The sequence below is a fragment of the Marmota monax genome, unplaced genomic scaffold (assembly GCF_021218885.2).
Source record: "Marmota monax isolate L192 unplaced genomic scaffold, Marmota_monax_Labrador192_F-V1.1 WCK01_AAM20220418_F8-fsc00008, whole genome shotgun sequence".
NCBI lineage: Eukaryota > Metazoa > Chordata > Mammalia > Rodentia > Sciuridae > Marmota > Marmota monax.
In genome coordinates this window covers 501209-645387 of record NW_026694432.1, presented here as the reverse complement: position 1 = coordinate 645387, position 144179 = coordinate 501209, and the positions used below count along the sequence as shown (strand labels likewise).

Sequence of the window (144179 nt, the reverse complement as noted above, 5' to 3'; positions counted from 1 at the left end):
AGAAGTAAAAATCACTCACAATTCCCCCTTCCAAAATAACCAGTTACCCTTCCAAAAACAGAATCATTCTGAGTATGCAATTTTGTGACCTGCTTTTATTACTTTGAAATATATTGTGAACATCTTTCCATGTTGATAAATATTCATCAACTATCATCCTTAATGTCTTCAGAATATTCCATTGTATGAAAGATTAGTTCCCTTTATTGACCATTACTTTATCTCCACATTTCAAAGACTACTACAGTAAACAATCTTAGAGCCAAATCTTTGAACTCATTAATGATTATTTCCTTAAGATAAATTTATATGAGCTAGCAGAATCTATCTGTCCAGAACAAATCCTTTTGTATTATATAACCAAAGGAGACTGTAGGAAAATAGCTTTTATAGCTGTCAGTGATTTTTCAATTATAAGGCTGCACTAGAAATGAAATCATTGGACTGAATGAAATAGACAATAGAAAGTGCACAGTACTTGGCATACAGTGTCAACAATCAATAACTATTATAATCAAACTGAAATCAAATTTGTTCCATTTGTCTTCCCAAGTCATTTTACTGTCTAGGCCTCCTTTTTAGTCTGAGTCTCTGAAGTTTTGGATCTCAGTCAACTCCTAAACTATATGTAGGGAAAAGTTGAGGACTCTGAGAATTGTAAGTAAAGCAAAAATCTAAAGGTCAGGAGTACTTTTACAATTTTTTTCCCCCAGAATTTTGAGATTGGGGGCTGGTCTCCAGACCTCAGCACCTTCATCTATAAAGAGGCATTGGGGGGCGGGGGCGCGCTGGGGTTGTGGCTCAGCAGTAGAGTGCTGGCCTAGCATGTGTGAGGCCCTAGGTTTGAGTCTCAGCCCCACATAAAAATAAATAAATGAATAAAATTAAGGTATTTTTTTTAAAAAAAGAGAGGCATTGAGTAAGACGACCTCCTTAATATTTCTAACTCTTAATATCAAGCTTGCTTTAACCCAGCATTTCTGACTCAGACCTGTATTTCCTGTATTTTGAATCAAGGTAGCTTTTCTGTAGGCAGTAGTGGATATTCTCTACAATCTGACAGAGAGTTTCTGAGCCCTAGGAGTAGGAGTTCATAAAGTCAGGAAGGGCCAATGAAGCCACTTTCCTATGTTTGATGATCATCCCACTACCTAGCACTGGACTAATACTGTATTATTCAAACATCTGGTGCATTTAGGAGGCTATAGAGTAACTGAAGAAGTCCCCTGAGTCATTCAGGCAAACAAAAGTTTTGGCCTGAGACCTGAGATTGCCCGCGCAAAAGTATTGGTCATTTTGTTTGGGGCTTACTGATGTTTATCACTGCATACATTTCTCGCTTTACTTTGGTCAATCGTATTTTAGATACCAAACAGCCAAATATTGCTTGAAAGATGCACGTAAGGTGTCTACATTCCCTGCTAGAGACAGACCATTTCCCTTAGGTTTCTTTCTCCAAGGGTAAGCTTTGTTCTAAGGGCCACAGTTTGGTCATATAAACCTCCAACGGTTTTGCCAATAACATTGCTCCAAATGGTGTTAGTGTGTTTCAGCTAGGGAGGAAGCGATCTCACTTAAAATTTAAGCGCAGCACTGGTAGCAATATTGGAGGAAAAGAAGGACTTGTTTATTCCACTTTTTAAGCTACACTGGACGCTAAGCCTAGAAAAAGGCGCCAGAACCACAGCCGGAATCAAACTCGCAGGGATCTGTCCCAAGGTCTCAGCGTACTGCGCCCCCTGGAGGCGACGGTGGGGGTGGCGGAGCAGCGGTGCCGGGCGGGCTAGCAAATCAGCTAGCTCGCATGGTGCGACCCTGCGGACGTCCTCCAGCAAGCCTCGCCTCGCCTGGCCTCCACCGTCTCCCGCCCTACTGTACCGCGGGAAAGATGCGCCTCGAGAACCAGGTAGCCGCGCCTTGGAGCCCGCTGTTAGTCCCCGACGCCCCGCCCACCCTCTGTCACCGGTGCCGGCGGCCGTCCGGCCACGTTGCCGCTATTGGTCTCCCCAGCGCCCAATCCGGTCACCCCATTCCCTGGAGGGGGTAAGGGCTCTGGAGGAGGCTGATAACGACAACCTCCCCTGACCCCAGGACTCCTAGCGGGCTCCTCCACTGCCCATCTGGAGGCATGGGCCCAGCGAGGTTCCCAGTCACACCCCGATGTTCCCCGAGACCTCTCGGTCTCCTGGGGGAGACAACTGAAACAACCGCGGGACACGACCTGGCAGCGCTGAGAAACCGCAGCCCCGCGCCACTCCCCTCTGCTCCTTTCCAAAGTGAGCGGTTCTCTTGCTGGCTTTGCGGAGCAAACTGGCGGCGCCAAAACGTCCGGGAGGCTTCCAGAGAGCGGGCTCCAGGGTGCTGGTTACGCGGGCGCCGATCCTCAGGGGTGCTCGGTCTGTGTGACTCTCGCTAATTGACAACACCCCATTGGCTTTCCCTCATTCCAGCCTGCTGTGGACCTGGGGTTGAGAATATTTGTAGATGAAATGGAGAGGGCTCTCAGGTTGCACTAAGCAGTGCTCTTGTTAAAATAAGAAAAGGGAGGCTCAGGTGTCCGGTAGGGTATATTTGTGTGTTTTAATTGTTGCCTCTCTTTGGGCGGGGGGTTGTCATACATTTAGGATTTAGTAAACACTCAGTCTGAAGTCTTGGACCTGCTAAAGACTAATTCGTTTCTAAAGAGAAGTTTCCCTTCCCCCAGCATATGTTAAGGGACTTAGGGAGACCACAGGGAAACGGATGGGAGGGACTTCTAGAAAACAACTGCAGGTTTGGGGGAAAATGAATCATACTGATTCCCAAGCTGTTAGCTGATACCGCTCAAGGGCGATAATTCTCATAAAATCTTCCCTCTAGGGAGTTAAATGCCCGCCTTCGCAACACAGTTTGTCGTGAGCTTCATGGGCCCCTGAAAATATATACATATCCCTTACCTAGTTGCCTGATTTTCGTAGAGCCCCTTGAAGAGACTGCCTCACATTACCCTCTTGCATTTGTACGCCTAGTTTTTCATCTTTTATAATACTTGCAAATTGACATTGAACAAGCTTTAACCTCAGTCATTTCAGAATAAGTTTGATGTTTTAAGTGAGATGTGAATGAAGCTCCATTCATGAGGGAAGTATTCTGTGTGAAGTGTTTTGTAAATGTGAGTGGGTTGAATTTAAAACACTGAATAAAATTAACGTAACAAAGAATCAAAAGGTTCAATCCAGATGTTTGCCTCCGTGCTTCCTTAATAAAGTGACAGTAAAATGCTGCATGGTGCCTCTCCTTATGGTTCTGTGGTAGGGTGGACTTTGGCAATGTGGTTTTTCCAAGAGCAGATTGATGGTTGGATTCCTTCTATTCATTTCTGAAAGCACTAACAAAATCCTCAAGGCTGATGGGTTTGTGACCCACCCAACTCCATAGAGGATTTTTTTCCTTGCCCATCTACTAGAATATACAAGAGATTTACATACAGATTTTCAGTTGAAGAACTTGTAAGTAATCCTCTTTAGTTATCATTAGTATTAGCCTAGAAACCTTTCCTTGCTTGTTAAGATAAGGTACTTGGGTGTGTATTGTAGTAGAGATGGGGTTGTGAGTTAGAGCCAGTGGCCTCACTAATTCCTCTATTTAGTGTGTGTTTTGGGTTAACAGCAAACCCTTTAGCATTTATATACAGAAAATATAATTTTTGCAAGAGGGATTCAAGTCATATATTCTTGGTTCAAGTCTGACCTCACCACTTAGTAGTTCTGTGACTTAGCATAATTAATTTCTTAGTTCTCCTCTTTTTTTATTCTTCTTCTTTCCCTCCATAAATGGATGGATATAATACCAACCTTACAAAGTTGATAACGGAAATTAAATGGAATACCATAGATGTTCAGTGCCTGCCACGTGGACACTCAGTAAATACTATTGTTAACCAAACATAAACAGTAGCTACTGCCATCGCTACTTTGTCTGCTTAAAAATATCTAGCAATATTTGGTGTTGGGATTGACCACTAAGGGGTACAAAGGAGTTCCTGAGAGGTTTGAAATATGCTATGTCTTGATTGGGGTGTTGGCCAAGGGTGTATCTGTTTGTCAAACTCATCAATCTGAACCCTTATGATCTGTGCATTCCATTGTGTGTGTTATATCTCAACAAATTTAGTTTTTTAAAAATGATCTCCAAATGTGTTAAGTACACACCTTTGGGAAGCCTAATTCTTCATAATCTTCACTTCCAGAGGCCCATTTGCATGAGTCTATATTCTTCATGAATTCATGTTGAATTGTAAGAAAGTTAGAAGGCATTTTAATTTTTTAGGTTCATGTCCAGAGTGGTGATCCATGGAGAAGAAAGATTGTTAGCTTGTGCTGAGATTATATTTAATTTGGAACTTGCATGTAGTAGTTGCTTTTACTAGTAGCTTTAAAAAAAATGATATTAAAGTGTTTTATTATGTTCATTATCCAGTAAGATCAATTCCTGAAAAGTCATAGTGATATTGCATCCCTCTCCTTGCTTTGAATAAATTCTTTGCATGTTTACAGTTGAGATAAGTAAAGTTCTTTTAGCACAATACATAGTAAATGCTGATAATGCTAGTTGTTGTTATTAAAATTGATATATTCATATTCATCCTTCTTTTGGAGGTCAGAAATCAACACTATATGGATTTTAATATCAATTCACCACAAAGATGCTGTGAAAAGCTTGTGAAGTAGTGACAAGCCAATAATTATTAATAAAATATTAAAAAATAAAATCTCATTTATGCAAGCATAATGGTCATATGCTTTTTGATGATAACTCTTGGGAATATAGGCAAAAACTACAATGGAAGTAAAAATGTTTCTGAGAAGGAAAAATATAGCCACAAAGGCCAGATTAACTTGTTCACTCACAGGCAAGCTCCATAACCCTCCCTTACGCTTTTTGATTCTTATAGGAGCCAGTTCTAACATACTTTGTTCCTTTGCTTCTCAACCTGCAACAGAGAAGTTCAGCTAGATAGAAGAAGACACATTGTGAGTTTCAAGAAATGTTAGCTGGAAGCAAGGGGTGAACAGATTATAAAGATAAGACATGAGAAATCTGTTTTAAAATCTTAGGTAGAATCAATAATTAGAGTGCTGAAAAATTACTGCTGGTTTTGTTGACATTTCTATTTTGTTCTCACAAAGGCTTAAAGTATGGGTTAAAAGGGGATAGTGTATAATATATATTTTAGAAAACATTCTATCTGATGTGATTAGAATATAAACTTGGGTTTGTTTAAAGACAAGCCTCAGTTATGTGGAGATTGTACTTAGGTAGAATGATTTATTCCCTCATGGTACTGCATATATGAGGCAGTCATTGACATTGTGGGGAACTGGATTTTTAAAATTATGCTCATTGTTTGATGCAGCCACCTAAGATGATCCATGAACTAGGCTTTCTAGTGTTGCCATAATAAATATCATAGAGTGGGTAGCTTAAACAACAGGAATATTTCCTCAACATTCTGAGGGTAGAAGATCAAGATCAAGGTGTTGGCTGAATTTTTTTAAAGCACTTTTCCTTGGCTTATAGATGGCCATCTTCTCTTCATTTCTTCACATGGTCTTCTCTGTGTCTTAATATCCTCTTTAAGGACATCAGTCCTGTTGGATAAGGACCTACTCATATGACCTCATTTTACCTTAATTACCACTTTAAAGGATGTATCTCAAAATATAATCACATTCTGAGATACTGGGAATTAGGTCTTGAATATATGAATGGGAGGGGCACAATTTAATGTATATACATGATACAAGAATTTTATTTTTTAAAAAACTTTATATTGGTTATATTGATTCTTTCAAAATAGTTCAGCATGTAGTATGTGAAACAGATCTGCTTTGGGGTTTTTTTTTTGATACCTGAGCCTCTTTTATTTTTTATTTTGAAGCAGGGTCTTGCTGAGATTGGCTTTGAACTTGTGATTCTCCTCCTGCCTCAGCCTCCCATGCCACTGGGATTACAGGCTTGTACCACCATGCTGGCAACAAGTCCATTTTAATTCTTGTTTTAGAATAGTTCAATTTGGATTTAAATGATGTATTTTGCTGCTGCAGTGAGAAAGTGAAAAGTATTTCTCAAGTACCTACACACACAAAAACCTTTTATGTGTGAAGCTAATTACAGCTGAAGCAGAGTTAGGGTTGTTGTCCAACTGGAGATTAATTTGTTAAAAATTCTACTAACAATATTCTTTATTGATGAAGACAGATGATTGTGCAGTGGCTTCCTAATCTCTCTGGCTTTATAGTGATGGAAGTAGAAGGTTTAACTTTCTGCAAATAAACCATTTACCCATATCTAGTTGTCATTTGAGCTTTTAGTTTAACCTTCCAGGTACTCTGCAACAAATTATACAGATCCCTTAATGCATATTTTCTACATATTCAAGCCATGAATTTATGAACCCAAATTTGCAGGACAAGCAACCTTGGTTCACTCAAATCAGAGCCTAGCAATAGTTTACTCAGAAGTACCTAAACTGCCTACTTCTTAGTTAATTCTCCTTATCAATTTGAGGCTCATCTCTATTCCACGTGTTCATGCATCAGAATACAATATTTTATCTGAAGAAAAGAAAAAATCGCTAAACCTATGTTGTTTAGAGAATGACTTCCAAATTAATTTATGTGCATTGCTATCAGTTTGTGCTCACTTGTGCAACCTCTGAACAACTGGAAAAGTGGCTAGTGTTGATTTTGTAGCTGCCACGGAGTTCCCAGTGCTTTAAAAATTTTTACATTTTATTAGTATAATGATGGAGTTTATAGTTATCCACAGTATGTTAATTGCAAACACTTGTTATCTATAGTACTAGCTTGATGTTTGATCTTATATTTCCTTTAATAAAATATTGGTGCTTTTAATTATAATAGTGATTAATCAGCACCTAATTGCACCTACAAGGAAAAATTTTGGAACAAATTTATAGTTGTGATGAAGCTATTAGATTTAAAATATAACCCCAAAATAGCTCTACTTCTTGGAGTTTTAAAGTTGACATTGGCAAAAATTTGTAATGTCATTGAATCTCCTGAAACCATTTTATGTAGCTGACTGAATGATTCATTGATTGATTGATTCAGTGAGTATTTATTGGGTGTACAGTGTGGGCCAGGCCCAGGTGTAGGTGCTTGGGATACATCATTGAACAAAACCCAGTTATTCCTGTCAGCAGGGGAAGCATGGGAGATAGACATTAAAAAATAACCATAATAAAGAAGTGTGTTGTATAGCATGTTAGAAGGTTATAACTGCTATAGGGGAAAAAGTGAAATAAGAAAATAGGGTTAAGAATTTAGATGGGATTGCAATCTTGAATAGAGTAGGCCTCACTGAGATCTGAAAACAGTTAATGAAGGTAAGAAAGTTAACTATGTAGCTATCTGGGGAATAGGCAAAAGGAATAGCCAGAGCAAAGACTTTAGGGCCAGAGTGTACCCGGAGGAGTTTAGGAACAGCAAGGAGGTCAGCATGGCTAGGAGGGATGAATGAGGAGGAAAATGATTATAAATTGGGTTACAGGGTTTGTATGCTGAATAAATATTGTTCTAAGTATTGTCTACCAATGAGTAGATGGATGCTTAGCTTATATGCTAAGCACATACTGTTTCTTCAGATGCTTGTTGCATGTTTCTTTGGCAAATAAATTGGTGTTTATAAAACTGGTTCTAATCTATAGCAAAAATGGAATAGACTTCTGAATCCTGCCTGACCACTGTGACTCCTCCCTTGCTAGGGGGATTCATTTTTCACTTACACTCAAACCATCTGGTACTGGAAAATTCCTTTTCTGTTTGATGTTGTTCTCATGATTTGAACTTTTAACTGGAAAGAAAAATTTCCAGTTTAGAAAAATGCTTGATTTAAAAGTTTGATATCTGTCAACCTTGGGAGGCTTATACTATAGACTGGTATTATTCTTTCTTATTTGCTTTTTATAGGATAGATCATATATTTATGCATTTTGTCTACAGTTTATTGAGTATTTTTACATATATTATCTCATTTGACCATCACAGCAAATCTATGACAGGTAGACAGTCATTAAGTTTGGGCCCCAGTATCTTCCATATGCCTGGGAGAGCTACTCCTTCCCTTTTTCAAATCTTGCCAGTAACCTTGGGGCTGACCTTCACAGGCTGCATCACTGACTTCTCTTGCCATCTTGCCTCCAAAAGGATTCAGCCAATGGGAGTGGACGCTGACAGAATATCTGAGGCAGAAGGAAAATATAAAATATAAATAAATAGATGAATGAAAGGAAGTCTAGTAGAGTGGAGGGAGGAATAAAGGGAAGAGGAGGAAGGATGGGATTGAAAAGGAGAAGCGATAATGAAGGATCATGAACTGACATTGAATTCCATGCATGTATGAATTTGTCAGTATGAACTCAATTACTATATATAACTATAAAACTATAAAAAAGAATAGGACTCTTTAAAAAATACTATTCCCCCCAAATTTTTTTTAAAAATATGCCATATCTTCATAATAGAAGTATGTAGACAGACTTAGGAATCATTTAGACTATTGACTTTTGGTTATTCATGGTGATGAACAACGGTAGGGATAGTATATGAATAGTTAATAATCTGTAATTTCCCTTTTTTATCTCTTTGCTGGTGACTTGATAAAAGGGGAAAAGACTTGAAGAAAGAACAAAGTAACTGTCTTTGCTCTTTGTCCTTTTTTCAAGTCTTTTCCCCTTTTATCAAGTCACCAATACTAATGATTGTCTCTAAAACATAGATCTGACCTTATCATTTCCCTGTCCTGCACTACCACAGAATGAAGCCCAAGCCGGTTGGCTTGCCATTCTCCATCTGTCTTCACCCTTATATCTAAATTTACAGCCCTCCATTTTCTCCCATTTAAATCCTGCACTTGGTCCACTGTTAAATTATTTGCAGTTAACAAAGCATGCTTCATGTTTGCTTTTGCCTTTTATATTTGACATTCTTTCTGCCTATGATATCATCTTCCTTGTTCTGTCATCTGTTTAGAGAACTATTTATCCACCAGGGTTCTGTTGGGAAAATATCAAATGAAGCCTTTTGGACCCCATAGGTGAAGCTGACAGAATTGGAGAAAGAAGTCCAGCTCCTTGAGACTGAAACTAGGTCTTATTTATCATTATATCCTCTGGGTCTTGGAGCCCAGTCGAGGGCTGTGTACTTAGTGGAGATCAACAACTTATTTATCAAGCAAATGATTCAGTGTGAGTCGATAAAAACCTTTAAAAGAAACATTTTGAAGTTGTTTTTCTTGTCTTGAATTAAAATGTCAGAAAGGTGGAGTGGGGATAAAAGTAAGCAGAAGAAAAAACAGCAATAGTTCTGAGTAGTCATAAACTGCACAATTTCTAAATAAGGACTCTATGCCTTGGAGTCATGTTTTTGCTGCCTGAATGGGACTCTATACATCTCTGGTCTCTTATCCAACCATGGTTGGTTTGTTTTAGCTTGCTCTGCTATTACAGAAGAAGTTTTCCCTTTTTTCACCTCATGGATTGGTTGGTCATCTTTTACCCATGTCTCGGATAATTAAATCCTTTTAGTTTTCACAGCATGAGTTTCTGAACAAAGCCTCATCTGGGGAGCAGCAGTTTTGAGGATCTTATTCAGGTTATTGTAACGAGTGTCCTGGAAGTACCAGGTGAATGGCTGTGGTAATAGAGGTCAGACCCCAAGTTTGTATAACTAATCAGAGATTTGTACTACAAACTCTCCTTGTCCATTCAGTGTTGCCGGGGAAATGATACCAACTACAATACTATACTATAATTAGAGGTCAGGTTACTATTCCATTTAGGGACATATGGCTGAAGAACAGAGCTTAAGAAACTTTTGTACGCATGGGACAATCTTGTGAATTGAAATAGTATTTCTCTTACTTTCAGTGGTGTGATTTATTCTTTTGAGGTATAAACTATGGAAGGCCAGAGCATTCTTACAATAAAATAATTTCAAAAGATAGTGGCATCAAAGCATTGTTACCAAATTAAAATAAACTTTATTTTCCCCTTGATTTTTTCAAATGGAAGAATTGCAGTACAAGGGGAAAGTGATCAGAGTAAACTAAAATTTAGCGATTGCCCCCTAGTCACAAAGTGTTATCCTATAGGAGTCAGAATGGACCATCATCTGCTTTTATAGATAAGTTCTGCCACTGAATTGTTTACTTTAAAATGGATGATTTTATGTTATGTAAATTTTATAAAAATTACCTTAAAATATTAAACTGTGCTTCAAAATAAAATGAAAAGATATTTTATACCTTGAAGTTTGCCTGTCATATGCCATTTGGTGCAATTAAAAACAGAATACATTGTCAAATCTCTTTATGTAGATAGTAAAATTTTGGAATTCAGAGAGTTAAGTATGACCTTTTTAAAAATTATTTTAGTTGTTTAGTTGTAGATGGACACAATACCTTCACTTTATTTATTTTTATGTGGTGCTGAGAATTGAACCCAGTGCCTCACACATGCTAGGAAAGCACTCTATAACTGAGCCACAACTCCAGCCCTAAGATGACCTTTTCAAGTAATGTCATTTGGGCATCTGACATCTGTATGTCAAAAGCTTGACTTCCAATATAAGCTGCATGGCTTTTCAGGGTATATAATTAAGTAGAGCAGAAGTGCCCATGTTTCCCAAGTCGGCTCAGGATACATCATATGCCCTACTCAGAAATCGTGAGTGGTATTGCCCTTTGCATCTAAGCTGTGAAATACTGGTGGCAGAGCTGCAGCTCACCTCAGGTGGACCGATCCAGGACTAAGATGCAGAGCAGTGACTAAAGACCCTGTGAAGCAGAGGCTCCTGTTGTTACCACATGGAGGAGGACCTGGGAAGGTTGTAACTGAGAATGTGCAAGGCAGAATCTCTGTTCTAACTACTGCACTGTTCCCCAATGCTCCCACTTGTGAGAATATTCTCCCACTGTTATTCACCAAGTCTTAAATGGGTTACAGAACTCAGGGGCAGTTTCCACCCTTTAAGTCCCGGAACTTGAATACCCCACATCTACTGTATCTCTTGTTGGATTGTGGCTAGACAAAGCTGTCAGCTTCCTTCCTATGGGAAGACACCCTAAGTGCCTCATAACACACAAGCATTCAAGGTAGTTTTTCATCTGTTTTTCTTGTTGGAGAGGGGAAAAAAAACCAAACATGTATAATATTGAGCAAAGAATATCACTGTACTTTTTTAAAAAATCAAAATTTAGAGTAATCAAGTGCAGAAGAAACCTCAATATTCCTTGATTTCTCTTAAGATTGTCATATCAATCCTAAAATAAAGAGACTGACTTTACCAGTGTAGATTGTGAAAAGCAGAGTCTATATGATCCTGTGCTTTACTGTCAATAACCAAAAGTGATGTGGAATATATTTGCAAAATAACTTTTGTTTATTCATAAAATTATATGCGATTTTAATTTTCAAAGTTTGAATCTGAGCTGGACTTAAAGAGTAGCTATTTTCTTTGATAATGTTTTTAGCCTGAATATCTTCAGGCAGAGTGATAAGGCAGGCCACAGAGACTGCAGGCCTCCTTATTTCCTTTTAGTTTACTTGTCCATACATTATAATGTCTTACAGTCAAATGGGTTTCAATGTCATTTATCATATTCTGAACTATTATGGTATGTTGCCTCCCCATTCTAGAATTTTTGCTCATCCAATCAAGCATCCTTTATATTCCAGAAATTCTACTGAATGCTGAAAGTCCATAGATGAATAACAGTCTCTGATCTCAAGGAGCCCATAGTCTTATGGAGAAAATAAGGAAAATAAGTAGACAGCTTCAATCTGTACCCTAAGTGCAATGATGAGATATGTACAGGATGCCCTGACAGTCTAGATGGGAGGGACTTAATTTGTATCATTTCTCACTTCCTCCACTCCTGTGACATGAACTACTTACCTCTTCCTGTCCCCCTAGCCTTTGCCATTGTACTCATCTGGAATGCCTGTTATGTCCTCTAATCTTCCCAAACTGAGCTGACCATGACTGCTCCGCCTTCTTATGGGAAACCTCCGCACTTAGCATTCCACATCCACCTTAGTTGATGTTTGTAGGTTTGTCTCTTACTTGTCTGTGTGACTAGTGCCTAGTTCATGTCTAGCTAATAGAAGGGGCTGAGGAAGTGCTTTTTAATCAATGGAGGAGAATTATTTGTTTAATTAACCTGTTAACTCTCAAATTTTGAGTCCTTCAAGGTGTGAGTAGAAAACAGATTTGGAAATAAATGCACGGGAGGGGAATGGTGGGGGCATATGAATTTCACCTTTCATTTGAAAGTTTCAGACTTAATTTCCCACTGTCATCTGCAGATGTGAATTCAGGGACATTGTCCTGCTTCTTTAAAATTTTGGTTTGAATATGGACAGATGTTTTATATCTTGTTTCCCAATGATACAAATATGTTAAGCTGATTTTTTTTATCCAGACATGCATATATTTTGTTTGTTTGTTAAGTCTACTGTCACAATTAGAGTGCCCTCCACATGGCTGCCATAGTGCCAGGAAGTGCTCACACAGTGTCAAACAAAAATCACAGTCTGTGTCCACAAGAAGCTTTCATACTATTAGGATAATTAGGTTCTAAACAAGTACAACCTGACTGTCCTCTAGACCCCTCCAGTTAATGTGTCCTAGGACAGGACACTTTAATGTTTGTCATTAAGTCCAGTGAATCTACATGCTCTTACCTACCAGATGGTGTGCTGCTACCCTGCTCCTTTCTTGTGTTTCTTTGGGTGCCCTAAAAGGCCACTTTTTTCTTGAAATAATGCATATTATCAACATACTTTTGGTACTTGAGTAAACCATTCATAATTGGTGGTGATAATGATGATATTGTGTCCTTCTACTCACACTTTTGCCACTCATACTACTAGCAATGTTGGAACCACCCACATGATGTGACCTGCTGGTGTATTAGCTTTCTCTGGCCACTGTTTGTAGATGTTTGTTCTGATATCAGCATCTACACTGATCTACTGTGCTATGCTCATTTCACTTTCTAACCACCCTCTTCCCCCAAGATTTATTGGAGCATCTGCTTTTACTTCTTTCTGCCACTTTGCATTTGTTTCAATTTTTCCTTCCTGCAGATGCTAGGTTCTTACCTCCATCCAGTCATTAGTGAGTCATTTTCTTTTTCTTTACACACCTGCTTTCATGGAGCTCCTATAGCATTGAGGTTTGGGCTCCTAATGACAGAATTCATTCTTTCTTTATCACACAGCCTTTTGTTTTCTCAAACTATTAAGTGTAGCTTTCAATTAGAACCTTGCATTGCATCTGGAACCACTGATCCCTTCTAATCTTCGTCCCTTTATTTCAGCCTCTTTCCTCAGTTATGGTGTTCCCCCCCCCCTCAGAAATTCCTGTTTTTTTCCTCTTTTTAACTGGAAGTGACATCTAAACTAAAGAAAGAGGGTGAAGCAGTAATCAGCCGATGGAAAGGGAGAGGCAGCATTGGGTAGGGTACTTAGAAAAGATGAGAGATCCAGTAGAAGGAATAACCTGTACAGAGTCCCACAGATTGGGAGCAGCATGGGTGTGTGAAAAGTAAGTTGTGCTGAGGGACTTAAGCATTGCAGTGTGATTGGTGTATGGTGGAGTGCAAGGATGTACATGGCAAGAGGTATCCCTGGGAAATGAGGGTGTATCAGATCAAGATCTTTCCTGGATATTGAGAACAGAAAGAAAATAATTTCGAAATGAAACTGGTTGAATTTACCCACGTGCAATTGTGTTAATTTTTCTCTGGATTCCAAGGGCTGAAACATCAGTTACTGGCATTTTGTATACATTATACATGGCTAACATTTCTTCTTCGTCCTCTTCTCCATCATTTTTCCTAACCCATGTGACTGGTCTAGACTTATCCATTTTCTGATCTGTTGATTAGCATGACATGGTGATTGCTTTATGATTCCAGGATCTAGTTATAAGCTTTGTCAACTTTTAAATGAATCTTTAAGAATCTCAGATGAATCCTTTTTGCCTATATGTAAAGAATTGGCCTTGTCCAAATCCACTAGATTTAAATAGTCACCACATGGATATCTTGAAGATACAATCACCATGACAACTCTACAACAAAAATCATACACCTATGGCAACAGAAGACTGGATTCTTACTGAAAATCTCTCATTCTGTGCATCTTCATATTTCCTCCCATATGAAACCTTACCAGACAGTTTAAGTCCATGTTTCTGACTCTCCTTTGAATTCTAAACTTTGCCTGTTTATTCCATTCATTGAACAATAAGTAATGCCCTCTTACATTTCATTTCTTTTTTTTTTCAATCATGTGTTTCTTAATGATAAGGCTATGTTCTGAAGAATGTGTTGTTAGCTGGCTTCATCACTGTGTGAATATCAAGTGTACTTAGACAAATCTAGATGATAGATGTCAATCACTCAGTGTGACCTCTGGATGCAACAAGAAACTTAGTAAACAAGATGTCTGAGACAGCTGGTGTAACAAGGCACAAATAGAGGTATGCTTTAAAATAATGACAAAACATAGAGAATAATAAATATATAAACCAGTAAACTTGTCATTTATTATCATGGCCAAGTATTAGGTATACATAATTGTATGGACTATACTTTTATACAATGGGTAATACAATAGGTTTATACCAGCATCACCACAAACACACAAATAATTCATTGTGCTATCACTATTATGTCACTGGGCAGTGGGAATTTTTCATCTTCTTTATAATCTTATAGGAACACCATCATATATGTGGTCCATCATTGAAACATATTTTGTGATGCATGTCTGTACATCCTTTAGCTTTTTGTATATTTTAGTCTTAGATTCCCAAATAGTATGAGTTCCTTGAGAGCAAGGACCATGAATTTAACTGCTTTGAAGCCTCCCAAGGGCAGACCTTGAGCTAGAGACAAAGAGGATATTTGTTACATGTTTGAAACGGTTGGCAATTAAGCTACACAAAGACATGGAGAACTTGGAGCAACCAGGCAAATGGGCATAGGCTCTGGAGTTATCAGACCCACTCATAGGCTGGGTAAGTTGGGGAGGCAACAGTCTTAGTGAGCCTCACTCCCATCTTTTCTTCTTTCGGCTGTAAGACACAGGTGATGGTGGAAACCTCACAGGTTGTTGTGAGGATCAAATGGGTTGAAGTCATTTTTGTTATCATTATTGCTTATAGAAATGTCTTTTTGAGTTGGAACAATCTGAAGTGTATGAGAAGGGTAGGACAGTAGAATGTAGAAAGTTCCTTATTTATTTGGGTAAAGTAAAATATCCTCTTTCTTGGACTAAGTGCTGCTCTGAAGTTGTACTGTCTGATTTCAATTTTGGCCCCATTGTTTGTTAGCTGTGCAATTTGGGGGCAAATAAACTTAACATCTGTGCACCTTAATTTTATAATCTATAAGATGGGGATAATAATATTTACTGCATGAAGTTATTGTGAGAGGCAATGAACCCATTCTGGTAAAGTGCTTATTAGCACAATGCCAGACACATGGCAAGGCTTGGGGCTGTATAACTAGGCACTTTAAAATGCAATGTTTAAAATGATGAGTGTTTGATATTGCTCATGAGTCCACAAGTCAGATGGGCTGTCCTTTTGACCTCAGTTGGGCTCAGTCATGCATTTGCAAGTGAGCTCTGTGGCAGGTTCACAACTGTGCTGATCTTAGCTGGGCTTTCTCACAAATGGAGTTAGTGGGCTATACACTATTATGGGATAGTCTTGACTGGGCTCACTGGGCTGTCTTCCTTCCAAAGGACAACCAGAACTTATTCACATGATGGCTGGGCAGGGTTCCAAGAGAGAGGTAAAAGTAAACAAGAACTGACACAGTGGGATTTCTACCCCATCCTGTTGGCCAAAGCAGATCATAAGTCCAACCCAAATACAGGGGTGAGGAAATAGATTACATCTCTTTATAGAAACATGGGCAAAGTCACATTGCAGAGGGTATGGATTCAAGCACAGGTAAAGATTGTGGCAAGTTTTGCAGTTAATCTACCACATTGCACTTTCCTTCTAGAAGTAATGAAAATAAATATCTGTATCTTGGTTTGCAGATTGCAAAAGATCTTTTGCTTTTAATCACTGAGTCTTACAATAAGACTGTGAGTTCGTTTGGGAGCAGGGCTTTATTATTTGCTAGATACTCTCTTAGGCACACCTTCCAGCATAATTTGATTGCTAACCTTTGAGTAGCAAGGTTTCCTCCCAAGCCTAATGCTCTCCTGACTCTTTAATACCCATGTTAGTTACTTTCATGGCTTCATGTTCTGTATGCAGGGACATTGATACTGCAGTCTAAACCTCCTGGAGCTTTGTTCTAATGTATCTAACAGCTGGTTGGCCAACCCCTCATAGTTGTCACATGGCTACCTCAAGCTCAGCATGTCCAGATGTATAGCCAGATGTGTTATTATTTTGAAATATGATTAGGCTGATAATTCATAGAGCCAAAATGCTATGAAAATACAAAACACATGGAGAAATTGTTCAACTAGTCCATAACCTTTATGTATAACTTTAACCCCTTCAAGTTTAGAGACACTGAAAATGTAATTTAGATTCTTAAGAGTGTGCTCTTGGGATAAAGGCATTTCTTATTTGCCTCAATCTTGGTTTGGTAGGTAGGGTCCTGAATGTAAATTGGATAGCTGAGGAGCTTAGATTTTAGAGTTTTTATTTAGGGTTTTAGTGGTGCTACTAAATATAGCATGTCCCATTTTTCCTTTTCCCTCAAACTGTCTCATTGATGTAACATGAAACCAAATAGAACAGTGTCGAACAGCTTGAAAGAGTGAATATCATGTGTTGAAAAGGAATATCACAGTATCACCTGATAAAAATAGCTTGTACCCACAGCAAGCGGAGATCGGTGCACTCTGAAAGAGTGCATGTTTTTAAAGGTGGTATTCATTCCCCACCCTCTGCAAGAAATTGTTAAGTGTTTGCAAAAGCCCTACCAAGTAAGAGGTTGAAGGATAAGTATGGTGGGGGGGGAGAACTTCTAAGCTTGGTAACTAAGTAATTCATTCCTAAAAAGAAGCAACAGAAATGTAGTTAAAATGTCCCTTAACTTTTCCAAGTTACCAAATATGTTCATATCCTTGAGGATGGAGATAGAGTTTTGACAAAGTCAAGATTAAAGAAGTCTGAAGAGAAACAAGTAAGGAACCACTTCATTTATTCAACATACTTTAACCAAAGGACCACATCATGTATTCATTCAATAGACATTAACTAAGAACTTCTCTACCTTGGGTGTCCAGAGAATACAAAGGTGGAAAAATTCAAGGAGTTCCCAACCACATAGAGAAGATGTACTATACAGGTAAATATGGATTTAAATATTTCAATGTTGAAATGGACACATATAGTCAGAAGGGTGTAGATAAAATGATAGAGGTTGTTATGTTCTGTCATTTATTTATTCTAACAAAAATGATTGAGCACCTGCTACATCCAGGCACTATAGTAGATTCTGAGGACACAGCTTTCATTCCAGTAGGACACATAAATAATAAGCTAATAAATCATTAAATAAAATAATGAAGTTTCAGGTCATTAATAAGTGCTATAAGGAAAGTGAAACAGGTTAAGGGAAGTAGGAAGAAGTTGTTTTAGGTAGGTGGTCAGTGATATGTAGAGATGGGGATGGAGAAACTAAGGCCTTTCTGAAAATAAAGATTAGACATAACTAACTACACATGGAAAATAAAGAAGATATTCTCGGGAAGAGCAGTCTGCTTTAACTGGCTTGAAGGGGGTGGAGCTCAGGAGAGTTGGCAAACTTTCATCTTCTAGTACTAAAGATCTCAAGAGGGAGAAGGCAGGATCAAGTTGGAACCAATGGCTGAAGGTTTCAAGGGTGAAAAATCTATGCAGTTTAATAGCAGAGTGTAGAAGGGCTTCTAGCACTGTGTTAAAAGAGCATGGTTAACAGCCTGTGAGTGCTGTCTTTGTCCTCCCTTTTGCCTATCACAATATCTGGCACATAGTAGGTGCTCAAGAGTTGGTTTTTGAATTGCTGTTCTGAGCATCACACATCTGGCTGTATGAAATCCACAGATCTTCTTGTGACTATTCAGTTGAGGTGAGTATGAATTTAAATGGAGATCTCCAGATAACTTTTCCCAGAAAGGATGATCTATTCTGTTTTGACCTCCCTGGATGAACTGGATTAATAATAATCCTTCTTTCATGTAATGGTGTTTTCTCTTCCTAGGATCTGAGAGGGGTTTTCTTGACCATAAAACTACCTGATTTGAACAGTGTATGGCAATTTAATTTCTATTTACTCCAATTATTTGCAAACATTTATTTCTTTCAGAGAGAATAAGTAATTTACCTGGGATTTCACAGACAGTAATCACTAAGGCCTTGTGCCTCTAAGTCCATGTTCTTTCTACTATCCTCCTGTCTTATGTGAAACAGATTTCATTTCATGCAAGCTCTGTTTACATATTTCTGTGTCATATTTCAATTTATTCAATAGCAGCATCATTTTACCAGCTAAGGGGACTATCTACTCTGGATGGATGGAGGCCTACCCACTGTGATGATTAAGACAACTCCCTGATGATGGAGCTCTTCTGGACCTCATGCCCACCCCCATTATTGTCACCTATCTCTGTTGACATATCACATTTACACACTTTCCATGCCTTCTCATGCTTAGTTTATTTTCTTGTTGCCTCTGGTTGAGCCTTGTCTCCCTAAGTGGGTTGTATATTCATCTGATCCAAAGGCTGTGTTTTAAACCAAGATTTTATTAGTGTTTTGTCAGCATTAGATGTAGGTACTTGTGAGCTACTTATTGATTCAGAATCACTCATGGCTGTAAGGAAAGTTATGGTGAATTCCTCCAGAACGGGGATCATCTTGTTAACCTTCCTTGTATTCCATACCACTAAAGTAGTTACTCAGTAAGTTTATTTTGGATATGTGCTCTTGATTCCCCTATGCCCTTGAAACTTGTGATGTTGTTTATCTTACCATCCTTGAGGCAGGGTCTGGGGACTTATCTGCAATAATAATAATAATAATAATAATAACAGCTTTTTGAGTATAAGGTATTATACTAAGTACTTTATAGGAATTCTATCATCAAGTCCTTATAACCATCCTTTGAACACATGAAATCTGACTCCAGAGCCCATACTCCTCACCTTGATGCTAGATAGCCTTTGTAGCCCACCCCATGCTTAGAAACTAACAGGGGTCAACCCTTGTGAATTTCTAGTGAAGGTGGATTGAAGGTATTACCTATTTTAAACATTCCTAAATCCTTTCTGTTTTAGTGTCAGGGCTGTTATTAATATCTCCTATGAAATTCTGTGGTTTCTTTTTCCTCTTAGGTATATTTGCTAAGTACAGAATTATTTCAGGGAATAGCTATACTGAGTTAGAATTGATGTATTTGCCATCTTTGGGTTTGCCAGGCAACAGGATTCCTTGTTTTCCTGAGCTTTCTTGACACAGTTAATGGTGTTGGACATAGAAGGAGATGTGGGATGTAAATAGAGGTTACTGCAATGGAGGGAATAGCAGTTCTTGGGCAGAGTGGGAGATTTAATAAAACTACAAAAAGCTAAAAAGGCTCAAGATTGCATTTATTTTTCTGAATCCTCTTTTAGATTCTGCCATTTTACGATGATGTCTGGAATGTTTGGTGGGTAGGGAGAATGTGGGATCCTCTATGTGGCTCATTTCCCCATAATTCATTTTTCTCTTAATTAGCCTATTCTTTAATTTGATAGCAAGACTGTAGAATAGGAAAATTCCACTGCTAAATGGTAAGATCTCAGAAGGTCAAGGAAAGCTACATAATCTTTTTAGGTCTTGATTCTTTCCTCTATAAATACCACATACTCCTCTGCACTTCCTAATGGTGGCTTGCAATATCCAGCATTAGCCAATCTCAGCCTGCCTCTCAGACCTAATCTGGGATCACCATTGGTTCTTTCTCACACCACTCAAACTCACTGGCCTTCTTGTTCTTCTTTCGGGATGCTCAGCTGGCTACAGGGCACCACCCTGCTCTACCTGCACCTCTAAAACCTCATGTGGATTCCTTCTCCACGTGGCTCAGGCTTCTGCTCAAAGGAACCCTCCTCAGATAGCCATTTCTGACCCCCAGTCTAAAACTCTCCCTCCTTGCCTTCTTCTGTCTGTTGGCTTATGCTTTCTCCTTATACTACTTACTATCTAAAACTATCTTAGTATTTGGTGGCCTGTTTGTTTTCTTCACTTGAAAGTAAACTCTATGAGGTCAGGGACTTGGTTTCCTCATCTCCTCAGCCCCTGCGACTGTGACTGGCACACAGTACCTAGAAAGTATTTCTTATTGTGATGTAAACATGCCAGGCACTACCCATTCCACAAAGAATGAATAAACTTCTTAATATCAGCTTTGCAACACCTTTTTCCTGGGCTATGCATCTTTTATTTTTACTAATTTAGCCAGTAAAAAGTCAATGGACAATTTGCTTCCCAAGACAATTTGCTTCCCAAGCTAATGACTATAGCTTCCTACTGGATAGGTAGCTTGCCTTTGAGGCAGGAATTGTTAGGTGCAGTCTTATTGCTGAATGCCAATTTTGAGAGAAGCAGTTAAGATACGGTGAGAAGAAGTGAATTTGATATGGCATTATGTAAAAATGTGAATGTGTAACTGATGTGATTCTGCAATTGTATTTGGGGTAAAAATGGGAGTTCATAACTCACTTGAATCAAATGTATGAAAGATGATATGTCATGAGCTTTGTAATGTTTTGAACAACCAATAAAAAAATAAAAAATTAAAAAATTTAAAAAAAAAATTTTAAAAAGTAATCTTTTTCAAAAAAAAAAAAAGAACTGAATTTGAGTAGATCAAGAGAACATAAAGAACTTTGTCTCTGAACATGATAGGGACTGAAACGAAACTAAGTAGAAAATGGGTATGGATGGCCTTACACCTATAGTTGGTGTGACCTTGATCAAGTTCTACCTCCTCTACCTCAGTTTCTTTGTCTGTAAAATGAGGTCCATAAATGGTGAAGGAGAATGGGGGAGGGGTTGTTGTAAAACAGTTGAGAGAATGTATGTAATAACAATTTGCATCAAATAGCACTCAAATAAATTGACATGAATGCATGTAAAGTGTTTGGCACCCCCAGAAGCAGTCAACAATTGGACCTATTACTATTAACATCAATTCTCTTAGAAATGACTTGAAGCACTGGTAAAGATTCGGATGTTTTACTAGTGTTAATGATTAGTTTTCCTTTAAGCATACTTTTTGGATTGTTTTCTGCTCCCTTTCTGCATTTTTAAGAATGGGAGGGTCTTTGAGTATAGTGATTAAGAATATAGACTCTGGCAGGGCACAGTGGGGCACACCTGTAATCCCAGCGTTTTGGGAGGCTGAGGCAGGAAGATTGTAAGTTCAAAGCCATCTCCAGCAAAAATTGAGGCCCTAAGCAGCACAGTGAGACCCTGTCTCTAAATAAAATACATTAGGGCTGGGATATGGCTCAGTGGTCCAGTGCCCCTGAGTTCAATCCCTGGTACCTCCCTCCCTCCCCTGCCAACAAAAAAGCATCTGGACTCTGGAGTCAGACAGAAATGAGTCAAAGTCCTGAAGTAAATGAATAAATGAATAAGCAAAGGAAATAAAGCCCAAACCTAATCTTAGCCTGTGCAAGTTTCAATTTCCTTTCTCTATCAAATTCCTGTCCATCCTCTGAAGAAAGCACTGTGGCAAAAATGTCAGAAGTAAGGAAAATAAATGTGGCCTGAGCAATTCAGAGATGCCTTTTGTACCACTGCCTGAATGTGAGCCACCCTGTGTTTCTTCCCCAGTAGAGACAGGGCATGCTGCTTCCACACAGCTCCCCAGGCCTTCTCACGGTTTCATGAGACATTTGCCAAGTCCTGTCACAGTGGCAGCCCCTCACCACCACCATTACTAATGGATGACAAGAGGCCTAGAAAAGACTGGGGCTGGGGTTGTCAGTGGTAGCGTGCTCATCTGGCATGTGTGAGGCACTTGGTTTGATCCTCAGCACCACATAAAAATAAATAAATAAAATAAAAATATTATGTTTATCTAGAACTAAACAAAAAGAAAAAATGAAAAGAGCAAGACATGGACGAGTCACTCAGACCCTTTAGCTCACTAAGGGGGATACAGATTCTCCTTCTCTCAGTGGCTAGACCCTGAGGTACCTTAAATGTCCCTCTCGTCTGTGATTTTTGCACCTGCTGCTAAAGCCAAAAATAATAATCCTGATACACAGGTTGGTTACTTGCTAAATGCCAGCTGTTATACTTAATCCTTTATTTGAGTTCTTCCACAACTGTGGGAGGTATAGGTACCATGATCCCCATTTTACACATGAGGAAACTAAAGTTTTGAGAGATGAAATAATTCCCAAGTTACCCCAGCCAGAAAGTCAGGGAGTTGGGATGTCTCCTGAAATCATCTCACTCCAGAGCCGGTGCTGTTGTCATCCTCAGTCTGTCTGTTGTCTCTGCCAACCTGTGAACTCTGGAGAGTGGCAGCTCTCATTTACCTTTAGTCTCCACCCCAACCCGGTGCCAGCTCAGATGGTAGTCCTTAAGATTTGTTTTGAAATCCTTTCTGTGTGGATGATGCCCTAATCTGTGTCCTGAGTTCTGAGGAAGAAGATGCCACCGCCTGTGCATTCTACAGTCCCCTTGAGCCTCACAGCACCTGTGGGTAGAGGGTATTGCAACATCTTCCTTCTGAGGAAGGAACACTCTGCCAGCCCCTCATAGTAGGTAGTGAAATTAGGATATAAACTCAGGATCTTTAATTTCACATTTGGCCATTTCCTTTCCTTTATATCTTTAAACTTTTAAGAAATTTGAAATGTTTTGTGTAGGAGAAAGAATTTTTGACACATTCTCCTTTATTATTAAAAAAAAAGAAAAAGAAAGCTCACTTAATTGTGAGGCAAGAACTATTTTAATCTCTAATAGGGACACAAATGCCCTATTGATTTTTTTAAAGTGAAGTAACAAAAATCTAAGTCCCTTTTTTTTTGGTAAAAAAAATCATTAGTACTGATGTTGTGGCCTGTAAGATGCTAAATAAGAATTCTAGCTAAAATGCTTTGCAAAACCATTTCAATGCAAAATCAATAATATACATTAAAAATTTATGAAAAAAAATGAATTAAGGACCAAACAATTCCTAACCTTTTAGTGAAAATGCACGTACACACACACACACACACACACACATACACACACACACGAAACATTAACCTGAAATGTTAACTTTGGTCATCCACTGGAATTTGAGATGTAGTGATTTTGTAGATGAGAAAAACACCAAGAATCTTGTCTGAATATAAAGGCAACCCTAAGTAAATTAGACAGGTAAGGGTATCAAAAGCCCTAAGTGCTTAGAAAAGTGCAGGTCTAACATGGGACCCTAGAAATCCTGGAAGCTCTGGACTCCTGCACCTCTAATAGTCTATGGACATCTTCACTGGATCATGTGAACTAGACTGAGCTGGTGTATTGCTAGGCATGGCTGCAAGGAACGCTGGGTCACCAGCAATGTAGGTAGGTAGAGGTGAGTTAATTTGGTGGCCAGCAGTCCAGATAATATAGATTGAGAAGTTTTTCTGGTAAAGTTTAATAGTCCTGGGCCCATGGCTGTACTTATAGCATGGCCTGACTGGCCTGGTTCTGCTTTTCCAGTTTGTGGCTGAAGCCCAGCCAGACTCTTAAATACTTACAACTTACTTTATAATTACTTATATTTTTGTTATATCTTGTGAGTTTTGGAGGAGCTAATCGCAGACCGATTCATTATTTTAATTGTCCCTATTGTATACACTTCAGAGTGGGCACTCTAGTAATGTCTGTAGAGTGCAATTAATGGATGGTGAAAAGAATGTTCCCAGGAAGACTAGGTACAAAAGTGATACTACAATGATGACTGCCATTTACTGAGCACATTCTAGATGCCAGTTGCGTTGTCCAGATTTCTGATTCTGGTTTTATAGGTCAGTAACTTTTTGGCAAAAGTTCGCTGGGTTGATTATATGTCAGGCTTATGCTGGCTCAGGAGTTCTCAGGGATAAAAGGGACTTAGTCTCTTACCTTGAAGAGAGCTCCCAGAAAAGATAAAGGGCAGCTACTGTATAGTGAGCCCAGTGCTGTAAGAACTGTGGGAATTCACACAAAGTGACCTATAAACCTAGGGGAGAGACAGCGTGGTAGAGCTGATTCTTAAAAGTGAAATAGAAAATTTCCAGATGAAGACATTGGGGTTAGAAGGGAGCAGGTCAACAGAAGGGACAGTAAAAACAGATGTGGGAAGGTGCTAAGCTGAGTTATGTTCTATAAAGAACATTAATTAAGTGAATACATTGAGCACCTGCTGTGTGCTAGGCTCTGGGAATACAATTATGAGCAAAATAATTGTGGAGCTTATAATCTAGTGCCAGGGAAAGAGTACATAATAGTGAAAACACAAACATTAACTATGGATTATATTAAATGCTATGACAGAAAAGAATAAGACAGAGAAAAAACATAATGAATTTGGCCTTCGTGAGAAAACAATATTTGAGTAGAGACCTAATAGAATAGCCAGAAAAAAGTAGGATAAAGAGAGTGCCAGATGGGGAAGGCTGTGTGTATATGCAAAGATCCAGGGCAAGAAAGAGTTTGGCAAGTTCATGGGGCTAAAAAGCTACCATTGAGACAGGTGGAAACAGATCATATAAAGCCTTGTAGGTGACATTTTAGGGAATTTGAAATCTATTCTAGGTGCAAGGAAAAGCAATCAAAGGTTTAAAGCAGAGAAAAGGCCTGACTTTTTCCCCTTCACTTTTTAAATAAAAATTTGAAACATATAGTAAAGAAAAAAGGAATTTTTAAATGAGCTCCTCTGTATCCACCACATAATATAATTTTCATTTGATTGAATCCAAAGATTTAATCTATCTCAAAATGCTCTGGCCTCTGTTTTTAGAAGAGTCTTGAGGGCAAGAAATGGGTGCTCTAGCTATCGTTCCATCATTTAGCACCAAGGCCAAAGGAGAACTCAAGCAATGGAAGCCTAAGAAGCTATGTGAGTGTGGCAGGAGCTAGCCCGCACTATTTTGGGTATCAGCCCAGAGTATACGGAGGACTTGTCTGAGGAGATAGTGAAGGATTTCAGTGGAGAGCAGAGTGATCCGATTTACATATTCCAGGGGTCCTGGAGGCAACAGTGTGTGGGGAAAGGTACACCATGGGAAAGAGCTGGGGCTGAGAGGTGAGTGTGGAATCTTTAGTGCCCTATAGAAGTGAGGACAAGCTGTGCCATTATAGGACCAAGGGGGAGTGGAAATAGAGAGAGGGCAGGTGGATTTGAAAATTATTTAGGGATATATGCCTGACCCATCATAATTCTTGGTGTTTATTGAGTGAAAGAAAATCTAAATCAGCAGAACTCAACAGATTCCTGGTGATGAAAAATGTGGAGATGGGTTGTAACCTGTACAACTCATTTGACCTCTCAGAGCCTCAGCCTTAGTTCTTCATCTGTGAGAGGAGAAGTACTAGTCAAATTTCATGGGGGTGGTGTGTGTGTATGTGTGGAGAGAGAGAGGTGTGTGTGTGTGTGTATGTGTGTGTGTGTGTGTGTGTGTGGTGGGAAAGAGAGATTGAGATTTATTATAGGGAGTCAGAACACAGGATCATGGAGGCTGACAAATCCCGGTGTGCAGGCAGTAAGGTGGAGATCCAGGAGGGTTGATGGTTCTTTTCAATTGAAATGCTAGCAAGCCTGAGACACACAAGGAGCCAGAGTTTCAGTTTGAGCCTTAAGGCAGGAAAGAATGATGTCCCAATTTGATACTATCAGACAGGAATTCCCCCTTACTCTCAGGAAGGGCAGCCTGTTTGTTCTATTCAGGCCTTCCACTGATCGGATGAGGCCACCCAAGTTAGGGAGGGCAACCTACTTAATCAGTCTTCCAACTTGAATATTTGTTATTCTCATCCAAAACAACTTCCCATACATATCTAGCGAGAGTGGTATTTGACTATCTGGGCACTCTGTGGCCCGGTCAAATTGAATATAAATTAGATTCCCCTGCCTGCTATGGAAATGCTGCATGTTAAAACATATTGTACAGATGAAAGGGTGTGTCACCATTGATATTCCTTAAGGATAATAGTTATTTTTATACAGTGCTTCCTGTGTGCCAGTTGCTGATCTATTTTACTTGCCATATTTCATATAATTCTCACAATAACTTTAACGCTCCCTCCAGCCTTTCATGGTTAGATCCAGCACTGTCACCAGCTGCATAACTTTAGGGGCAAGTTACTAACTTCTCTGTGCCTCGTTTTCCATTACCATGAGATGGGATAATAATTGTAAAGTGCTTAGAACACAGCCTGGCATTTAGTATTTACATATATGCTTGCATTTTCATATGTGTATATAATATATATGTATGTTGCAGTGGTGGTGCTGATGATTTCACAGAGAGCAAACAGATGCCTTCAGGCATCAGTCAGGTGACATCCATGTGCTAAGCAGGCAAGAATAGTCAATAAAAAGTGATGGGATGAGTAGAGAACTAAGAAAGGCCTCTTAGCTTAAAGACATTAAAATCCAGAATTTCCAAAGCAGGGCTTGGGCCACATGAATTCCTATCCCTTTTTGATCCCTGGACTGCTATATTTCAAGCTGTGTAATGAGTGTTTTGCAAGTAGTTCCTTTACAAACTGTGCTAGCTAGGTGATCCATTTTACAGATGTCAGAATTGAAGCTCACTTACCAGGAAGTAAGTTCCAGGGGAAAGGAGGTTCAACAAAGGGAACAGAGGCCTGATTCCAAAGCCAGAGGTGCTCTATAGACCCTCCCATATAGTCTTGAAGTTTAATGGAACAAGCCATTCATCCCAGTCCCTCAGCACTGACCTCTTGTGGATGTGATCCCTCACTGATCTTCACAGATCAGTAGATAGGGCAGATCAAAGGATTCTTTGCAGTCTCCCAGAATGCGTGGAATGTCTTCAGGGCCCTGTGCAAATTCCACATCCTGCTGAAATAGCTCTCCCTTTCCCATTTTCATGCTTATTCTGTGTTTTTGTCAGTGACTGAACATGTGTATGCTATGGCATGTTTGTGTTTGTGCTATTCGATGCTTTGTGAGCTCAGATGGGTTAAGGCTTTATTCATTTTTCCATCTCTGCTGTCTGAGCATGCTGAAATGTATCGAGGAACTTCTGCCAGAGCTGATATCTAGTCATTGTCCATCCTATATCAAGTGGTGAACTCTGGGTGATTAATCCATCTAAGGTGGTCAATTTCTCCATCTTTAAAACTGGGATTGATAAATTAGAATCCCTGGGAAACCCATTCTGGGATGTGGACTGGTGAGTGTACTTTGGACCATCACCAGGGGAAGGGAAAGGAAGGGAAGGGAGGAAGATAAGGCCAGACAGAGGGGGAAGTGGGGCTGCAGTTCAGCCTTAGCAAAGGCCTCAGCATACCCCAGGAGGAGCCCCAAAGCCGAGGATAGCCTTTCAAAATGGTCCTGAGTTGGAGTGGTACCAGGTCTTTAGATCCTGTATTGGCTAGTGGCTAGAGAAGAGTACAACCTTGTGAGAGATAACTCTCAGTCAAGGCAACTCCAAAGAGAGCTGGCAGTGGAGGGTTTTCTGGGGACTAAATCCTTCGCTTCTGATCTGGGGGGCACGTCACAGCCTCCATCAAAGAAACAACTTTACAGAGTTACTGGAAAGCTGACACATGTAAAGCATGCTATAAAGCACTGAATGAGTATATGGTTTCAGTTGTCAACATCAACAGCAGTATTACTGGAGCTCAGTAAATATCTCTTTGACTTGAATCTATTTCTTACAGCAGTTTCTCAGTAAGAATCATGAAGTCAGTATACCCCCCTTGTTTTTATTCCTCTCACTTCCCCCAAAGACTCCCTTTCCCCTCTCTATTTGTTATTAATCTTGTCTTTAAAGTGCTTATGCCATCCTATTTTAAAACCTCTAGGGTTGGTTTGATTTGATTTCCTTTCCACTGAAATGACTGTTCTGAACTCTGACCTTAATCTGGGATGGTTAGAGCAGCTAGAAGCACTTTCTTGACTATCTATCTATCTTCACACTTTATATTCCATATAGGCTCAGAGAAATTCTAAGCACAGTCTTTAAACATTGCTAACATTAACAGTTCCCATCAGTGGGGTTAATTAAACATAAATGAGTGCTGGCCCTAACATCCCCAACTTTGTACTGACCCTGAAGTCAGTTTTGTAGACTTGTAGGACACTGACATCAGAATACCTTGGCAATAGCCCTCAATAGGAAAGCTGTATATTCCAGAGATCAAGAATACTGAGAAACTCAAAGTCAATTCCAGGGACCAGCTGCTTACAAAAAGAACTGTGTATAGGAGTTCAAAGATGTAATATGCCATTGATTTCACACACAGACATACATACACTTACCCTGACCCACTTATGCAACCAAATTGTGTGTATACATGTATATGTGTATGTGCATGTGAATTCCACCACTGTATGATTTCTTTCAAATATATACGTATGCATGTGTGTTTCACATATCTCATGTGTCACTTCTCTGCAGAAATATCTCCTGTAGCTCCCTAACATCACTATCATAAAATAAAAAAATCTGAGCAAAGCTCTTTATCTATGCCTCAATATACCAGGATTTTATGTTCCTGTCTTAGGGCATGCTGTTTCCTTTCCCAAGAAAGAATTTTCCTTGATGATTCATCCTTCAGGGCTCAGTTCAAATGTCACCTCCAGTGAGCAGCACCCCTGGAATTCTCTATAACAATACTTATGGCTCTATACTGCCTTTCCTCCCAGAGTGAGCACAGGAAGAAGGGAAATGTATTCCTGGACCTGGGGGAGAGGTGAAAAGGTCAATGTGGAGAACAAAAGGGAGAAGTTGTATGTAAAACCTTTGTACTTAAAACATAAATTCTACAGAATCAATGTATCAATGTAAAGTGTGACTAAATTTATTTGATATTTGATTGTGTTCTTGGTTTTAAGAACCTAGAACCATCATTTGAGCCAAGGATGAGAAGAGACAAGGGTAGGCTTTCTGACAGAAGTAAAACTTTCCCCTTACTGCCCTCTTGTGGAAGTGCTAAAAGAGCCCAAAGATGACAAATGTATTAAAAAAACAAAACAAAGAAACAGCATAAAAAAGAGCAGTGTTCTGGATTATCCATTGTGCAGCCGTAGCAGAAAATTACAGATTTTTAAAGACTTTGAGCATGGCAAGACATGCCCCAAACTGAATTCAGTTTGTCTCTGGAAAATTAAATGATTCTTCAAGAATGCAGAATTCCAGTGAGAAAGTTGTGAACGGTACATAAAGGTTACACATGATTCAGAGAGGTCTGTGGTGGATGAGGTGCCACATTCACCTTTCATTAGCTGTCTGAATAATATAATGTCAAACAAGAATACTTGAAGTTCTATTTCCCCTAGACCACTGGCTCTTGCCATGCCAAGAATCACATACTGAGCTTTGTTAACATGCTGATTTTGGGACCTCTCTTCCAGAGTCTGATTTAGTGGGTATGGGCTGGAGCCTATGAAGCTCTATTTTAATAAGTGCACTAGAGTGACTCTAATGGATCTGGCCCTCAGACAACTGGTAGTAGGGACATGTTTTATAGTCTGTTACACAACTAGGGAAACTTTGCATAGAACTTATGATTTCAGATATCCTAATTCATTGTTCCTATTCCTTTTTAAACCTCGTGCCCTGATTTTTGGATTGAAAGATGTGGTCTTCATTTCCATACATGCGATTGTTGAGTCACATAACCACTGTTAACATTCTAATATGTTTCCTCTAGTATGCTTCTTCCAAATATTTTTTAACATGTATTTTTTCATGGCTGAGATTGTATTGTGAACACAATTTTCAACAGACTCCTTTCTCCTTTCCATCCTCCTTCCCATTCTTTGTACTTACCTACCATCTATGCCTTGGGTACAGTGAACCAATATAAACCATGAGGAAGATCCAGTCTTCAGAATAGGGTTACCCTGGAACTTTGTCCTTTTTGAAAGGGAAAGACAAAAGGCAAAAGGTATTGGCTAGGAAGTAAACTCTCCTGGGAAATAATACTGACATAAATTATTGATTGCAGATATTTTAGACAAATTTTTATGTTTCTTGAGCAACTACCAAGTGTCCACTGCTCTATAAGACTTCCTAGGTACATTACTACTAATCCAGCAAGATACTGTAATTCACAGGTAAAGAAATTGGAAGCTTAAAGAGTCGTATTCATTTACAGGTGTTTCTGACTCCACGCTTCCCTAGTCCCTTTCATTGGAATAGCATATTTCTTTGTGTGTGTGTGCTGCTGGGGATCAAACCCAGGGCCTCATACATGCTAGGCAGGCACTCTACCACTCAGTCACACCCCCACTCCCTGGAAGAACATATTTCTAAATACCTGCAGGGGGGTACCAATTCTCATGGGCCTTATATAAGTAAGCATAAAATCTTAGGAGAAAACTCCACATTCCAGAAAGTAAGTTAGCAAATCAAGAATTTTTCCAGGGCATTGCTACTAACACCTTCCCAGTTTATGGGAACTCTGAAAATCTATCCTATTGAAGTAGAAAGAAGTGAATGCTTACTGTGGTTTTTTTAGAGGTTTCTAAAATTTGTTCTAGGACCAAAACTGAGTTGTCATGTATCTTAATTTTGTATTTTGTATAGAACCTGCAGTATTGTTGACACTCCTAAAAGGTCAATAACAACTTTTTGATATTTCAGGTTAATTGTGAATCAATAACAACTTTTTGATATTTCAGGTTAATTGTGAGTCTCTGCATGTTTGCATAGCTGAACATTTATTGTTCACAAAGTCCTTATAAATGTTGCCCTGCCCTCAATGTTCAGGGCTACCTTGAATGCCTAGTAAACCAATGGAAATGCATTCATTGCAGTGAAAGTGCTCTTGATTTAATGTACTATACTTTGTTTTCCTTTAACCTTCAGAACATTTAAACAAATAATGTGTTTTACTGATTATGAAAGAAACACATTTAATGTTAAAAATTAGGAAAATAAAAATAGCATGAAGAAGATCAATCAAAAACAGCATAAAGAAGATCAATCATCCATGATCCTTTCATCCAAGAGTAAAGGTAGTAATAATAACAAATACTCTTTTAAGTATAGCATGCTTACCATGTGTCAGCCACAGTTGCCAGGGAAGTGACACAAATCTAATTTTATATATTTTGTAACTAAGGCTTAGAAAGGTTAAATAAGTGGTGGGTAGTGAAGCATGGATGCAACATTCTGTTTTACCCTAGTGCCAAAGCCTGCACTGTCCCATATAACCGCTATTAGCATTCTAGGATGTTTCTTCCAAGTCTTTTTTAATGCGTATTTTTTTCATGGCTGATATTATACTGTGAACCCAGTTTTCAGCTCTCATTTTCACTTTACATAATGATATAAGCATTTTCCTCATGTGGGCTGGCCTTCTCTCCCTCTCTGCTTCATTTCATAGTTCTTTCCGCCTGGCATGTCACTCTCCAGCCACACTGGCCTTCGGTTTCTGGACCAAGCCAAGAACCTTCTGGTCTTGGGATCTTTGCGCTGGCTATTTTCTCTGCTTCAACTACTCTTGCCTCGGCTATCAAATGGGTAGTTTTTCTCATCCTTTAGGTCTCACCCTAAAGTACAGGCTTTCCCTGAATGTCCTACCTATCTCAAGTAGATTCTGTTCTCTTTCTTAGACCTATGTGGGTTTCCTTCCTAGCGCATTACAACTTACCATTAGTTTATTTTGCCTTCTATTGTATTCAGGTGTCACCTTCATCTTTGAAGGTCTAGGTCTATCACAAGCTGATCCATGATGTCACAATGAATATTTTTGCACATAACATACTTTCTCTATTATTATAAAAATTTCATAGAGGCTCAAACAGAGTCAAAATGTAGAAACATCTTTAAGACTCTTGCCTGATCTTACTGCAAAAATTTCATCCCATGTGGGGAAGAAAGCACACTCATACATTACTAGTGGGACTGCAAATTGGTGCAACCAATATGGAAAGCAGTATGGAGATTCCTCAGAAAACTTGGAATAGAAGCACCATTTGGCCCAGTTATCCCACTCCTCGGCATATACCCAAAGGACTTAAAATCAACATACTACAGTAACGCAGCTACATCAATGTTTATAGCAGCTCAATTTACAATAGCTAAACTATGAAACCAACCTAGATGCACTTCAACAGATGAATGGATAAAGAAAATGTGGTATATATACATAGTGGAATATTATTCAGACTTAAAGAAGAATGAAATTATGGAATTTGCAGGTAAATGGATGGAGCTGGAGAATATCATGCTAAGCAAAATAAGCCAAACTCAAAAAACAAAAGCCAAATGTTTTCTCTGATCCATAATGAGGGGGTGTGATAGGGGAGAATGAAGGAACTTTGGACTGGGAAGAGGAGAGTGAGGGGAGGGGAGGGAGTGTGGGATTGAGAAGAATGGTGGAATGAGACAGACATTATTACCCTTTATACTTTTATGACTACACTACCAGAGTGACTCTGTACCATGTTCAGCCAGAGTGAGAAGTTGTGCTCCATTTGTGTACAATGTGTCAAAATACATTCTACTGTCATGAATAATTAGAAAAAAATGTACTTTGGATTCGACAGAGTGGAGTGAAGGGAGGGGAGGGGGTATGGGGGTAGGAATGCTAGTAGAATGAATCGGTCATTATTACCCTATGTGCAAATATGATTACACAACTTGTGTAACTCTATATCATGTACAATCGGAAGAATTAAAAGCTATACTCCATTTATGTATGATGTGTCAAATGCATTCTACTGTCATGTATAAATAATTAGAACAAATGAAAAATAATGAAAAAAAATTCATCTCAGCATCCCAAAGTGTATCAACATGGAACACTGTGTGAGGGTGCCAGTCTCACTGAATCCTTGCCAGCTTGACCAGTTCTCAAAGTCTTAGCTATTTCAGTAGGTGACTCAAACAATGCTTGCCTATTGTAGGGGCTCTGTACATTTCATTTGATAAGGGAATGATGATATAAAGTTGACTTTGGGCCAGAGTTCCAAGAACACCCAAATCCTTTTCTGGACCCCCTTTTCTGGGAGCTCAATGAGAACCTTAAGCACAGGGAAAAACAGCAAGTGGAGCTGCACCAATTGGCTTCTTCAGCTATCATCTGGGTTAGACCTTATGAAGAATTCCTTTTGCTGGGCATAGAGGTAGCTCGAGCCTAAAAATAGGGTTGCCCCTTGCCCTTTCCCCCCTATATCTATACCCAAATGTGAGGAAAGGTTAGCTCCCAGCAAAATAAGAATGTTTGCCTTGTCACAGCTGGTATAGATCTGTCCAAATGCAATCTCAATATCATCTCCTTTGCAGGTAAGATACCATTTTTATTCACAAGTCAAAATAAGAGATGCCTTAAGCATGGATAATATTTAATACATTGTGTTTAAAACTTTATCCACTGAGTCTGTGCTCCAATTAGGGGAAAAAAAAAAAAAAAGCTCTTGTACCTGACTGCAAGCTTCCTTCTGAGACAGGCAATGGAGGGGGAAGGAAATAGATACAGAGACCTCCCTTTATCAACATTCTTTTAATGTACATGTTTTTAAACTAATAGTGAGAGTAGATCTTTCCACCCATGTTTGTTAACCAGTTCTAAGTCTTCTTTTGGCTAACTATCTATTTGTTTTGTCTGAGTCTATAAACATTGATGTCTTTTGTGGCAGATTTATGTGAATGCTTTAAGTGGTCAAAGCAGAAATCCCTTTGTACATATTTTGTAAATATTTTTTCCAGCTTGTTTTCCTTATAATTTTTACTGTTTTTGACTTACTGAAGTTTTGAATTACAAGTAGTCAATTGTATCAATATTTTTCCTTGTTAATCATTTTTAAACTTAGAACTGAGTCCAACATTGAGTAACACGGTTACTTAATTGTTTTTCCTATTTTATGGTTTGATAAGCATGACTTGTTTAGAAGGTGCTTTCTAATTGTATAAAGAAACATTGAAATCATTTGAGTTGTAAATACCTGGTTCTACAGCATCTTCTCCAAAATTGGTGTGAACATATTTTTTCAATTTGGCTTTGAAAAAATAGATTTCAAAACGAGGTATAACTAGATAAGCTCTAAAAGTATTTCTTTGTTTGGTTCTTTGGATTCATTCAGTTTTTTTCCCCCTATGCTCTCTCCTAGAATAGTATGCAGAGGAACCCTTTAGCATACTAATATAATAAGGATGCTTTTTATGGTTTGAGAGATCTTGGGAATCTTTGGAAAACTGTTCGGTGATTCTCTGCAATGGAATTAATGTTTTTGTTTTTTTTTAAGCCAGAAGCATGCATTCTATATAAGAGAGAGATTTTCAGAGCTCTTCCTGGTTTGAGCTCTCCGACCCCTGCCTCCTGCTGTCCAGGGAGTGCTGCACCCCCCAGATAATTGGATTGTAGCCAGTGTTCCTTTGTTGTTTGCCTTTCAGGGAAGGGAGGTTGTGGACTACATTCTGGAAAGGATGGGGGCTGCTGTAGTGTGAGTGCATTGTCTCAGGGATTCTGCAGATCCAAAGACAGTACTTCATTCCGGTTCCTCAAGTCACTCCTTGGCTTCTGCCATTTTCAGCTAGAGGGAAAGATTCCCTTTATTCCCATTTACATTACCAAAGGGAGAATGCTAATAATACCAAGAAAGAGGGTGGGCTTAGAGGGTTAATCTCATATCTAATAGGATATGTGGTCTTATAAGAAGGAAAGAGAGAGATTTTTCTACCACATGAGGATGCAGGGACAAGGTAGCTACCTGCAAGTCAGGAAGAGAACCCCCACCAGTTATCTTCTGGACTTAAAATGAAAGAAAATGAACCCACAGTTTAAGGATATTTTTTTATCATCTATTATTTTCCCCCTCTGGGGCCAGGAGATTCTTTTCCTAATCACTGTACTGATTCCAATCCCAAAATAGCCAACCAGGAATGGAATTCTGAGACATGGTCTGTTTTAAATTGATGTATTTTGTCACTTAAACCAGCTTGGTATGATAAGGAAACAGAGATACAGGGAGGGCTATGTTCTTAGCCAAGGTGGCACAGCTCGTTAGTGATACAGCAAAGATGCTTGCTATTCCTGCTTTCCTCTCCAGTGCTTTCCACCGTGTCTTTCTCCAGAGAAGTATATTTTACAACTTCAGCAATAAACAGACTACATCTCCTAGATTGTGTTTTTTAAAAAATCTTGACTAAAATAACCCATTGAAGATGAATATATTTGGATTTTTATGATTTTACCTTAGTGATGAGACCTAAAAGGTAACCACCTAAAGCAGAACCTGAACTTCCCACGTGAGAAGTTGCTATGAACTGAATTGTGCTCTCAAAAATTGTATTTTGTATCTCTAACTCCTAATGTGACTGTATTTGGAGATGGAGCTCTTAGAAGTAATTAAGGTTAAGTGAGGTCATAAGGCTGGGGTCCTAATCTAATAGGATATGTGGTCTTATAAGAAGGAAAGAGAGAGATTTTTCTACCACATGAGGATGCAGGGGCAAGGCAGCTACCTGCAAGTCAGGTAGAGAACCCCCACCAGAACCCAACCAAGCTGGCACTCCAATCTCAGACTTCCAACCTGCACAACTGTAAGAAAATAAATTTCTGCTGTTTATGCCACCCAGTCTATGGTATTTTGTTATAGCAACCCAAGTTGACTGATATAAAAGTTTTATTGTCTTATTAAATTCTGGTTCCTAGATCCAGTAGACATGCAAATTACAAGATCATCTATGTTTTAGAAAACCATCATTCCACTGGTTCCTTTTATACTCTGGGTACCTTTTGTGCTTTTAAGTCACTAGTGCTTCAGAGCACTTGCTCGAATTGTAAGAAATAGCTTATTGTTAATGAGAAACATCCTGGCTCACAAAAGAGTTGGTGGGTGGAAGCTGGCCTGTCTTCTATTGAACCACGAGTGAAGGATGTATTAGTATTGAGATGTCTCTGTGGCCAGAGCCTTTGCTGGCCTGGGAACTCACTTTTCTACCCCTGAAATCACTTAATCATAGGCACATGCACATAATACCTGAACAGCAGCACTGTGCTGGTTTTGTCTTCCCTCCCATGCTGAGTTATTCATTAACATTTTTGAAAAACATCTGAATCATAGAATCTTTAAGGAGTTTCCTCCTCTCATGCCTTCAGTCTAAGGACCAACTCTTCCTCAAGCATCTCTAACCAAACTCTGAGCCTCACATCTTCCCCACTGCAAACTTGGTGCCCTTGCACTAATAGATGCAGCTGCTTTCAAAATTGGAAACAAATATTTAACACTGCAACCTTGAACTAATAAGAGATCTAAAAATGTGCAGCCTCAAGCCTCATAAAGTTCTTTAAATAAAACAAACAAACAAAGCCAACTTCTGGTCTGCAGGTCTTAGCAGAGTGGTAATGGTACTTCTATAACATTAGCCACCAAATGCCCTGAACACAGACAGGCTCCTTCAAGAACGCAGGTCACTAGAAACCAGGAAACAAGAAAGGGCACCCACCCATATAACCAGCCAGCACCTTTTACATCCTCCCACAGACCCTGTTCTTCAAATGCTAGACAGCATTAAACCTTGGTGAGTGAGCTTCAGATCCACTCAACTGCATTTGTTTCTACTCAAGAGTTGACAATTATTCAGCAAAGTAGGATATAGTCCCATTTCATAGTTGATAATGCTGACCCAAAGCAGACATTAAGGTCTCTACAACAAAGGAATTGAGAACCTCCGTGACTCTGAGCCAACCTAAAAATGAATAAGCTCCTCAAATATTTTCTGCCACCCTGTCAGGCAGGGGATGAAAAGGAGAACCAGACATGGTCTCTGACCTTGCAGAATTCTCAACATAGCAGAAGGGAAAGCCCATAAACCAGTCATTACACTGTGAAAAGTCAATTAAGGTGGAAAGGGAGCAGAGGAGGCTGTTGGAGCAGAAAGGAGATCACCTAATGAAGGTTCTTAAAAACTGACTGGATTTGATTAAAAAGATAAAGCACTGTTAACTTGGAAATTTTTCCTTTTAATTTCAAGATGGTTTCTATAGTTCTAAGGTGATTTTTAAAAAATAAATTTCTGGTCCATTCTTTAAACTTTGGTTTAATTTCAACATCCTCTCAAGTATTGATGTTTTAAAAACCTCTTTTTCATGCTTTCAGTTGGTTGAGTGGACAGGAGGGGGGGGGTTCATTTTCTCAGTGTATGCTACCAGGAGCACAGCTGGTTGCTAAGGCCACCTGTAGAAGAAAGCAGAAGCCAGATGGGGAAATTCAGTGTCCAAGGAATTCAGATTGGTTTTAAGAGTCGTGTAAAGCCTAGCATTTGGGGTACCAGCATGTAAAGTACAAAATATTTAGTTTGGTGTTTGGGCATCAGAGAGACAGGTGGAGGTTGCGAGAATGTCTGCCCACAAGGGCCAGTTAGAAGGGTCTGGTACTGAAATTAGTGGTGAATGGCAGAAGCTAAACAGGTTCACTTATGTACATCAACCTGAGTCTCTTGTTTCCTCCTGTTTATTTATAGTGGTGATGATTTTAGCTACCTGGTAGTGTTGTCGGAGGGAATAAGTAACATTCTCATGTATGAGGAGACTGACTGATCCTTGAAAAAAATGTGACCTTCCCTATTTCTCCTTCCTTCCCATAACCCCTAGCCCACTTTCCTGCACTATTCCTTTCTACTCCTCAGGAGCCAGTGGTACACAGTGAGCGGTTCTGAAATATTCTATACAATTGTGTGCCACCAAGGCTTTTAAGGGAGAGAGTGATACAGTAACTTCTAAGATACTTTTCTAGTATTTCTATGAGGAGGAAAAAATGAATGAGTAGTCTGTATTAATCAGAATAGGAAAATTCCTGTAACAACCCTCACATCTCAGTGTTTTAACATGGTCAAGGTAATCTCTCCTTCATATCACAGTTCAGCATGGATACACAGGAGGCTGTTCTCCATGACATTCAGGAGCCCAGGCCCTTCCTCTCCAGTGGCTCTGCTCTCATTTTGGGTCTCAGAATTCTCTGTCATATACTCTGCATCTACTTGGTAGGCAAAAGAGGAGAGAGACACAAGGTGGAGCACATACAGAAGTTGTTTAGGGGCCAGCCTTAGAAGTGAGGTGCATCATTTCCACATGCATTTCTTTGGTGAGAACTCAGTCACTCAGCCCCACTATAGTCTAGCTGGGTGACCAGATTAAAAAAAAAAAAAGTATTTAGTGAACTCGGGAAGTTTCTATCCCACAGTTAGACCTAACCCCAGACTGGGAAAATTGGGAAAGCAGTGAGCGAGCTTCTCTCATTGAAGGTAGGTAAGCAGAGTCCAGTAAACCCTTGTTTTTAAAGTCTCAGTAGGTCAGGATGGGGAAAATACAATATAGAAGAATGAGGAGCACCTTTCTATCTCTAAGATTCTCTGATTCAATATAGCAGCAGAGAATTGAAGCCGAAATACCCAGCTGAATTTCCGGTGCCTTAAACTGAGATCTTGGAGTAGAAATAGAACGTTGAATTTCATTTCATAAATTGTTCTTCCAGCTTGATGTATTGGAGATTTTTAGCACGCACGCTCACACCTGGCTGCCCGCCACCTTCTGCCATTGCAGATACGCTTACAGGAAACCGTAAATGGATCTGCTTTTGATGCTGGCAGCATCTTACTAAAATGCTTTTGCTGGCATCATGGAACAGGAGCAGAATTCAGCTGGGACCAATAATGAGGCTATTTAGAAAGTTCTCTTCCACCCCCTGACAAGGCAGATGTGGTAGGGATTTTTCCACTCCCATTCTGTCGATGGTGGCCGAAATTAGTTCAAGGCCATCAAAAATGTTTAGACCTTGAGAGTTGAAACCCCAGACCATAAAGAAGACAAATCCTCTTTCTCCCATCTAGCAAGAGAAAAAGGAACTCATCCCAGAGACTCCCAACACAGTAGTATGTGACCTATTGTTTTGTAACAGACCTAGAAAAAGTGCCGCCATGTGTCAGTTTAGAAGGAAAAAGAAGGTATTGATCCCCATCAGAAATATCTCCAGGTAACAATACAGTGGCTGATGCTTTCTTTTCCTCCTGAAATCATGTTCTGTTGAAACAACATTTTCTTCTAAGCACTTTCTTTTCTGCATCTCATTTTACAATTCTAAGTCATTGTTGTGTGAGGTAGTGATTTCACACTATACCCTCCTTACTTGAGGTCCAGAAAGATTAACTGATTTGCTGAAAATCTGTGAGACATGAATGCAGGATTAGCACCCAAATCTCTATACTTACACACACAAGACTCTTACCCTATGCTATACAAGGTAATATCAGCTGACGCTTTTTTTGGCCACTCCAGTTCATTGTAACTGACTCTGTCCACCAGTTGATCCAATCATACACATGTTCATCCACAAACTCTGCATTAGGCATTGTGCTACAGATGTAGAGATGAGTTGGGTCTTTGCCTTCAACTAGTTAATGGCCTTATCAGGGGAGATGGACATAAAACTACATAAGTGAGAAATACAATTTAATGTACAAATGAAATATGATAGGGATGTTTGCGGAGAAGGGGCAGAAATGGAAACATGATGAAGGCATGGCGATTTCTTTCTTAGAAGATCAGGATGGTGTCCCAAAGGTGACACTTGAGCTGAATCTTATACACATATGGACATCAGGTACAGAAAGAGAAAAGAGGTATCCCAGGCAAAGCAGAGGCAGAGAAGCTTGAGAGAATGTGGCCTGTGTGTAGATATCCCAGCTTTGTTTTAGAGATGGTGAACCTATGGGCACACTGACAGCACTGCTGAGCTGCATGGGAAGGAGGATGTTCTGTAACACTTGTGTGTACCCATTCCTGGGCCACTTAGGGAATTGTTTGGGCCTGGCTCACACAATCTAATCCTTGATTATGTCCTCTTGTAATTTGTGCTGCCTTTGTTCTCATCAGTAAGTCTGACCTCCCTAGTCTGATTGTAAATACTCAAAGATCCTGAACCATGTCATATCCTTACTACATACCCCAATCCCAGGCTAAGAACAGGACACTGTGGGTGTCAAGGAATTGCTTGGAAATTTTTAAATATTCAGAGATCAAGCTGTGAGCTTAAAGGAGTGTTAAGGGAAAGAATGTGGATTTCCATTTAATTAGACAAACCAGGACCATGCCAGGCATGGAAGACACATGTTCTTGACCTCAGAGAGTTCACTGACTTGAGTGAAAACAGACATGGAAGTTAGCTATCACAATGCCAGGAGGAAGGGAATAATCTGAGGAACAACTTCTATGAGAGCTCAAATTGGGAACTTCTATTTGGGAAGCTCTATTGCTTGTCCCACTTCAGTGTACACTCTCAAGGAAAGGGATTCTGTGTGTCTTGTTTACTGTTGTTTAGTGTCCGGCACTGAGCAGGTGCTCAATAAATATTTGCTGAATGAACATATTGGAATTAATATTTGAACATGACTGAGAAGCATGAGTAAGTGTTCACTGGGCAGAAGTGGGACATTGTGCTTCCGTTAGAGAGCATAACTCATACAAAAAACATACATAGGCATATATTTTTATTCACCTAAATGTTATTTTCCAGAATTTATTTCCAGAGGGTATTCTTCCAAAGTGTGGATATCATTGGGATTTCTTGGTAATTGTTTTTCATTTTTTAAAAGAAAGACTTCTCCCTGCACATCACTGTTCTGGGTTTCTTGGCAAGGTTCACCACACCAGCATGTCTTAACTAAGGACTCTCAACTGATGTCCTTTTGAATCACCTGCAAGTAATAGGGTGGACACTGTTGCACCTGCCTCCTCTGCTCTCATCCTTCCTTTGAAACCCATATGTGAGTTTCAGGAGAATTTGATCATGGGTAATGTGAGCATGTGACCTGGTTTACCTTGAACAGTCCTGGCTTATGCCTGATGTCTCCTTGTGATTCTTAATAGAGACTCCTTGTACTCCTAAAAGTTTTTAGATTAGAACAAGAAAAAATAGGGGTCCTTTTTCTTAAGCATCAGTCAAAGAAAGTGGTTTCAGAAAACTCCAATTCTAGATATTAGGAGCACAAATTCAACACTTATTAGTATATATTTATTGAATGTGACTCTATTCCCCATACTCCAGGGACCCCTAGGGATGAACAACACATGGTCTCTCTGTGGCCCTTATTTTTAAAGCAATCTTTGTACATAGTCTATTTTTCTCACAGTCAGTTTTAAGAATAACATGATAAACACTGTAAAAATGTTGAATGATTATAATTACCCAAATACTCAAATAATAGATGTTTGTTACCTTATGTCTGCCTTAGTTTTCTTTACTGTCAATGCATTGATAACAATATCACTTGCCTATGGGATTATTTGATATTAAGTGAGTTAATGAATATAAAAAACCAAGAGTAGTACCTGACACAGTAAATGCTCACTGTATTATAGTATTATGTGAAAGCACTTTGCAAATGAAACAAAGCTAACTGTAGCTTTCTGTAACTTCAAATAAGAAAAGCAGCTATTTGGAAGCTTTGTTTAGGCAAGGTTGCATTTGTTAATATATTCAACTATTATAAGCTCCACCCTCAAAGAACTCAAGTTTACTAGAATAGACAGATATGCAAAAGAATATTATGAACTTACGTTTATCTCAAGAAATAATGTCCTATAAATTTGTGTGGTTGGTTAGAGGTCTGCTGGGTAGAGACCACTCACGGAAAATGTCAGTAAAAGAGGAATGGATGTTGATTGGTATTAATCAAGGAAGCAATGTGGTTAGATTGGAATTTTAAAAGGGTCACTGTGGCTGGTAAATGGAGTTCATGGAAATGGGAGGTAAGATTATGTTGATAATAATCATCCAGGACAAGATTAAGATGCTATATTTATTTTCAAAGTCTCCTCTGGGTATCTGTAAAACCTGTTGTCACTCTTGAGTGTCCCATTGTTAACTGAACTCCATGTTTCTATAAGTAAAGAATGATTGGGAGGTAAATGAATTGTGAAGCTTTAAGGTGGGTATAAAGTATGAGAGGAGCCTGTGTATTTGGGAGGCTGAAGCAACTGAGGCATTTCATTTGAGGTCTTGGATAGCAATTACCAAATACTTTGGATATAATAGATAAAGACTTGGATCCAATGGTAGTACTCAGGGATTTTCCCAGGGTAGTATTATTTAGGCCACATTGGTTTCTGGTTGCTGAGTTCCTCAGGGTACCCCAAGAACTATGTGGTTGTGAGGTAAACATTTAGTGAGGCCCATTCTTCCCCCAACTAGGAGAGCAACACTATTTTGTTTGTTTATATCTTGGGGGTTCATAAAATTTTGTTTGGGGAAAAAGTTTGAAAATAAATACTCTAGAGTTATAAACTTCCTAAGTAGCCTGATATTCCAATAATGCAGAGCTCTTCACTCTCCTTTCAAGATATATATATATATATATATATATATATATATATATATACACACACACACACACATACATATATTATATTCTACACACACATATATGTAATTATATAGTATGCATGTATATATACATACACATGCATACTAATGTATAATTTTATATAAATGAAACAAAGCTAACTGTAGCTTTCTGTAACTTCAAATAAGAAAAGCAGAATATTAAATAATATTTAGAATACCCTATTAACATATCAACTATCTTAAGCACAAGTACTTGCTAGGTTTTTTCCAAGTCTTGGTTGGATTTCATACATGGTAATTTGGGCAGATGATGAATTCACTCTCCAAGTTAGCTCCAGCGGTGTACTTTCCCTTTCCATATCTTCCACATCATCAGGACCTATTGGAGTTTTCTGTGATTAAAGACCTCTCCAGCTATGGAAGCACAAACTCAGTGTACCATGGAGATCTTCTCCATGTTATCTTTACCAGATAAGGTTGCATCCAGAACATTTTCATCTCTATCAATAAAACACTATCTCTATGGAAAGCCCATGACTTTAGATCAGTGGGATTTGTCTTGAAGAGAAATTTCTATGTCGGAGCTTCTGGTTTTAGTCACCTGAACATTTCTAATGGGGAAAAAGACCTTAGATAGAATTTCTTTTTCTTTTTTTTAAATTTTTTATTGTTGGTTGTTCAAAACATTACATAGTTCTTGATATATCATATTTCACCCTTTGATTCAAGTGGGTTATGAGCTCCCATTTTTACCCCATATACAGATTGCAGAATCACATCAGTTACACATCCATTGATTTACATATTGCCATACTAGTGTCTGTTGTGTTCTGCTGCCTTTCCTATCCTCTACTATCCCCCCTCCCCTCCCCTCGCCTCCCCTCCCCTCTTCTCTCTCTGCCCCCTCTACTGACATTCATTTGTCCCCCTTGTATTATTTTTCCCTTTCCCCTCACTTCCTCTTGTATGTACTTTTGTATAACTTAGATAGAATTTCTAACATACAAAAATGATTTTGTGGAAGGGTGGATTCCAAAAGGTAGGGTTTTTTTGAGTCATCCTTGGGATTCATCTATTTTTCATGTATTTCTAGCAAAGACCATATCTCAGCATGTCATGTGAATATATTCATTTTACTTTAGCAAATATTTGCCAAGCACCAACTATGACAGCCAATGTGCTCATTTAGAGGGAAACACAGAAAAAATAAGAGCAATTCTTGCCCCCAAGTACCTTAAAAACAGGTAGGGGAGACAAACCTGTGAACAATCAGGGTGATACTCTGGCATGAATTCTATGAAGACAGGAAGAACAAGATACTATAAAAGCTTAGATAATAAAGAAGCTAATTTTTCTTTGTGAGGTTGAGGCCTTGAAGGAAGAGTCTGATTTCCCAGGAAGAGAAGGCATTCTGATGGAACAATCAGCAGGAACAAAGACAAGGGGCAGAAGGGCCAAGTGTTATGTGGGAACAGACTGTCATGTCTGAAGCTGTGTATATGGAATGGAATGTCCCAAGAAATCAGCAAGCTTAAATGAGAGCCAGATTGTAAAGAGCCTTGGATGTCATGCTGAATAATTGGACTTGATATAAGAGGTGAGGATCTTGGAAGGATTTTTAAGCAGGAGAGTAAACAAACTAGATTGAACCATATGAAAATTGACAATCTTTGACTATTTTTGACCCATAAAAACAATTTCCTGTATTTCAACCTAATATAAAATGTGTCAACGTATTTGAGTACTTAAGAGCATGCCATATCCCATAATACATTCCTTATATAGATTATCTCATTAAATCCTCACAGTCAATATTATTTTCCCCATTTTAAATAGGATGACACTGAAGTTCAGAGAGTGTCTTTGGTATTGATCAAGGTCATGGTTTCCAACTTTTAAAAGCACATGGTTTTAATGATTTTAACCAACCAACTCCAATTCTACATTTTATTAAAATAACTCTCGTGAACAAACTGGATAATGGAGGAATGTGATACAAGCCTAGCTCTTCGTTCAAAGTAGCTTTTAAAATCTCCCTCAAAAGCTTGGTTTCCCTTTAGCTAGCATTCTTACACTGTAAAGTCAGTTGAAAATGTTAATTAACCTAACTGAAATTGAGTTTGCTAATTTAGAACTACTTGTGTACAAACTCTGACATGGAAGAGGTGGACGTGGCTTCAGGAATCATCTACTTTCATTTCTTTTTTTGAATTTCTTCAAGAAGATTCCAGTCCAGAAAGAAATTATTCACCATAATTATAGAACTATTAGTTGTAGAGATGGTACTGTCCTTGAGGTCTGACCCCTCCCTTTTGTGATCCCTAGTGAATTAAAATGGATCTTACTTTCATGAACATGCATTGAGCACCTTCTGTGTGTAAAAGCCATTGTTCTAAGGATGTTCACTTACACATGGGAAAGTGTAAAAATTTATGTTTGGTAACTAGCTCAGTTTAGCTGTCTCCTCAGAGATGGGAGAGGAAAAATCTTTTAACCACCTATATCCTTAAATTGGCATATACAGGTTGTATGGTCTTAATTATTAATAAATTTTAAATAGTGAAGATGTCTATTAAGATTGCTGTGTCAAACCCTTGTATGTTTTGTTTTATTGTGCCCCAAGGTACCCATGTTAATAGATGGCAAAGCGCAAATTTCAAACAGGAGCTTTTACACTATTTGATTACATTATGAAACCTTGAAGATGACATTAGAGTTTCAAATTCTTAAGCAAAATTGAAATTTTACACTATGCATAACATATATAATGCACATTCATATTTATGGGGATTTGGGAGGCTAGCAATAGGTTTTTGCTGGCATTCTCATTTCACCTATAGTGTGGAAACAATCATAAGTGATGATTATTTGATTATCCTGTAATCCATTTTATGTATAATGAAGTGGACAAGGTAGGTTTCAAATAATAAAATCACCAATTACTAGTTTGGGATTAAGTTGGAATTCATTTTTATATTTTTCTTTTAAAGTGTCCACAGAACCTTAGGTTACATATAACATAGTTGGTAAAATCTTAATGTAGGTTTTAAACACTGTGATTTTAATTATTCATTCTTCTCAGCAAGGGAATAATAGTGAATAGTTGGATTGAAGAGTGATATCAATAACAATAACCCTTTTAAAAGAATTATACTTGAGTGTAACTATAAAAACCCAGGAATAATGGTAACTTGATAAAAAAAAAGTTATATATTTGTGAATAACTTCAAAGTAGGATCAGGGCTTTTCTAAGGCCAGAATTTTGTAAGAGTCCACCATCATTTTGGTTATCACATAATATTGTAAAGGGTGGTTAAAATGAAATAGGTATTTGTAGCAAACAAGGCTGTGAGGGTTGTAATGTTAAAACATCTGTTCAAAAACCTTACATTAGGAAAATACTCATCTTCATTAAAGATGTGATCCTTTTCAAGGAGATATTTTGAACTTGAAGCTGCTGTTGCTATGGGGTTGCTAAGGCAAATGAGCTACTCAGCACTAATGTGTAACTTTACTCTTCTGCTTTATAGTTAAATCATTCCTCCAGCTTTGGAGTCAGAAAGGGGAAAAACTAAAGAGGGTCAAGTGGAGAGTTTCCTCTTTCTGACTGTTATCTAGTATGCCTCTTGTTTTTTTTACATTTTTTTTTCACCTCATAGAGAAAGGAAGTAATATTTTGGGGTATAAGAAGGTTGGAAAGGTAAGGTAGGATGCTGAGCAGGGCAGAGCCTCTGACGTAGACTACCCCAACTAAGGCATAAGAGAAGTCCCAGGACACCAAGAGAAAAGCAGCTGTGGGTTGCTGATCTAATGCTTCTGCTGATAGCCAACTTCAGGAAAGGATTTTTATAATAACCCAATATTAAGGGTGACTTGATTTTTTAAAAGTAATGTATTAGTGTATAAAATACCAAATAACTGTGCCCTGTATTTAGTTCAAAAATTTGTCTAAATTATTTGAAGTCAATAATTTATGTTCTCTTATCAAGTGCCCACTGTATTCCAGGTACTGATTTTCTATGTGTTGGGGTTATAAGGAAATAACATACAATTTCTACCATGCAAACTCACAGTACAGTGTGAAAGTAACAACACACTATAATTCATTGAATGCAATCTGTAATAGAATTGTTCAAAGATTATTGAAGTTTAGTATTATGTTCACAGTTGAATTTTCGATAAATAAAAATTTAGAGACTATTTAGAAAGAAGAATGTCTTATGGCATTAATAGACAATTCCATCCAAAAATCAGGCACTCTCTGATCCACCACCAGTGATGGGAGATGGACTAGCACAGGTACAAAATAATAATGGGCAAAATATGACCCTTGTAATTCTTGTAGGACCAGAGGTCTATCATCACCTGGTGGCAGAACACTGAAATTGCAGGCCAGGTTTAGTGGGTTGTTTTTTTTTTAATATTTATTTTTTAGTTGTAGTTGTACACAATACCTTTATTTTATTTACTTATTTTTATGTAGTGCTGAAGATTGAACCCAGGGCCTTGCACATGCTAGGCAAGCGCTCTACTGCTAGCCTCATGAATTTTTTTTAATGTTTTTTTTCCCCAATGTCAGTAGATGTTAAAAGAGATTAAAAATGCTAGTTTTTGAGCATAGAATAACACAGAGAATAATATCTGGGTATAGTAGTGCACACCTACAATCCCAGTGACTCAGAAGGCAGAAGGATCACAAGTTTGAGGCTAGCCTTGGCTACTTAGCAAGACCTGGTCTCAAAATAAAGAGGGCTAGGGATGTAGCTCAATAGCAAAGCATCCCTGGGTTCAATCCCCAGTTCAAAAAAAAAAAAAAAAAGCAAAAGCAGCCAACCAAAGAAGAAGAAATGCAACAACAACAATGATGATACAGAGAATAAGACTTAGATTTCTTTAGATCAATAGTTTTCTGTATAAGGTATTATATAGTAAGAGAATAGACTGAGGTTAGGATATGTAAATATGAAACCTAAATTTGCCTCCTATTAGCTATGTGATCTTGAGAAAACCACTTAAATTATCTAATCTTTAGTTTCTTTATTGGAAATCCAGAGTTCTGAAATGAAACAAGATTTATTGGCAAAGCACCTCATGCACTATGTGACACACAGGTTCTCAGTGGATACTAAATCTTAACTCCTTTTGTAAGAGAACATATTGAATAAAGATCTGCCCTCTCGCAGTCATCATATAATAGTTCTCTGTTCATAACTAAAAGTTGGCAGAGGATAGAATGGATTTAGAGGATCCCTTGGAGCAGGGCTAGTTAGGATGAGCTGATTGTTAACATGACTTTCCGGTCGCTGCCCCCACTTTTCTTATGGGAAATATCCCAGCGTTCCTGGCCAAATTCTGTCATTCTTGAAACCTATACTCAAACACAATTCCTTCCATAAAACCTTTCCCTGCCATGCCATTGGCGTCCTTACCACCAGCCACAGCACAAGATCTTGATACTGGTCTTTCACATTCTTCCTTACAAGGATTCATGCACAAAAAAGGAAAGCTCCTTCCTTCCCAGCCAGATTGAAAACTCCTTGAAGGTGGGAACTATTACTTGTAACTCTTTTTATTCTTCACACCAAGAATTTAGTACTGAACTTTGCCCACTTGACTAAGTAAATGTTTATATGCAGCAGGCATTGTTTATTTAAGCTGAAACAGAGCATTCAGGCTTTATTAGTTATTGTTGTTTCATTATTCTTTAATTGTTTTGAGTCTTTGCATATCTTCCTCAACAAGATGGAATTACCCTGAAGCTAGTGCTAATGTATGCATTCCCCAGCCCCAACCCCAGTTATCACATAGATGCTGCCTCCACCAACCATATATCTGTTTCAGTGGTGGAAACAAACTTTAAAGGAAGTATGATTATACCCATTTTACAGAGGATAAAACTAAGTCTTACATTTTTCCCAAAAGAGTTGTTCAGTGAGCCCTAGTTGAATTAAATGAAATGAGCTTTGGGAAAATATTTGAGGTAATGATAAGTGGGACTACTGATCTTCATTCATTCCCCATAAGTGAGCACTGCTTAGAATTGAGGTCATAGAGGTTAATTCAAGCCATGTTTATTGAGCAGCTACTCTGTATGAAGAGTTTGGCCAGGTTTGTAAAAAGAAGAAGGGGTGAGGCTGGGAGTGCTCATTTGGGTGCTCATTTTGCTCTCTGGGAATTTTTGCTGCTTTAATCCTTTGTATCTCCCCCACTCTCAGTTTACACCTGATCATAATGGTAAATTAAATGAGACATCTGGAGGTCATACCCAGCTGAAAGCATGTTACAAAGAAATCTCTTTATCTTTTTAGTTGAGAAAAAAAAAATCAAGACGGGCTTTCACCCTCTCTTTCCTTTATCTTCCAGTCTGTGCTCATTGTTTCCATTCATTTAACAAATATTTAGTAAGCATGTTACTCTATGATGAGATGGAGGCGAGATCTTACTTTTAAATAAGGAAAACACCTTTCTAGAAGCATTCTTAGACATAACAGTTATCACTACTGGGATGTTGTACATGTCAAGTGCTCAATTCAGGGTTTGGTAGACTCCTGGTAAAATAGCACTTTTTATTCTTACTTTTTGTCTAATTATTTATTTCTTCCTCCTCTCCTTCTACCCTGCTTTTCTCCTCCCCTTCACCTTCCTTCTCCCTTTGCTGCTGTTTATCCTCCCCCCCTTCCTTCTCCTATTTCTTTTTCTACAGATGTACCTTCCTTGCCTCTTACAATATACCGATTCTTTTATTGATATTTACAGAATTTTAAAATAAAGTTGAATTATTTTCAAAACTGTAGTAAACCAATTAAAAATTATATCCTTTAAAGGTATAGATAATGATTCTATAAGTAATTGACTCATTATACTGAGATCTGTTAAAATTCATATTTAAACTAGGGTTTTTGTTTGTTTGCTTTTGTTTTGTTTCATTTTTGGTAAAGCTCTTCTAAATATGAAAAGGACCCAAATTCTGTAATAAAGGACTATGTGTATTTTCACATTGATCCTACAGTTTTCGTGGGCTATGGTGAAGAATATACCTGTGAGAAGTCTAGGCAGCTGCCCCTCCCAAATAAGTTTGCTTAAATAAATGTGTATTTGTCTTCTTGAGAATCTTGTAAATAAATCAGTCTTCCTGTCCTTTTAAGTTTTCTTTTCCAGAAATACATCATATTGCTTTTTAAGAGTGCGGTCCAAAGCACATTTGAAAAGGCAAATGTACATTGATTCTGGAAAGAAACCTACTTTCAGCTGCCCTTTTAGCATAAGGCTTTGGAGTGTGTGAAGAAAGAGCAAGTGTAAATCTCCTCTTAGGTCAGTTTACCTGCACAGGTGAACTCTTGGGATTTAAGCAGACCAATACCTGTTTGTTTCTCCATACAGTAGCATTCTTCTAGCTCTTTCCCATAATCAGTAGTAGATAAACGACTTAGAAAGAAAAAAGGAATCACATAGTCAGGTCATATATCTCTAAGAGCACATTCAACAGTGAATTTCTGATCCTTCTGGTAAACTCCTTCATGTTAGTCTGGTGTATCTTTCTTGACTCTATGATATGTTTGCATTTTTCTATAGAATTGATTTAATGTTTTTATGGGGGGGTGGGGGGAAGAACAATAACCAGCACCACAATTCAACAAAGGAAAATTAAGCTTTAAATTTTATCAAAAGCCTTTAAATATCATATACCATTTTCTAGGCAGATGATTGTGTTTTCCCCAAGGAAAGAAATATCAGCAGTTTAGGTTTATTTTTCAAGGGAGGAGGGAGAGGATAAAAAGAAATTGAATCATAGGAAAATGTCAAATCATAGTCACTGATGACGCTATTTGAATGGTGTGCCATAATCATATTAGGGCAGAGCACATGGAATTCCCGATTTCCGCATGACAGTGAAGAAGGACCAGCAATTTTCTGTGTGTGTGTGTGTGTGTGTGTGTGTGTGTGTCTGTTCACTCTACCTTCCCACTGCATTTTGCTAATTCAATTGAGGGGCAAGTAGAGGTAATCCAGACAGCCGGAACAGGAGGAAAAGGTCTGCAGCTGTGCTCGGAAGGACTGGTGTGAGGAGAGAGGCTCAGTCTGACTTGGAGTTTTGTGCTGTTGCACGTGAATGCTTTGGAACTGCCCTAATCGACTGAAAATGAGCCGGCTACAATCATATGGAGCAGGTCTGTTTAGCCACATCACTGGGTAGCATGGCAGATGGTAGACCGTCAATGGGTGGTATTGATTGGCTGGATTTGCCTTAGGGTAACAAGACTATGGGTCCTTAAAAACCCCCTTCATCTTATTTTCCTTTGTGCAGCTACATACAGTAGTGGTTTTCTCTTTTCATTCCCCTCAGTCCCCAGTATCTCCATCCCCCCTTTCAAATCAGAAGTCTTACTTGGTAATCAAGATAGAGAGGTTACCTTGAGATAAACACCCTTTAAATTATCACTAAGGCAAGAAAACACGAGAATATTTTATTTACTAGGCTGATTACATTTTAATGTTTGAAGAAAGTGACATTTTTTTAATTAGTGTTTAAGACATATGGTGAGTGTACAAATTAGCTTATTTCATACAACCAGAATTTGATGAGAGCAACTCCTCCTTCTCACTCCCCAGTTAAAAATTGTCACTTGAAACTTAATATATGCGAGGAGGTTAAATGGTATTAAGTAATGCAGACTTGACTTAAAGATGAAGGAGACAGTCACTCTGGCTAAATGTTGCCTAGATGGGCCAGAAAAATACCAGTGTCAACATCTGTGTTTGCAAGAGGATGTGGAAGTTCCAGAGCTTTGATTTTGTCCAGCCAGGAAAGCAAAATCCCAGGTATCCATGTCTGTTGGTTTCTGTTTTAGACACGTGGGAGCATAGAAAGGTATATGCATGCTTTAATAAATAATAATATTCCCCTTAAGATCAAGCCATATAACAGTTCAAGTAATGACATTTATTTTTGTTCAGGTGGTTCTATACCCTTTTAACATCCCTCCTCTATCACTTGGAGTTTTCAATTTGGGACAAAAATCTTCATTCCTGGCAAAGGAACAGATTAATTGAAATAAAGTGGTACAAAGAAGATGCCAAGTTAACTACACATCCAAAATAGTGAACAACAGAAATGTTCCACTTCAAGGCAGATCTTAGGGAGAAAGAACAGTCCTGGGTAGAGGAGATATGTGATTGGTTTCTTCTCATGCTTGTTTATAACTATTCAAATAATTGTGTTTTAAAAAGAGATGCTTACATTTTTTTTTTGGTTTTTCTTTTTTCAATGTCTTTAGTTTTAAGTTTTTGTTATTTCCTCTCATAAGGAACCATATCAAATCAATCTAAAGTTTTACTCAGAAAAAAAAAAAAAGTTGCACCTTAAACTCTTGCCTCCATCTTGTGTGTGTCTCATCGTCATGCACACATTTGAATCAGGTTTTCATTGTGTGTGTGAATATTTTTCTCATTTTGCTAAAGGAAAATATTTTCATGGAGTTTTTGGTTTTCTCCCTTGCTCTGCACTAACTGTATTTTTCCTTGATCATCCTTTGCTGATGAAACAAAGCCAGTTTGTGTTTCATTCTTCACAATTCTTATTAGCATTGGTTGGTGGTGTTTTGTTTTGTTTCCCTGCTTTAAGTCGGGAGCAGGAATTTTATTTATTTATTTAGACAAGATACAGCAAGAGACGATCTTGCCTGTTAGGATGCTGGCGTTTCTCTTGTCACATCCTATACCCAAAAGCTATTCCAAGGGGCGGGGGGGGGGGGGGGGGGGACGGGGACACAGTCTTTTAAGATGGTTCATTTGAATCTGTGCACTCTACCCACCTGGTGGTTATATAGTGAACTGTTACTTTAAAGAGTAGTTTAAACACCAGCCATGTTTGGGGCAGGCTGCTCTTGCAAAGAGAGCAGTACATATAACATGAGTCTACTGTGTGTGAGATAAGGGGAAAATTCAGCTCACTGACTAGAGGTTTTAATGTGCGAACTCTAGGGAAATAATATATTGACTGTTCCATGGCGCGCAAGAAAATTGAAGAACCCTTTGCAGACGGAGTGCTTTGCAAAGGATTCTATCTGTTTCTCTTAAAACAAAATCTGTGGCAAGATGTTTGAAATCAGCAGGACGCTTAATGCTGCTTTGTTAAATAATGAGGTAATATTTTGTCACTTTTTTCTGGGCAGCATCTGTTTTTCCCCCCTTGCTTCATTTTTCCCCCTATGTTTATAAAGGATTTTTTTTTTCCTTTCCTCTCATGGAAGTCAAGGAAATACAATTCACGCTTCCATTTCTGTTTCTTCCTTTCAGTGCTTTTGGAGAATTTGGTTGTCTTTTTTTTATTTGCAGTTTCAGCCGGCTGCTGTTTCCTAGCCCATTGTGCCACGTAAGGCTTCTCCACTGCGCGGAGTAGGTAGTTATTAACGCTGAATTGGCTTCTGGTACAGTCCATCTGGACTCTGTGTGGGAAAGCTGGCTGCCGGCGACTGATGCTGAGATATCTGCAACCTTTGGGATGTGTGCATGGTGGCGAGGGGCTGACTGATATGAGATTACTTCTTTTAAGGGAAATTGTTATTAATGAGTCAAGAAACTGCTCATTTATGGTAAGAGGGATACAGCGGCGCCGGCAGCCCCACAGCTCTGGGATATCATTTTTAGGTTGCCTGAGCTGCTTGAGTGAGACAAGTTTCTTTCTGTGGTGGTGGATTGTGGCAGGAAAAAAAAAAAAATCATGCATGACTGGGAGACTCGCCTGCCTGATTCTTGAGATAATATATTGAGAATCTGTTGCTTTACAAATGTCACACCACTGATGTAGCGGTCAGCCCCTCACTCTGAAAGATGAATGGTACTATTGGAAATGCGATAATAAGGTTGACTTTTCCCAACAATAGGATTCTGCCTTTGTCTTTAGAGAAAAGGCCTCTGAGGACATTTGTGCATTTGTTGGAGGATTCCGTTGAAAGACTTTAGAGTGGAGGTTTTTGGAGAAGTGATCAAAATACAAAGTGCGTGGATTTTTTTTAGCCTAAGCAAACCAGCTAATTATTTATACTGTAATATACAGTTATTATCTTGGAAAAATAGCCCGAATATCTTTTGATATACCTGATGTTAATTTACGGTTCACTAAGTGTGCTGAGGTTAGTGTGGATGGGAGAAAAGGGTTTTTAAAAATTCCATATTTTATAACCTGCACCGAAAATACCAAGTAAATATTTTGTTCCAAGAGAGTTGTTTTTATTTGTGTGTTTGTCAGCACTGTGTTAATATTTACTTTTCACAATATTTTGATGTTGATGAGATCACACTCGAGTTTCTGTTCTTGATTCGAGCATATATACCTACCCTGTGTACCTATGTTGAGCCATTTTCAACACTTAACCTGCAAATTCATCCTTAGTTAACAGTTCAGGTACCATAGTACTGTTATGACTTATAGGACTTTACACATTTGCTAAAGAAATTATTTTAAAAGTTTACTTAATTCAGTGTTGTTCCACTTGAAGAGATTATAGTTTTAACATCTCTACTTTTCTATTTCATGTACTTTCATTTCTAATAGTTGAACTTATTTATATTCAAGTCTAATAGTTCATGTAGTGTACCTAACACATATTATTTTATGGTGTATCTGTGTTTTTTGAAGTGTGTTTATGTATATGTACATTTATGTGTGTGTGCTCATGAAATACTATCCCCAAGAGAATAGTTTCAATCTTTAAAAATGTAAAGGTTATTTTCTAACAATTTTTCACAAACCCATTCATCCTTGGACTTTGAATCCTGGAAATATAGCATATTTTTCAGCATGTATTTCTACTCTCTCCAGTCCTGTGCCACTGTCAACTCAGTCAAAGATTAAAGATTAGGTTGAGTTTTTTTCCTTCGGTCATGTTTATTATCTCTGTATATTTATTGAGGAATAAATTAATTAAATTAAAAATTAAACAAATAGTGATGCTAGTGTTTTGCATAGGTATGAGGCATAAATTTTCCAGGTAAGCTACTTTAAAAACCCAAAGCAGAACCAAAATATATATATTACTGAAAGCTGGGTAGCAGAGAGGTTACAAAATATAGAACAGGAAGACAAACTGGGTATAGCACCACACATTTGCTAAATCTCTCTTTGCAAATCTTTTAAGAGGCCAAAGGAAAAGGACATACTTTGAAGGAGAGAAGCAAAATCACTTGTTCAGTTAAGCAAGATGAGCACTCTGCTCAGGTAATGAAATAAGGTTTTTTATTTCAGAAGAATGTTTTACTTTTATAGCGGTGGAAAGCAAAGGGGAAATGTGTTTTGGTCGATTTTTAAAAATTCAGATCATGCCCCTATCCAGGTTGAGAAATAAATTCATTTAAATAAATCATTCATCATTCTCTGTTTTGAAAAGCTCAGACAGAAGGCAGAAAGGTAGAGGCTGACAGCAGTCCCCCTCCTCCCTCCAGATTTTTTTTTTCTTTTTTGTTTATCAGGGACTGTTTTTTCCGAGAGGCAAACTTGTTTCAACCTAGTTCACAGAGCAAGCATAATCCCAAACTTGCATGCTTTTGAAATATTGACCATGTTAGCTGCAGAAAAAGCATTACTTGGTAAACATCAGCAATATTGGGAAATAATAAAGTTAAAATGTAAAAGTGTAAGCACATTAAAGTGCTTTTGTTGTATCTTTAAGCCTAGAGGCAGATCATTAAATATGCATTTCACTAGAAAGCAACTGTCGAGAAAGATAAGGCGGTTGAAAATATTCTACACTAGAAAAGCCCTCCATCAGAGAGATGGGATCGTGCATCCCTCAGGACAGGGGAAAGGAAGGACACTCCCACTGTTAAGGTTTGCAAGCCTCCAGGGACCTGCAGTTGTTACAGTACTTTTGAGCTGGGAGGAGGGAAAAGGTAAAAATACAAGTATGGCTGTTGTTGCTTCCGCCGGGCCTTAATTACTAGACACAAGAAGCAGTTCAGAAATCTGGTCTCTGTTGTTGTAGAGGTCACCAAATCATTAACATCGTCAATCTGGCAGTAGCTAATTTAAATAGCACCTGATGTTGCAACGCCTCCCTTCGTTTCCCCAGCCAATCAGATTCTAGCTTTGGCTGACAGATGGTCCCATAAATGGATGTAAAAAGGGGAAGCTTCGAGCCAATTTCAGCAAGGCTCTGTTCAGTTGTTCTTATCTACATCCTAGAATCGGGGGTTTCAGCTCACTGCTCCTTTTCTTTCTTTTTTTTTTCTTTTTCTCCCACCCCCACTATCCCCCCCCCAAAAAAAATTAATTGATTTACTTTATAATCATCCGCACTGTGTTTTGTGGATCTTTAAATATATATAACAATAGTAATCATTTAAAAAAATATATTCTGAAATCTTTGCAAATTTTAAGAGAAGAGTCGAAGCTCTGCGAGACCCAATATTTGCCAATAAGAATGGTTATGGTAGGTATGACTAGATTTATAATCTGTTGTTTGTGTTGCTGGAGGGAAGACAAGCATCTACACCTTGACCAGTCTTATGCTTGTACAAGAGTTTAGTTCTCTGCTGCTGTGTGGTTCCTACATTTACTATATCTTTTGTGTAGAGTGCGGGTAGGTCCTTTTATTGAAAAGCAGTGGGGAGATAGATTGTCATTTTTAACAGGTCGTTGTCAGTTTTCCCTTCAACATAAAAGCGGAGGGTGGAGGGTGGGATGAAATAATTGCTGGTTTGTTGAAAGAGATTATGTTACTTGAGATCATCATGGCAAAAGAAAGGTTTTCTTTTTTGTAAGGGAGAAGGGGTTTGTCTACATGCCTGGGTTTTGTGGGGCTGGGGGGTGGATGCAGCAGGGTTAGGATCTCTCCATTTCGGTGCTGGAGATTTAAACCTCGAGAGGCAGCTCCAGGATGCTGAACGTTGAGATGGGCAGTTGTGTTTGGGGGACTGCGCAGTCAAAACGGCAAAGAGAGTGATTTATTTGGGCTTCAGTAAATGCTGCATCTTGTATTTCAAAGAGTTTCCTGTCATGACCTCATAAAAAAGAGGAGGCGGCTTGTATGTGTAGCGGTGCCTGGCGTGTTGAGTTGTTGCTTCCTTCTCTGGGCAGCAGCTCTGTAAGAAGGAATGTCAGCTTTTACATAACGTTCCTTTCCGCTTTTGACACACTGTGTGAGGGTCCATCTTCTTCTGATCACAGATGGAGTGGAATGGCTTGAAGATGGTAAGTGAAAAGAGGAAGGAAGCTTGTAGGTTTCAGTCGTGTGTGTGTGTGTGTGTGTGTGTGTGTAAGGATGGTGGACTGTGCATCGTAAATCACTCTGCTGATCGCTTGTGTGTGTTTATTAGTATTTCTTTTTTCTGAAAACCAGAATTCACCTCCAAGTATAATGGCATTGCATGCACACAAGGCACACACATTGCCTTTTCCATCAAACACACATTTTAGCCAAGCAAGGTTGGTGTCTTTTTTGACAATCACAATGTCACCGTCACTGTTGGCTGGCGTGTCCACTGCCTCTGTGAGCCTTCAGCAGAATTACATGACTATTAAAGTTAAAGGCACATTTCTTTTTCAGTCTCATGCTAAGAGTGATGGGGAAGGCTGGAAATGAGGGGTGGAGGAGGTAAGATTCAGTACCAGCAGATGCAATTGGGAAACAGGACTTTTGGATGTGGATGGGGAAGTGGAAAACCTTTCTGCCGAAGTAGTAAATCTATTTTTAGCACCATCTTTTTTCTGAAAAAAGAAGCAGGGAAACTCCTTGAGTGCCGCTCCTGTCGCCTGATGTTGACCCTGAAGATATGGCACAAAATGGCACGATGAGATGCCACGAGTGCCCACTTTGACTTTGAATTTTTACCAGCAATAGCTTTCTCGGGGTTTCGGGGCTGGGTATAGGGGGAGGCTGTAAATTCATATCCATCTCACTTATTTTTCACTAGAGAAGCCGGGGAAGACTTCTCGCTCGGCATAGACATTATAGCAAAGCTGTGGTCTTTTTCCCATTCTTAGAGGATTGCCTTTGTCTGGCTGCTTGTTTTGATGGGTGTAAAACAAATAAGATTAGACCGAGCAGCCCAACTGAAAGCGATAGCTGGGAGGAAAACCCAATGAAAGGTTGCCGGGGAAACGAACAGAGGAGAAGCCGAGTAGGGAGCAGGTGGCTATCATGAGAACACACTGCAAACAGTGTAAAAAAAGAGGGGGGGGGGGCGCGACAGGACCTCGATTATCTTTGCTGTTCTTTGTGGCCAGCCCAACTTTAATTATTCTTTATAAATAGGTGTTAATTACATTTCTAACTCTGGTTTACAGTGATTTTAGAAATCTATTTTTAAGCATCTGTTCTGTCTCTCCTGTTTTTCTTTTTGTTTATTTGTTTAAAAAACAGAGAGAAGAGAGGGGGAAGGGAAGGGAGGGTAGGGAATCTTGCTTTTTTTTTTTTTTTCTTATTCCCCCCTTTTCCCTGCTGTGAAATTGTACGTGCGAAAAATCGCAAGGAATCCTGTGAGGCCATTTGAAAAAAATGTAAATTATATTGAATGAAGTTGACGGAAGCATAATAGTGAACTCCCACAGCTGATAGCTTCTGAAAATGATTTCTTAGAAATTTCCAGCAAATATTCATCAGAAAAAAATATTATTAGAATAGATTTACACTAAGCAATGATTTTGTGTTAGGTGATACTGATATTTTTACTAAATCAAATGTTGATACTATAGTTCTGAGGAGTTCATTGTATCTCTCCTTTTATGTCCCAAGTAGAAATTACTTTTAAAATTAATAACTGGAGAGCTATTCTCTGGCCCTTTGATTCCCTTCCCTCCCCATGCCTTCAGCTACAGGCTCCATCGGGCTGCACCCTCACAGCCACTGTTTCCCATTTGGCATTTGGTCCTGGATCTGGTTTTGGCAGAAACTGAGTGAAAATCTGGATTTTTTTTTTCTGTGTGTGCCTCTGAACATCTAGGACCCATGTGTGAGCAGGGTAACAGGCGTCTCTCGCTTTTTCTCTCTCTTACTGTGCTTTACTACTAGTGTCTTTTCCCCATGATGGTAGGTACCAGAAGGACTGAAAGATAGAGTACTTAGAGAAATAGGAGATAGTGTAAAAATAACTGAAAGAGAGATCTGTTATAGTTTCTTCCTGGGAGGAAAAATAGGCACATAATCAGGTAGCTAATTTTAATCCCCCCAAATGAGAGATTAAAAAATACTGAAATACATTGCAAGGTTAGGAAATATAACCAGCGCTATTGAGAGAACTGTTAAATCTCACTCTTCTCATTGCAAATCTCCACACACACACCCACCATTCTTTTTTCCTTGCAGATGCTTCTTTTTGTTTTGTCTTCCTGGTAAATTTTAATATTTTGTTTTGACTCTTGAGGTAAAAATATACGTATATTTTTGGTCCTACATTTGAACTTGTTCTCATATCTTGAATGCATAAACCTATGTCATATTTTAAAATAGGATACTTTTTTATTATCTTTAGTATAGTTTCCTTTTTATAATTTCTGAGAATTTTCTAGTAGTTTTTGGTTAGGAGAAAATAATTTCCATAAGAACTGTCATCTTGGTTTGGTTTGTTAAAAAAAAAAAAAAGACACGTGGTTCTGCTGCTGACCTTTCTTGCTTCTTTGTCTTAAAAAATATTAATGCCTACAACCTGCTTGTGGAGGTGTGCCTTTACAGAAGCACAAGGCTGAGTGTACATTTATTAATGAGTGAACATCTGACTGGAAATATTTCTGCAAAAAAAAAAAAACACCTGACTATATCGCAGTTTTAACAAGCAGAACACCTATATATCTCATAGCAAAATAATGACTGCATCATTTAATATTTAAATTTTTGAAAGAGTCAAATGAGCATAGATAGGGAAGTAACTGAAAATTTAGTTTGAGAACAATTGATGTATGAGGTGATTTTATCTCTTTAAAAAAAATAACCTAACAAACAACTTAACCATTCATTTGGATCTTGGTCCCATTCATTCCTCACTACTATTCATTCAAGTCATCCTCCTGGCCAGATATCTATGAGCTTGCTTCTGTTCAATGGTTTGCGCAAAGTCTTAAAACTTTTTTTTCTCCTTGTAGCTCTTTCTCAGTCCTTTGAATGTAAGGGTTTTATTGTGAGAGGAAGGCCAGATTGTTGTGAGGTAGTAATAGTAGAATATATTTTTAAAAAGAAAGAAAAAGAAAATGAACTACGTGTGTGCAGTTTGGTTCCAAACTCAGTCTTGCGAAGAGGGTTTAAGACATGTTCGACTTCAGATAATTTAAATTTAGGATTTCTGTTGGGGATAATCTATTTGAGATTTCAAATCTAGAGGTGCTTTGTGTGTCTGTGTGTATGCCATAGCTCTAAAAGAATTTGTGGATGAATGGAAGTGTTTTTCTCAAGTTAGAGTTACTACCAACAATGAAAGGGTTTCCTCAGGGCAAGTCCTTTTCTTTGGTTAGATTTCTTCCCTTTGCACTTATCTCCTTATTGTGGGTGGATTCTCTTCCTACATGTAGACAAAATACTATTCCTTCTATGAAGAGATGTGCTGCTTCATTTAGCCCTAGCATCTTAATGCTTTATTTTAATTAAAAAAAAAAAGAAGAAGAAGAAACAAATTATCTATGTGTACCGCAAGTAAGGAATGGCGGTGTTGATAAAGGTGATTATATATGGACAGAAGTACTTTGGCCTTGACAAATTTCTTCATCAGTTCCAGTGATCTGTGGCCACCAAGCACTTAATTTATATGCTTGGACATTTAATATGTACATTTTTGGTGAGCTGGCCAGCGGATGCTAGATATATAAGTATGCGCTGGCAAGTGCTGCAATGCAGTATTTTTTTCCCAATGTCATTGAGAGTTTTGGGGGTAAGAAGAGACAGTAACACTATCAAGCTATTAGTTTACTATTTTCCAGTTGACCGGCCATGTTGTACAGAATTGGTCAATTCTCCTTTTAGAAGTAAAGTCAACATTTTATTGCCTTCTATCCATTCCGCCATCTATTTGATGGTGTGTGGAAGGGAATGTGTGTGAAAAAGAGAGGGAGAGACTGTGTGTGTCTCAGTGTGTGTGTTGCTGAATTCCTCCACCTGTCTTAGGTTTTCCTTATTTGGTGTTACCAAATGCTTGTATAGATGCACAGTATATAAAGAAAACCCAACTGGACTGATTCCCATAATAAATAGCTTATTTCCTTCATGAACTTCAAGAGTTCTCTTATTAGAAAAATACAACATTTTAAATATTTAACCAAAAATATATATGCAGATCCTGCAGACTTCCATTAGTAACCAGACACCTTTCTTTAGCTGCTTTTGAAGAACTATAAATGTGCAGATCCCGAACAATATCTGTGAGCTACAAGCTGCCCGTTCAGTTAAGGGTTGGGTTTGAGTTAAATTGTGTGTATGTGTATTTAAGAGGAATGTTGTTATTCTTTGGAAGCATTTGAACATAGTCTTACACTGTTAAAAATAAGGAGGAAAAGTGGTTATGTAGCATCCTGTGCTTTGGTTTTTAGAAATGTGTGTGTGTTTAATGATTATCCTTGAATTTTTGAAACCTTAGTGTATTTTAAGGGTTAAGAGGGCCTTTATAGGTCAGTGGCTTTGTAAGGAGGAAAAAAATGACCTGTGGGGGGAGGGTGCAGGACTGGGAATTGTCACCAGCAGTAATTGTCTTAAATTAGCTATCTAGCAGTGAAAAGGGAAAAAAGCTAGAAGACAAGAGTGGAGAGGGGCACCAACATGTGGATCTGCACCTTTCTGATAGAGGAGATAATGAGTGATAAATTTGAACTGGTGCAGTGCGGGATGCCCTATAATTTCTGAGAACCTTGATTTTGCAGGTTCATTACTTCCTTGCTTGCTTGTTCACACCTTTAATTATATCCAGTTTGGGATGCTAGCTGGGGGCACAGAGATGAGCCATTTTGTTTGTTGTTTACTTCATTAAGTATTCAGGCAGTGTGTTCACAATAGCTTTGGAGCATCAGTGTTAGGAATCAAACACTTTGGAAATGAAATTGTTACAAAAGGACAAAAATAAGAAAGCAGGCAGCCAGCTAGCTTGTTTTGGATGTTCACATCCACTCTGCTTAATGGTAATATTTATGCTGTTCCTTGTACATTCATTAAGAAATAGTGTATGCAGTGTCAGTGCTCTTAATAGGCTGATGGTTCTCTCTCTATTTCTGTCTCTTCCTCTCCATCCCAGCCCTGAGATTCTGCGTTCACCCAGGCTATCTTAGGATTTTGGAGGCTCATTATTGGGGGTCCTTGTTGTAACTAACACCAGAGATAATTTCCCCTCAATAAGGAGACCTGTCTACAACGATTAAGAAGTGCTTAGAGCGGTAAAGGAACCCTTAAATAAATTTTGGTTGAGAAGGCAGTAAAAATGTTGAAGAATTAAGGTTGGTGTAATTATTGTGCTTGCATTTTTGGCTTTTGTTGTTTTTGTAAAGCCTTATTTTTAACCACAAAAGTAAAATATAAAACTAGAATATGGGATTTTTTTTCTTTAATGGAAAAAAATTATATGTCATCGGCCTCTCCTGAAAATAACTTCCCCTGAACTCTTGGTATGAAAAATAACATTTAAACTTGAGTACAATTTTTCAGTTATTCATTTTAACCTATAAATATGTAATTAACAAATCTCTTTCCCATAGGAAGTTTAGGATTTTTTTCAGGATATGAGGAAGCAGAGAAAGGATTCCAGCCAAGATGGCGAATTCTGCAAAACACACCACAGCACAGAGGTTTCCTCTGTACTCTGTGGCATCAAATCCTTTCCTATTCCTATGAAGCAGTCATCCTCGATTGTTATCTACTCCTGTAGCAACTAGTCCTTGAAGTTGTTTTGCCAATGGTGTTCATAGTAGTGACTGACTCTCGTTGCTGTTTGTTGAGGACTTACTAGGTGTATTTCTTTGGAACATAGAATTCAAGGTCACCGTTTCTTTTTCTTTTGACCCTGATCCAAAAACATAATTAGAGGATAATTCCCTGTACTTGGGGATAAAGTTAAGGTGAGGGGTTTTAGGATTGGACAACACAGAATAAGGCTTGTGTCAAAATATGAGTAAAGGTTCGTCAGAACATTCACATGCATGCATGTTTTCCCTTTTGTATTTGTACGAATCTAAGAGTGATTCCCAAAGAAAGAAATCACAGGTATTTTGCACATTTTTGTCTGTACAGTTCCATGTATCCAGATGTTCACTCTTAGGAAGACGTAGTTTGGACAGTTAGAAGCAACTTGACTTTCAGTCAGCTAGTTGCCTATGAAACTTGGCTGGAACCTGTTAGTTTTACAGAAATATGAATGCCTTGCTTCTCACAGAAATGCTTCTTTGAACATCTTTTCCTATTACCCTGGAGTTGTTGGACAGCTAGTGACCTTTTGGTCTCCCATGTGCAAACTGGAAGTTTACTAGGAGAGCAGAAAGCGTAGGTTTACTTTATTATGCACATCTAGATATTGTGTACTGTTTGTGTGCATGTGTGTGCACAGGCATGCGTGCACACACATGTGAGATATAAACAGCCCTGACCCCTGGTGTGCCTTGACTGTGGCTTCTCAAGTAATCCCTATTTTCCTAGGTCATAAATCTAAATGCTTTAAAGTTTAGCTTTCTAATTTGTACATGAAAAATAACAGTCTGAGTTGAACTTTTTTTTTTCCAAATGTCCCCTTTGAAGATGCAGCAGTAGTAAACACAGCTCTAATGATAAACTTTAGCTCAAAGAGCTATTTAAAAGTCTGTAGTGGAAGGGCTGAGAACTTGCAATCTTTACTAATGAAACTTTCATTAGGAAAGTGCTCACTTAAAATGGAGTAAACGACTAAGTCCCTGCAATTTGTGATTTTAACCAGATTTGATTCATCCTTTTTCATGTTTCTTTTTGTAATGCAGCCAACCACACATTTAAAATTTGGATATTGTACATGTCTTCAACATTAATTATCTCTGTTGGTGCATTGGGTACAAACAGTACAATTCCCACTAGAAGTCCAGATTCTTACTGTAACACCAAAACAAAAGTGATATTTATGAATAATATTGGGAAAGTTGTCCTCATAGTAACTGTTCCCCAAAGGAAGCTTTACATAAATGTGCATTTATTATTCAGTATATTAAAAGGGAATCCTTAGCTTTTACTTTTTAATTTGGACTAAAATATGTAAATTGGTTTTATTTTGGAGTTGCTCTGTTTTAGGTGGCTTTGGGGGAGGATAACTTTCTAGCTTGATTATATTTTAATCACCTCTATAATAGGAAAGGTTCCAGTTTTGAAATCAACCTGCTTATTGTGATTAGGACCCAGAGGGCCAATGTGCACATAGGGCTAAAAACATATCGACTTGTCCACATGTAGGAAAATTAGTTCCATTTCTACTATATACCTCTGTTACCGTGCTTTGTTGGCAAGGCTGGCTCAGAGGCTGCAGAACAACAAGTCTCCCTCTAACCTTGGAGGAACTTCATCATGTACCTGTACAGGCAAGCCTCTGCAAAGATTTTTCTTTATCTAAAGGAACCCAAAAGTACAAAGGACTTCAGAGTCTGGTGGATGTGAATCCTGACTTTTCCAATTAATAATTTGGTGATCTTAGATCAGGTACTTCAACTTTCAGAGCCTTAATTTCCTCATATTTAAGATGGGGACGATAATGCCTGACTCACAGGGTTTCTGTGAGGATCAAATGAGAAACAGTACTCGAAGGCACCAGTCATATGTAGGACCTGAAAATTGAAGGTGCTTAGAGAACATTAGGTCTCTTTCAGACTGTCAGTCTTTCTGTTTCTTGGCCAAGGCCCTCCCCCAAGAAGAGGTCTATCCTCCCCTGCCAGATGTCCTGGGAAGTGACAAGTGTCACTAGCACAGTCTACATCTTCCTACCAGCATTCAAGGGTTTTGACACATGGTGGGTTTGTTTTTTTTTTAACATGGACAAGCCCTCAATTCTCTGAAGTTGTATGACTCTTAGGGCTTTGCAGAGTACATCAACGCTCTCTTTGGAATTAGAATTAACGTGGGATTTAGTCATCAAAAGAGAAAAAGGGTGAAGATAAAATCATTTTAACCAGTACTATTTTTTAATTTCATGAAACAGCCTGTTAGGAAATTTAGAAATCAACCAGAAAGGAAATAAAAATGAGATGCAATGCCAGGTGCAGTGGTGCATACCTGCCTGGGCAACTTAGTAAGACCCTGTCTCAAAATAAAAAGGGCTAGGGGTGTCACTCAGAATGCTTGCCTAGCATGCATAATGCCTTGGGTTCAAGCTCCAGTACCCACTTCCAAAACTGGGGTTTGAGCATACTTGATGAGGGCCAATCTTTGCTGTCTAAAATGTATATTGTAACTTGTGGGTTACTTGAATTTTGCCCAGAAACCAACTGACTTTAGAGCTATTTTTGCCCTTTACCATGTCAGCCTTTTTTCTCTATGCCCCTTGTTTTTCCAATGGGCTGAATTTTGAAGTTCTATTTCTCAAGAAGCAGTGAAGAGGTTGAGGCAAAAAGTGACTTAATGAGATTTTTCTAACTTGCCATCAGTTTTCCTCCTTCCGCTTGGTGAGGCAGGATGATGGATGGCTTTGGCAGTGCAAACAGCTCTAAAAGTGATCAGATTGAGTGAAGAGGTGTGCGAGATGTGAGCAGAATGCTGGCCCTCGATTTATTACCCTCCCATTTGAGGAGACAGAGAGAGGGGGAGGGGGGAACACCACAGGGGCTTTGACATCATTGATTACATACACTTGGGAAGGGGTAGCAAATGGGGTCAGGGACAGGTGTTAGGACAAACCTAATTTTGTGCCTGAAGGGGTCAATAGGCACAATAAATAAATTCACAAGTTGTCCTAAATTGGGACCTGTTGCTCTTACCAGTGAGAATGAAAAAAATACAAATAGTTCCTGATGGAGTTCAAGACTTAAACTACAAACACAATCTTAGAACATCTTTTTAATGTCACAGATGCTGAATTCTATTTTGTTAGATCATGGAAAGGATATAAAGGGGAGTCACTTCATTTATTTAATCCTTACAACTAGGGCAAGAGAGATAAGTAGTTCTGCCCCCCACCCAAAGCTATTCTGTAGGCCTGATGCTTTTCTTAAAAAAAAAAAAAAAAAAGAAGAGAGAAAGAAAGAAAGAAGGAAGGAAAGAAAAATCCATTACGGTGAAACAGACCACAGAACTTTTCTCTTTCCTCATGAATCTATTTCAAGACTTCACCAAGAATATTCCAAGTGTTTTGCAGGTGTGTGTATATAATTTGTATGTGGCGTGCAAGTGCTCTGGAAGAATTTGGGTGATCTTCAGAATGTGCTTGTATGGGCAAAAACATAGCTGTAAAAAGGGGGACACTGGGGCCCAGGATGTAGCTCCATGGTCAGAGTGCTTGGCTAGCATGTGTGAGCTGTAGAATTGGTCCCCAGTACCAAAACAAAGAGGGGGGGCTTGATTTTGGAAACGGGTGGTATAGAAGATATTTCTTTATACTTTAACCTAGAAAATCTCACACCTCTTAATGAAGGATGAAAACGAGATGATTGGATTAGTGATTTGAATAGGCAAATGGTCAGGATGGGGGCAGGTGGATATTTATAGGCCCTTCTTGTTGGACAGGTGTTTGTATTATTAAAAAATTGAAAATTTATCCATATGTAAGTCAATACCTGAATCTCAGTTTTTTCTTTTGTTACTTTTCTAGTTTAAAAAGAAAAGATTTTGAGCTTAGAAGAGCAATAGTAAGAACTCTTAGGTCTCCAGTGAGTGAATTTTGGAGACACAGGCTTGCCGTTGGTGTCATCTTAACAGTACTAGCAGGTTTTGTCAGTGTTCCAAGAACAGAGGAGCAAGTCTGCATTCTAGAACTTCAGTTATTTCCCACACAGTTCTGCTTAGAACAGATCTGTGACCAAGGAGATCATCTCTCATACTCACTTGGCATTGTATAATTTTTGCCCTATGGTGTCAGTTTGATCTCTTTAATGTAATTAGAACAGGTACTATTGACCCTTTTTTGTAGAAAATAAAGCTTAGCTACTTGCTTAAGTTTACAAGTTCAGCAATATTAGAAGTCATTGCTCCAGAGAGTTTGGAACATGTCCAGCTTGGCCAAAAATTACATTTCTTGGGAGAAACAAAGAAAGGTAATCCCCTTTCTAGATCGAATATATATTGTTATGTCTGTTGCCTCATAGGAAGTCTCAGTACTTACTTCCCATTGTAATATAGTGGGAAAGGACAATGATAGGCAGAATATGGATGGTGTCTGGGCAGAGGCGGTACAATGCACAGAAGAGGGAGATATCAGTTCTTGTTGAGGAAAGTAGGTAAGATTTCATGAAGGGAATGCCAGTTGAGTGGAGCTCAGATAGGAAGAAAAATTGGAAGAAAGGGGAATTCCACATGAGTCAAGGCATAAAGGCAGGAACTTACATAGCTTGCTTGAGGAGTCATAAATAGTCATAAGTGAACACAGCCAGGGGTGTGTCAAGATAAACTAGAGAGGGAAAAGTTACAGATTAGAAAGATTCAGGTATTTTTGCTTGATTTTGAATTTGAATTGGTAACTATGGGATGTTTTAGATCACGGGTCTGTTGTTTCCTGATTATTTTGCAGGGCCAAGACTGTCTTTATGAAGTCATGATATCTCAGAAATAAAGTCACTCAGAAGATGCTGCTCAATTAGTAATTGGTTATTTAGAGGGAATGAGCATTGCAGCAACCTTCCAGTGACACGGTGTTATTATAATACTGGTGCTCATAGATGGAATTAGATTAGGGTTACAATGCCAGAAAACAGTAGGAGGGGAAAATATTGACTTTTTTATTGTGAAGAAATATACTGTTTGAGGAGAGCATACTGTATTTTCTCACCAGTGCTTACCTTGTAAGACAATGTGTGGCCAGAGAGAAGATGGTGGTGAGTGGAAATAAGCTTATTTCTTCCGATATCAAAAAGTACTCACTATGGACTTCCAAGTGCATGTACCAAGTCACCTAATTTTCCTGAATTAGATCTTACTTAGTTGTCTATTAGCCCTGGAGAGCTAGATCACGTCAAATGTTCCCTTATTTCAGTATCTGGTATGTAGTAGGAATTTGAAAAATGTGTTCTGAATTATCATAATGTGGTTTTTGTGGGGGTTATGTTTGTTTTATAAAAAGCCTTAACTATAGAATAAGAAGACTTCAGAATCTATCATAAACTTGTGGGAGTCTGTTTTAACCCAACTCATCTAACCTTTCTGAGTTTCACTCTTTTAGTATATAAAATAGAATTAATATAATTCATGGCTTAATGGGAGGATCATTTGAATGATAACCTTGATCCATTCTCTTGGAAGGGGTAAATATTTATAAATTACTAGGTTCTAGCTTTGCCTATAGTTATTTTACTGGGTTTTGAATAGCATTAAAAAATTAAAACAGTGGATAGGATAATAGAGTGGAATGAAGTAAAAAGAAAATATCAGTAGATGGTACTCTCTAAGGGTAAGTATTTTTTCATGAACCTTTTGTGTAAGTTACCTGTGTTCTGAAGTTGTAAAGTTTGTGTGTCTAATATATTCCTTTTTTTTTTTTTTACTTTGTTTGGGTCATGATTGGAAAAGTTTGAGAAACACTGTTATAGTAAGCTCTGTACTATCCAAAGGAGAAATTACAGTTAACTTTTTTCAGAGGTATGCTGCAGAAGATCTTTGATATCTTCAAGATTATTAAAGAAATGATAACTTATGATTGTTCTTGACTTAATGTGAAGCATTGTATCCTAAATCTTTGAAAACTGAATCTGTCTGCAAGGTATGTGATGGGGATATTAACCAAAATGTTTATTAACTAGCCTTATTTTCCTCAGCCATACTACCTAGGTGAACTTGCAAAGTAATTGTAATAATGACAATAACAAGCAGTAGAAATGGCTAACTTCATTTTTTGAGCTCTTCCTATGGATCAGGCTTTATAAATTTATAAACATTATCCCTTTTAATCCTCAGAACAACCTTAAAAGGTAGATGATAATTTTCCTAATCTATGGCTGAGTTGAGGGGGTTTTTTATTTTTATTTTTTGTAATTGTAGGTGGACAGAATGCCTTTATTTTATTTATTTTTATGTGGTACTGAGGATCCATCCCAATGCCTAACACATGTTAGGCAAATGTTGTGCCACCGAACCACAGGCATAGCCCTTAACTGAGGTTTTAAGAGATAAATTTAAGTTACGTGGCCAGTTATTGGTAGGCCAGGATTTTATTTGAACCCATCTGTCTGATTCCAGAGCAAATTTTAAAAGATTTTTTCAATTCCATGAAAATGTATTAAAATGCCTACTATACATTAGCACTGTATTCATCTATGTGGTCTCTGCCCTTCAGGGTTTACCAGCTGCTCTTGGGATTTTACTGTGATTTAATAACAGAAGATGGTAAAGGGGGCAGAGCATTTCATACCATGTATTTTATTTTGGAAGTACTGAGAAAAGCACCTGGTACATAGTAGGCATTGAAGATTCATGGAAGTTGGGTTAATTCTTACCCAGGAACTGGGAAGGAAATGGAGAAGCTTTGTGCTAAAAATTGTTATGCATTTTTTACTGCACCAAGCTGTGTAGATGTCCTTTCTTGCAATGTGGGCAGATCCATCTGTCCTAAACTACCCATTATTTTATGGAGTTCCCACAACGTCAGAGAAAAGCCAACAAGAGCTCAAGAATTCAAATTGTAAACCACAAGTTCCATTCAGCCAGAGAGAACATTTTCCATCTTAGTATGAAAAGAGAATCCTATGGCAGAGACATTTGGAGAATGATAAATGAAGAGTGGGCTTCCTTAGAATGGAGAAAAACAACAACAGTAATAACGGTTGCTGCTACTGTTATTTTTACTAAGCAGCACATTAGAAATATACCTCAAGCAAGTCACATTACTTTTCTGACCCTCAATTTACGTATTTGAAAAATGTTTCAATACTGCTCAAGGTTGTGAGGATTAAATAGATCCATTTGATAAATACTTATGAATTGGGTGATCTCTGCGGATTTAGTAGTAAAGGGCACATAGTCCTCTACCCTCAGGGAAATGTTTGATAAGAGTGCTGTGAGATGTGGGATTTAGACTCCCACCACCTGCAAAGGCCACTAGAGAGAGAATGGAGCACCCCATAGCCTTCTTTGGAGTATGTCTATTATTGTCATGTATGTGTCTCACTTGTATCATCAGAGTTTTATGTTTATTTAGGCAAGAATGCTGTGACAGTCATCTTTTTATTTCTTCCTACCCCTGGGTCCTAGCCTTGTGTATTGGCACATTGCTACCTTATACCATAGTTACTTGATGAATCCAGCCCAATTCAGCAAATATTTACAAAGTTGTTCAGGGTACTGTGCTGAAGAAATGAGGGAAACATTTGCTGAACAGCGTTGAATTTTAAATGACTTTAGAGCACAAAAGGAGAACAGTATCATGAGGTAGTGATAAACTATACTAGTGCTAAAAATGCCTGTGATTCTATTCAGGAAGAAAATAGGACCCTAAAGAAAATTCAGCAATGGGACTAAAAAAATAAGAGGTTCTTTCTCTCTCAGTGCTGTTTTGTTGGTATATCATAGGGAAACGGTATATTTGCTACAGGAACACAATACAGATGAGGTCTCAGAAATGACTTCTTAAGGGCTAGGGTTGTGGCTTAGTGGTAGAGCACTTGCCTAGTATGTGTGAGGCACTGGGTTCAATTCTCAGCACCACATGTAAATAAATAAATAGTCCATTGACAATGAAAGAAAGAAAGAGAGAGAGAGAGAGAGAGAGAGAGAGAGAAAGAAAGAAAGAAAGAAAGAAAGAAAGAAAGAAAGAAAGAAAGAAAGAAAGAAAGAAAGAAAGGACTTCTTAATTAGTGTGTGGCTCAAGACCAAGTCTAGCTGCCTTCCCAAGGCCCAGGAGAACACCTGTGGCCTGGCCCCTGCTCTGCTTTTCCAGCCTCCTGTCCTGCTGCTCTCTGCTTTCTGTTCATGCTCCGCTGTGGAACTATACCATGCTGTTCCATCTGCCGTGTGCAGAGAGACTCATTGGTTTCCAACATCCTTCATCTCACCTCATCTGGTTTCGTAAGACAAACAGGTTTCCATCTCATCCAGTAAGGCTTTCCTAACTCTGGGTTAGAACCACTTCTACCAATGTCCTTCCATCATTGGCTTTCCTATCGCATAATCATTTGCAGATTTGTCTCATTTCACCAGAACCTCAACAATCAGGACTTGGTTTATATCTGTGCCTGGCACCTAGTTCATGCTTAGTTATCAACTGTTACCCAAATGATGTAGTTGGATGTCAGTTAGGTTTTTCATAATGTGTTTTTATCAGAAATACACTATGAGTATCCCACTCTAGTCTATGAGTGGGATCTTGGATGAAAAGCCCCCTTTTGTTATGAAGACTAGTTTTGAAACTGCTGTTGCTCAGCAGCCACAGTAGTGCAAGTTTGAGCTGAAGATCTTGAGAATGTCTATTTACATGAAACTTTTCCTGATCACCATGACTCACCTGTAATTCCTCAGTAATTCTTCCTTCTAGACTCCTTTATGTCACTTGCTCTGTGCACCACACAGTTAACGGTGATACATCTCAATAATAGCGACCCTTTGTATTGTGTGTGTCAGACTTTTCAAAAAGAATTTAGATTATCTCATTAAATTCCACAACAACTCTGGAAGCAAGTATTTTTATCCCCACTTTGAAGAAAGAGCACCACGTATGTAACTTAAGTAAGTTGTGTAAGGTCACCTGGCTAGGAAATGTCAGACTTGAATTCAAAGCCTAGTTTGTTTGATTCCAAAACCCATGTTCTCTGCCCTGTTTTGAATTACTCATCCCTTCAAAGATAAGGACTAATGACTAGTGGTTATTAATAAGGACTTTTGATCTGGACTGCCTAAGTTCAAATCCTGTTTATCAGGATTACCAGCTGAGTCCTTGGAAAAAATCACTTCTACTCCCTGTGCCTCAATTTCTTTGTCTATATACTAGGGTTGTGAGGACTTAGTGGGCCAATGTATGTTAAATACTTAAAACAGTACTTGGCCTGGTATGATGGTCCATAAGAGTGTTCTGTTCGTTAAAATATCAGCTTTGGAGCCTAAGATAGGATTATTATTCCTTTCCACACTTATTGTGGTATGGTCTTGGCAAAGTCAATAATTCACCCAAGCCTCAGTTTCCTGGTCTAAATCCCAGTTACTCTGCCCATAATTCCCAGTTGTTCTAGAGAAAGAGGCAGGAGGATCTCACGTTCAAGGCCAGCCTCTGCACCCTGGAAGGACTCTGTTTCAAAATAAAAAATATGTAGCTCTATGGTACAGTGCCCCTGGGTCCAATCCCCAGTAACACAAAAGAAAATATTTCAAAAAGAAAACAATACTTGGAATATATACTGATAAAGGTTATCATTATTATTATCATACAATATTAATTTGTGTCCCATTTTCAAATATTTACTTAGTGCCTGCTCTGCCAGACACTGTCCTAGGTGCTAGAGATAACAGCACTGACTAGACAAGTCCCTGCAGTTGTGGAGCTTTTGTTTTAGTCAGGGAAGGCAGACAACAGAGTAAGTAGAGCAGTAGGCACTAGTAAATGTTACCCACTATGTGAAAACCTATGTGAAATTTTATAATTTCACATAATGAAATGCTATTATAAAAAATAAGAAATAATGGCTTACAGAGTGACACTGGTATGTACTTGTTTTTGGACACAGTGAGGCCACAAGAGTTCATGCAGTGTCTTGCTTCTGTTTGATAAGCTGGATAGTCAGTGTCCGTTCTGAAAGGTATAGCTTTATGTATCCAACTGCCAACTTGTGACATGGCAGGCCTGCCGACCTGAACGGGCTATGAGGTGCCCATCCCTAGAATGTAGCAGACAATTGAGATGTCTGAGCCTCAAGAAATTCCATCATAGAGAACTCATAAATAGGCCAGGCTACCTGTAATGAGGAAAAGGCTCTTTCCTATTTCCCTGTATTTGGCTGTAAACTGGGTTAAATGTCCCAAGAAAATCAGAAGGAGGATTTGGCCAGTCATCCTGCTGAAGACAGGATATCTCATCAGGTAAGCCTATATGGTTCCTGATGGCTCCAGTGTGGGAACCTGAAACTTGAAGGTATAATAGTCATTGATATTAGCATAGGACTCCACATCTCTATTAGAGTATTCTACTAATTAAGAGTATCAGCTTTGGAGGCTAAGAAATTGGATTTTTTTTTGTTTTATTTTATTCCTTTCATTTAATTTTTATTCCTTCTCCCACTTATTTTGGTGTGGTCTTGGCAGTCACTAACTGGTCCCAGCCTCAATTTTCTTGTCTAAATGGGGCTGAATAATACCTTCCTCCTAGACTTGCTTAGATGATTTATTAAACAGTTTGTGTAAAGAGCCTAAATTCACGTTCTGGTACATAGAAAGCAGTTAATAAAGGAGGAATTTAAAAACTAGTTCAGTCCACCTACAGTGGGCATTTTAGATATTGGTCATTTATTTCAGGGCTCACAGGGAGAGAAGATTTAGACTGAAATATGAAACCTACTTCCCATTCCATTGCTTTCAAAAAGGAGAGCAGATAATCTCAAAACTGAGGATATACGATCTCAGAAAGGATTTTGTGGATGCCAAAGGAAAATAAGATTGGATTTGCTCCAAATCAGTGTGATAGAGACTGAGACAGCCAGTCCCTATCACAAAGCTGTGTTGTCTCCATCCTGCTGGGGTCACCAGCCCTGAGAGGCCTGAGGATCTCTGAAGAAAAGCACATGATAAAAAGGCTTTGGAGTCTGAAATCTTGTAAGGGCTGGGAGTTCAATTCTTTCTTGTAATAAGTGAGAATATTTGCTTTTGAATGTGGGGTGAGAGGAAAAGATGATTATTTTCATAGGTCAAAGATATTCAGGGAAGGACTCCTTACTAACTGGAATTGTAAATAAAGCTACTTTATGCTCCAGAGTGAGCAACTGGAAAGCATTAGTTTTAGATTACAGACATAAACTTTTATATATTTTTTATCTCCTCTTGCCATTGTGTATACTATTCCTTAAAATTAGATTAAATTTTTGAGAGAAAAGTGCAGTTTATTCTTGTCCCAAATCTCCTTTGTTTTAATTAGCAATGTGTAAACTTAAAACTAGTTGAAAAACAAAACTCTCCATCAAACACATGTAAGAAAGGAATAATTTTCCAAGCATTTGGCAACATACTTTTTGTGTAGAACTCTGAATGAAGCCCTAAATATTTTCTTCCTCTTGTGGCTCGTAGGGTCTTAGTACTGTGATTCTCCCAGAATTTATTTGACCCCATTGGCCACTAGTTCACATTTGTTTTGATCTTGATGTGTTAGTCTAAAATAAATAGAGCAGGAAGATTAAAGAAAAGGCTTTAAAAAGGGACTTTAAAATATAGAACCATGTGTTCCTTAGCATGCTCAGGAGCCTGGGTGGGCTGGGAAAAAGGAAGTCTCTTCCTGTGTCCCTGTTCTGTCCCTATAAAGTCTCCTAGCATCCTGCACATGCCTCTTATCACTGATCCATTCAGTGGGTATTGGTTGAATTCTTTCAGTGTACGGCTTGCTAGGAACAAGAAGTCAACCAAAATTCAGGCCCTCGTCCTAATCAGACTAGGAGGTAAAAGCTGAATCAATATAAAGTGGTGAGTACCAGGATAGAGGAGGAAGAAAAGGTTCCTGAGGCTGGGGGGTTTAGTGAGACAGTCTCCAGGGAATTTTGCAAAATTTCAGGGTTAGTTACATGGTGGTAAGAGAAACATTTCATGGGCACATATGCAAAGACATGGAAGGGATGTATTGCAGAAGGTGTTCAAATTACAGTACTTGCTCATGGCATTTTGAAACTTTTGTCTACTAACATCCCAAGACTGAATTACTAGAGGGGAGGGATCAAGTGTCATGGTACTCAGTTGTCTAATAATAATAACATGCTCAATTTTTGCCACATTCTTATGAACCCTATCAACATTACCTTATCGACATGCATCACCTTGCATTTCAGAAAACCTGAGACAGAGTAGTTAAGTAACTTGCCCATAGCTACACAGGAATTAGGTCATGGGCAGTCAGTTTCTAGTACCTGTGTTCTTAGCTATTGCTGTTCAACAGATTTAATAAATGTTTGAATGAATTTAACTGAATGGATATAGAATAATTATATGATAATTCATTCATTTATTTAAAAGAAGTAACATGCCAGGCAAGCCCAGGTCTGAGAGTTGTTTCAGTGAAATCTAAGTGTCCCCACAGGCTTTGACTTTGGCTTTGGCCTTGGCTTGTGTGACTTGCAGAAACTCTCACAAGTGGAAATGTTCTGTGGGGCTCTTAACCTCGAGAGCGTCCTGCAGACAACAACCAGATTTGACCCAAAGTGAAAATGAACTGAGTTTAGGTCTAAAACCAAGGATAGCAGAAGTGGAAAGAGTATGGAAATGAAGAATCAGATGCTCTAAATGCAGCTTTACCCACAAGGTGAGGGGGGGTGTCCTTCCTTATAAATGCAGTCTTTGGGAACAGCTTAAAAGTAGTTGAGGGAAATGATAATAAGGGCAACATAGCTTTAAAAGGATGAAGTGCTCTTATTTTTAAACTGATCTTGAGAAGGAGAAGTAAAAGCAGAGAAGTTAGGGAACAACAGGGATAGCAGATTTGGCTATGGGAAACAGGCGAGGGCCTAGAGAGTCATCTATTCATTCATTTATGCTACCATCAAACCAGGAGTTCTGCACTAGCTGTGTACTGGCACTGCACTGGTCTCTAGGATTGTGAATGAATCAAACAAAACCTCTGTCCTCAAGGAGCTCACAGTCCAGTTACGAAGGAAGACAGGAAGCTAGAGAGTTTTGAAGTTGTGAGGTGAATGTCCCTAACAGAAATAGGTATAAGGGATAGAGGTGGGAGACTTGAGGGGGGTTGGAGAAGAGCATGTTAGGCCTGGTGGCAGAGTGGCAAAGGGGAGAGCATACTGTGTTCTGGTTTGTCATTGCCAATGCCAGAAGGTGTGGCCTGGGATGTGCTTTCCAGTGCTTGTCTTAGTTCAAGGAGGAAGATGGATATCAGTGACAGGAAATGTCACTTCAAATCCCACCACGTGAACAGGGGCTCTTAACTTTACCTTCTGTTTGCTTTTTAAGGAATGACCTCACCCAGCTCTCAGGGTCTTCGTGAAGATTAATGGGGTGATAAGTGTGAACATGTTTCCCAAATCCCCAGAATCAAGGTGGTGATTTAATGAATTCTTATTTTATAAGCAAGTGGTTGTAAGGGCTTTGTAAGGGTTGGTCTTATTTCTTCTAGGGGGAATAACACTTGTTGTTATATCTGCACTTCCCATCACACCTTTCTGACCATGCCCTGAGGATCCTCTTGCCATGCATTCTGTCTGTGTAGCCACTTCTCAGGACCCACAGAAAGGAAAGAACAATCCAGGTGGAGGGTAAAACAGGAACAACCCTGCTCTTCCACCCTGAGCAGGTTCTCATAAAAAGCCAGAAGTGCCCTCTGCTCTCAGCGTACAGAGTGCACTGTGGCAGTGTTAGGAAATTTCCCATGAAAACATGAGCATTTTCCTTGCAGGAAATCAGAAACTGTAATGACTGTGATAATTTACCTGTGAAGTGTCTGACTTTACCCATTCACCTTGGTGGAGGGTTTTTTGAAAGGGCAAAAGATAATAGAAATCATGTTTGTAAGTATGAGGGAGTGGTACTTTCATTATTCATTTTTTAAGAGTTCACTTAGCCCCTCCCCCTTATATCTATATATCTGTACATCTTCCTATCTGGCATTATTATGAGAACTTATCAGTGAATGTTTGTGAAGCTTTGTGAAGATGAAGGAAATAGCTACTGGCATGGTGATAAGTAGTAATATTTTAAAGTCTTCTTTTCTATTTCAGAAATTAAATTCCAAAGATAAATCTTACCAGCCCTTAGATTAGTCATCTTTGCCACCTACAGTACATTTTATTGAACAGGTATTTTCAGAATGTTATAATTTGGATAAAGAGAATTAACATGTATTGAGTGTTTACTATGTACCAAACTCTGGACCAGATGCCTTAAATTTTTTTTTAATTGTAGGTAGACACAATACCCTTATTTTATTTTATTTTTTAATGTGGTACAGAGGATCAAACCCAGTACCTCACATGTGAAAGGCAAGCACTCTGCCACTGAGCCCCAGCCCCAAATTTGTTGTTTTAAGTCTTCACAAGGCAAATAGAGTTAAACCTTTCAGATAAATAAATTTAAATTATACTTCAGAAAGTCTTAAATTGATAAAACCAAGGTCAAAGCTAGAGCTGGTTTTTAAACCAGGTCAGATCAACTCTAAACCTTGTGCTCATTCCATTTTACCACATAGGATTGTGAATTAAGATCTTTCCTATAACATCCATTTATTTGGCAGTATTTCTTGACTAATAGCACATACAGTGGCTGGATGGTTTTAATCAGATTTGATGATTTACTTTTTCTAAGTCTACTAGATTTCATTTTATGTTGCTTGAACTTTTCCTCAGAGGTTTAGGAAAGGGTGCAGAATTCTGTTTTTCAGTCTTAGGTTCAAGTTGCATTTCCAGCTGAGTGACAGTGAACACTGCCTGGAGCTGCATTTCTCCATCATGTGTAGAGTGACTGCACTCTACATTTTTAGGTGGGGGGAAGTAATAAAGCCCCCTTTGAAAAGTTATGTGAGATTTAAGTGAAGTAATATACATAAAGACATGTCACCATTTATTATGTATGTGCTCACTGTGGGTAGCAAAGGACAGAGTTAATGGTAATTGCTTGCCAAAACATTTTCCCAAGTAACCCAAAAAGCACTTTTTAATCAGCATTACAACAGGGTCTCCATATATTAAGCATTTGCCAGGTTCCAGGCAGGGATTTTGCTAGGCACTTTGTACATACTCCTCCATGACTATATTTATGACATTATATATTAATTACTCATTTACTTATTTATTGACTTCTGTGCAGGCAGTAAAACTTTCTTTCTCCTTTGTATCCCTGGCATTTAACATGATAATTTCTGGACCATTGAAGGGACTCATTCATGTCATGGAACCTAGTTTGGTTTTTGTTCCTCTGTACTACTTTTCTTTTTTTAAGAGCTAACTTGGTTGTGGGGAGGGACTGTTCAAATGGAGCATGGTAATATCATGTTTATCGATCATGTTTATGGTTCATACCTCTAATTAAAATATGCCTGTAACTAAAAAAATTTGAGGTTGCTTTAGCTTAAGAACAGATAAATCTGTATGTTTGTTAGTCTTTTGCATTTTTAAAAAGCAGATTTCTGGGGTAAAAAGAATGTATCAAGAGTTGGAAGAGTTTATCAAATTTACTTTGTACCTGTGATTTTGAAGGAAAAGGTACAAAGAAGTAAACTGTTTTCAGTGAGCTAGTTTTACATATATGTATCATACCCAGAATATTCTTAGGAACATAGTAAATTAGCCCTAAAAGGGTCTCATCTGAGAATTACATATTATGCAGTTTGAGTTATATCACAAAGGTAATATTTTTGAAACTTTGCATGTTTTTAAAAGTCTGATTATTTCTAAATTTTAAAAATGACAGTTTGACTTTTGCCTAATTAGTGAGGTTTCAAAAACATATTTTGAAACGAGCCAAAGATTGTGAAGACAAAAATATTAACTTATTTATTCTCTCTTAAAATCTAAAATTCTATTTTTATGAGAAAAATCATAAAATATATATAATAGATTTTAGAAATCAGAACAATGAGGAAATTGAGACAAAGGAAAATTAAAAGAATAAAAAAATCAGGTAAATTCAGAACTAAGATTCAAGTCTTTTTTTTTTTTTTAAAGCAAAAGTTTGTAGTGACGTCCTATGCTCTTTACACACAGGATGCTGGACCTATTTTCCTGTTAAAAAGAGGGACCCAAGGACTTAACTGGATTTGGTGTCCATGAAACAAAAGCAAACCTGTCAGACAGAGAACAGAGAATATTAGTGGCTCATTGCCACAATAAAGAATTTGCCTCAGAGCAGACAGAAATATTCTGATACTTATGGCTTTTTTTTTTTTTTGCCTCCCTACTTTCCTTCTTGTTCATGAGATTTTTTAATAAATAATGTATTAGGAGGATCTCCCTATGCAGGAGGGAGAGAGCAAGGCTTAAAAAGCATGGTGTGGAATGCTGCTTGACAGTGTCATACATTCACAAGATGTCCTTGAAGATGGAGCACAGAACAGAGATCAGGGAAATTTTGGCAGCTGTGGTTGGGAAAATAAATGGCTGTTGTGTGATTGGGCAGATCCTGAAAGCAGGCTCCTGCTCAAACCATGTAATTAAGAAAAGTGGGAGCCTTTGTCCAAGTGCAGAATGTTCATAATATCAGAGTTTGTCAGCAGGAGCTTTTAGAACGGATCAGTACTTTTCACTCCCTGATCCAGGGAATGGTTTTCTTATAAATCATCTTCTCTCCTTGCTGTCCTCGTGAAGGTTGCTGCCAGGCGATAAGGCAGACTTAAGATTGTAACCTTGCTAATTCACTGTGATTTAGGTGAAGGGGAGACTGAACCAGAGACTGTTTCAAGAAATGCAATTTTTATTCATTTGGGTTCCCATGTGTCCTCTAATGTAGGAACAAACAGACTGTGGCCAAGGAGAGATCCTGCAGGATGGCTCTGGGGAGGAAAAAGAATCATTTTTAATACTGTGACTCCAAACTGGTTTGAAGGACTTGACATTTTCTTTCTTATTTTAAAAATAACTTCCTTTCTGATTATAAAATTGCTATATTCTTACTATAAAAACAAGACTAAATTGCAAAATAATGATTAAGACAAGTATAACAATCACCTTTAATCCTACCATTGATTGTTAGCATTTTTTATTTTTCCCTCCTACTCTGTGTGTTTATATAATTGAGATAATCAATCTTTTATTTCTTTTTCCACATTTATCATACACATTTTCTTAGGTTATGAAAACCCATTTAAACATAATTTTAACAATTATAGAATACCATACCATAAAAATATGCTGTACTTTATTTAAACGTCAGCCATCTTCCTTGACAGTCACTTAGGTTGCTTTTGGTGGGTTTTTTTTTCTTCTTCTTCTTGATATTATTTGTACTTCTGATCTACATAATTTTGGAAGCTTTTCCAAGTTTCAGAATGGATCATTGGGTCTAAGAATAGGAATCTAAAATGCAGAACTGTTTTGCCAATTTATATTTCTACTGATAATGATGAGAAAGACCATTTCATTGCACTTAAAGCTTGACAGTTGCAAATCTTGAACTTCTCATTTCTATGTAAACATGTTGCCCATGAATAATTCAAAGACTCATTTCTCCCAGCTGAGATCTGAAATTCTCACCAACACAGATTTGGCAGAGTTCACTTTTACTCCTGCTCATTCTACCTTCCCAGAGAATGTTCAGGGAAATGGTGTCCAACTAAGCTTTCAGGGGCAGTTGGAAGGATAAAGTTCTATCAAGTCAGAAAGTCCTTTTTCCAAAAGTTTCTCTATTATTAAAAAACGAAAGAAATGAAATGGAAAAAGAAAAGCAGTGAATGGGGAAACTAACAATAAAACTTCAAGTGTAATAAAATAATTTTCAAATTTAAAATTATCCTACCAGAATGATGTTCAGGGTCTTTTCATTAATGAACATGTAGAGAGACTATAAAGCTGTGCGAATCGTCCATGAATACAATAGACCATGGCCACTGTACACACATTCAGGTACTGAGAGCTGTTTGATTTCACTCAGTATCTTTAGCTTCAGAATGCCCCAAAATAACCTCTCTCTTCTGACTTGCACAATTGGAAGAGCGGTTGGCATTATACAATTCTTTTTGAAAAAAGAGAAGGTTGTTCGACACAGATTTTTCTAGGCATTCTGTACTCCTCTTAATTCTCCTCCTTATCCTGCCCCAGCTGTGTTAAGAAAACAACTATTTAATTTCAAAATAAAATATATTTCTATGTAGATTTCTGAAATTTTAAATTTGAGTGTACATATATTTCTATGTAGATTTCTGAAATTTTTAATTTGAGCAAATTTAGAAACGTGTTTGCTTTTAACAGCTAAATCTCAATGAGTTTGCTCACACTCTGAGCCACTAGCCAGGCATTTTATAAATATACAATACTTAAGTTTACATGAACTGTGCCATTGGCTATTGCTTATGCATTTAATCAAAAGATAAATCCGACTTAATCAGTCTGTGGACAGTTTTTCAAATGATTCATTAAATACTCTTTGTATGGAAGATGAAGATAACACATTTACTATCACAACTGGTCCCCATCCCAACAGGTACCCATAGCTTATCATTAGGCATTTTAGTTATTTTATCCACATTAAACATTCAGAGTTCTGAGGGGCTTAGGTGGTAGGATGGAAAGGAATATTGTTTTTCAACTGATTTTTTTAATTAGTCTGAGCTTTCCCAGGAAATTATATTAACATGAAAATATTTGCCTTTTTCAAATATAAAAAAGCATATTGAAAGTTTGATAGTATTTACTGGCCATTTTGGAACGGAGGACTGAATTGTGGGGGATAAAGGAACATTCCCTCTTTTTTATAATCAAGTGGATGGTCAAGCTGTCCTTCAGCTCTGGAGAGTTTGCCATAAAAGTCAGTTAAAACTAAACACCCAGGAGTCTGACCAGGATTGCACCAGGGTGGACACACCCGGGGAATCATTTTAGGCTCAAAGAAAAGCTCTAAAGAAAAAACTGTAGGGCATAAAGGAGGTCAGTGTTTATTTAGGAGAGGAAGTGTGCGTGATGTGTCTGGGGAAGAAGATTAAAAACTTGGATTTCTGTGATTTTGAGAATAATGCCTGAGAGAAATTAAATTTTGATTATGCTTTTCATATCCACGCTGGCCCTGCTATTTTAAGTATTAATGTCTCTTGTTCTCTCCAGCGACTGCTGATTTTTTAAAAGCCCTGACTACCTCCACTGAGAATACTTTTGGCATGCCTGGTGTTCCTCTCACTGAAGAAGATGCCATTTCAAAGGAGGGATGCCTCAAGCTTCTCTCTTTGTTACAAACAGGCATTTGTTTAGGACAGAGGCATTTGGACCAAGAACAGCCCTGTCAGCTCAGTATCAGAACAGCATAGGATTAGCCTAAGTATGTTCAATGCATGTGCTTTGGGCAGGGAAGGGAGTCATTAGAGGAACTCTGGAGGGGATTGCTTAAAATAAAGGGGTGTTTACAGTTGATTTTAAATAATTGTTTGTTTACCTGTTCTCTTCTGCCATCCTTCCAGTTTGAACTTCCTGTACTGAGCACAGATCAAATTATTTTTGTTTTTCCAATTCCTAGAACAATGCTCTGGCCTATAATAGCATCCAGTAAGCTTGTGTTGAATTGAATACACTTGTTTTAAGGATATACTGAGAATTTATTACCACTGAACTTCCTAGAGTAAATAGGTCTTTCAGGTTATTTGTGCATGTGCCCAAAGGTATTATTAAGCTGTCAGAGTGTTTTCCCTAGTTGAAATTAAATTTTTTTTCTAGAGTTTTCTAGTTACCTTCCAACAGAATCTATAGAAACTTGGTATGAATGGTTTGGGGGGCTTGGAGTGTGGTCTGCAGCCAGTGGTCTGTGTGAGTAATCACTTCTGAGTTCCCTTTTCCGAGAGTGTTCAGATCAAGGATCTGGCCCCCCTCTTGGGCCCCATGAATAACGTGTCTTTCACAGTTGAATCATAACCAGGAACGTTGTATTTAGAAAACAATATTAATCTAAAGGGAATGGAGCCAATTAAAGCCTCTTGACAAAAGGAGGGGGAAGGAAGGAATTTTATGAGCTTATAGAGGAAACTTCAAAGAAATATGAAATTGGGGGGCTGTACAGACATTTTTAGTATCTTTCAAGGAGCAAGAAGTGAGGAATTATTCCTAAAAATAATGTCTGTATTCAGAAACACAGAGTCTGCTGTGTAATTTTCTAACTTTGGGGATTTGTTGTTCAGGCTTTTGAAAGGCGGGCAAAATGCAGTAGTCAGGACTGCTCCACCAGAGTCTAACATACTGCATGTCAGGATTTTATAAGGGTTAAGTGGGAAATGCCTACAAAGAGAATTAGGACTTTTATTTTTGTTCTCATGAATAATTTAAATCTATTTCTTTAATGGCTTGATTCAGTGACTGCCCTTGGTAAACATTATTCTTCATGCTCTTGGGAGCACTTGTTCTATTACATAAGGGTTAGCCTTTATGTATAAATTTTCAAAAGTCCTTCCAACATGGTAAAAGAAAACACCTTTAAATATTCGTTAAAATATTTAATAAGACACATGTGTGTATCTCAGATATACCCACCTGAGATGTGTTCACACTCGGTGCATTCCTTCAGCACCTTTCTGGTTTCTGGGACTGCTGACATTTAAAGGGGTTTGAAAACAGAAGGGAAGAGTATTTGGAAAGGAAACACTATTTTCCTGTGACCTTCTATGATTCTTTTCTCTTGATCCCTTTGCATAAATTGAGCAGTGAGACCCAGAGTGGAAAACTGGAAGTTGAAGAGTGCTGAGAGCCTTGTGTGGGTGCACAGATGCCCTGCAATGGGCTCTTGAATGACCAATGACAATAACGAGTTCTGCATCAGGGTAGACTCCTGTAATACAGAGTTGTAGCCCTTTAGTTGCCCCACAAAGTAAATCCTGAATGTATATACTAGGTTAAAACACAGAAATGCAAAACAATAGTTTGTTGTCAGACTACCATTTTTATGGACAATATTGGGACAAGGATACAATATGGCATGACTGGCAGGATTGATGAGAGGACTATAGCATCACTCTTGAGTTCTCTGCAGCCTTGGACAATGACTGTTCTCCATTGTGAGAAGGAGTACCAGTCATGCAACTGTAGCCTGATTTCTCCTAAATGTGAGCAAATTAAAGCTTTATGAATAGTGGAGGATGGAGGGAGGTGTAAGCAATTCACAAGCTGTTGGAAGAAATATTAAAAGGACTTTAAGCACACTTTTAGTACTTTAGTCCTTAAGTACACTTCTAGAATTTTGGAGTAGTCTTGCTTAATACACTTCAAGGACTTCCCTGGCCACAGGATGTGCTTTCTCCTCTGACATATCGACTCCTCAGCAATAAATATTTGTTTGTTTAATGAGTGAATGAATTCTAAGAGCAAGATATTATATGAACAGATTTGGGAAGGAAGAAAAGGTTTTGTCCTTTGATTCCATTGCTACTCTTAGCTTTTTCTTCTAACTTCTAACCTAGTTTCTTAGGTTTTGAGTTTTTTTTTTTTTATCTTTTCCACTGTTCTCTTCTAATAATATTAACATCAGTCATCACTAATATCTGTGGAGGGATTTCCAAGCCAGGAATAGTGCTTAGTGTTCCATGCACATCATCTTCCTCAGTCTTTGTGACAATTTAGCGAGGACAGGTACCATTTTTATACCAGTAAGACCAAAGGCTGCCCTAAACCCCCAGCTTCTACTTTCTCTCTCCTGATGCATCATTAAAATGGGACTGAGATGAGGGTGTAGTGGGACTCTATGTGATATCAGCATGCTTAACTAATAGGTCTCACCCCCCGCCTTGGTGTGGGCAGTGGGGTGGACAGTGGGTAAGTGGAAGAGATTGGGTGAAATGGGTCACCTCATCACTGCCCCCCAAAATGGAGAATTATACCCTCATTCAAATGGCCATGCCTTCATTGTCACAAGAGTACACAAGTGAAGTGGTCTGCACACCTGGGTTCCAGTCTCTTTCTGCCTCTTACTAGCAGTGTGACCTTGGGCAAGTCTTTTACTCTCTTCTGGTCCTCAGTTTCCTCATTAAAATTATGGGGTTGGCCTCGGTGGCCCCCAATGTCCTTTGATATCTCTTGTGTATCTTCACTGTGAACTCAGCGAGGGCCCATTCTTTGTCTTTATCTCTGTATCCCCAGGACCTACCTAGAGCAGTGCCTGGCATGCTGGGGCTCTGTCTCTGTTCATCTCACATACACAGATCTAGCTATAGTGAAAATAAACCCTTTTTTATGTGCATATGACCTGGTATGTCCAGGTAGTAGAGTTACAGTTAACTTAAGAGGATATAAGGACACCCAGATTGTGGCAAGGGAGGTGCCATCAAGGTTGGTTTCTCCCCCCTGACCAACCCCCCCCCCCCGTACTGTGAGAAAGAGGCTGGCATAGCCTCTGCTCCTTACCTCCCCTCTGCAGAGATAAAGGACCCTGGTGATGATCCTGCAGCTGCATGTCTGAGGCCTTCCTGCTTGCTTTTGTTGTATATTTTGCAGAGAAGAGTGGTGGGAGGGGTGAGGTTAATGCGTTGAGTGTGAGTAATTAGTCATTCAAACCGTCGACATTTACAATGACAGGATTTGAGTGCCTACATTATTGTGCACTGCTCTAATAGTTTATCCCTGAAATTTTCTGCCTGTATAATGTTTCTTAAAATATATCACAGGAACATAAAAGATTTAATGTAGTGCTTTGTACAACCATTAGAGTTTGAAGTCAACTGAACCTCCTCAATGCTCTTGCCTAGATGCTTACTATAATTTTTTGTTCTTAATTGCCATTTAGAAAAGGGAAGGGGAAGGCAAGTCAGGGATTTGGAACCTGGTCAGCTGCAAAATTGGCTGCAAGACCCACACCAAAAGTTTCATTAAAGTACATATGCATTCTTGGGTACCTGATATATTTGTTTGTAATGAAAATTGTGCTGTTAGAATGTCAAAGGCATTAGCCTGAGGAAGCAAGTGTTCTGATTTTGCCAAACCCACCTCTGTTTGGATGACGTGCTTCCCACGAATACGCATTTTCTCTACCTCTGGTCTGAAACAGACCAAGTAGAGAACGCAGGTGTCCTCTCTTTAAGATCTCTCATAACCTTAAAATGCTCCGGTTTTATATTCAGTATCTTTACATCTTAGCAACTTCTCCTATTTTCCAGGTAATGTTTTAAAATCCTCTTGATTTATTCATATATCAGATTTGATGTGGCATTTTTACATTTCCTTTTTTTTTTTTTTGGTATCCTGGTATCCTGGGATGCACCATTAAGACCGCGACAGGGATCTTATTACATAAGATATATTAAGACATTTGCAAATGTTTTTCAGCTTTCAGACTATATATTTTTATTGAGAAAATTCTGTGTGAATGTTATGTTCATTAATTCTTCCTAGATACACAAAAGTATAACTACCTAGTGTGTGTGCAGAGCAGAGAGAGCTCCATCTCCATCACATAAGAATGACATGACCTAATTTATGAATATGGTTGCTTGAGGTAGCTCAGTGGCAAACATTACATCTCATGGGCACCACTGGTTGTCTAATCTACAAATAGGGCTCAACTTTGGGAGTCAACATAAATTTAAAGATCCACATAAGATGTAAGGAGATACAGAAGGCTGTTAGTGGAACTGAAATTACTTTACCTGAAGCCTTGATACTTCCTAAGCCTTTTGGGAGCAGGAATACCTGTAAGATGGTCATATGGACAAATGCTGGCTTTCACCACGTTTGTGAAGTGAATGTCTGTCAGACACAAGTTGAACCTGACTATCAGGTGACCTTGAACATTTTTGGTCTCACAGAGTCTCAGTAAGCTCAGGGGTGGTGCACATTCTTCTATATTCTCCATCATTAGCACCAAAAAATCTGCATCACTTTGGTGCAGGATATTTTCTAGGTGTCTGTAGGGAGCTCTGAGAGGGGTAACATGAGAAAGGTAGTAATCAAGAAAGCAGCTCTGTGGATTGTAGGACTGGTTTGGGGGTCTTAAATAAAAATACAGTAGTTGGGTTGCTCTGAGGGTCTGCCCACCAGGTCTAATGAGATGGATAAACTCCAATTTTCCAGTTCCTTATTGAGTTGGCTGTGCTTCCTATATTTGTTGCCTGGACACATAACTCAGTGAAGCAGTGAGACGACATAGCAAATGGAGGTGCTGTGCATGACCAGGAGGCCAGACAGCTTGGCTATGCAGAGCTGGCCCAGGAGGCCTGACAGTGTGGCTATTGAGAAACTGCCTCCTAGCCAGGATCTCTGCTGATGCTCTACAACATCTTGTCCATTAATGATGCCTGCTAACCCCTGCTGGGCCCAGCTCCCCAGTTTTTTTCCTGGACCCTTGCCTTGAGGGCAGAGCTGCTGAATAGGCTTTGCTGAGCACAGTTTCTATCAGTTTTTTTTGTGTGTGTGTGTGTGTGTGTGTGTGTAGTTTTTTTGTTTTTGGGTTTTTTGTTTTTGTTTTTGTTTGTTTGTTGTTTTGTACTAGGGATTGAACCCAGGGGAAATTTACCACTGAGCTACATCCCCAGCCCGTTTTGAATTTTTATTTTGAGACATGGTCTTAGTAAGTTGCTTAGGATCTTGCTAGGTTACTAAAGCTGGCCTCAAACTTGAGATCCTCCTTCCTCAGCCTCCAGAGTTGCTGGGATTATAGGCATATGCCACCACACCTGGCTGGTTTCGATCATTTCTGAGGAGAGCTTGGTTTAAGATTCTTCTCAGAAGCTTTTTGCTTTCTCCTTGCTGTCTGGACCAGCCTTCTGGAATGCTACAGTTGACCTGAAGCCAAGAAGAAAGTTCTGGTGATGTGAGAAGTGGAGCCACTTAAATTACTTGCATGATGGTAAAGAACCTAAGACGCTACTCACCGTCCTCAGTCCGCTTTATTACCCTAGCTCTTCTCAAGACTTCATGTTTTTCTTTTGGTTTTATTTCCCATTTGTGACCATCAAAAGAGGAAACAGTATCACTGGGGCATAATGAGGAATAATAGTGATGATGTCTCTAGGTACTTTTTATTGTAGATACTTCTTATATATGAGCTTTCATCCTGAAGAAAACCAACCCTGCATGGGAGGTTTTATTCTAGTTTTCCAGAAGAGAAATCTGAGGCTCAAAGTCACAGCTAATAAGTGATAGAGCTAGAATTTTAAGGCAGCTGTTGTCTTGGCTCCAAAACTAGTTTCTTCCTCCCCCCACCATACCACTCTTCTTCAAATGAGAAAACAAGTAAAAACAAAATAATTAAAAAAAAAAAAAAAAAAAAAACAAAACCAAAAACAGTCTGTGAACATTGGTGAGGATGTGGAGGATCTGGAACTTTCAATCTTTACCTGTGGGAATATAAATTGGTACATCTACTTTGAAAAACTATTGGCAGTATCTACTGAAACTGAACATACATATACCTTATGACCCCCCAAAACAGAATCCTAGGAATATACCAAACAGATACATGTGCAAATACCTAACCAAAGATTGTGCATAATGCTCATAGCAGCAACAACTCTGACAGTTGAAAACTAGAAACAATCTAGTTCATCAAGAGATAAATTAAATGTGACATTTTCTTACAATTAAATTTTCAATAGTATAGGGAAAGAACAACATAGTACTACACAGACAATATACATGACACTTCAGACAGGTGAAAAGACTACACATGGTATGATTCTATGCAAACTTTCAAAAATAGGCAAACGGGATCTATGGATTAGAAGTCAGAATGGTGGTTACTTTGAGGAGGGTGATGTAAATGACGGGAGAGGACAGGAGGATTTCATGGTACTAGTCACAATCTATGCTACAATGTGAAAGTTGGTACCCAGGTGTCAGTTGTGTTTACTTTGTAAACATTCTTTGCATTTGTAGCCTTGAGGTTTGTACACTTTACTTCATGTACGTGATATTCAACAAAAATGCTTACCCCCCCAAAAAAAAATTCTCTGAACAGTAAAAGGGTAATAGTAATAGGATCTACTGTTTATCAGATATCTGTTACACCTTGATTCCCTAATGCCACATAGCTGGTGAGTGGCAGGGCATGATTCCATTGCCTAAGAGTTAAGAAGTGATTTCAGAGGAGACAGAAGCCATATGATAGATAAACAGGGGACAGTGATAAAATAGAATGGAAAGGTGGGACCAAGAAGACTAGGAAGCCTGGGTGCAGGCCCAGATTTTGCTCCACTTTCTTGAAATGACAATGTCACTGGATGTCTTTGGACTTAATCCCAGATATGAAAATACTGAGCTAGATTTTATTCCCTAAAGTGTCTTTTGGCTCTGCAGTTTTGTGATTTTCCATTTTTGTTACCCCATACAGGGCATCTTCATGGCCTTGCTCCCTCAGTTTAAACCCATTTTCCATCTAAAAGCATCATCATCTCGGCATTGTCCCTGATTGCCTTTATTCTGTGAGCTGGGGACGTTGTACCTCTATTCATGCCTATTGTCCTGCCACCAGCCATGCACCTGTCTGTGTCCTGGAGACTACAAGCTCCTTGAGGACAGGAACTCTTAAGAATTTTTTCCACTAGTATGTTGCCTGAGACAGTTCACACACCCAAGGAAATCTTTTTTCAATTAAGTATTTAAATCCAGAGAAAGTCCTTCCCCGCCCCCGCCAAGTAATGTACAAGAGGACAGTCTTGGGCTACACTGGACCTAAGGTGGAGACCTGGAAAAAACTTTTTGTTTTTTGTTTTATTAGAGGTCTGGAAGAAACAGCAGCCGAATGGCTAGATTTTTAAAAAAATCATTAGATGATTTTTCAGCTCCCTGGCATGTACTTGTGAAATCACAAGTTTGATCAGTGTTTAAGCATCAGTGGAAATCTCAACCCTTCCCATATGGAACGGCCCCGCTTAATTCAATGTCATTTTACTTTATGAGATAGTTAATAAACAGGTACTGTATTTGATCTTGTGAGTGTAGCCCTCTATATTTAGCTTTTTCAGCTTTAATGGAACTATAATTTTAATCATGATTATTACTTTACATTTTAATTATAATTTGGTGTGGCTTAAGTATACATTTCTGAGAGTGATTGTGTAATGAAAACAGGAATTAGCTTTTCATTAACAAAATAATGGGAGAGTTCCCACTGCATTCTAGTCTGTGTTCAAAATCTAAGGGCTGGCCTAAAAATAGCAAGGGGAGTTTAACATTTTGGTTAAAAACATGCTTCTAAAGTGGCTGTGTTCACAACCCAGTCTTTCTTGCTCCATCTTGCTTCCATCTTGTTCTCTTCCTTTTCAAAAAATAAAATAAAATAAAATTTTAAAAGGACTTTGATTGTGTCTTTTCAGATTTGAAAAGGTTTCTTTTATTATTATTACTTTTAGATAATTAGCACCATGGAGCCTCAGGTGTCAAATGGCCCGACATCCAATACAAGCAATGGACCCTCCAGCAACAACAGAAACTGTCCTTCTCCCATGCAGACAGGGGCAGCCACAGATGACAGCAAAACTAACCTCATCGTCAACTACTTACCCCAGAATATGACCCAAGAGGAATTCAGGAGTCTCTTTGGGAGCATTGGTGAAATAGAATCCTGCAAACTCGTGAGAGACAAAATTACAGGTATGTTCTTCCATATTCTAGACTTGGGACTTGCAGAAGAAGTTATATCACTGAATATGGGGAACTTAGAAGAAATGCACATGTGTGATTGTGCATCTGAGTGTCTGCATGATGTATCCTGCATGCAAGGATGGCACCTATACACAGTCCTAGACCCACAGCACTGTACATGTGTGTACACCACATAAAACCATACTATGGATTGGTAGGACTAGGAAACCCATGAAGATCTTAGAGCTTCTTCAACTTTATGTGAAGTTATCCTTTCGTTTTATCCTCTTTTATTCTTAATCAGCCACCACTTCTCTCTGTTATTTAGCTCCCACTTCTGCCCTCTGCTCTCCTATATTCCATAGTAGTTTTTATTCACTTCTTCTCCTTCCAAGCATTAGATTGTGTGTGTCCAATGTTCTTCCATGTGTTGAGACAAGTGTTTTAAAGGGTGCCACAGTGGACTGTGGAAGGGTTACACAACTGCTCATTGTCCCTGAGGAGAAATAGGCCCTAAGGATAGCAGATTATTCTGTAACTATTCAGCAGTAGGAAGGAGGTGATTAAAAAGGATCTGCATTTGAGGTATTTCATTGTATGTATTTGTTTGTTTTGAGGATATTCTGAAAAGTCAGAATTTTTTTTATTTGAAAGTGAAACAGTACCCTATAGAATTTTGATATTTGAGATTTTTTATGTTATTATTTTTTCCTAATCAATAACTATTCTTTGAGGACCTAATGTTTGCTAGACAATGGTACTATAATTCTTTGGGGGAATTTTTCCCTGTAATCTTGTTGGAAATGAAAACATTTTCTTAGAAAACCACACAGTGATGGCAGTGAAGCTGCTGCTTTCTGGTGCTCTACTCCTGAAATCATTCACGTCAACTTCAAGTGCTTGTCAGTTGTGAGTATTGACTTTTGTTTCCCTTTCTTTGGACAGTTTAATTGACAAGCAACTGACTTAAATTAAAAGGAAGCTCTTTGATTAAAATAGGGAGATAGGACATCTTGATTTTAAATCAAAGTCTATAATATATATGTGTACCAATAAATATAAATTCTCCCATTCTCATAATTCACATATAACTTCCCCCCCCTTATAAATTATTTTGCAAAATCATTAAACTTGTAAGGTGCTACTTTCTACAATGTAAGTCACATAACCTTCCAAACACACTTTCCTTACCTATAAAATTCCAAAATAATGCTTATCTTAGAGGGAGTGTTGTAAAGGTGAAATGTAAGACTGGCTTAAGCACCTCGTCCAACACTTATTGTGTAGGGAGTTTTCTGAAAATGGAGGATGTTGCTATTACGGATATAGCGAGTAGGCCTTGAGGAGAGTGACCAGGACAGGTCTCCAAATAAGGCCAGGCTTTAATGATCTTATCCCAGAGCACATCTATCCTTTAACAGAATTGCCTACACTTTCAGAAAGCGGGTGTTTAGATTCCTGAATAATCTTTATATAATAGGATGATAATTCAAACCAAATTAAAACCAGTTAACCATATGATTCTTCCTCCCACTCCTATATAGAAAATGTATTTTTGATTTAGCCTTACCTTCTAAATAGGGATTCTGCCAGCTATATTAGTGAATATTATTAATCACCTTTTCAGACAATTTCCCTTAGAATGGTAGTGAGACTTTTGTGAAGTACTGATTCATGGTGTTGATCCTTGTTTTCTAAAGACACATGTTTAAACAAGCAGATTCCTTTACTGAAAGAATGCTAATTTGGTAGTTCACCGAGTGGATTTGAATAGGAGTGACAGCTTCGAAGACAGCCTTTAATTTGGTATACAAAACCAAAATTGTCAACTTTGGTTTGTTTAGCACCCTCTCCAGCACAAGCAGAGACATACAGTAGCATCTGAGCTTAAAGAAGAAGAAGCTTACGGGTTGAAAGCAGAAATACAATTTAGGCATGAATTTATAATTATGCAATTTTTTAAAATTCAGGCAAATTTTTTTATTTATATAGACCTTATGGGAATGAGGCAGGGAAATACAGAGACCAGAGATATTTGCCCTCATTTGGTAGCAGTGTTTAATAAAAGTAGAACTTGTGGTTGTAAAGAGTGCTTATTAAATTCTTCATTTACACTACCTAATTAATTCTAGCATTTTAAATTAACAGTGAAACTGGTCCCTGCTGTACCATTCCATAGATGCAGCATATTTCCTCCATCCACCCGTTGTTCAGGTTTAATTGGCTGTGCTAGAAGTCAGACAAGGAGGGAGAAGACAGGGCTTCAGGGAAATGGGGAAGGAGTAAGAATTGCTCTAGAAAGACCCTCTTAGGCCTGCTTTTGGGGGTTAAGTCATAACACAGGGTGGGAGAGGTGAGGTATCACACCAGGCAAGTGGAAAGGCCTCAGTTCAGATGTCAGGGTGAATGACATCATAGGTATTTTTGTTGCCCTGATTTTTAACTTCCCAGTCCCCCCTTTTCCTCCAACACCTCCTACAGATCTCAATGCATCTCGATCCTGTGAAGTTTACAAGGAGTTCTAAATATCCAGTGGGAGGATTGGGTGGTGGGAAGTGGCAAAAAGATAAGAATTCAAGATTAAGATTTTCCAGCCCCAAACCACTCCCTAAAAGAATATAGTGGATTCTTTTAGAAGATTCTGTCCTCAATAAAGTCCAAATCCCTTGAGAAGAAGTGACTGTGTTCACTGCATTACAGGCTGGCTGGACTCACCCCTGAACGTGGGTTATTGTAGAATTCTCCATTTGAGAACACATAAAAGACATTTGGGCATGGATTTAATTGATATGGTACTATGAACACAACTGCCACCAGTTAGCAGGCACTTTTGTACTAAGTACTTGTAAGCAGTGGACATAACTTATTTCATTCACTACAGAAATGTTATCTATTTTCTTAGATGAGGAAACTGAACCTAAATTAGGCTAAGTAACTTCCCAAGGCAGTATAGTTATTAGCAGGTGGTGGAGCTCAGAGAAGTGCCTGTAGGTTCCAAAAGCATGATTTTTTGGGAAGTATGTGCTAAGGTTAAGACTCCTGCTTAATTCCCACCCCATAACCCAGTGCTACATTTTGTTCCTTTCAGTGGAGATTGCTGGCCATCCTCTGGAGAGTCTGCCTAATGCACCATGGCTTTAAACAAGACTTTTGTGTATAAAGGGAAGCAAAGATAACCATATTTGTCATCCACTAGGGGATATAATTCAGTCTGTGTCCTCCTTTAAGATAGAACCAAATTTACTAAAAGTGCCAAGTTTAAGATTCGCTTAGAGTGCTTTTAGACATCTCTGTTACTTATTAAGTAATGTCTTCTCAAAGACATTAGATTTTCATTTACCAATTGGGAAAGGATGCTCATCAGGGTAATATAGGAACCAGGGAGAGAAAACACATTTCCCGAGTTGCTTTTGTGTGCAGCCATGGTCATGTGATGGCATTGGAAGCCAAGTCCTTTGCTTTTCTCCTGAATCTACCTGCAGCCTCTGCTGCTGGAAAGAAAGAGAAGTGGCTCATGGCCCACAGGATTCATGCAACCTAGAAACTCAGGCAAAGAACACCAAATCTCTGGGGAAAATTTTATTATTCCCATGGACTACAGAGAATTGATTTGTTTTTATTTTTTCCTTTGTTGCCTTTCTGGTTTTGGTTTTGATTCATAAGCATTGAGTTTGCTTACTGACTCTAAATTTATATATATGATTAATATTTTAGGTGAAGAAACATATCACTTTATCAGGATGGGTCTGGGTGGCTCAGAATGTATCTTTTGCTAGAATGCTGAATTGCAGTTTTATCAATGCCTATTACCTTACTATCCCACCCAAAAGTAATAAAGGGGAGAAAATAACAAAGAAAAAATCCCCAGAAAGAAAGAAATCAGTATAAGACAATAAGCAGTTTTGCTTACTCACATTGTGTAATTATTTGCATCACAATGATAAAAAAGAACTACATCTTTACTTGCTGTCATTTTCCATGTGTCCATGAACTGTAATTTGTAAGAGTAGATTTCTATCCATTTCAGGCAGGTAAAAACTCTAAGGGGAGGTTTTGAGGATAGGGCAGTCCAAACTGCACATTATTGTTTACAAAACTGAATATATTGAGAGACTGGCATATGGACAGACCCTAAGTGTTGTCAATAGTTGGAAAAGGTAGCATCTTGTTAGCTGGAGCAATTGGGGAAGGTTAGAAGGATGGGGTTAGGATTTATAGGAAAGAAAGGCAAAGTAATAGAACTAAAATTTCAGTGGAAGACCAAAAACACTTGTTATTCTTCCGTGCTTTCAACAGCAGAAGTAGAGCTGGCATGTGCCTCTTTGGAAGCAGTACTCTGATATGAAACAGTGTTGCCAGATTAAGTGCCCAAAAGTCAGGTTGTTTGGAGTTGCACCCCAATGGACAAAAGCATTACAGAAACACCACCGCTAATCCATCTCTCTGTCTTTTTTTCTTTATAATATGTCTTTGGCTTAATTAATATTATTATTCAGTGGGAAAAGTGGAACAAGAAAAGAAAAGAAAAAAAAGAAACTCTTCACTACCGTGGACATTAGGGTGAATACTTTGCCACCCCTTTTGTGTCTGGATTTATATCTCTAATTAAAGGAACCAGCTCACTTTCAATCTGGTGTCATAGGGTAACTTCTATTTTTTTCTGGATTTGTGAAAGTGCTAATAATCCTGTGTCTCTCTCTAAAAGTGAGATGTGGGACATGGACCACAGTAGTACGAATGACTGTTAGAGCTTCCAGGCCAGGAGGCCTGACACAATTCTGTCCACTGGGTGGGAGATAGTGAGAAGAGAGGGTCAGGGGCTGTTGTATATTACCTCCTATGCTTTCAAGGAACTGGCTTTATAAGAACACTAGGGAAATTTGGTTATGCTTCTGAGATAACCATGTAAACAATAAATAGCTCGGAAAAGTCCTAAAATATGAAAATGCTTTTTGATTCATTCCTGAAATGTGAGGTCAGCTATTTGTTGACATAATTTCTAATAGTGCCTAGCAAAGACAAATAAGAATAATAGCAGCAGCTTTTGTATATTTTTGTGTTACTTAATGTGTATTGTGGCCCCTCTATTAAATACTTTAAATATCATAGTTCATTTAAATGGTAAAAATTAGGTAAGTTACCTAATTGAGATTTCTCAGAGAATCATAAGAGTAGCCAGCATTTAACGAACACTTACAGTGTGCTGAGACTAGGAGGTAGAGTATCAGATAATCCTCAAGACTGCCATTTTACAGTTGAAGAAATTTGAATTTAGGAGCATTTAAGTAACTTGCACAGCTGACTTAGCTTCCAAGTATGGGAGCTCTGACTGTGAGTTCTCTAGCATATTGTTTATCTCTGGCAGTTTTCTCCCAAATATTAAGCTGACCCCTCCCTTTTACAAGCAAGTTCAGCTTGCATACCTAGAGAATGAAAATTTTCAGTACAAAGAAAATCTAGTTAGAGTTCACAACGTTTTGTTTTGGAAAATAGCACACTGTGCATTAAAGAAATAAAATGTTTGAATTAAACAGATCACTGTTTACCTGTATAAGGAAGACTATATACATGAAGTGGTTTTTAATTTCTGATTTTCTCCCTTCTGAAATACCCTTCACTGTGTGTACCTTTTCTTTATTTTATAAGCACTGTATTGGCACGGATGCTACCTTGGATTTAAGCATAGTTAAAACCCAGCCACAATTAGGTATATCCAAGAAAATCCCAAGATTTGATTAGCTAAATGAACTTTTCTTACATGGACATCAGAGGGATATTAGTTAGTGATGGGAAGAGTAAAGGAGACGGTAGCATTTATTAGGATATCAGCATATTTTGCTCTGATTTGGAAAAATGTGCTTGGTGCAGTGTGATACGTCTCTTGCATTCAGAGGAAAATCAGGCAGATTTGCATTTGTCATTTTATTTATCACCTCCCTGCAGTCATCTTATACATATTCCACAAAGAAGAATAAGAGAGTTTTGATTTGTTGACTTGGATTGGATATTGTTGGGGGTGAATGGAAAATTTTTAGGTATGGTGAAGATTTGGCAGCCTAATAGGGCTACAAAATAGGAGAATAGGGGGTCTGCCTTATTAAGGGGAACTTGCGGAACGTCAGAACATTAAGTGCAGACAGTAAACCATGTAATCATTGTGCCTCTTACACACTCATCAGGGGCAATCAGAGACCTTCCATCCTTCCTAATTAGGACTTGCTAGTTGAGCAGAGCTGTGAGGCTTGCACTTCGTGCAGGTACATAGAGCATCTCTCCACACAGCTTTTCCCCAGGCTGGTGACAAAAGGGACCAGGTGTATGTCCCTTTTGCCTCCTGACTGTCCTCCCTTTCAAATCAGCCAGTTCTGCCCTGCTTCCGAACTTGGATAACCATAGGAAAGTATTCTCACATCCCAGGAGAGATGTCTCAAAGGATTTTTACCTAAGATGTGAATCAGGCCTGGGTATTTTAAGGATTTTCTATTTCTGGGCTTTAGCTGACTGGTTCTTAAGACCGATTCCTGTTCACCCAGCCTCCTCTCCTTCCCTAACACACATTTACTCCCTTACTCCCCCCCCTTCTCCATAGAATGGCCTGGTTGATTGAGACTAGGAACTAAGCAGGAAGGTAATGTCAAACTGAAATTTCCACACATTATCTAAAAATGCAATTCATCAGCTTCGGGGTAGGAGGAAAGTGCTTTCTGAAATGTGTTAATGGGAAATTCATTTTTTTCTTGTCTTCTGAGAGGTGTGGTAGTGGTGATTTCTTTTTTCAAACTGCCCCCCCCCGCCCTCTTTCTGCATCTCCCTTACTGCTCTTAACTGATGAACTCTGTATCTGTCTTTATTCCTCATAAGAAGTGAAGATCTTTAAGTTGCTTTTTCATTTTTTTCTACAGTGACAAAATTGAGCTTTGATGGGAGAAGATATTTCTAGTTTGGAGAAAAGATAAAACTCAGATAGAGACCATATATTTGTGTAAGGCTTTTACATTTGTAAAACATTTTCAATCAGCCAACAGTATTTATTTAGTGTCTACTCTCTCAGACCAAATAGATGTTATTCTCTTTCCTTCTTACTCTTAAATTCTATATCAGGGTTTGTGAAGAAATCAAAAAGGATAAGACATAGTTTATGCCCATATGTTCTTACAGGGGTGATGAGTAAGGAAAGCCAGGAAAAATTGTAGGACCCTCCAGCAGCCCACAGATCTAGAAGGCACAGGTAGCCCTACTTGTGAAGCATATCACCATACCTTAGCTGCTTTGTAGTGGCATTTTTTTTTTCTTTACCAAGGTCCAGTCTTACCCTTCCTGGCTCTGGCTGTTAATATCACTGGAAAAATAGCATGAAAGGATTCATAACAATATAATGAGGTTGGATATTTGATGGAATGCCTACTATCTATCAGCTACAGGGCTGGGGATATTATCTATACTATCTCATTAGGTTTTGCAGATGAGTATGGCAAACCTAGAATTAGCTGCTGTGTGGGGTTAAGTTTGTTTGACTACAAAGTCTATGGTCTATTACTTAGCACTCTGCCTCTGCAGAATGAAGGTAAAAGCAACATCAGTTATGTGTGTGCAGAGGAGGAAAGACTGACAATGGACTAGGGTTCTCAGAGCAAGCATCAAAGAAGAGTTCAAGGCCAAGTTTAAGAGTTCAAGGCCAAGTTTAATTAGATTGTAGGAGTAATTTATCCAAAAAGTCAGAGCCAATAAGTGGTAGAGCTTAGATTTGAACCCATGTCTGCCAGACACTCAAAGCTGTGTTCTTTCTACTTTGCTAATAAATAACCCTACCTAACACAAATAGAGTGACAGTTTGCAGATTTCCCTTGACATCTATGATCTGAGAATCATTGTGTCGCTGAGGTCCGATACATGTTTGCTCAGTGACTTTCCCCAGGTACTTTAATTTCCTGCTGATTTATAAGTTTGATTTTCTGCTCAACTCTTGTTTTATAAGTTGACTGGTGAGATGCACGGCGCCATCAACACAAAGGATATACAGCTAGTTAGGATAAGCACTCTAATTTCTATGGCTTCTAATGGAATTTCTCATCACAAACATCCTGAATCCAATTAAATAATTTTACTGGTGGTATAAGCATAAGCACTTCATGATCCAAGATATCTGCCCTTTGTATTTGTTTTCGGGGACTTTTATTATCAGTACCTCCTGTAACCTGTGGAAATATCCGATATAGGCAATCCACTCACTTTACAGATGAGGCCAGGGCAGCCCAAAGAATCTACAAGTCAAGAATATGTGGCTTCTTATTTTCCTTGCTTTTTCTTCTCTTTTCTTTGCTTATTTCTGACCTGCTTTCTCTTTTTGCCTTCTTATTTTAATGCCTCTTTGATCCAAACAGGATTTGAATTGTCTAAGAAATAATATGGAAAAATGCTAATTATTAAAATAGTTCTAGATTTTAAAAAAAGAGGGCAGAAAGAAATGAATGTAGAAAGAAAAGGAAAGCAGAGGAAAAATGGTAAATTAAATGTGACTTATCTGAGAAGTAAGAGACCAGCTGGCCCAGGGCTTTCTTTACATAAAGGAAAAATGGATGATGATGACCTTTGTTCCTTTCTCAAGTAGTAACCTGAAGCCCAGTCCCATACCCCTTCCCATACCCTCACCTTAGCTCTTGCGGTGGATATAATTGTGGAGATAGAAGCCAGCTATAACACAGGATGGGATATGAAGCCTGAAATCACATATATGGAATTTTCCTTTTACCTTCTTTCTTACCTGGACCTGTTTTGGATTGATTGACTTGTTTTTATGGCCAGAGCAGGCAGGGACACAGAGAAACTGCCTGGGTAGAATCCCTGTCTATTAGCATGGGACATAATCAGGGTGCTTGCTGAAGGAGGTGTTTGTTCCGAAGCAGGTCTTCCTGACCCACTCCCCTGACTGAGGTGTTCCTGGCTTCTGGATCTCACCAGTCTTGTCATCCTGAGGTTGGGCATGCTGAAAACTTCATTCAGTATTCTGCTTCCATCTTTGTGGTTAGGGTTCCCACAGCGAGCTGTGGCCCAGAACCCCGAGCTTGACAACAGACAGAAAACTTGAATGTCAACCTCACTTCCTGGTCCTGACAGTAGAAATCAGAACCGGTCCTCAGACACCTTTGCTCTTCCCAGAGCCCCTCACCAGTCAGTGGAGCCTTCCCAATAAGACAGACCACCTTGTTAGATACAAAAGGGAAAAAGCACTACCTGAGCCACAGTCCCAAAACAATCACACAAACATCCCCCTAGCACTTCCTGGTGAGAAATACCAAATATCTGGTTGAAGTAACCAGAACGTGATAGACTTCAATAAAAGTGCTTCCCTTCCTCGCACACACTTCATAGATGAGTGGGTGGCCTTTTTAAATCACTTTATCCCTGGGGACTCCATTTCTTCAATATACAGTAGAAAAGATAAATCCTACCCTGCTTTCTTTGGCTGGTACTCTGAGTTCAGACTAGTTGACATATGTGACAGCATTTCACAGCAATAATGAATCCCAGTTTGGGTGGTCCTGGCAGATTGTAAATGAAAGCCTTTAGTTCAGTATTTGAAAATGTCATGATAATTTCTGAGATTCTTTAAAGAATTAGGCCACTTTCATGGGAGCGGCATCATGATAAAATGGAAGGATCCACCAAGTTCTTATTCTAGCTGCAAGACTTTCAGCAGATGGAGCCATTCTGTGCCTTGGGTTATTATCTACTAAATGGGGATAATAATACTGGCTGAAGTGTTGTGAGATCAGATGAGCTGCTAATGTATTGACAGGTTGTTAAAGTGATACACCAATTCAGGGTATTACCGTGGTCACCCAGAAGATAGGACATTGTAAGCTGGGGACTTATGAGTGTAAAGCCAAGTAGTCAGCCCCCCCACGATAGGCTGGTTTTGCTTTCTAGTCTGCCTTCCAGATGTTCTGTTCAGTTATCTACATACATCTCTGCAAAAGCTGATTAACTCTCTCAGACATCAGGATCTAAATGTTATTAATGCTCCAGCTGATCAAATTACAATGCCACAGATCCTACTTGTGCTGTTAATATTAGATTTTGGATTCCGGTCTATAATGAATGATTTTTTCCTCCATGCATTGGAAAAATTAGTTAGCAGAGTTCATAAGAAAGTTTAATTAGCAGGCTGTTTGTGAAAATAGCGGTTGTGAGTCATCGTTAGAATGAACTAACATTTCTCAGGTTTGAATTTGTTTTTCTGTTCATGGAGCAACCACATAGGATCCTTTTGTTTGGGAAACTGCTGTCCACATGCTGCCCACTTGAACTGCACTGTGTAATAAACTAATAACAAAAACATCAGATTCTTAGAAACAGAGAGGAAGAGGAGGTGTAGAGTGTCTGTATATTTGTGTATGTGTGCCAGAGGAATATCACGGACTTAGGGAATCCGGCTAGGCAGCATACCCTAGTGATTAGGAGCTTGATTGCCTCCATTTATACCCCAGCCTTATCACTCATTAGCTGTGTAAAAGGCAAATTCGTACCCTCTCTGTGTCTCAGTATTCCTCATATCTAAAACAGGGATATTAATAGTATTATCATGAGCATTAATATATGTAAAATATTCAGAAAAGTACCTGCTGTGTAGTAATATAATTTTCCACATTTTATTAGTGCATTATAATTATACATTATGGTGGGATTTGTAGTATAATTCTTATAGCAATTCTTCGAGGTCTAACTATTATTAGCCCTATTTTACAAATGAGGAAATGGACTCAGAAAAGTTAAGTTGTTCAAGGTCACACAGCTTCTAAGTAGTAGAACAAAGTTGAATGTTTGTTTGACTCCAAAGCCTCTATTTTTATCAGCTATATTATACTACCTCCCAGAGTCATATACCTAGTTAATTAAGTATAGATACTATGTATGTGTTTTTCTATATGTGTATTCCTACAAGTGTGTGCTTCTATATCAATACAGCCACACACAATTATGTTTTGTTTATTTCCTTGGGTCTTTGGTTTTCCTAGTGAAACTTCTAGAGATCATTGCATGCTAACTATCACATGTAGTGAACTAGAACCAGATGTGAACAACGTGTACCAACGTGAAAACAAGGCTTCTGATAGCTGACTGCCGTCCCCCATGACGCATCTTTATCTTATCGAGATTGTCTCCAAAGCAGAACCGAATGATGTGTTCTGAGAAACAGAATTGCAGACTGTCACAGCAATATTTCAGAAAGGACAAGCCAATATTTCAGAAGGGACACACTGAGCTGGGCACCTTGATGCACACCTGTAATCTCAGCTTCTCTGGAGGCTAAGGCAGGAGGATTGCCAGTTTGAAACCAGCCTCAGCAATTCAGTGAGACCCTGTTCAAACCTTAGGAGTATTCTCTGGATGGGTCTCCTCCTTTTCTATCGCTCCTCTGTTATCTCAAGAACTGGAGCTCAGCATTGGGAACCAGACCCTCCACCTTAGGGTAATTTCATGCTGAGAAAGTATTCAGTCTTGTTTCAAAGGGTAACATTCACTTGGAAATCCCATCTAAAAGTCTTTCCCAGGAATGTTTAATCCATAAATGGATTAAATGTTTTTTGTTTGTTTGTTTTTTAAGAGAATTCTCCCCAAAAATGGGTTTGGGAGACTGAAGTGCACCAAAATTGACTTCTCTTTATCACTAGTTCTCTAAGTGTGTGTTTAACATGCATTATAAAATGTGTTTGATAAAGCATGTTTTTTTTTCCCCCTCTGACCTTTTGTAAACTGTATTTTTCAAGCCAGGAGGGAAGACTGGAGCTCCATGAGGGATGTTTGGGAGGTAGGAGAGGAGGAGGCAGTTTGGAACAGTTTCTATGTGACTCTCCTTTCCTTTATTAAGAAAGAGGTAAGGTCCTCTATTGCATGTCGATAAGCAAGTGGAGGCCTTGGTGTGCTGGGACAGTCTCACCTCCTCCCAGGAGAAGCATCTCTCTAGCATCAGCATAGTCCCATCGGTTAATAGATAGTTTTAGGGAAGTTACTGGGTACTGAACACATTCTGGGTGTGATTCAAACCATGGGTTCCTTTAGTGTCCGCATTACTGGGAAACCTACCATCTCATTTTCACTGTGCAAAGGAACCGCACCATTAGAAGGTGTTCCCATTTTGCAGTCTCACACTTATTCCTGAGCACTCCTTAATTTTCAAGTCTACCAGGAATCAGACTCAGTGTGATGACGATGAGGCTGCTCACTCTTTCTCGGTGTAGCCTTGCCCCCAGCATTCTTTTAGCCCTTTAGAAAACCAAAGATGGCTTTCCTGGTTGGTTCCTACCCTACAAACTCATTTCTAAGTGCGAGTTCTTTTGTTCTTGAGACTTCATATCTTTATTTTCCCTCGTTTCCTACCTGCAAGCTAAATGGTGATTGAAAAATTAAAAAATGAAAAACATTTTGTTTCTTGTTTCTTTTCTTCTTCATGAATCTCTTTTTAAAACTTTGTTGGTAGAGGGCAGGTGGCACACCTTTGTAATTCTACCTACTCAGAAGGCTGAGGTTGGAGAATCATGAGTTGGAGGCCAGTCTGAGCAACTTAGGGAGACCCTAACTCTAATTAATTAATTAATTATTAAAAGATAAAAATTGTTGGAATCAAATTAAGCTGTCAGACCACAGTAATAAACTTCATATGTGGTACTTTACTATCAGTGAACTTGATGACAGGGATGGAGATGTTTGTGTCTGCGTTTCACATAGCTATTAGTGGTGGGTCCAAGGCCAGAGAACCCCAAGCCAATATTTCAGAAAGGACACACTGAGCTGGGCACCTTGATGCACACCTGTAATCTCAGCTTCTCAGAAGGCTAAGGCAGGAGGATTGCCAGTTTGAAACCAGCCTCAGCAATTTAGTGAGACCCTGTTCAAACTTTTAAAAAGCAAGGGAGATGTAACTCCGGTAGAGCATCCCTGGGTTCAACCCCAGTAACCACCTCCCCTCAGCCAAAAAAAAGAAAAAGACATACAGGCTCTCAGACAAAGTCCTGGTCCCTCTGACATTTGACATTCCAATTTGTCTCTGCACAGACAAGTTATTTATCTCATATCTCATCTCCTTCAATGGGAGCCATGAATTTTTTTTTACTTTAAATAAAAAAAATTTTAATGGATTTATATTCAGTGATATTTGTCAAGCATTACTTTGTGCCAAAGCCCTCTCACATAACTTATTTAATCTAAATCCCAACATGTGATCAGGAGCTCTCACGAGCCCTCCATTGCAGTGTTGGGGGCAATGTCTTGGTAGTAAATACAGCAGCTCTTTTCACCCACAGACATTTCACCCACAGAGTCTCATTTTGCTCCACAGCTAATTACAGTGCACATACTAATAACCTGATAGTTTTTCCTACCTCTTCCTTTGTTGCTAAACCCTCGTCTTTAACATCAGCTGCATTTCTGGAATCACCTGTTGATTTGCACCCACCCTGGGTAGGAAGTCTTGTCTGTCGATATCCAAACCTTTTTATGTGAAAATCAGCCAAGCAAGAATTAAGAATTCTGGTTCATTTTTTGTGGCTACCTGGGTGTTTGCCAAAATCCTCCTCTTCATGTTTCAACCCTTGTTAAAAATATTTTTAAATGTGTGACTATTCTTTCCTGTCTTGTAAGACTATTCTGAACATAATTTAATTTAATGTTGCTTGGATTAAGAATATTTCATTGCCCCAGGGTCATCAGTCTGAACATTTCTTCTTTTTGTATAATAAATGCTGAAGGTGAGATAGTTGTCACTGAGGCTTCTATTGTCCCCGGTACATTACCTAGAATATTTTTTTCCTTTCAGTCTTTTTTTAAAACTAAGTACTTGATACCAGCTTTTTATCTTTTGAATTTCCATCATTTCCTGCACAAACAGAAGAAAAATAGGACTGACTCGGATTAGTTCCATTTTTCATTTGTTGAGGTTTATTATTAAAATTTATATTTGAAGACCTGTCATTTGGAGCAACTTATTTTATAGGACAAACCCAAAAGAGTAAAAAAATCTCTTTTGATAATTGGTTGGTTGGCTTTTCTTATTGCATAATGTACCTTTCTGTTTTGGGGACTGCTGGAAATGAGGGTAGGTACTCTGAATTTCCATGTGCCTTACCATAGTGGTGGAGGTACCATTTTCCATCTACGCGAACAGTTGGGTTGATATTTTCTTTGCAATCAGGAAACTCTTATTAAAAGCTTATGTGGGCTTTATAACTGGATGGATTCCTTTTGGGATCTGAGGCCTCTGGACATGAGTCTCCTTGATTTTAAATGGTAGCGATAATGCCTACCTTGTCAGGTTGTTTGAGGGAATAGATGAGATGATAGAAATAAAGCACTTGGTATAGTAACTGACAAAAACAAAAAATAACTTTTTTGTTACTATTCATTCATTCATCCACTCAGAATAGATTTATTGAAAGTCTATTATATGCCAAACATAGGTTATACCAAGATTAAGACATCCACGTCCCTGTCCTAAATAAAAGTTCATTGAGAAATACATTCAGTTCATTCAGCTTATATTGAATGCCTGCTGTGGATCAAGCACTTTGCTTATTGCTGTCTTGATGCCCATGATGAGTAGAAAAGACATCTACTTAGGAAGCCAGAATGTAGCCTCTGGAAATAACTAAGGACTGGCTAAATGTAATTTCAAATATTTTGGGAATTCAGGAAGAAAAATTGGGTCCTGGGTTTTCAATAGTGTTGTTAACAGAGAGCAGACATGCTCAAAATTTCAAATTCTTAGATGATTCCTGACTCTTTGTCAACTTAGAAATGGTATTGACAGTGCCATTTCTACAACCAGTGGCTTTGTGGAAGTGATGACCATAAACTTATTGACAACTTTCTCTCAAGGGACAGGTGATCATGTTGTCCTCTCCTTCTAGAATGCCCGACTCTGCCTGTTGCCCTTGTCTGTTGTCTCCCTACCTCTTGTCAATCTTTTCAAATTAGTCTCAGCTCAAGCATCACATCCTCCAGAAAGCCCTCTCTGCTTCTCAGTATCATAACACCAAACCATACTCCACTATCATTATTAATTAATGAGTCTGACTTTCATGCTAGACTCTGAACTTCTTGTTTCTTCCTTAACCATCAGTTCCTATATCTGTAGAAGAAATCTGAAGATGAGTGATTCTAAAGTCCTTTTAAGACTGGCATTCTAGGATGCACCATATTCAGTTTGACCTGTGCAACCAAGCTAGGAGATAGGAATGGGGTACTCGGGCTTTATTTTGGAATCAACTGGAAAGAACAAGGACTTGGAGATAGTACTGAAAAAGAGGCTCTCACAGTTGAGGCACACTGCTAGGTTAGGACAGGTGTTTAGAATACAAATGAATAAATATTCTAGAATCCAGGGCCCTGCAGAAAGTACACTGGCTCTCGAGTCAGGTGAGCCTCGCTGCCATGTTCTAGGCAAGTAACCTTGGGTAAATTATGTCTCTTTCTGAGCCTTAGTTTCTCTCTCTGTAAAGTGAAAATACCTGCTTCAGAGGGTTATAAAGATTTAGGTAATGATGTAAATGAAGTGCTTGGGCCCATAGTAAGTGCTCAATCAATATTTCTTACCATTTTGCTTTCTCAGAAGTCAGAATAGTGGAACTAGCTGTGATCTTTGAATCTAAAATAAATATAACTTAGAACCTTTGAATCTTAGCACCAGAGGGGATCTTATGGGTCAATCTTGCAGATGTTCCAGCATCTCCTGACAAAGGGTAGGTCTAGCTTCTGTTTGCATACTTCTAGTCATGGGGCCCTTAGCATCTCACAAGATAGCTCACACCCTTATAAAACCATTATTAAAATTTCTTCCTTTAATCAGTGCAAAAATTTGCCCCTTCACTTTCTACTTCTACCAAATCCTTTTTTTCTCCCTTGGGGTACCACATAGCAAGTGAACCTATGCCTTCCCATGACAGTCTTTCAAATATTAGAAGGAGCTTTGAGCACATTTAGAGTCTTTTCTCCTTCAAATTAAATACCCACTGATCTTTCAAGTGTGTCATATAGGATCTGGTTTCCTCTCTTACCAACCTCCTCTGGACACCTGTGTCCAGAGGAGGTTGGTAAGAGAGTAAACCATATTGTTACTCTCCTGGTCCCCTTTTCTCTGGTATGTGGGAGGATTGGGAGTGGTTTAGAAGATGTAAATATGCATGTGAATAGATAATATTCATTCATTTGCCCAACAAACATTTCCTGGATATCCAACAATGTCCTGAACCCTTTTTAGGTCATAGGGGTACAGGGATGAAGGAGACTTACCTTGCTCCCAATCTAGTGGGGGAATTGAGACAGTAAGAGGTGCTTTTGAAAGGGCGTGTCAGTGAGAGTGTTCAGGGGACCTGTAAGACTGAGGAGATTTTCACATATGTAAAATTTACAACCCTATCCCCACACTGCCTTTCCCCTTCTCTGCTATATTTTCTCCCTAAAACTTACTGTCATTTGAGCTTCACATTTTACTTATATATTTCTCTTCTTAAATTTTTTTTAGTTGTCAATGGACCTTTATTTTTATATGTGGTGCAGGAGAATTGAACCCAGTGCCTCAACATGCTAGGCAATCTCTACCACTGAGACCCAACCCCAGCCCCTTACTTACATATTTCTTACCTATCTTCCTCGCCCTCAGTTAGAATATAAATTCAGTGATGTCAGAAACCAAGTATGATTTGTTCTCTTATGTGTTCCCATTGAGTGGAACTATGCCTGACACATAATAGTTGCTCAATAACTATCTGTGAGATAAATTTCATGCTTGAATTCAGCCCTCAAGTTGGAATGTCATGACTTTTATAGGGGAACCCTATCAAAACTCTGCTTCTTCAAAGCTCAGCTCAAATGTTCCTTCCTTCAGGAAGCCTTCCCTCCTCTGCTTAGTCAGAATTTGTATCCTGCTTAATCAGAATTAGTATTCACCTCCTGTCTGTTCTTATATATGGCCTGAAAGAAAAATCTCTGCTATATTTATTATTTTTTTCTGGGCAATAATTAATTCTTTTAACTGTCTTTCCCTTTTACATAAAAAGCTGTCTGAAGGCAGGAACAATTTCATGGTTATTTTGGAGTCTACTCAGAGTGACTAGCATGTAACATGTGCCAGTTCTTGGAATGTGTGTGCTTATTGCATATCACGTGCTCCAATGTAAAAGAAAATCATCAGAAGAATACTCCACCTTCGAGGAGGTCAAGGCCTTGTTGAAGAGACAACTTCCACACTGACATTACTAGGAGGCAGTGTCTAACGGGGCATGAGAGAAGAGGAAAAGGAACCAACCTCTGAGGAACATCTGTTACATGACAGGCCCTTTGCATGCACTTTCATGTTTAACACTTCTAACAACCCCTGAAAAATATATTATTGACCCCATTTTATAGATAAGAACACCAAAGCAGAAAGAGACAAAAAGAATGCAAAATTTGAGAACAAAAGAAGAAATTCTGTTAAGAAATTCTGAGAACTTCTTCAAAAGAGCTTCCCTCCTTGGTGGGTTGGATGAATAGTTTCCCAGGAACCAAGGCACGGGGAAGTTCATTTAAGTGAGCCAGGGTCCCATGGCAGTAAGCAGAAGAACTGAGGTTCAGACTCACATCTGACCCACTCTGAGTGACCAGTGCATCTCCATCTTTAATGTGTCTTTGAATCACCTGAGGATCTTGTTGAAATGCAGATCCTGATTCAGTAAGTCTGGGATGGACTTGAGAATCTGCATTTTTTACAAGTTCTCCGTGATGGCCATGATGCTGGTATGAGGACCACACTCGAAGTAGCCAAGGCTTTAAACCATCCTTAGTTTTTGCAATTGTGTAAACTACCAAAAGTAGTCAATATTCTGACTCATTGGATGTAATAACTTCAAGTTGGCAGGAGAAAAGCCAAGACTCTGATGACCAACACTTTTAAATCCCACCCCCCCGCCCCCACCCTGCAGGAGGAAGGAAAAGGAGCAGAGCCATAGGTGCTGTAGAACCCAGGGTACCCCCAGTCAGTGTGAGAGCCCCCAAGGCAAGCCAGCTGAGTTCCCTAGATTTATCCAGTACAGACACTCTGCTGGGCACTTAGAGCACCTGTAAGAGAAAGCATAACTGGGATAGCACCCAGGCCTGGGTTCCTTTGAATCCTAATCCTGGAGTCTACTTCCTAGTCAGCTTTGGGCAGGTTATTTTAACATTTCTTAAGCTTCACTTCACTTTCCATGTCTGCATAGCGGGCCTGGTGATGCCCAATTCACACAGGATGACATGAGGTAACATGAGTAAGCCACTTAGCACAGGGTCTGGCACAAGATGGCACTAAGTAAATTATAGCTGCCGTTAGTCCCCATGTTAAAATAATCTCCACAGTGATCCTTTGATTGTGAGGATTAAGGGATTGTCTCTAGTTTCCCAGATAAGGGAACAGGCCGGAGAGGCCTAAATGACTTAATCAAGGTTATATGCAAGTACAGCTTCGAGCCACATGCACATTTATAGATGCAGGAACAACCACAGTTCTCTCTGCCCCTCTTTTGGATGTGTAAAGATAAATTCGAGGCAGCTAACAGCAGGGAAAGGCATCTCAGAACCGGCAGCGAGGGCATCCTGGGATTTGGAGTTGGCTGCAGTTAACCCAGTATGTGAATTATCGCCAAGCAGGTGATCTTGAGGTGACTGGGGATTTTATCATGTGCTTTTAGAATGGGATTTCAGCCTGAGCTAGGGGTTCTGACGTCCACAAAAATTCCTTACTCAACTAGGAAGTTTTCGTCAACAGCATCTACCCATCTGGCTGCCCCCTTGGGGGCTTACAGATGAGGGGAGGGACTGTTAGGTTTCTGGAAAATGATGGGTTTTTGAGAGAGAGAAAGAGCAAAGTATGCAGGTCAGCAGTGTAGAAATGCTGAGGTTCCTTCCAGCCAGCTTCTCTGTTGCTGTGATCAGCCATGAAGATGTCAGTGGCAGAAAAATGCCTGGGACCCTAAAGGCAAGGAAAAGCCACTTCTACCCAGAATCCGGGGGAAAAATAAAGGATTATAATCAGCTATGATCTGGCCACTTACTAGAGATTGAATATGATAAAAATGCCCAACACAAACCACTTAAAATAATTTACTCTTTTACTTGGATGATCCAAAAAAGCCTCTAAGGTATTTCTGGACCTCACCATAGTTGTTAATAACATTTTACTTCAAATAGGGCAACTGTGATTATAGCAAACAGTGCAGGATTTGGAGCCAAAAGATCTAGATCAGAGGATCCGAAAAACATGGCCCAAGGGCCAAATTGGGCCTACTGCCTATTTTTCTAGATAAAGTTTTATTGGACCACAGCCAGGGCATTGGTTGATATATTGTCTCTGGCTGCTACACAAGGCCAGAACTGTCATGACAAGGATTGTAGGGTCCACCAGCCTAAACTATGTTGTATCCTAACCTATACATAAAACAGTGTTTGCCAACCCCTGGTCTAGAATGAGATCCAGCTCTGTGATGTTGGGCAAATTACATTTTTCTCTGAGCTTCAGTTTCTCCATCTGCGTAATGATAACTACCTCTCTTCACCCAGGGTTGTTGTGAGAAACAAATGCCATAGAATGAATGGGAAAGTATTTTCTAAATCCAGAATCACTGTGGAATTTGGGCAGGGGTGATTCTTTTTGCTCACCTGATTTGTGCTAGAGGAGAATTCACCCAGGACATCCTCTGTTTCATTTTCCAGTCCCTGGGGTCAGTTACTGTGTTCCCTCCTTCCTCACAATGCAAAACGAATTCCCCAGGTACTTTCTTTGTTTTCCTTCTTCCAACAAATATACAAAACATTCTGGTCATATGCTTCCAGAAATGAAAGATTAGTACAAAAGTGTACATTAATTCTTCTACTTACTGAGCATTTGTTAAGTACCTGCTGTGTGCAAAAAGATACAAACACTTGTAAGCCAGTTTTGTTTTATTTTGGGTACTGGGGATTGAACCCAGGGGCACTCAATCACTGAGCCACATCCCCAGGCCTATTTTGTATTATATTTAGAGACAGTCTCACTGAGTTGCTTAGCGCCTCACTGTTGCTGAGGCTGGCTTTGAACTCATGATTCTCCTGCCTTAGCCTCCTGAGCCACTGGGATTACAGGCGTGTAAGTCAGTTCTTATGGAAAGAAGTATCTGTTTTTTTAGAGGAGAAGTTAGATTCAAAAATTATTTTAACAGTGTGGAGAGTGGCCATGTCTGGAGGACATTGTGTGTTTGTGTGTTCACGTGCCTATGATGCATAAAAACAGAAATATTCAGATTTAAGAACAGCTTGTTCAAAACAAACCTGTTTAACCAAAGTACTTAGGTGCTTTAAAATTTAGCCATTATGTATAGAGGTTTTCTCTTGGAAACTACTTCCTGAATTACAAGTTTCCATCCAAGAATGTCAATAATGCATTTCCTTCCCATGCATGGTAAGTGGGGACCCCTCACCCATACAGCTGGACAGGAATATTAGGTCCTGTGGGCATCAAAAAGCCGGATACTCACTAGAGATGTTAAGCTGTGGAGATAGTCTTCATTTCATAATATCTTTTTTCTTTAACAGAGAGAATTCAATAAGCATAACTTTGGTAATTTCATTTTTCTTTGTCCAACTTGCTACGTAAATAAACTTATAAATTGGAAACAAAAATAAATTTTGTTAATTTTCTTTTGCCATATCTATATGCTCAAATCTTGTTACTCTGTTGATGATAAAGGGAGAAGATGTAGCTACTTGGGGGAAAAAATAATAATAAAAAGACATCATTTCTGAATTGAAGATACATACACATTTAGTTATAGCATTTGGATTGGATCCTGCAGGCTTCTCAACATGGTGACTCTCTTGGGCACCATGGAAAAAATATAACTCTTTGTGAATTTGTTCCATCTATATTTTTCCATATACATTTAAACACAGAACTCTAGATCCAAAACCCACCACCAATATACAGCCACCAAATATAAAACAAAATTCTTCCTCATTTTACTTTTCCCCACAACTAAAACAGTTTCTAAAAGAAATGAAGCTTGGGCTTTTGTATTTTCTACCTAGGAAATAAATCTTCTCTAAGGCATTTTAAAAAAGAATACTAGATCCATAGAGTATATTTTTATTAGACATAGCTGAACTCCTCCTATGATGGTGAGAATCCATGAAGAAAGCCTGTTCATGGCCAGGGTAACCACAGGTAGTTTCATTAAGCTGACAGTTTATCTCAGATCTTTCAATTCACAGGCAAGTTTTTCCATCTCTGTCCTCTTTTGTTCAATGCAGTGCTCTGTTTTAAAGTTTGCAGTTCATTATTTTGTATCAAGGAGACTCTCCACCCTTTTTTTCCCCTTTCTGAAATAACCTTCATCTGGTTTTCAGTTTTCCTTCCTCCTTGATGTTAAACACAGTCTCTCTAAACCTGAGACAGGTGATGATAGCACAATAGTGCTAATTATAGTCAGGAACCAAAGTGAGGATGGGTTTGGGACTGATACAGGCAGGTAGGTTGATGTAACACATCTAGCTGGGCAGGAATCTTCCCCTTACTTGACCTTTGCAACCTTCCTAATGCCTGAGCCTGAGTGTGTTTTCCTTTCTCTAGAAGCAAAAGTCTAAAACAGAGATAAAATTTAGAATATAAAAACTATATCCACTATATTTAAATTTATATCAATATATGGATAATTTTTAAAAGTATAATGTATTAGAAACTTGCACCACTGGAAAACATAATAAATTCCTCTACATATATTCCATCACCATGATGAAATAAGGAACTTTTTCTGTGTGAGGTAGGTCTAATGTTTGCAGCTAAAATGAGGTTTTGTTTATATTTATTCATATACTATTTTAATTTTACACAAATTAAATTGCACTGAAAAATGGACCATCTGACCAGTTTGCTAGAATTCATATATAAGGTTTATCATTGACCTAATTGCTTTAAAAAAAATGTTCTTTTAAAGCAGCTCAACTTGGTGCATGACTGTTTTTAAAAAGCGATTATAAGAATATTTTAATACAGCAATTTTTTAGACTTCTTGTATATGCAAGGTAAATATGACTGAGAAATTTGCATGATGAAAATGGATTTAATTAGGTGAATGTAGTTAGGCTTGATGAGGTGGAGCCAAATTTAGGATAAATGGTATTTTTAAACCAATGAAAGTGATCTCTTATATTTGTGTATTGGCAAAATGAAGGTTCTCAGACCATGTGGCAGGGTCTTACAATCCACACATCTCTCTTTCTCTCTCTTCCTCTCTCTCCCAACCTCTCTGTATACACACACACACACACACACACACACCCCACTCATGCACCACACTTATGCCATAAAATGGAAAGAGAAATGTCCCAGCAGTGGAATGTGCCCAGCACTCTTTCACTCTTTCTTCCTTCTTCGGTTACCAAAATTCTGGCTGGTAAAGGCCCTATCTGGCAAAGTTTGCCTCTATCTTTCCTATTCTAACTGTTCTTCCAAAACCCAATGGCAAACCCTAATTAAAGATTGACGTTTGAAATTTTTCATGGCAGAGATGACAGCCTTCCATTAGGGTATGCCTTTGAGTTTTCTCATGCTTCTCTTTGCTTCCATCCTATGAAGGATAACAAAGTCACCCATTTTCTGATCCAGAACCCAACTTGTTTTCCCAGGTTCCCTCCTACAACCAACACAAACACAGACATTTACCAGCAAAACAGAAGCTGTTGGAAAGATTTTTTTTGGCTGCTGAAATGGGCTCCTGTCACCAGGACATGGCAGGCTTTTTGCTGTATTGTCTCCCAGTCCTGGCCCCCGTACTCCAAAGAGAGCTTTATGTAATCAGTCTTTCCTGACATGTGATGTCCTGTCATTTCTCTCCCCTTCGGCTCTGCTGCCGCCCACAAATCAATAACATTGCCTGGGAAGTTCAAGCTGGTTTTGCAGCCACCACAAGCTCTGTGTTTCTTAAAGGGTATGTCAGAAAATGTAAAGTTTCCTAATGATATTTCTGGCTGATGACACATGGCAGAGCTGATGGACTATTTATAATCAGTGGCACGATAGCAAGCACATTATTTTTATTTCACTTAGGGGGGAGCCCTGTCACTCGCTACCTCTTTTTGCAGACAATTTGATGCCATCTCCACCTAAAGTAGCTAAATCCTCTTTGCAGAATGTGTTTGCACTCTCCCCTTTGTGTTAGGAGCTCCCCTGTTGTCTACAATAGAAACCCCCGCCCTGTTCTTTTTATTGTTCTGTGGCCCTAGGGATGATGAGGGCAAAGAATGATTTGCAGCAACTGCTTTCAATTCTGGCCATGCCTGCTTCCTTCACTATAATGGGCTCCAGTTTTTGCTGCTCAGATTATGCTCCATCCCTCTGAGTGTGGGTGTGGCTGGCATGACTGAGGCCATAGACACAGCTATTGCATCCAGTATTGGCCCTGATTTTACCGACCTGAGCAGAGCAGAGCTGTGTTTTGTTGCGCACTGTTGTGTTCTAGGCAATGTACTTGGTAGGCCTTTTATATACAATGTTTTACTAACTCTCACAAACTTGTCTGAGGTAAGTGTGTTATCTCCAGAGTAGAAATCTGGGGAAACGGGAGATTAAAGGACTTCTCCAAAGTCCCACAGCTCATAGGAAAAGCCCCAGGGATCCAGTTCAAATTTCTTCTAACGAATTACACCTGCTGTCTTTCTATTGCCCTGTCCTGCCTCTTCCTGATTATGTGGACATTTGTACATATCAGGTGTGGATGCAGGGGCACTTACCCGCCCTGTAAGTTGAAAGGCCAACCAGAGTGAGGGATGGAAGAATTGAAAAGCTCTCAAGTCTGGGGGTAAACCCCAGCATAAAGGAAGCATGTACCAGAGGAGGGTTTTGACCCACTGCAATGGAAAGTGTTGCATCTACAAAGATACTGAGCACTCTCTCTTTCTCTCTCTTTCTTTCTCTCTCTCTCTCTCTTTCTCTTTCTTTCCCTCCCTCTCTCTGTCTCTCTCTTTCTCTGTGTTTCTCTCTTTTTTTAATGTTTCCACAGGACAGAGTTTAGGGTATGGATTTGTTAACTATATTGATCCAAAGGATGCAGAGAAAGCCATCAACACTTTAAATGGACTCAGACTCCAGACCAAAACCATAAAGGTAAGAGGTGACATACTGGCTCCTGATTCAGGAGGCCCTGGTAAATTTCATTCTGTGAATCTAATAAATCCAGGCTGTGTGGAGCCAAAAGTGATGTTCTTTATTTATTCAAAGAACATTTACAGTACACTCTACTAAGTGGGGACATAAGCCATCACAAAAGAGTGAGATGAGGGCTGAGTATAGGGAAGGTTCTAGGAGCCCTGGGACCTCCAATCCAGAAGGCGGATCAGGTGCCTGGGATCCAAGACCCCACTTAAAGGGCCTGCCTGTCAGCCTGAGTTGGCACAGATGCCAGGAGCAAGCCAAGGGGAGAGGTTGAGGCAGGGAAGCTGTTCTAGGTGTGACTAGTATGGCCTGAGTTTAGACAGGAGGCAATGAGAAGATGAGGTTGGAGGGTCAGAGTGTCAAGTCAAGAGACATAAACCAGTCTGAGCAGCTTGGCTTTGGCTAGGGGTGGTTAGGAACCTCCCGACCATGAACTGGAAAGGGAAAGTCAATTATAAACACACACACTGGTGTAACAGGAACAGGTGCTATAAAATCAATGAGAACATAGTAAAAGAACAACAAAAACACTAATATTTCATCAATCTAAGAGTAATAAGACGGGCAGATAATATCTCAGGAGTGATTGTTGTTGTAAATTTAAAAAAAAAGTAACCCAGAGCCTGTTCCTTCAGGAGGTGCAGGTTTCTGTGGCAGCATTGTTATGCTCTGGGCTCAGACATTTGTGGGATCCTTCAGGAGGCAGTGCTGCTTGCTCTGGGGGCCCCCTTTGGACAGCAAGGGGGTTGTCTTCAGGATGGACCCTCCCTGCTCCTTGGCCTCCCTCCTGCTTCTTCCCCCACCTCCAGGCAGCATCCGGTTTAGGGGCAGCTGCCAGCCGATTAATGAGTCCCATCCTTCATAGCCTATTAAACCGCAGGGAAGTGTCTCCTGGGCGCTCTTATCCTCACGACAGCAGGTCTGACGCAAAGTAGGACAAAAGAGAAACCTCTCCCAGAATGGAAATCTATAGATGGCACCAGCTCTCAGCGTCTGAAAACACAAAACCAGAACTTTTTAGTCCAACAGAGCTACTTTTCCAACACCCAGACAGACAGAAGAGTCTACTGACTAGTATAGGATAATCTTAGCGAAGAGGTAATAAAAAACAAAAACAAAACAAAGCCTTTTATTTTTAATATGTGATTATCTTTCTTTTTTAAGCAGCTTTACTTTTGCAATTGAGTTTAGCTTATTTTTAAAGATAATTGCTTTCCCTGATCTCCTACAGTCTTTGGTACACAAAGACACCAAAATGGGCCTAATTCAGGCTATCCTCGTCTAGGCTTAGAATCAGTTCCTGTGAGTTCTCTAAGGGGGAAATAATCAAGAGTTGTTTAATTATAAAGTAGTCCTCTGAGAGGCAGGAAGATTAATTTCTTTCAAAGGAAAAACATACCTATTTTTGTGCTGTAAGTAGAGATGCTCATGTCACCTGACTGTTTGATGAGGCCACACCAGGTTGATAGCTGTATTTGTGGGTCTGATTGATTTCCGTACTATCTAGTTCAGCATTAGAATGCCAGACATTTATTCTTCCCATGACAGACACCCTGACCTTGAACTGAGAAAGGTATTTTCTTTCCTCTATAGTTTTCTTAAACTCTTCTCTGAGGGTTTGGGATCAAATCATCAGCCATCAATTCTGCCTTTTTTTTTTTCTTTTTAGTATTTCCTAATGCCCGTGGGGTTTCCCAGAAGACTGAGTGGACCTGGCTTTTCTGGTCTCAGAATGTATCCCCTGGCCCATCATACTATCAAATGCTTTATCTAAGTGGATCTTAGAGATAAGGAACATTGATTTTTTTTTTTCCTGAGAAGAGCCAGTCTGCCTCCTTCCCTCATCCACATCCCTTTCTCCACTCTCCCACCCACCCTGGGCTCCCCCTGCATCAAAATGCTGCCAACACATTTGCACCCAGCAGAAATGTGGGCTTCTGAAGCACTGTAGGATTCAAAAAGCATGATGCCACAGCTGAATCAATAATTTCCATTCTCTACTATGAATGAAAATTTAATGTGCAAACCTGGGGATTTCAGCCCTTTCATTAAAGCAGTTTATTTGCCATACTAAAAATTAAGTTTGAGTGATAGGTTCCTTTATTAACTTTTCTTCCCTTTCCTAAAGGGACACAGTGTTTAAGGTAAAAAATCATATTAAAGGGAAGAAAAAAGCAAACCCTTTTCATGTGCTGTTAATAGTCTCATCATTTATTAATTTCTCAAAATTGCTTTTTTGCCTTTCAGGCCACTGTTTACTTCTTCTGGTTCAGTTTGCTTTGATAAGTGACATGAGATTTATCTCTTTGCTCTGACTCCCATGAAGGAATAGATAACTTGCCAATCTGGAAAAAACAAATATCTTCTTTGGAAGCATGCATTAGAGAGATATCCTTGGAACCATCTAGTACATGTTTGCAAACTTTGGTCAAATTTATCCCCCCCCCCCTTCTGGAGTGCTTTCTGCACTACTTTATGTGCAAAATAGGTGCAGGCAAATCAAGAGTTAATTCTTAAACTATGCAGATGAAAGATTAGCAATCTGACTCAGGGAAGGTTTTGGAAAGCCCTGGGGTGGGGGGGGGGGGGGTGCTCAAGTGTGTATTAGGTAAAGAGGACAGCTATTCAGCTGCTGCTGCTGATGGTGGTGGTAATGATAACAGTGAGGATTGTTCAAATCCGGATTGTTGCCAGATCTTTCATTTGCTCAATAAAAACTGAAATCTAGATTTTTTTTTAAACGTCAAATCTCCCACTTTTTTAAAGACTAGAAACTAACTCAAAAAAAATTTAAAGCATTATGTAGGACAACCAAACAGAACTTAATAGTTAGCTGACCTTTGGACAGGCAGTTTGCAACCTCTGAACTCAAATTTAAATATGCAAACACTGTTTTGCCAATTGAGCAGTGAATGGCTCATTACCAGGCGACTAGGAAGAGGTGTCCACAAATGATGGTTCCCTATCAACAAAAATCCATTTCACCTTTATTAAAGGGAATGTAAAGCGACTGTGTGTGAATATTGAGGGCATGTGGAGGGCAAGGCCAGACCTCTGGTAAAGAAAGTAGAGAAAGGGCATGGTGCATAATTATGCCCCCAGTGAGTAGTTGTGGATGGTGACTCCAGAGGAATTGTTCTTTGGTCTATAATTTCTTTAGTGGGAGATTCCAACCCCTTATCTTGGAGAGCAGGCTCAGAGAAGTGAAGTGATTTGTTCAGGGCCATACAACTGACCAACAGTAGAGATGGAGTTAACATCCAAAGGACCTTGCTTCCAGAAGAGGAGTTGCTTAATGTGTGAGCATGAGCTCGAGAGGAAGTAATAATAATAATAATAATAATAATAATAATAATAATAATAAATAGTAATGCTATCTTGCATTTAGTTTTTATGCTGTGTCCAATAATATTTATAATCTTTTTACATGCTTATTATCATTTAACCTTTGAACTGTCCCTGGGCTAATTACTTTGCACATGTCAGCTCTTTTTCTTAAAATAGACTAAAAGAAGGTGCTATTATCTCCATTACACTAATGAGGAAACTGAGGCCCGAAGAGGTTAAGGCACATACCCAGGATCACATAGTTGGTAAATGAGATTTGGAGTAAGAAAAAGAAGTTTTAAATAGCTCTCTGCAGTAGGTCATGTTGGAGTGCCACAATGACTGTTTGCCCAACAGCATGTGCATTCTGTAAGGGTGTGTGGGTGTGTATTTGGCTCTGCACACACATGGGTTATACTCCCTCAAATGGGGAGGAGATATAAAAAGCAAACAACTGAATTACAGGGTTCCTCCAGGTTCTTCAGTAAGCAGACTTGTGGTTCAGGGCTTCTGAACTTAGGGACACCCCTGACTTCAAATAATTTATTCCTAGACCCTGGCTTTCCAGATTCCGTTTTAAGTCCTAGGATTAGGTAACCAGAGACGGCAGTGCCCTGGAAATGCCTCCATCCATGTGTCTCAGGAAGCCATAGGGTAGGGACCATGGGCCTGCCAAAGCAGCCTGGAATCCCACTTAAGAAACTGGGTCATTTCTCAGTGTTCGACTCTAAGCTCAGTGGGGTTGATTTACTCCGTTTAGGGCTTTGAGGTGCTATTTGTTAGCTTTTGTTTTTGTTTTGTTTTGGTTTTCTAGTTTCTCCACCAAGGATCATTTGGGACTCTGAGAAGCATTGGGTGAAATAGCTGTGGATTCTGGAAAAGGATTCCCAGTTCTCCCTCGCTGACCCCATTCATGCCTAATGCCTGTCCCAGTCCTCAGCTCTAAATGAGCAGCCCTGACTTTACACTGTACTTTCAGACGATTTACTAAGAAGCACTCAGTTGAGTCCAGTTGCATTTGGTTCAGCTCTTAGTCACATTAATTAAGGACAACAACAAAAACAATTAGATGGTTTTATAGTACCTTCAAAACAAGCACATGTTTACCAAAGGTTTGGTTGGATTGATATTCAAGTGACACTGAGAGCCTTCAATAAAATGTGACTGAAGGTTTGTTCTCAATCCTGCTAAAACTTTCAGAATGGTGAGACATCTAGGTTTCAACCTAAGTGTGAGAAGCAGGATTGCAGAAGTGCTCACTGCTTGCTCTTGCTCTGAGAGCTCCTGAAAAGGAGCAACTCCAGTGCAGTGGAATGGGGTGATCACAGGGTTGTAGAGGTTTCCATTTGGATGTTTTGGGGACATAGGGAGCTGTGCAAGGTGTGAGTGGGAGAGTGTTCTGTGGGTTCATCTGTGAATGGCGTGCCACATGGAGTGTTTGACAAATGAAACCAACAGTTTGCAGGCTACTATAGTAGGTTTTGTCAGCCTTAGATTCTGACAAAAATCATCTCTATATTAGGGGCTTTTTCATTCCTGTTAAAAGCAAGACCTCATTTCTAAATAATTTAGAATGCCAAGGATCATATCATGAACACATATCAGCCTTTCACAGCCTAATAATGTTAACATTTTTCCATATTTCTATTCTTTTCTCATTGCATTACATGTTTACAAATGATTTTAGTGATTTTTTTCTAATAATTGCATTGAGCTTTTACTTGAATTATACAAATATAACTTGAAATAAAACATCTCCAAAGCACAGCTCTTGTGTAAACTTGGGGTGTGAGCAATTTCAGGACTAGTTCTCAGATTAAGGGGCAAAAGGGTTGCTTCTGCAGCTCTGAGCAAACCCATGAGAGTTTGCACTCAGTCAGGCGATGGGGTGAGAGAGTAAGAAAGACACTTTATCACAAGGCAGCAGTCCAAGTCTCAAGGGAGCAAGACTAGGGGAAAGTGTGTGAGCGAGGGCTTTTCAGAAGGAAAAACCTCCCTTCTCCAGGAAGGAGAGTGAGTTCGCATATTTCCGCCTCTCTGCTGATGTTTTGATGCTGCTTAACCATTTCTCCATTTTCACTTTATTCTTCTAATAGCACTAACAGTGCCTCCAGGGGATCTTCCTACACTTGAGCTTTGCAGGTTCCAGTTTGCCCCTCCTGCTTCTTTCTCTTGCCAGGGGTCATGGGCAGCTGTGTCTCCCCCCATCCCCTCCCGCCATCCACCTGCCTTGCTAAAGGCCTCCATTCCGCTGAGGCATCTTTTCTTTGCACTTGGCATAAGCAATTATTTCTCCTATCACGTCTCTTAATGCTTCCCGAAGAGTTAGCAGATCATTTTTTGCTGATGGATATCACCCTACCCAGAAATGATGGCCTGCCTTCCTCAGTCTTGTTAATAATAAAAAAGCATGTTCTCTCCTCCCCCATTCAGGCTATAGTCAGAGCCAGTGTGGGAGCACTTCCCTGCCAAGGTCAGCAGGGGCGGCTGGATCACTGAATCCCCAAGGAGAAGGCACATGGCAGGGCTATCGGAAACTGGATGCACATTTACCCCAGTTGTACCAGCTGCCTCTTTCTTTTTTGTGGGAGATTATATTTGGCTGCTCTGTCTCCAGTGCCCGGTTAACTTCCTTTGAGTGAATAAATTCAAATACAGAGATAGGAATTGGAGAGGTGGAAATATAGTTCCCCTGTGCTCTCAGCTCATGAAATTGATATGATGCTAGTATCTTTGAGGTCATTTGCAGTGTTCTATGTGTGGATTACAAAAGAAAACTGGGAAGGTATAGGTTAGACACTTAAGTTTTCAGAAGTACATGGAATGGGGTCTGGGCTTTAGCCATCCATAAGCATAAAAGAAGTCAACAATGTGATGTGAGCTGCTTTTGAAAAATTGGCACTCCCTTGGCTATGTTAGGAGAATATGACTACAGATCACAGGGACTGGTGGTCCTTTCTTGTCCACTCTGGTCAGCTCATCCCTGGTGTTTTGTACCCATCCAGATCATTTTTAAAAGACATAACACTGTACAGGTTGTTCAGAGGCAGATGGCAAAGAGAGCTCTGAACCCATGTATCTATCCCACAATGGTTGCTTTTCCATTCTCTTGGAAAGAAAATTCTGCAGTGACCCAGAGGCATTAGTTCAATCCTATATTTTAATAATCTGGAAAGAAAACCTGTGTAACTGTCAGAATAGAATATTTGCCTTGAATGGTAGTGAGTCTTTCATCATCAGAGGCATTCAAATGAAACATTAGGGATGAGATAGGAAAAAATTCTTGTCTCAGAATGAATTTTGACTAAATGACCCTAAATGTCCTTTCTCATTCTGAGATGTTACAACTCTGTGTTTTTTCTTGGTGTAGAACTACTCTAGTCAGTATAGTGGTTACTAGCCACATATTGAATTTGAATTAAATAAGAAGTTCAGTTCCTTGGGCACACTAGACATGTTTGAAATGTGTCATTACTGACACGTAGCTAATGGTTACCATATTGAACAGCACAGATATAGGACATTTCCTGATTCCAGAAAGTTCTGTGGCACAGAGCTGCCTAGAACATCAGTGGCCCTGAGAACTAAAGAATTATTTCTCTGAAGCCTCAGGACAGGATAGCTGGTCTGTCAAAGATCAGAAAGCACCACATCCCTCTCCCCTTCTCCCTTTTTGTTCATTAAAAGCTTTGAGTTAAGATGGATAGTCCAGTTCTGCTTCCATCAAAAATTACTAGGAATGACCTTGAGCAACTTACCTTATTTCCTCATCTGCAGAATGGTTCCTTCCAACTCTAATAGTCTAATAAAATATTACAGCATGCTCATTCCCACTTGGTACCTTTCCAGTAAAAGTAACATTTGGTGCCAAGAATATGGCTTTTATCTCACTGTTCAGGTTAGCGTGGCAAAATGGAAAGATCCCAGAACTTTGAGTCATATTCAAGTTTGTCTGTTTGCCTTAGTTCAGCTGTGTGACCTTGGGCAAGTACTTGATCTCACTGAGTCATAATTGTCTCTGGAAAACAGAACTAATGATACCTCACTTGTAGGTAATCATGGTTTGTATTGAATACTCAAGAAATGCTCCTCCGGGGATAGAGATGTCGCTCAATAGTAGAGCACTTGCCTGACCTGAGAGGGCCTGGGTTCAATTCCCAGAAAAAAAAAAAAAAGGAGTGGTGAAGGGAAGGAAGGTAGGGAGGGAGACAGAAAGAAAAAAAAGAAATGTTTCATGTATGACAGCTGCTGTCTTTGAGACATGTATCTTCTATGGAGTCCAAGGAGAGAGCAGTCATTTGTGCCTGGGCTTCATGGAAGGTGGGCAGGAGTTCATTTTGCCATGATGAATGAAGACCAAAAACAAAGGCATGAAAGTGGAAACCTTCAGCACTACTCAGAAAGCTGTGACTGTGTTTTTGTTTGAAAGGGTGCAGGAAAGGGTTAGCAGGAGAAGAAAATTTGGGCCAGATTCCAGGGGGCTTTGAATGCCCAGATAAGAGATTTGGACTTCCATCACAAGGCATTAAAGAATTATTGAAGAGTTCTGTGCAGGAAGAAATGGCATAATTGGAACTCATTAGAAACATTACCATCAGTTTTTGCCCCTGATAAGAGAACAGCATGTATCAGGTGGCAGGTGGAGGGGAGTATAAAGAGTGGGGGCTACAAATACAGACACCTGTCCTGCCTGTGAGCAGGGCTGCAGCCACAGGCACAGAGGTGAACCAATCCTCACAATCAGAGCTGTTGTTTCTAGGAGGCAGCTGGCTTCTTTCTTCTCTCCCTGCTCCCAGAGGTGGGATTGGAAGTCCCCGGGAGGGTTTGCTCCTAGAAGCCCTGGCAGCACCGCAGTCTGTTCTCTGCTGCCATTCTCCTGGTCTCTTTGGAATGAATGTTCCCCAGGGACCTGTCTGCTCTGGGGAGTTTGTATTCACTCAGAGAATAGGGTGTTACAACAAACCGGGGAAAATCTGCAGCCTGATCTTCTGAAATGATTGGTTTGTTTGTCTCCTCTGCTAGACTAATAGTCCTGCGTGTCAGGGACTGTTGTATTCATCTCTGCACCCTGATGTCTAGCATAAGGCCTAATTACATAGCAATCATGTCAAAGCTGCTGTTTATTGAGCACTTACTGTGTGCCAGGTATGGTGCCTAGAAATCCTACAAGGAAATAGCTCTTTTAGAGAGCTTCTAAACTATGTTATTCAAGTGATGCACCCCAGAAGGATTAAGTGACTCACCCCAAGGTCACACAACTGGAAAGTGGTCGGGATTTACATTTTCATTTCCTCAAGCCCAAAGCCCTTGCTCTTAACCTCTTCACTCTTTTCTACTATAGAACAGGAACTCAGTTTCAGTTAAAGTACCATAAACAAAAGCTTCTTTGAAGTGTCCTGTTTCAAAATAGTTACATGATACTGTAACTAGCACCTGTCAGTGAGATCCACAAGATAAGGGGTGATGAGGATAGGGAGAATGTTCCAAGGTTGTCGAAGGAAGAAAAACCAGTAATAGCTAGCAGTGACATAGGATGCCACATGAGGTAGTGAGCTTCCTATTGGTGGAATGTACAAGCTAGATAGCCAGCTGTGTTAAATCCTGCACTGAACTTTTGAGGTCACTTCTTCTAGCACCAAGTTTCTCTGAAGCAGATATCAGAGATAGTAGTGTCAGGAACACCCATGTGGCCTCTGACATCTTTATCTCCAGTTACCTTCAACTGTGGTTATAGACATTAGCAGTTTTGCTAATATAATACCTAGCTCAAAAACATCCAGATGCCATGCTACTATTGTAATCCATAGGGGCCCAACAGATGACCTCACTGTTTTGCACATCTGGGTTCTAAACCAGTTGAGAGGCAAAACAAAAGAGTGTGGAATCCCGAGGTCATCTTTATTACTGTTTAAGACCTGGACGTATTACTTGGACCCAGTGGAACTTCCTAACACTTTGACAGACTGAATAATCAAGAAGACCAAAAACAAAGGCATGAAAGTGGAAACCTTCAGCACTACTCAGAAAGCTGTGACTGTGTTTTTGTTTGAAAGGGTGCAGGAAAGGGTTAGCAGGAGAAGAAAATTTGGGCCAGATTCCAGGGGGCTTTGAATGCCCAGATAAGAGATTTGGACTTCCATCACAAGGCATTAAAGAATTATTGAAGAGTTCTGTGCAGGAAGAAATGGCATAATTAGAACTCATTAGAAACATTACCATCAGTTTTTGCCCCTGATAAGAGAACAGCATGAATCAGGTGGCAGGTGGAGGGGAGTCATAGGTGCTCTGGACCCCACAGGTCTCCCCAAATGAGAACAGAGCCTGCCCCCTTAGAACTTAGAGCCCAGGACAGAGTTTGAGCTTCTGTCTGGCATTGGCTCCCAGATGGAAGGAAGCTCCAGCATTTGAGTACCCCATTATTGAAGACTCCATTCAGAGTAGTTGCTCCAAGTCCCTGGAGAAGAATGGGTGAGGGGCTGGAAAAAGGCCTAGACTGTTACTCCAGGGCACCCTCCACTTGGAGGGAAACAACAGAAGTGGAAGATGAGTGTCCCCTTGTCAACAGCCCTTAGTATTGTACCTCATTTGCTTGATTATTTCCCTTGCCAGACTGTGGGGGTCCTTGAAGCAGACACACTCCCAGCACCCATCCCAGGGTCTAGCTCACAGCAGTTGTTCAGGAAAGTGAGAAGTCAATGAACTCTTATTTAATCCAGTGGTTTCCCATATGAGCACCTTTCAGGAGCTAAGAAAGATGCCTTTTCCTCCCATTTTTTCCTTCCTCACAACCCCAAGATCATGCCTTTATTGTTTCTCATGTCCTCCCCTTTCTCTGCATTATGGTGGGTCGGATGAGGGACCATGCTGTTCTTCCCCCACCCCCCAAGCCAAGTCCTGGCTGTGAACAGGCAGAGGGACCTGTGGGTGTTGTGTGGGAAGAGGCAGACCCCCAGCCCTGGTCCTGCTCTCCATCTGTGGTGAATGACAATGCTGCCTGACCCACTTTGTGAAAATCTCTGAGAGCACTAAGTCATTTAAGAAAGTGGAAAGTACTTTGTGGATGTGAAGGGGTGGGATTTGTTGAAACATGTTAGAGGAAATTCATGGCAGTGAACTGCTGAAAGATAGCCAGACCCCAGTAAGGTGGCAAAGGAGGACGATGCCTCTGTAGGCATTCACTGGTAGTGATCCATGTGTTTGCTTGTTTGATAAAATTGGAGGGTATGTCCCAATGAGGGATAGATACCAGACTGACCCACAGACACCTGTATAGTTCATCATAATAATATATAAGTTATGATATATGCTATTAAGTTTAATTAAATTCTAGGTATGTTCTAGACATAAAATATTCTTACTTATTTCTACAATAACCCATTAGAGGAGAATTGTCCCCCATTTCTTACAAGTAAAGAAACTGAGACTTATCAGGATCAAATTACTTGCTCAAGCTCACACAGCTAGTGCGAACTGGAGCCCACCTAAAGTCTGAGCTCATAATCTTGTTGCTGTAGTGTAGAGGGTGGGGGATTATGGGCAGGCAGGGATGGGCAGTGCTGGGGAGTTTGAAAGGGCTGAAAATCTTCTGTAAACACTGTCTGTGAAGCCAGGCATTCATAGTCACCCGCCTTTAGGCCACCATTACCCAGAGAGAGAAGTGGCCTCTTTACTCTCAGCTCTTTCTGAGTTCTGGAGCAATATCTCTGATGGCCTAGAAATGCCAATCTTTGTCTTCAAAGATTCTGGATGAATGAAATAAGCAGGATCCTGATGGTCCAAGGCAAGGGGAATTCTCTAGAGCATTGGCTCTAGCATTGGGAGCCCCAGGTTCTAGGCTTCTCGTTAGAAGAGCTAACGTGCCAATAATGATGGCCTCTTTACAGGGGCTGAAAATTGGCAATATTTTTTAAATGTTTAGGCCTGAGAAAGGATCTGACATCAGTAGTCATTCCACTGGAATTTAATAAGTGTATGAAGAAACTTGAAAGTTTTAGATACTGGAATGCGCTTTTGAATATTGAAGGCGGGAAGATCCTTTTCCTGTCATTTTTGTCCACTCCTACTGGCACAGGGGAATAAAACAACAGCAATTTAAGGGTCCAAATTGAGGAGAAAAACTAAGCAGGAATTAGTCTTGGAATAGAATGACCAAGGTGCTGTTCACTTTTGGGATTTGTTACTGCCTTGTGTCTATCTCTGGGGAATCTGTCAAAGTAATTTTCCTTAAGATTCCGTCTCTGTCAGAATCATCTTTTAGGGAAATGGTTTTGGTTGTGTCATTGACTCCAGTGCCAGCTCCTTTTCCCTAGCAGGGTCAGTCCTTAAAATGCTTCCCTCTGTACTCCAGATCTGGGTGCCCAATGGAAATCAAGTTCATTACATATCCACAGTGCATTTATTGGATAGTAGTAAATGCACAATTCCAGGCCCTTCCCTAAGCTTTGGCCTCATTTATATTCATAACAGAGGAAGGTTATTACCAGGCCACCATTCCCTGACCCTACCACCACCTGTCTCACCAACAGCCTCATTTCAGCTCTGTCTTATTCCTGGCCTCGTTAATCCTTGATTTATCCCTCCTCTGCATTTGAGTCACACGCATACATAGCCCTGGCATAGCACGCGTCTTGTGACTTTGTGATAATTGGTTTATATGCCTCTTCATCCATTATTCTACTCAACCCATATTTATCAAGCATGTCCTGTGAAATGTCTGTGGCCTCCATTAGACTTGGAGGTCCTCCGGAGCAAAAGACCTTGTCTTGCTTTTGCTGTGTCCCCAGAACACAGCACAGCAAGTAACTGTCACAGGGTAGATCTTCAAGAAATGTTTGCTGAGAGAAGTGATGTCTAGTCCTACGACGTCCTCTTCTCTTATTCCAACCCCAGACACTGAAGAGTGGGAAACTGTCCCTTAGCTTTTAGCTTAGTAGGGAAACACAGTTATGACTCTGGGTGCTTGACTCTCAGTGATCCATCTTAGTGGAGGAACCAAGCTATAGTTAACCCCAAAGAGCCATTAAGGGCCACATCGTCCATCAAGAGCTGGGGGTGTCCACTTTTTTTTTTTCAGAAGGTATTAAACACCCAGCAGGAATCAGGCTCTGTGCCGGGAGCTAGAGCCACAGAGATGAATAAGACACATATAATCCATGACCTCAAGGAGATGGTCAGACCAGATAGAGAGGTGGTAAGTTAAGATTAGAACGGGTTAAGTGCTATGATTCATTGAGCACATTGCTGTGGAGACTTTTAGGAGGAGGCAAGATCAGACAGAGGCGGCTATCAAGAAAAGGTAGTAACATTTGAGCTGAGCCACCTTAAGAAAAGTAAGAATTGTATTTGAGGAAGAAGATGGAAAAAATGTTCCCCATTAGCAAAAGCATAAAGGTGGGAGAGGGGCAAATGACATTCAGATGACTTGCCAGTAATTAGAGTGAGACAAGGGTGACCCTTGTACTGTGGACCCACCACTATGAGATTTCCTTCTCCTGACCACTCCTTCCTCCTTCCTCAAAAATAGTTCTATGCTATAGCCTGAGAGGACAAGGGCAGGAGCACATTATGTGAAGTGAAGCCCTATCCAGGCAGTTGCATGGGTTTCTCGAGCCCCCCCACGACCCCCTGTGGCCTCAAGTGCACACACAGGAAACCTCAGTGAATTGGACCCTCTACCTCGCAGCCCTGTGCTAGGAAGGAGAAAAACCTGTAGCGACTTCCCAGGCCACCCAGGAGTTTCTAGAAGATGTAGACAATGTAGGCAGCTGCCTCACTCCATCAGCAGGGGGAGGCCAGAGAGGCAGATTAGTCACTCACATCATTTTCTGTTGAGTCAACATCTATTTTTAGGTGTGGAACTCATAAAGGGACCTGGTGTCTCTGTCATAGAAAGGGAGAATGTGCCATGGGTGAGGAGTCTACTCATCCTTCTTCCTCTTTGCTACACCCATTCTCTCCCCTGAAGTTTCCAGAAGCAATGTCCACTTTGCTTCCTGAGGTCTAGTTCTTAAATGGTGAAAGATTGGTTTTTACACGTGCAATTCCTTTTGCACACTGGCTTGTGTGTGAGCACACACACATACACACACGCATGGCCCCACAGTCTTACCAGGTCTTATGAAATCCGTTATCTAGATTCAATAAAACTCCCAACTGAAAAATGCTAAGGCATATAAGTCCCTTCCTGTCCCACGTTGTCAGATGTGCTCTGAAATGACTGTTTTCATCATCTATTCTGAGCTATAACCGCCCCAGAAATAGCTTTAGCAGGAAAGTGCTTTTGTTAGACTAGCTGTAAATTATATTTCAAATGTCTGATGTTGTTTTCTTAAAAAAATAAATAAATAAGTAAATGAAAGTCTAAAATTAATGACTGCTGGGGTTTGCTTTGCTTATGTGTACTGCTACAGATTTGGCTTCTTGCAGATGGAATTTCAGATCTGTTTACACTTCTGTGTTAGCTTTTTGGGGAGGGAAAAAAGCAGTGGAGAGATCTGGGAGGACAAATTTACAAAGTCAAACTTATTATAACCATCAGTGAGGCTCTCTTCCCTCTCTGGCTGCCCTTTCCCTCCCTCCTGCACACTGTGCCCCCATTTTGTTTGTTGTGGTTTTATCTGCCCGATCTCAAAGTTAGGGGCAACTGGTCCTTGCAGATGTGACAACAAGGTCACATATCCAGTTTCGCAAGCAGATGTTCATTCAATCCCATTTCACCAGCGCTTTGTCATTCAGGGAGAGCAGACCTTATGAGAACAGATTGGAGCAACACAAAGGACAGAACATAAAAAAAAATCTTACAGAGAACCCAATTGCTTTTATGTTTTCTTGAAGAGAATGGGGGTAGGGAGGGTGGCAGGGAGAGAAATGTGCAGAGCAGAATTTCATAGGGTTTTTTTTTTTTTTTTGGTTTATTCAAAGATTATTATGTGTTGGATACAGTAAATCATCTATACACCCACATCCAGGAGGTAAATCTTCAGAACTTCATGCGTGGGTAGTTCTGCATTTAACAGCTGCCATACAGTAGCTATTTTGTTCTGCACTGAGAGACCCTTATCTGTGCATTTGTTTTAAGTTATCATCAACTCTCCTTTTGTTCCTCTATTGCTGTTCTCCTAATTCTCATTACTATTACAAGAGTAGCTCAGACTCTGAACTATTGAGTGGTTTTAACTGGCACCTTGAGCTATACTGCTAGCCGAGGCACTGTCATCTTGGTGGTTGCCTCTGTCTCTCCCTTGAGGTCAAGTGCCTATAATGGATTTAGTCCTCTTGCCTCTCCTAGGTCTCATATGCCCGTCCGAGCTCGGCCTCAATCAGGGATGCTAACCTCTACGTTAGCGGCCTTCCCAAAACCATGACCCAGAAGGAGCTGGAGCAGCTTTTCTCGCAATATGGTCGTATCATCACCTCACGAATCCTGGTTGACCAAGTTACAGGTTAAGTGTTTCTTTGTCATTTCTTTTCTTGCATATCAGTGCCCAACTGTTATCCGTAGGAGCAGGCTAATAGTTGCTTAAAGTCGAGAATATGGGTCATGAATAGGCACACTTCTGACTTGGGAGAAAGATTTCTCATCCATCAACTGCCCAAATTTAAAATGGGCCATATTGGGATGCAGAATTCTCCGTCGTGGGAATTGTTCCAGCAGCCGCTACACTATTTGGCAAGGTTGTAAAGAGAATTTGGGTATCAGGTTGAGAATGGAGCTGTATGACCTTCAAAGTCTCTTTCAGCCCTCAACCAGTAACGGTTATTTTTGTATGTGAAAACCTGTGTATGTTGCTCTAGCTCCAATTCATAGCATTACAGAGTTAAAAGGAACTTTAAACTACCTCATTTTGTACATCAGCAAACAGATCCAAAGTGAGAGCTGACTTCCCACCAGCTAGTCAGGAGCAGAGCAGGGTAAGAACCCAAGCTTTGGGACTCAGGTTCTTTGTCCATAATAAAGAAAGTCAATCAGCCAGCAACTCTCAGCAAGAAAGGTAAAATACCTGGGGTTGCATTTTTAATGACAAGGTGTTTTATGCCTACCCCCCACTCTACCTCAGTTTAGAAGTCACCCCCTGAGAGAAGTTTAGCACATTTGTCGTTTGATTCATGTAACCAACTCTCACTGAAATAGGCTCTGACCCAGACACTGTGCAGAGGGACACTGGGAACCACGGATGAAGGAAAGGCATAGTTCCTTTCAGGACTCCAAAGTGACAGATTCCCACTAGGTGCCGTCCAAGTTGCCCTGTGAGAGCTCAGGAAAGAGTGTACTATGCCTGGTGATGATTGTTGGGAAGGCTCCATTGTAGAGGCAATGTTTGAACAGGTTGGCAGGATGACTTGAGATTACCCGGCAAAAGGGAGTGATAGAGCATTCTGGATAAAGAGGATGCCATATCCCAAGGCACAGAGTTAAGGAAGAACAACAGCCTGTTCTAGGAACGTCAGGCAGTTCAGGGTAGCTGGTGTGAGGCTCAACAGGGTATTTGGAACCAGATTTCCAAGGACACTGAATACTATGCCAGGAAGTCTAGACTTCATCTCATGCAGCAAGGAGCCAGGGAAGGGTATTTTGTGGGTTTTGTTTCTTGCTTGTTCTGTTTGGGGCAGTGAAGAATAGATACAATGTACAAAGTACAATATTCAAAAGGTATATAAGAGGTTTAGAAAATGTTTTTAAAGGTTGAACTGTAGTCAGAGTTGTCTTTTCATATAGATGACTTAGCCACTGGGTGTGGAGGACTCACTAGAGAACTGGAAACTGGTTGGTGGATGTTCACTTATAGTAACTGGAGGGAGATGAGAAGTGGTAGAGGACCAGAGAGGACAGATGCAAGAAATCCTGTATTCTGTGGATTGGAGGCATGTGTCCAGGGCCATGCTGGTGTATATGAAAGCAGATACATTTCAGTTCAGGGAGCTGGGTTCTGCCAGGCCCCACAGGTGGACTGACCCCACACAATGTCCATGAGGCCCCACTCATCTCTTCCCAAAGATATTTACCATTTTGTTTTTTTTCACTTTTTACAAAGACTCTTTCATTTTCCCCAGGAGTGTCTAGAGGGGTGGGATTCATCCGCTTTGATAAGAGGATTGAGGCAGAAGAAGCCATCAAAGGGCTGAATGGTCAGAAGCCCAGCGGTGCTACGGAACCGATTACTGTGAAGTTTGCCAACAACCCCAGCCAGAAGTCCAGCCAGGCCCTGTTGTCCCAGCTGTACCAGTCTCCCAACCGGCGCTACCCAGGCCCACTCCACCACCAGGCTCAGAGGTTCAGGTAGGTATGCCCACAGAGAAGGGAACCCCTGCTGCATGGTACAGAGCTGGGCAAGGGCCAGGGAAGCCCATGACTCTGAAGTATGGGGCAAGGCAAAGAACCTCAGTTTCCACTCCTGTAAAATGAGATGATTAGACCAGATGCTCTTCAAAACCCCGTACGACTTCCTACTGTGACTGGTTAAACCTGAGATTCTTCAGTAGAAACAAAATTTAACCGAACAAAGTTTGGTTTCAACAAAAGTAGTCACAAGTGACTTTTCAGAATCTTAGACTTCAGGCTGGGCAGGGGCTTTTCATACTGCCCAGAGGCAGATCGTTGCCTGAGGGGGGTGGCTTGTCCTATCCTCCTTTCCTAGGGAATTCTGGGTTCTAGGGGAGGAAAATTTTTTAGTGTTAACTTTATCTCTTTAGTCAGCACATTCTGAAGACAAGGAAGAAGATGTATTCAAGCCTTAGTGTTTCCTTTGGATACCCAACCCCCAGGAAGCTCCTGGTGCTGGGAGCATTCCCCTTCTAGACATTTCTGAAAAGACTGGTTTCTCCATGAAGGTAGTGCAACCTTGATCGGCCTCTATTGTGTAAAAGATAAGCATAGCCTTGACCTAACCATAGTAAATTCTAAACAACTATGTCATTCCACCCACGCCCCAACTTCTCTTTAATGAAAGGGTTTTTCTTCTTGTTAAACTTCACATGGGAAAAATAGTAGGTCCATCTATTTAGAATAGTAACAGTCCATCTGGCCACAGAAAAATCAGCCTCTTCAGTTGTCCTCCCATACCCCATGAATCTGAAATGGTTAATGATTTCATGAAGAGTCCAAATCATCTAATTTTTATTTTGTGTGAGAGCGCATGCAGTATTTATGTAAAAAGCCTCTCCAGCAGGCTTCTAATGGTGGAAACTATGGTTACTACTGCCCCATGGTGTGAATAGCTTGTCCCCAAGTAAGGTACTAAACGTGAGGAAGATTATAGCATAATGACAGTTTGCCAGGAGGTGTTTTCAGGCTGTAAATAGTAAGCTATTTTTTTTTTTTAGTCTTAACCCACAAACACTCCCTGCACCCACCCCGCCAAATGTGTGTGGTAAGGATATTTAATGTAGCTAGGCTAACAGAAAAGATCCATTCTGATGCATATTGTGTGCACATGTATTGTTTGTTGATCTGGAACAGAGACCTTTATTCACAAGTTTAATTACAGCAAAAGGTGAACAATTTAAGAAGCCCCCCCACCCCATTCTAACAATTTCACACACAATATAAAATAAAATCCACACAAATGTTCTGAGAGGTGGGGGGGGGGGGAGTGGGATTGATTGAGACCTTGAAAGAAAGGGGGGATTCATTAGACACTTGCTTTAAACTCTAGCATTGACCTGAACATGAATTATTTGCAGTTGGAGGCAGGAAAGGGGGAAACTACCGGTGGATAGACTCCTCAGCAGTGGGGAAAGTTGTTGAGCTTTTCTTCTTTGAAAATGGAGCATTCTTATTAATAGTTCCATTGAGTGATCTTGCCATCTGTGAGGCATTAACCCAAAGACCCTCCTTCTCTTTGCAGGCTGGACAATTTGCTTAATATGGCCTATGGCGTAAAGAGGTAATTAAAACTCCACAGATTGCCAGATGTCCGTGTTGGCACAGACTGGGGCTAGATTTTTTTTTTTAATTCACTAACTTTACTTTTTTTTTTAATTCTTCCTTTTTCTTCCACCAGCATGTCAAATTCTTAATTTTAATTTCAGACTTCAGTTGATTTTTATTTCTTTTAGGGCACACAAAACATTTTGTGTGTTTCACTTTTTCTTTTATTTGCAGGTGGGCTTATCCTATGGTTCAGGTGCCACAGCTACCAAGCCCTTGATAATCTGGTCCTCTGAACGGCTTCCCTAAGGGAGAAAGCTCTGACTCTTTGCTGGCTGATTTTGCAAACTTGCAGAGCAACTGTTTTGCATTAGTGATGCCAAGATTCAGTTAAGAGGGCAGATTCCAGCAAATCAAAATTAGAACATTTTGCTTATCAAGACTGACCATCTTATAATTTTCAGTGGAAAATTTAGATTTTGGACTACTAGCTCTGGCCAAAGCATAAATTAACACACGAATGACTTTCTGACTTCCACCGCCAATTCGGTGTGCATATCAGAGCACATCCTGGGAATGAAGTGTATCTGTGTGCACCTCAACCAGGACTTTCTTTTGTTACAGGTTTTAGCAGTTATTATAAATCCTCCCTCAGTTTTATATGTATGTGGGTTTTTAACTCGATATTTCTTTCATTTAAAGCCTTTTTGTGGGGTTGGGTACTTAAATAGGGTCAAGGCTTTGGGGACCCTCTGAATGCAATCACAGGGGTGTTCCAGACCCATCTGAAATCTGAATCTTGGGGAGTTGAGTGTGTTATGTCACTGTGTCCATGAGATTCCCATATGTGCTTTTGATAAGCTCCGCTGCACTGCTAGGAACAGAGCATCTTCATCATATTGCTCAGTAGAGCTGCACACTTTAATTCCCCTTCCTCCACTCAAGGGAGAGAGATGTGCTTTTTAATAGTCCACATCATACTCCCCACTCTAGGCAGTTCTTTCACCACTTGGCCATGCATGGTAAGTACCCTGACTGGAAGCTAGTGCACAGTCAAGGGAGTAACTTGACTGCAGACTTCACTATCAGAGCGCCAGCTTCTTGAATCTTGAATCTTCTTGAATCTCAGTCCCAGCTACCAGTGAGGATAAATGTTAATTATCTCCACACACTGCCTGCTTCCCAGGCATTTTTCCATCTTTCCTAGCTCTGCCCCATCCCTTTGCTCCTTTCTGATTTTAGCAAGGTAGCACCAAATGCCACGAGAAGAGTGATACCTAATAACACAGGTGAGACCAGGGAAGACACAGCCGCAGCCTATGTGCTGCCTCTTCCTTCAGTGCCCAATTCAGGATGGACACACTAATTGATAACAGCATTTTTCTCTTTCTATTGAACCCAGATTTAGATCTAGAATCCTTCTCACCTAAAGGCTGTGGTAGCCATCAGCAGCTAGAATCAAGGTCCTAATTGAAACCTCTTTTCTGGCTTTGGCCTTGGCCTTATGATAAATTTTTAGCTATTTTCTACCATATCAATGAAAAGGACTAATTACCTAGTTGGAGGAGAGACCATTGAGAAGACAGTGTTCAGAAATAAAGCAAATAGCAGCTAGGCATGGAGATGCACACGTATAATCCCCAGCTATGTGGAAGGCTGAGGTAGGAAGATCTCAAGTTCAAGGCCAGCCTCAGCAACTTAGTGAAAACCTGTCTCAATTTTTTAAAAAATAATAAAAAGGACTGGGGATGTAGCTTAGTGGTAGAGTGTCCCTGGTTTCAATCCCCAGTACCTAATAATTTTATTAATATTATATAAGCATTCAAATGCAGTTAAACTTACCTTTTGCCATTCTAAGAATCTGTACCATGATATTTTTTTTCCCTTTTGGTGGTGGGGGGAGAACGGCATCTTGTTTTTAAGCAAGAAAGAAAATTGACTTAGCAAATAGTAGCAAAAACAATTTCTATTGAGTTGTTATGTTCAGCATATCTTTAGCCACCATTTGATATTATCTAAAGTCTAATCAGGTACAGAACTATTCATTATGGTCCCTTCCCAAAGCACCAAGAATATTGGCTTATTATTAAAAAAACATTCCTGGTTACACTTTACTCCATGCTTTTCCCAGTTTTTTGTTCCTCCTCTCTCCCAAGTCCACCCCCCCCCCCAAAAAAAAAAACTCAACCAAATGAAAAGCAAGCTTCTTAGTCAGTGTGCAGCATCAAAATCCCTGTATACATTTGGTCTGAAACAAAATTTTGAAAAATAATGTTCAGCTGTAGGCACTGGTATCCTAATTGTTTTATCTACTGCATCCATCATAAATCACACATGGGTTTATTTTATCAGACAGTGAGTAGAATATAAAGGGTTATTTTTTCTTTTAAAGATTACACAAAAACTGAGAAGATTCTAAGCCCAATACAAAAGTACTTGTAAACAGGGCAAATGGCAATTTTATGCTTTTCTAATGTACAGCAATTCAAGATGTATAAATGCATAAACCACTTGAAATCTTGTTCCAGTGATGCTTAGAAATGAATTCCAGATAATATAACATTAAAAAATGGTACATCTCTATTATTATTACTCAAGTTTTGGGGGAAAAGTCTTTGAATAAATACTAAATGAAACATCAGCCACTCATCTGATAATAATAAGACATGTCTCTTCGTTCTCATGTATCTCCATCCTCAATAATATCAAGAGATCTTTGACAGCCATAAATCAAGGGACTGCAAAGATGGTAGACTTGAATACTTCAAGGGCCATCCCCCATTTCTGCCTAGAAATAACAAAATAAAATTTCCGAAGCACTGACATCAATGAGTTATTCACTTATTCAATCAATAAATATTTATTGAGTGTCTTCTATGTGTCACTGTGTCTATGAGATTCCCTTGTGCGCTCCACTGAATAGATAAATAGAACAATAGAATATAAGCCTTGAAATAGAGTCATTTCCCCGAAAACTCACTATCTATTGCAGGGTTGGGGGAGGTGGGAGGAGACAACGTATGAATATATACTGTGATAGAACTGTGATAGACTTGCTCTGGGAGACTTGGGAGTCCCTCAAGCCTTTTAGGAATTGACCTAGGCCTTTCTCTTGGCATGTACATGCCTTAGCCTTCTAGCCATTCCCATTGGAAGAAATGCCACAGATGTTAGTTTTTGCATTTGGTTTTTAAACCCTAAAGACTCTCCTGCAAACTCTCACTCAGCCCTTTGCCCCGTGTCTGTGTCTGTGCATCTGTGTGTTTTCCATGGTCAGACTGATGTCTGGACCAGCCCCCCCTTCTGCTTGTCCCCCCAGGTTCTCCCCAATCACCATTGATGGGATGACAAGCCTTGTGGGAATGAACATCCCTGGTCACACAGGAACAGGCTGGTGCATCTTCGTCTACAACCTGTCCCCAGATTCCGACGAGAGCGTCCTCTGGCAGCTCTTTGGCCCCTTCGGCGCAGTGAACAACGTCAAGGTCATCCGTGACTTCAACACCAACAAGTGCAAGGGATTCGGCTTTGTCACCATGACCAACTATGATGAGGCAGCCATGGCCATCGCCAGCCTCAACGGGTATCGCCTGGGAGACAGAGTGTTGCAAGTTTCCTTTAAAACCAATAAAGCCCACAAGTCCTGAATTTCCCATCCTTACTTATTAAAATATATATATAAATATATACGAACAAAACACACGCGCACACACACACATACACAAATGAGAGAGAAACAAACTTTTCAAGGCTTATATTCAACCATGGACTTTATAAGCCAGTGTTGCCTAAGTATTAAAACATTGGATTATCCTGAGGTGTACCAGGAAAGGATTTTATAATGCTTAGAAAAAAAGAAAAAAAAAAACAAAAAAATACCTTTGATGCATTGAATGTTCTTTCATAGCTGTCGTTGTTGAATATAATATACATAGATAGCGATGTGCAGGGATTTTTACCCAGCCAGCTAACTTTGCTACCTTCCTTGAAGGTGGGTCTTTTTAAGATGACCATTCGCTCATTTGAAGAAGAAAAACAAAAAACAAAAAAAAATAATAAAAACAATTTTTACAAAGTAATGGGATTCAAAGAAAGAAAAAGATTTTTCTTTTTTGTCAAAATGTTGATCCAATCAGATTGGTAAAAACCCCCACACAAATTAAAGAGGAATAATAAAAATTGCAAAAATGAAAAAAAAAACTTTTGCAAATTTTTTTATTTTTCCTTTTTTCTTTTATATCATGTGAACTAAAACAGTCTTCTGTTAGGGGATGGGGGAAAGGGGGATACCTGATGACATTAACAATTTAATAACATTAACATTGTTGCCAAAGAGGTGGTCTCTTTGCTGAAAATGGGTTTCAAGAAAAATCTATTTTTATAAAATATAAAGAATTTTTACAAGAGAATCTGGATTTGAGAAAAAAATATTTTGACTGGCTAATTTAGGGGAAATTGACAACTTTGTCGCGTTCATACTGCACTGGTAACTTTTTAGAGATCAAGATGTGTGTTTTAAACTGGATTCGTAGACTGTTTTTTGAAGGATGGGCTATAAACAGATGATCTTCATATCTTTTCATAGCATGTAATAATAATAATAAATTATTAATTACTAGGGGAAAGGAGTGTTCGTTCTACCCAGGGTACCACAGTTCCCCACAGTCAAAACCCAAAAGCAAGGAGATGAGTTGAAAGACAGTTTTTCTTTAAGTCATCAGTATGGGATGTCAGCAGAACAAAAATTAAAAAGATTAATTTTCTTTTTGATCTAAAACTTCCTTAGTTTGAGCAGTAGGTGCTACGAAATTATTTATATACCTTAGTATCATAGTTAAATGTAATGTGTTTAGGAAAGGAAAACAAAAGATACATTTGCTTTAAATTCATTAAGCAATTTTCAAATTCACTTTGTAGCCCATGCTGATAGAATTGGGCTGTGTTGGTACATTTGAAACACTGTTTATGTTGCTTGAAACACTTATTTATTTAATCGCAGATGTGATGATGCCTATGGCCGAGATCAAATATAGCTAGATTGGCTAGACTACTTATTTGTTTACTTAAACTATGGGAAGAAGCATATTATTGTGTCATTCTGTTGTGTGTGTATGTGTATATATAATATAAATATATATATATAAAGTTATTTTTTCTTTGGGTTAATTTATTATAAGTTGTAACACTTGGCTAGTTTTGTTTGTATATGTCTTAAAATGTTTTCTTATGATATTTAAGTGACAGTTAAAGAGGTATCAAGGTAACTTGTGTAGAACTATTGTTTGATATATTGTCATGTTTGTTGTGAATATTTTTTCTTACTGCACAGTAGAAAAATAAAAACAACTGGGTCTTTATTTTAATGTAATTCAGATTGGGGAAACAAAACAGAGCTAAGGGAACAAAATGACTGCGGGAGCACTCTCCCATGTCCAGTGCACTGATCATTTTAGTATGTTTGTGCTTTGTACGGTTATATATTTAAAACAAAAACAAAACAAAACAAAACAAAAAAAATACAAGAGTTCATGCTCTTCCCTGGGTAATAGAAACAGTTACTCGCTATGCATAATCTAGTTGATAGTTAAATTTGCTATTGCTTTTCTTGTCTTGTTATATAAAATCTTTTCAATACAAGTTTAGTCTTAATGGTAATAAAACGTTATGGTTATTTATAACTTGTGCTTATTTTGTGCATTTTTTCCCATGCTGAGCCCACTAAGTGCATGTAGACAGGACTGTTGTTTTCACACTGAAGAAGCAAACTTTGTAGTAGTCGTCGTGGTGGTAGACAGATAATGAGAACCAAGGCTGCATCATAGACTCCTCCTTTAAATTTTTTTTGTTTTTTTTTCCTCTTTTTGGTTTTGGAAAAAAAACACCAGATTTCAGTTCAGAGAACACTCGTTCAACATTCAGGGAAACCTTTTTACGTCACCTGCTATGAATGAACGCAGTTTGCTGGCAAAGTTTTGATGCATTTGCTAAGCATTAGTGGGAAAGGCATGCCAAAATCTCTTCTCTATAATGTGTTCAATCTGGGGGAAAAAAAAGGAAAAAAAATCTTAGGACCAGGCAGTTGTATACTTTAGTTATAAATGAATGACTTCATGTTAACCTTGCTAGTTTAGATGATTTCCGAGAGAAAGTATTGTAATTGTTTTTTTTTTCCATAATCTTGTTGTGTTTGAATTATTTGTACTTTATATGTCCAGACAATAAATGAAAGTGTGTAGAATGAATTTGAGCTTCCCAAATTTTTAAATGTGTTCATTCAAACTTTTTTTTTCTGTAGCATCTGCAGATTTGCCAGATATTTTTATCATTCAATCAGGAAGAAAAGAAAAAGTAGAATAAAATTCTGTTTTGCAACTTAGCCCAGTCTCTCAAAGTCAACTCAGTATTCAGAAGTCATTGCCCTAGTTCCATGCTACTAAAAGCAAAGTCCCCAGTCGGCAGTATCAGCATCATCTGGGAGTGTGTTGGAAATGCAGAATCTCGGGCTGAATGCAAATCTATATTTAACCAGATCCCCAGGTGAATCACTGGTGATTTAAAGCTTGAGAGGCATTGCTCTGGTTGATAAGCCAGAACACTTGGCATCCTGCGTGGTATCATGACAACGTTAATGTCTGTTATTCATTTATAAGCAAACTTGTGACTTGTTCAGAGGACAAGGAGTCACCATTTGCAGAGCATCTATTATATATCAAGCAGGCCTGTGTGGTGTCCTCCACATGCTCTCACTTTATCCTCTCAGCAATCTGAGAGGAGTAGATAGCATTATCCTCATTTCACAGATGACAAGACCGAGGCTCAATAACTTGAAACAGCCAGCAAGTTTCCAGCTGGGAGCTGAATCAGAGTCTGATTCTACAAACCTCTCTCAGCAGCTAGACTGCAGAACCTGCACAGTATTCAGGAAGCAGACTATTTGTACTAAAAGTGACAGCTAAACAAGAAAGGTCACCCTTTTATTGTCACACTCGTCATTGTTTAGAAATAGCAAATTTACTCTTGAGTAGAAACCCTAAACAAGGACTCACCTGGTGTAGAAAGAGCATAATTTAAGCTCAATCTAGGAAGAAGGAAACTGCCTACCTTATCACGAAGTCACATTAAAATATGCCCTGAACTTTACAGAATGAGCTTTTTAGTGATTTCCTAATATGATCACTCATTGATGATCTACTGTCTGTCTTTCATTTTCATTTTCTCACTAATTGAAAATTCATAATACCCTATAAAACATCACCATCCATAAACTGACACTTCAAGAATAAATGCCCCCACTGAGCCAGATGAACGAATAGTCAGATTCTCTTCCATTTCTCATTAACCCCTTTTTTATTATTATATTAAATTACCACATTGGTTGGGATAATTAAATTCAGGGCAAAGAATGGGATTTAATTAACCAAGCTAAATATTAAACCTCTAAGTCAGCCTGAACCTCACATAGCTGAACTCAAAGGTTCTTTTAGTTTAAAGAAAAACCCCTGTTTCTTTTCTCAAGAAAAATGGGTATTCAAACAAATAACTATCCCCAGAGACAATACAGTTTCACAAACATGTTTGTAGGCTCCAAAAATGTTGCTGCCAGACCTGTGATAGTTATCACTCATCACCACCCCTGCTCCTTAAGTCATTTCCGTGTACCTTACAAGGATGAATACCTTATTTTGGAATATTGGAAGTTGGTGCAATCTTTCCAGTTCAGACAGTTCATTCCCTAGCATACAACAGATCTGAAAGTTTCACAAATAGCTGTAGGTCTTTAAATAGGTCTTAGAAATACCCATAGGAGGGCATTCTACATAATGGTCTTGCCAACCCTTCCCAGCATGTGCACAATGCGTCTGCCTAACATCTAATAAAGAATTCACCTTGCTGCAAGTGTAAGCCTGTTAACCTAAATCTCTGAGAAAACATACATAATTTCTGTAGGTGTTTGTAGGAAACGACTAACAAATCACAGGAAAGCAGAGATTATTAAATTTCTTCAAGGTCCTAGGTCCATTATATTTTGCTTGGATGAAAAATTGCATGTTATAGAAGGCTGATGGCATTTACTTAGTGTTATTTCTATCAAAGTGATAGGAAGGAAGAATGAAAAAAGGTATGTTCTTGTGTCTAACACTATCCCACATCATCACTACCAGCATCAAAACTTCATACTGAAGAGCAAACACTAACCAAGTGATTATAGCCAGAAAATTTTTATCAACTTTGAGTTCTGTTTAAATTTCTTTCATTAAGATCAACATTCAGGGCTGGGGTTGTAGCTCAGTGGTAGAGTGCTCACTTCGCATGTGGAAGGCACTGGGTTCGATCCTCAGCACTACATAAAAATAAATAAAAAATGTATTGTGTCCATCTACAACTAAAAAAAGAATTTTTAAAAATTATAAGATCAACCATCATTTGCTTATTTGTAAATAAGACATTCAATCCCCCAAGAACAGCATATAAAAGTACATTTGAAACACAAAATTTTGTGAGGCCCATATCCTTTGAACACCTTAACCTTGTAAAATTCAACACACAATTGCCTTTTGCCATAGATAATTCAGGAAACTTCCAGTCCTTGAGATTGTTTTATCCTTACTTTCTCTATGTGCTTTTCATTTGTTCCTTAATGGATGAACACAGGCAAGCACATAGAGGCAAGCATTTAGACAACTGAGTAAGAAATTTCTCTTTTTACTTTTCACCTGTGAATTTAAAACTCATACCTGACAGGATAGCATTAACAGCAAGAGTGAGTTTTCTAAACGGAAATCATTAAAATCTTAATTTGAGTCCATCCTGCCTGGCTCCCTCCCACTGCCTTAACGAGAGCTCGAAGAACAGAGCTGTGTAATATCCTTACATTCTTCCCTGCCTTTGTTCTACCTGAAGAAGAGAATAATAAAAGGAAATTACATTTTATTTCCATGAGCTAAAATCAAGTTTTAATATTGTCCAAAAATGACTCGTACCATTCCTTTATCTTATTAGCTTTTTGGCATATTAGGTAATAAGATAATTTCTCATGGTACAGTATTTATGTAAGAATCATATTTCTCTCTGTGCAGATCACTTACAGAAGTGTCCGTTAACATGAGAGAATGATGCATAATCGGCACTTAAGATTAAAATAGACCTGAGAACATAAAAGTGTTCCTTCAATTAAAGGAATAGCATTTCTCCAGTCTCATCTTTTTTGTTTCTGCGGCAGAATGAAAACTAGCTTAAAATCACTCAACCCCAGGTTAATTACCAGAAGGCTTTCCTATGCAAGTTCAGCTTAATCTACTAGTAGTTCAAATGCAAAGTGGACTCACATGACACACCAGTATGCCATGTAATTATTTCAAACAGTTTCCAGCAAAGTCCTTGAGGTGTAAGGTTCCAGAGAGAGCACTAGCGTGTATTAAGTTTTTACTATGCCAGGCACTATACACACATATATTCCTAGTGAGGGTTATCCCCCTTTTGCATTAAACATAGAGACTCTCAAAGATTAGGTATTTAGAGCAAGTAAGTTAGTGATGAAGCAAGAATTCAAACCCAGGTCTGTCTGATCTCTGAGACACCCTCCCCCACCCAATTACAACACCGTGGCTCTGAGCCAATTCTTGTATAACTAAATTCAAAACAATTACCAAATGGTCCTCACTTCAATTAAAGGTGGAGATGAGTCCTGTTATATATGGAACCAGAGAAATTACATTAATGCACTGTGCCTCAGGCTAAACCCCTCCCCAGCTCTTTAATGGAAAAACCAATTCAATATCATTGTTTTACAAGCAAATGGACAAACAAAAACTAAAGGTGATAGTTTTGAAGCACTATTGTTCAGTAGTGTTCAAAAATGAAATTATTTGTTAGCTGCTCTATTTTAACCACCAAGAGTCATGGAGGTAGAAAGGAGTTGAGGATAGGACAGAAGATAAGAATGTTAAGCCAACTTAGCTGCCCTTAGCTGCACTGTGGGTCTCCCCCAAGAGAGGAAGGCATTGTGCAAACCAATAGCATGGTGGTGAGTGCCCTTTCACCATCTCTGTTGCCCCTGAATTCTCAGAACTATCCTAGGAAGTAGGTAGAATAATTCCCATTTTGCACTTGACAGAAAGAGACCAAAGAAGTTAAATACCTTACCCAAGTTTGCATAGCATGTAGTAGAATTAGAATTTACATACATGTCATCTAATTCTAATCCAGTGTCTTTCCACTAAACCACCCATTGATGACTTTCAGTGTGACACCACCATTTGTTGAACACACAGGATATGAGGTGTGCAAAGGTGAGAGCTTGAGGAACAGCTCCCCTGAGTCCTAATCCTTGTCTACACTAGAATCCTTACTTTGAACACATACCATATGCCAGGTACTAAGCTAGGGGCAAGGTAAATAGACACGTCCAGCTTCTTTTTTTCCCTTGTATTCTTTTGTGTGGAACACTGAGGGGTGAATTATGATAAGAAACAAAAGCACAGAATAGAAATTTTGAGTTTTATTACAAAGACAAGACACACGTAAAATGATGCAGCCATGCCCTCTGTGCCGGAAGGAGAATTTCAAGTAATTTTTAAGATCTGTGGGAAGCAGAAGGAGTGTTCTTGAACCTAGGAAACAATGAGAGTGGTGGAAAGAGGACCAGCTCTAGCCAAAGTTCTGGGTTCAGATCCCTGGGCAAATCATCTAATGTCTCTAAGATTACTGATCAGAAAAGGGAGAATTAGAGATACAGTATGTCAAATTCCTGGCACTCAATGGAAAGTAGGAATCAAGCAGTAGCCAGAAAGAGTTTCCAGAAGAGAGCTTGGGCTAAGCCCTTTGGACAAGGGGAGTGAGTGGTCAATGCCCTGATGTAAAAGATCAAGACGTCCTTAGGTCCCTTCAAGTAAGGGAGGGAAGAAATAGTAAGGATACATGTGGGAACAAGTTGTTGGGAATCTCACTTGAATGTAAGATGTTTTTAAACACAGTAACTTCAGTCAGTGCCTGGAAGAGGCTCTGATTACCTGTCAGCAACCAGATACTCTCTGGTGTCTGGCCATGACAGGGACTTAGCCATTATGCCTTATTCGTCCCTGAGAATTAGGCAGCTGGGAGCATCACTGAAGAGTCACAGAACTTCACTTTAGGGCAAAAGGATGGAATCCAGTGCTAAGGAGCTTAGGCAGCAGTCGGGGAAGGGGGCAGAGGAATCAGAGGAAGAGGGTTGTATACTCTGTCAGAGGCTGGGGACATCTTTAGGAAAACAGGCTTTTGTGCAGGGAAGTGAAATAGCACAAATACCACATTCCTCTGAGATATAGAAAGAGTCAAAAATTCTATCTCACCCAATATGGAAAACAAATCCAATTAGACCCTTGGTAAAGGGCAGCCCTCCTCCACATTCTGCATACCAAACTTGTCCAATATCACCTGCTTAGTTAGCTATAGACAGCCCTTGAAATTCAGTTCAACTTCTTCATTCAAATCCTTGGGAGAAAAAGGGCTTAGGCTGCCCTAAACTATACCCCATCCCACCCCACCCTGTGTGCTAGCTATAATCTCATGCCACAACATCAGGGCTCCTTTCCTTAAAATGTTCTTCCCTCATCATCCAACCCCCATACACTACACATACAGATAACTATTCAACTGGCTAATCCACTTGTTCAGCTCAGGATTCACTGCCTCTAGGGAACCTTCCCTGAACCTAGGCTGGGTTAGAGATTCCTCAACAATCCCTTACCTCTCTGTTTTCATGTGTCACCACACACACACTGCACTCACAGAAG

The 144179-nt window shown here is 39.3% G+C and overlaps 1 protein-coding gene across 6 annotated transcripts; it reads left to right on the top strand.

Moving 5' to 3' along the window:
* Positions 1 to 52583: 52583 nt before the first annotated feature.
* Positions 52584 to 138660, top strand: Elavl4 (ELAV like RNA binding protein 4). Of its 6 annotated transcripts, XM_058570764.1 has the most exons (8): positions 55740 to 56018; positions 87201 to 87287; positions 89791 to 90031; positions 114061 to 114164; positions 128827 to 128980; positions 130590 to 130815; positions 132383 to 132421; positions 135683 to 138660. In XM_058570764.1, the coding sequence occupies exons 2-8, from the start codon at positions 87282 to 87284 to the stop codon at positions 136050 to 136052; spliced, it is 1140 nt and encodes a 379-aa protein (XP_058426747.1). In that variant the 5' UTR covers positions 55740 to 56018; positions 87201 to 87281; the 3' UTR covers positions 136053 to 138660. The 6 variants fall into 6 exon arrangements, with proteins under 6 accessions (XP_046325197.2, XP_058426748.1, XP_058426746.1 ...); XM_046469241.2 differs by lacking the exons at positions 55740 to 56018; positions 87201 to 87287 and adding an exon at positions 52584 to 52734; XM_058570763.1 differs by lacking the exons at positions 55740 to 56018; positions 87201 to 87287 and adding an exon at positions 52586 to 52734 and having other exon boundaries at positions 135725 to 138660.
* The last annotated feature ends 5519 nt before the right edge of the window (positions 138661 to 144179 follow it).

Coding starts and splice junctions, on each gene's coding strand:
- Elavl4 (XM_046469241.2), top strand. CDS start 52,687: ATGTTTGAAATCAGCAGGACGCTTAATGCTGCTTTGTTAAATAATGAG. Junction 130,816..132,382: donor CACCAGGCTCAGAGGTTCAG/GTAGGTATGCCC, acceptor TTCTCTTTGCAG/GCTGGACAATTTGCTTAATA. Junction 132,422..135,682: donor ATGGCCTATGGCGTAAAGAG/GTAATTAAAACT, acceptor TTCCATGGTCAG/ACTGATGTCTGGACCAGCCC.